Source organism: Dendrobates tinctorius, unplaced genomic scaffold (genome assembly GCF_039654945.1).
Source record: "Dendrobates tinctorius isolate UK_male_01 unplaced genomic scaffold, ASM3965494v1 ptg000387l, whole genome shotgun sequence".
Lineage (NCBI taxonomy): Eukaryota > Metazoa > Chordata > Amphibia > Anura > Dendrobatidae > Dendrobates > Dendrobates tinctorius.
Genome location: NW_027362053.1, coordinates 2248013 through 2350024, shown reverse-complemented (window position 1 = coordinate 2350024; position 102012 = coordinate 2248013). Strand labels below are relative to the sequence as shown.

At 42.9% G+C, this 102012-nt stretch overlaps 1 protein-coding gene and 1 long non-coding RNA gene across 7 annotated transcripts; one reads left to right on the top strand and one right to left on the bottom strand.

Moving 5' to 3' along the window:
* Positions 1-34758: 34758 nt before the first annotated feature.
* LOC141076092 (uncharacterized) lies at positions 34759-100810 on the bottom strand. 6 transcript variants are annotated; one of them, XM_073563355.1, is made up of 9 exons: positions 100722-100810; positions 75788-75916; positions 72510-72677; positions 72300-72423; positions 72053-72180; positions 54998-55096; positions 54023-54128; positions 46257-46646; positions 34759-35908 (listed from the first exon to the last, which is right to left on the bottom strand). In XM_073563355.1, the coding sequence occupies exons 2-9, from the start codon at positions 75863-75865 to the stop codon at positions 35133-35135; spliced, it is 1869 nt and encodes a 622-aa protein (XP_073419456.1). In that variant the 5' UTR covers positions 75866-75916; positions 100722-100810; the 3' UTR covers positions 34759-35132. The 6 variants fall into 6 exon arrangements, with proteins under 6 accessions (XP_073419456.1, XP_073419457.1, XP_073419455.1 ...); XM_073563356.1 differs by lacking the exon at positions 100722-100810 and adding an exon at positions 99718-99738; XM_073563354.1 differs by lacking the exon at positions 100722-100810 and adding an exon at positions 94538-94688.
* On the top strand, positions 77124-83503 carry LOC141076100 (uncharacterized). The gene is made up of 2 exons (XR_012227414.1): positions 77124-79645; positions 82411-83503. It is a non-coding gene; the product is annotated as an uncharacterized lncRNA (long non-coding RNA).
* Positions 100811-102012: the final 1202 nt, after the last annotated feature.

The following is a 102012-nucleotide window of genomic DNA, read 5'->3' as shown; positions in this document are numbered from 1 at the left end:
GCTGCTGAAAGGCTCCGCTGTCCACTCCTTTAGTGTTTGCAACCAACGTATATGGATACGTATGGAAGCACACTATACAGGAGAAAAAAAAAGCAGCAATAAAAGAAAAATGTGTATGAGGCAGAGACACACGCTGGCCGGCCTACAAGCAGACGTGCCTGCAGGACACACTACACAGCGTGGGTCTGCACTCACACAGCCCTTGCAGACAGCTGTGAAAACAGCGCTGCTAGGGAAAAGCAAGCTACAGTGGTGGTTTATGTAGCCTGGATAAAGCACAATATTGTTTTTAGAATCGCTATTTCTAACTGTCCCTCACAGTCTTCAACAGCAGCCTGTCCCTAACTGAATTCACAGCAGAGTGACCAGAAATGGCGGCTGCAGCGCTTTTTATAGTGCATCATGACATCATTTCAGCAGCCAATCACAGCCATGCCAGTAGTTAACATGCCTACATGCCTAACAGGATATGCCCACACTTCTGAGGATCCCCATTGGCTGAATCAAATCGAGCGGGCTCCTAGCATTATGGGAACTTCCGATTCCAGTATTCGATATGAAAAAAGTATCGGAACTAAGTATCGGAATTCCGATACAGCTAATATCGGCCGATACCCGATACTTGCGGTATCGGAATGCTCAACACTACTCTCCATATATTACTCCAAACATTAAAGAAATGAATTACTTCTCCTTGCTGGGCACTGCTCTACTCTAGACTCCTCAGCGTCGCCATCTTCCAACTCTCTGCACTTGGACTGTTCAGGCAGAGGGCACACAGACGTGACATCATTGCGCTCTCTGATATGAATGTCACTGTGAGGAAACGCGGAAGACGTCACAGCTGTGGAGCAGGGAGAGGTAAGTATTGCAAGTGCTGATGCCCTGAGCAAGCAGGGGGGGCCCACTCGTGGGCGACGGCAGTGGCACAGGGCCCTTCATAGTACGACGGTGTCTGTGACGGCGAGTGGGCCCCCCCACCATCAGAGACTTTTGTGTACTGTGAGGGGCCCTGTGCCAGTACCGTCGCCCACGAGTGAGCCCCCCACCTGCTCAGGGCCCCGGCACTTGCCCGGGTCCACCAGGTGCTGATGCCGGCCCTGGGGGTAGTACAGGCCAGTTAGGGAGGTGGAAAAACTGGCATATGTTGAGGTGTAGGCTGGACGTTCAGCAGCTGCAAATGGAGGAATTGCACAAGTTGGAGGAAGAGGAGGACAAAGCGAGCCATTTTGCTGGCAACCTATGTGTCATCAGGGGAAGGTGGTACAAAGTCCTTTGAAACCCAGGCATGGTTCATTTTAATGAAGGTGAGATAACCAACATTTTGGGTCGACAGCCGGGTCCTTCTTTCTGTCAGGATTGATCCAGCAGCACTGAAGGCTCTTTCTGATAGCACACTACCAGCAGGGCAAGCAAGCTCCTGTAAGGCATATTGTGCCAATTCAGGCCAGGTGTCCAGTTTAGAGACCCAGTAGTCAAAGAGGAATGAACTGTGAGGGAGAACATCGATTGGGGAGGAGAGGTAATTTTGAACCATAGTTGACAACTGCTGTCTCCTGTCTGTTGCAATCGATTCAGTATTAACAGTCGTGTGAGCTGTCTTCGAGAAATCAGTCCACAACCTGGTCATGAAACCACTGTCTCCAACGCCAGTTCGGCTGTGTGCACCACGAACACCTCTTCCATTTGGCCCAGTACGGCTCGTGGTAGAACCTGCACTGCTGCTGTGTGCTGGGAATGCCTCTAACAAACGGTTTACCAGAGTTGCTTGTTTGTTCGCCAATATTAGCTCTAGGTTCTCCTGTGGCATGATGTTTTTTAATTTGCCTTTATAGCGTGGATCGAGGATGCTGACCAACCAGCAGTCATCATCCTTCATAATTTTGACAATGCGGGGGTCACTTTTTAGGATCCGCAAGAGATAATCACACATTTGGCCAATATTCCAGGTGTCAATGATGCACTGACAGTGGTGGGTGGAGGAGCACTTTCTGCCAAATCCACATCCCTCCAGTCACGCAAAAACCCTGTACCTGACCATGGCAAGCCAACATTTTCTCTTGCCCCCTGAGAAGCATCCTCCTCCCCAAAATAATCATCCCCCTCATCCTCCTCCTCTTCCTCTTCTTCCTCCACCTCATCCAGGACAGTTCCCTGAGGCAGACAATGGCTGACTGTCATCAAGGCTTCCCTCCTCCTCCTCCTCCTCTTCCTCCTCCGCTGCAGACGCCTGATCCTTAATGTGCATCAAAGTTTGCATGAGCAGACGCATAAGTGGTATGCTCATGCTTATGATGGCGTCGTCTGCGCTTACCAGCCGTGTGCATTCCTCAAAACACTGAAGGACTTTACAGAGGTCTTTCAGCTTTGACCATTGCACACCCAACAACTCCATGTCTGCCCTCAAACTGCCTGCCCGTGTATCCTCTCACAAATGCATTACAGCCTGCCTCTGTTCACACAGCCTCTCAACCATGTGCATGGTGGAGTTCCACCTTGTTGCAACGTCTATGATTAGGCGGTGCTTGGGGAGGTGGAGCAATCGCTGCAGCCTCTGCATACGACTGGAGTCTTCGGGCGAGCGACGGATGTGCGAGCACAGTCTTCGCACCTCATGAAGCAGGGCTGTTAACTCCGGATAATTATTTAGGAAGCACTGCACGACCAGGATCAAGGTGTGAGCCAGGCAAGGTATGTGTCTGAGTTTTGCAAGGACTATGGCCGCCACAAAAATTACAGCCTTTATCACTGACTACCTTGCCTGGCTCAAGATCTATTCTGCCCAGCTATGACTCAGTTTCTCGCTGCAAGTAGTCTGCCAGTACCTCCGCAGTGTGTCTGTTGTTGCCCAAAGACATAATCTTTAAAACAGCCTGCTGATGCTAACCACTAGCTGTTCGATAGTGGGACACCTCGTGTGCAACACTGGCAGCTGCGGATGGAGTGCTCGTGCGACTGCGCTCTGTCGACGAGCTTTCGCTTCTGGAGGAGGAGGAGGGTCGAACTCCTACAGCCAACTGTTTCCTATACCGTGGGCTAGGCAGCACTGTCCCACCGTCGCTGTCCCCTGTGGACTCTGCATCCACCACATTAACCCAGTGCACAGTGATGGACACGTAACGGCCCTGGCCATGCCTACTGGCCCATGCATCTGTTGTGAGGTGCACCTTTCCACTCACTGAATGTTTGAGTGCATGGACAATGCGGTCTTTCACATGCAGGTGGAGGGCAGGGATGGCTTTTCTAGAAAAGAAGTGCCGACTGGGTAGGTCATAGCATGGGACAGCGTAGGCCATGAGCTCTCGGAACGCTTCGCTTTCAACCAAACAGAAGGGCATCATCTCTAATGAGATCAGTTTGGCAATGTAGGCGTTCCAAGCCAGTGTACGTGGATGAGAAGATGAGTACTTTCTTGTCCTACTCAGAGTGTCTGGTAGGGTGAGCTGGACTTGAGAGCTGCATATGGGGAACTAGCGGTGGACCTGACGGACTGACAGGGGGTTGGTGATGGTGACGGTGGTGGTGGTGATGGCCTAGATTCAGTCTTTCGTTACAAAAACATTGTGCTTCCCTGACTGCTTTGGCCTTGCGACGACACCTCAACATTTCTTGCTGCTGGTGTGCTTACCGGTGGCCTTACAGTGGGGGAAGCGATGGAGCGCTGCTGGCTACTTTCAGTCGGAGCAGGTGCACATATGCTACCTGAGGTTTTGTAGTCCATCCACGCTTGCAAGTGCATGGTGGTTAAATGTCTAAGCATGCAACTGGTATTCAAATTTCGGAGATTTTTCCCTCGGCTAAAGGTCCTTCCGCACTTCTTACAGATATCCTTTGCCTCATCAATAGGATTTTGGTCAAACAAGTGCCACACTGCACTCTTCCTACTATGGTATAAATTTTCAGGGCTTGCACGTTGTGCTAATTTGACCGTCTGGCCAAGCTGTCCTGCAACTCTTTTTGCTTTTTTACAACATTTTTGGACAGCTACGGGCCTGCCAGATAACTGCTGCTGAGATGACGATGCCTGCTGCAGATCCTTCTCCTCTTCTGACCTATTGCCAGCGGCGCCCTCTTCCCCCAATGGATGCCAATCCGGGTCAACAACTGGGTCATCCATCACCTCCTCTTCATTTTCATCTGCACCTTCCTCTGTGTCACCGTGTAAGGTGGTATAGTATGCGGGAAGGGGCACCTGAGTTTCATCAGGGTCAGATTCTGGCTCAGTAGACTGCGAGGGCAATGTAGTGTTCTGGGTCAATGTACCAGCAGAATAATCTAGCAGTGGCTGTGCATCAGTGCACTCCATGTCAGATTCATCTTGGACTGGGGAATTCAGGATTTGACTTGATAACCCAGGCATGGTATATGAAAAGAGCTCCATGGAGTACTCTGAAGTGTGGCCTGCCGCATCCTTCACTTTTGGTGGGGGTGAAGGACACAAGGAAAGGTGTAATTCATGACCAGAAGCCTGCACTGACGACTCAGTGCTTGCAGTTTTTGAAACTTCAGAAGAGGAGGCGATAGAGCTGGAGGCTGTTTTGGCAATGTAAGCCAAAACCTGTTCCTGATGCTCCGGCTTTAAAAGCGGTTTCCCTGCTCCCAGAAAAGGAACCTTACAGGCCTTCTTGAGCCAGACAATGAAACTGGCTCAAAATCTCCTTCCTTAGCTGCTATTGTGCTTTTGGCATAACCAGCAGATGTACCACCACCACCATCAGTACCAGCTGCCCCCCCGCCCACGTCCGCGGTCTCTTCCACCATATTTCCTCATGTTTGGGAAAATGTACCAAAAATACCAGCAGATATATGGTACTATATGAGGAGCATACAGCTGTATAAGGTGAAAATTTTAAATCTCCGTATTTATTTCCTTATTCACAGACGCTCTCCCTGTATGTATTTGACCGTAATCCAACCAGCAGATATATGGTACTATATGAGGAGCGTACAGCTGTATAAGGTGTAGTGAAAAATTTAAATCTCTGTATATATTTCCCTAGTCACAGACGCTCTCCCAGTATGTATTTGACCGTAATCCAACCAGCAGATATATGGTAGTATATGAGGAGCATACAGATTTATAAGGTGTAGTGAAAAAGTTAAATCTACATAAATATTTCCTTAGTCACAGACGTTCTCCCAGTATGTATTTGACCGTAATCCAAGCAGCAGATACAGTATACGGTACTGTATCAGAAGCGGACAGCTCTATACGGTGTATGGACAAATGTAAATCTATAGATTCAGAACACATGACACATGCACAAAAACTGAACGGGTCAATAAGACCCTGTTCACACCACCCAAGAACTAAGACACAGAAACAGAACACAGTATGACAAATGTGCACAAAATACTCTGTTGTAAAATATATGTAACTGTAAGTAGCAAGTGCTAGTAAAAGATGTTAACAAAACCAGGGTATTTTGTTGATACTTTTTTTGCAAAAAAATGTATGCTAAGCCACTCCGCCGCGTCAAGGCATACCCTTCTCGGAGCAGTCCTATCTAATATATTTAAAAACCTGAACATGTGAATAATACCTTCAGGAGCAGGGTTCAGAAAGGTGCTGCCCGGTATGGGCTCGCTGGGCAAAATGGCTTTTTATGCATGTCCCAAAAGAGAGAGGCGGGGATCTCCCAAAGCTTGCATAAGCAAGAAATCAATAGATTCAGAACACATGACACATGCACAAAAACTGAATGGGTCAATAAGACCCTGTTCACACCACCCAAGAACTAAGACACAGAAACAGAACACAGTATGACAAACGTGCATAAATACTCTGTTGTAAAATATATGTAACTGTAAGTAGCAAGTGCTAGTAAAAGATGTTAACAAAACCAGGGTATTTTGTTGATACGTTTTTTTGCAAAAAAATGTATGCTAAGCCACTCCGCCGCGTCAAGGCATACCCTTCTCGGAGCAGTCCTATCTAATATATTTAAAAACCTGAACATGTGAATAATACCTTCATGAGCAGGGTCTTATTGACCCGTTCAGTTTTTGTGCATGTGTCATGTGTTCTGAATCTATTGATTTCTTGCTTATGCAAGCTTTGGGAGATCCCCGCCTCTCTCTTTTGGGACATGCATAAAAAGCCATTTTGCCCAGCGAGCCCATACCGGGCAGCACCTTTCTGAACCCTGCTCATGAAGGTATTATTCACATGTTCAGGTTTTTAAATATATTAGATAGGACTGCTCCGAGAAGGGTATGCCTTGACGCGGCGGAGTGGCTTAGCATACATTTTTTTGCAAAAAAACGTATTAACAAAATACCCTGGTTTTGTTAACATCTTTTACTAGCACTTGCTACTTACAGTTACATATATTTTACAACAGAGTATTTATGCACGTTTGTCATACTGTGTTCTGTTTCTGTGTCTTAGTTCTTGGGTGGTGTGAACAGGGTCTTATTGACCCGTTCAGTTTTTGTGCATGTGTCATGTGTTCTGAATCTATTGATTTCTTGCTTATGCAAGCTTTGGGAGATCCCCGCCTCTCTCTTTTGGGACATGCATAAAAAGCCATTTTGCCCAGCGAGCCCATACCGTGCAGCACCTTTCTGAACCCTGCTCATGAAGGTATTATTCACATGTTCAGGTTTTTAAATATATTAGATAGGACTGCTCCGAGAAGGGTATGCCTTGACACGGCGGAGTGGCTTAGCATACATTTTTTTTGCAAAAAAACGTATCAACAAAATACCCTGGTTTTGTTAACATCTTTTACTAGCACTTGCTACTTACAGTTACATATATTTTACAACAGAGTATTTATGCACGTTTGTCATACTGTGTTCTGTTTCTGTGTCTTAAATGTAAATCTATGTATATTTATTTCCGGAGTCACACACAGACGCTGTCTCAGTATGGATTTGACCGTAATCCAAACAGCAGATATACGGTAGTGTAACAGAAGCGGACAACTCTATACGGTGTATGGAAAAAAGTAAATCTATGTATATTTATTTTTTGGAGTCAAACACAGACGCTGTCTCAATATGTATTTGACCGTAATCCAAACAGCAGATATACGGTACTGTATCAGAAGCGGACAGCTCTATACGGTGAATGTATGGAAAAATGTAAATCTATGTATATTTATTTCCAAAGTCACATACAGATGCTGTCTCAGTATGTATTTGACCGTAATCCAAACAGCATATATACGGTACTGTATCAGAAGCGGACAGCTCTATACGGTGTATGTATGGAAAAATGTAAATCTATGTATATTTATTTCCGGAGTCACACACTGACGCTGTCTCAGTATGGATTTGACCATAATCCAAACAGCAGATATACGGTACTGTATCAGAAGCGGACAGCTCTATACTGTGTATGTATGGAAAAATGTAAATCTATGTATATTTATTTCCGGAGTCACACACACGCTGTCTCAGTATGGATTTGACCGTAATCCAAACAGCAGATATACGTACTGTATCAGAAGCGGACAGCTCTATATGGTGTATGTATGGAAAAATGTAAATCTCCATCTATTTTTTTCCAGAGTCACACACAGACGCTGTCTCAGTATGGATTTGACCGTAATCCAAACAGCAGATATACGGTACTGTATCAGAAGCGGACAGCTCTATATGGTGTATGTATGGAAAAATGTAAATCTCCATCTATTTTTTTCCGAGTCACACACAGACGCTGTCTCAGTATGGATTTGACCGTAATCCAAACAGCAGATATACGGTACTGTATCAGAAGCGGACAGCTCTATATGGTGTTTGTATGGAAAAATGTAAATCTCCGTCTATTTTTTTCCGGAGTCACACACAGCATGTATTTGTCCGTGATACCAGCCGGTACACGGTAGTGTGTGAGGAGTGTACAACCCCAATACGGTGTGGGAAAAAATGAACGCTCGGTAACTGTTCAGAAAAAAAGAATAAAAGTAGGAGTGCTGTGTAAAAAGCAGTCTGCACAGCAGTGTGCACACAGGTAGCCTAATAAGACAGCCTAATAACCAGCGCTGCTGCACACAAAAAAAATCCTCATCTGTCACTGCACACTAACTGTACAGCACAATTGCTATCAGCATAAGCAGATTCTTTTTTCTTCCCTGCCTATCTGTTTTCTTTCCTGCCTAACACTCTCCCTATTGAGAAGCAGCGGCAGCCAGCAACCTCTCCCTATGCTAAGATTGGCAGAAGTAAAATGGCGGTCGGCGGTCAGGGCTTTTATAGCCACTGTGATGCCACACAATGCAAGTCAATCACTGCAATGCCCTTCTCTAAGATGGTGGTGGCCGCTGCCCATGTCATCACGTTGCCCACAGTGTGCGTCCTTGCTCATTGGCAGAGAAAAGGCGCCTGAAAGCATTATGGGAAACGCGACTTTGGCGCTAAGGTCGGCGACCGCAAAGCCGACCTCACGCTATGGTCGGGTTTCGCTTGGCGAAACCCGACTTTAGCGAAAGCCGGCGACTTTTGAATTTGACCGACCCGTTTCGATCAACTCTAGTCAAGACATACTATGATCTGTGTTCAATGTGGAGGAAGATACATACTGGTGTAGGCTTGATCCCATTAACCAGACATTTTCAATCAAATAGCTTTCATCCACTAAGCTGAATCATCTCTGACAAGTTCTATTGTTAATCCCTTTTATTTTCTGTAATTGTTTATGCTGTATTAATTTTTTCCCTTTGTAAAATTGTTTGTGTATTTTTTATGAACACTGCCTCGTTTTGGATTAAATACAAAATGCAATAGTTCTGTTCCTTTTGTTCAGTAACCAGCACCCCGAAGAAATATGCTGCCAGAAATCAGGACTCCAGTGAGCCTGTATAAGCGAAAAATACACTCCTTATTTGGAGTGGTGATGTATCTGCCATACCAGATGTTGTCAAATATTTGAACACTAATGACTTTGATCTTCGTTTTACAAGTAAATTTGATTATTCCTCCATTTTTTTCCTGGATCTGTCATTAGAAGGTGTTGTGGGCAGTTCTATAGTCACGTCCACACATATTAAACCATTGTCAGGCAACAGTATCCTTCATGCTAGTAGTAGTCATCCGCACCATACCATCAGGTCCATTCCTGTTGGTGAACTCACAAGGATTTATAGAAATTGCAGTGATAATACTGCTTTAAATAATGAAATCAATAATTGTTGTAACAAACTTAAAAAGGGGTTACCCACAATGGCCGCTAGACAGAGCGAGGAATATTTACAAGAAGAAACGTGAAAATTTGATTGCACCAAAATTGAATACTTCTGTTTCATATAGTGATAAATTAGTTTGCTCACTTCAATATAGTCCCCAGTTCAACACCATAAAATCTTTACTTCTCAAACATCTTCCCATCTTATATGAGGATGATATTTTATCTAACATTTTATCCTCTGGGTGTAAGGTTGTAGCAAAAAAAAGCTGTTACTGTGGGCAACATTATTTCTCTTAGTTTTTTTTAACCCCCACAAAAAACAACATACTATACTTGGTTGCATTATCCTGGCTTTTATAAGTGTGGATCTCCCTGATGTAGGACATGTGCGCATTCTGTTCCAACAAAGATTTTCTCTGACAATAATAATGAGCATCAATATAAGATTCAACATTACATCAATTATAACACCCAGTGTCAGACTGAAAAGCATTGGGCCCACCAGAGGATTTTATTCTGAGGGCCCACCTTTCTCCCCACTTAAAGTTCCCATTGCAGCTGCAAGGTTTGCACTATGAACTCTCCTTAAGGAGAAGCCAGGGCCCATCGGAGGATTCTTCGGTTCACTGGTAACACCAGTAATGTGGTTTACATGATCACTTGTATGAAATGCAATTTAAATTATGTAGGTTGTACTACTCGCAACCTGAAAGTGAGAATTTCCAAGCATATTACCGACATTGTTTCTTCTACTAGCTCCAGCCACAGGATGTCTTTTGCTTCAAAGCACTTTATTACTCATCATGGTAGAAGCGCTGCTGCTCTCAAATCACGGGCATTGAGAGATTAACTGTTTCACTGTGTGGAGGAGATCACAGGAGATCACTGATGACACGTGAGGCTTTCTGGATTCTTCGTCTAGGAACTTGTTATCCAAGAGATCTCAATGCCCGCAAAGAAATTATGTTCCACTATTAATATCAATGTTATTGGTGTACCTAGTTTCAAACTTTTTTAAATTGTTTTTGCTTTATTAACTATTGTTTTTGTGTGCTACCATGTGTTTTTAATTGTTTTTGTCATGTGATCTTTTGGAAATTTTCTATTGGTTGTGATTTATTTAAAACCATGTCCTTTTCCTGAAAATGTAGCTTTGAGAAAGAACACCTAGCGTGTTTGAAACGCGTAAGCTGCTACACTTGACCAAGCGAACTATGTCCAGTCTCAACCTGTTTTTATCTATGAACTAATACATTTTGGAATTTTTTGAAGCTGGTTTACCCCCCTTTTTTTTTTTCAGATAAACTAAAAATGACTGGTGGTGGAAGCAAGTAATACTATACATGTACAGTTGGAACCAGAAGTTTACATTCACAATATAAAAAGACACATATGCATGTTTTTCTCAATATCTGAAATGAAATCAGAATACAGTGGGTGCGGAAAGTATTCAGACACCTTTAAATTTTTCACTCTTTGTTTCATTGCAGCCATTTTAGTAAATTCAAAAAAGTTCATTTTTTTTCTCATTAATGTACACTCTGCACCCAATCTTGACTGAAAAAAAAACAGAAATGTAGAAATTTTTGCAAATTTGTTACAAATAGAAAAAACTGAAATATCACATAGTCATAAGTATTCAGACCCTTTGCTCAGTATTGAGTAGAAGCATCCTATTGAGCTAGTACAGCCATGAGTCTTCTTGTGAATGATGCAACAAGTTTTTCACACCTGGATTTGGGGATCTTCCATTCTTCCTTGCAGATCCTCTCCAGTTCTGTCAAGTTGGATAGTGAAAAGTGATGAGTGAGTATACTTGTTGCTCGGGTGTCCTCCGAGTATTTTGGCGTGGATTTAGTTTGTGTCGACACAGCTGCATGATTTATGGCTGCTAGACAAGCTGAATACACGTGGGAATTCCCTGAGGCTATGTGCACACGTTGCGGATTCTGCTGCGGTTCCGCAGCGTTTTTGGCTCTGCGGAACCGCAGCAGATTTAGGTGCGTTGTACGGTACCATTGTTTTCAATGGTAAAATGAAAATCGCTGTGCACATGCTGCGGACTTTTCCACGCAAATTTGCTGCAGGCTCAAATCCGCAGCATGTCAATTCTTTTTGCTTATTCCGCTGCGGTTTCACACCTTCTCCATTGTAGAGCTGTGAAACAGCAGTGCTAAACCGCAGGCTTATCCGCAGGTAAACCGCAGGTATTTTGACATGCGGATTTTCCCAAATCCGCTTGGACAAATCCGCAGCATCTAAAACTACGTGTGCACATAGCCTAACAAACAGGCAACCCCCACATGTATTCAGGCTGGCTAGCAGCCACAAATCATGCAGCTGCGTCGACACAAACTAAGGCCGGTATCACACTTCCTGATATTTCCGTTACCAGAAAAAAGGTACCGGAAATATCCGTGCTGTCCGTATGCTGTCTGTGTGTCCGTATCCGTGTATTCAAACAGTTTGTTTAAATGTTAACCCTATGACTTTTAAAACGCACACGGATGGCACACGGACACCATCCGTGTGTGGTACATGTTTACACGGACCCATTGACTTGTATGGGTCCGTGTGATCCGTGCTGTCGCTCAAAAACGGACATGTCAGAATGTTTTGCACACGGACACACGGTCCATGAAAACACGCTGACATCTGCATAGACCCATTTATTTGAATGGGTCTACGTGTGTCAGTGTCTCCTGTACGTGAGAAAACTGTCACCGCACGTACCGGAGACACTGTCACTGACTCATTGTTTATTGCCCTATTGCATATTAGTGGAGCTCCATTTATTAGCTATCCTTTGGGGGAGTGTCATGACTATCATGCTGTATGTATGTTTTTAGATGTTTTTAACTGGTATGTCCTAGGTTCCAAATAAAGATATATACGTATTTATAATTATATTGCATCAGGTGTGCACGCCAATTCTTTGTTTAGTCTCTTTTCACCCTGTACGCATATTTGTTTTTCATACAAGGTGTGCATCCTATTCATCTAAATACCTGCAGGTACAAGTGATGTATGCATAATGGGTGTATCAGTATGTACACTTTTCTTTGTTTTTAATCTTACTTTTTTAATTGGTTATGTCTTCAACATACACCTATTCACTCTTACTATACAAACTTGCTTCATATTTTACATATTAAAACTAGGCCTTGCCTGTCATTTAACAATGCAATATAAGCATTCACCTAATCAAGTATATGCAAAATTATTTGTGTTTCAAACACATTATATACATATCAAAATATTATGTTTGACCACACAATATTATACACACAACAATCACCTTGGTTCATATTTGTCTGACTGATAAGTACATATACTTTAATTTTTTTTGTATGCTTAGTACTGTTTAATTCTATATATGATTCTTCTCAGTCTTTATCTTTTACACTTGCAATATGTCTCCTTTAATTTCAAATTCCTGCACTTTTTATTCTTAGGCCGGGGTCACACTGGCGATTAAATCAGACGAATGCAATGCGATAAAAAATTGCATTGCATTCGTCCCAATGTTATTCTATGGGGCAGCTCCCATCATGAGATTTTTGATCGGATCCGATCCTCAGACCGAGACAATCGCAGCATGCTGCGATTGTCACCGATTTTCGGATCAGATTCGACAATACAAGTCTATGGGGGCGAGAAAAAATGGGACTAAAAACGGACCAGATGTGTGACTTGTGATAAAATCGCACCCGGTGTCCTTTAGCAAAAGCCGGCAATTCTTCCAATACAGTAAAATCACAGAGACCGGTTAAATAAAGAATGAATAGATCTAGACACATATATATATATATTTTTATACATGTCATAGAGACACATTAATATATATATTACAAATTCATACAGTTCATCATAGCAGAATAGCTGCAGAAACATTTGCCGGCTTTGTATAACATTCTCCTGCCCGACATGAAATGACACATGGTTTACATATAGTTAACCATTTAATTTCATGTTTTTTTTTTGTTATGTCTATCACTATTAATTAGATGAGGGTTTGTGGGTAAAATTTTGGACTTGTAGGGGTTAATTTAAGGGGTTAATTCGTGGTATGAAATTACAGGGACTCCCTGCAGCCTCAGTGACGTCAGCAGGAGTCCCTGCAATTTCATACAATGAATTAACCCCTTAAATTAACCCCTACAAGTCCAAAATTTTACCCACAAACCCTCATCTAATTAAGTGATAGACATGAAATGGTTAACTATATGTAAACCATGTGTCATTTCATGTCGGGCAGGAGAATAATTATACAAAAGCCGGCAAATGTTTCTGGCTATTCTGCTATGATGAACTGTATGAATTTGTAATATATATATTAATGTGTCTCTATGACATGTATAAAATATACAGTATATATATGTGTCTAGATCTATTAATTCGTTTGTGTGGGGAAACCTGTCATTGGGCTCCATTATATGTCCATTTAGCTACCCTGCGAGAAAATCTCGCCAGACGGATGTCAAACGGATCCTTACATGCGATTAAAATCGCATCAATTAAGAAAAATCGCATCAAAAACGGATCAATGGTTAAGATATCTTTGTGCGATTTCGGACCATTAAAATGGGACCGTTTTTTTAATGGTTGTGTGTGACTCCAGCCTTACCCTTCATTTCCAGCGCTCGCTTTAGATTGGGTCTCCAGGGCGACACGTCTCTGAGTCTCACTTCCCCCACCTGTACCGTGACACATCTACACTGGGTGGGCGGAAGTGATGTCAGACATCAATCCTCGGTCTCCTGATACTGAGCCCAGGGGATTCTAGTGCCAGACATATCAGTCATAGGTAAGAAGGACTATAAATAACTGTTGTTGGAGTGCCCCGCAGGGCCGGGGGTTACTCGGTACAGGGCCGGTCAGGCTCTTTTAAGGGGGAAGTGTGTCACGGTGGTGATAGTGACCCGGGCCGTGGCCCTGGGCATCCAGTGTAGATGAAAGTTCAATGGGGGGGGAAGATGGTAGGAGAATCATAGGGAAAGGGGAATCGTGACGCCACCCGTAGTATTCGGCAATGATAGCCGACGCTGCAATGCAGATCCTCTGGGACGGTGTTAGGGCAGCAGAGATGGTGAAGCTCTCCACGGACAGAGCTGTGTCCCAGGGCAGTTGAGCCGGTGACTGTGATGGTGAATGCGGTGTAAAGCAGGCGAGATGTTAATAACACGAAGGACACAGTTGGGTGCAGTTTCTGGGTTTTTTTGCTCACAATTCTTGTGCACACGATGATCCGCTTGGCACTGTGTCCTTCGGGGAATGGATCCATCCAACTCTCAGGTAGATTGGTGACACCATTTCAGGACTTCTCTTTATGTCTCCTCTCTAGGCCGTGTCTGTGCGCTATTCTCCTTACTCTCCTGCCCTGCGCCTTCATAAGCAGTGTCCCCAATCCAGCAGCCTCGGATCTTGCTGGGAGACGTGGGTCAGGCCCCGGTATCCTTTATAGCTACCTTTTTGTGGAATGTTTGTGGTTGTGGCTGAGGCACTTAAAGTTACCTCAGCCTCCGGCTTTCTAGCTGAGCCTTGTAGTTCTCCACTAGCCTCAGGTGCCGGCTCTCCCACTGTGGCCTGGTCCTTCCCTTCTGGGAAGCAGGCCCCATGGGTGGCCTATCGCACTACCCATGCCCCAAGGACCCCTTCTTTCCTGTCTAGGAGTGTACTCAAGATGTTTCTTGCTTCTCTGACCCTCACTCCTCCCTCAAACTATTTACCTCAGGACTAGCTCCTCCCACTAACTGTCACCTTTCTCACACTGTTTCCATCACATACCTCACACCACCTCCTAAGCTCCTCCCACTCTACCTACCTTTCCCACTCGCCTTCCAACACCCTTTCCTGGCCAACCTGGTATGTGTTGGGTGCAAGTGTTAGGAGTCCTGGGTGGTGCTCCCTCCTTACCTGAGGGTGGGATACCACACCTCTGTGGCGACTGGACCCTCAGGTGCGCCACACCGGACAAAACAGTCATAGGTAAGAAGGACTATAAATAACTTCTTCACCACTCGGAGGAATCTGTATGCAAAATGCGCATCAGGGGTGTTACTTTGGCTGCCAAATACGTCTTTTTCAACTTTTGTACACTGGCTTTTCAGCTCTCGTGCTATTCTGCTTATGAATGAGCCTAATCTTTATATACAGTGGGGAAAATAAGTATTTGATCCCTTGCTGATTTTGTAAGTTTGCCGACTGACAAAGACATGAACAGTCTATAATTTTAAGGGTAGTTTAATTTTAACATTGAGAGGTAGAATATCAAAAATAAAATCCAGAAAATCACATTGTATAAACTATATAAATTTATTTGCATTTTGCAGTGAGAAATAAGTATTTGATCTATTAAGAGTTCTGGCTCCTTCAGACTAGTTAGACGCTCCCAATCAACTCGTTACCTGCATTAAAGACAGCAGTCACCTTTATAAAAGTCTCCTGCCCACTCAATTAATCAGTCAGATTCTAACCTCTACAACATGGGCAAGGCCAAAGAACCTTATAAGGATGTCAGGGACAAGATCATAGACCTGCACAAAGCTGGAATGGGCTACAAAACCATAAGTAACACAATGGGTGAGGAGACAACTGTTGGTGCAATAGTAAGAAAATGGAAGAAATACAAAATGATGTCAATCGACATCGATCCGGGGCACTATGCAAAATCTCACCTCGTGGGGTATCCTTGATCATGAGGAAGGTGAGAGATCAGCCTAAAACTACACAGGAGGGAACTCGTTAATGATCTCAAGGCAGCTGGGACCACAGTCACCAAGAAAACCATTGATAAGACAAATTAAATGAAGATAATAATACCAAAGAATTTGTGTTTGCAATCATTTTCAGGAAGAAACTGACTGTTATCTAACAGAATTGCAGGGGTGTCAATACTTTTGGCCACAACTGTAAATGCATGTTCACATGGCCAAAAAGCGTACAAAAGACAAAATGAAAAAAACCCCTGCTATAATTAAATAAGTAAAAAGCAAAATTGCATTTAAATCATAGAGTTCTTAGTAATACTGTATTTGATCAAACATAGCATAAAAGCCATCCCACCATCGACAAGGTGACTCTGTGGTCTGGTCGGTCCTACACTGTCTAGTATTAATAACCTTATCAAGTGTCAAAGTTGACGTCTGTGTGAATAAGGGCAGACAAGGACCAGGTCCCAACCTCTGGACACCAGTCAGGGGAAGCCTTTAAATACAATTTCCATAGCATATGCTAATACGGCACCATAAATATTGGTACTGTAAATGGTCACTTGGAATGCTCACTGATTCATTGAGGCAGCATGGTTCTTATAATGTGACTAAGATGTAATGATCTCCCCTTTTTTTTGCCTCCCTCTATAAGCTGCATGTTTTGCATAAGGCCTCATGTTCTCAGCAAAGTTTGTTATTTTATATATGCATTAGCTGAAGAGCCCGGCGCTGCCCGGGCATAGTAACTAACTGTGGTTAGTTATAACAAATTATAATTATCCTCCATCCCATAGTCCCGTGCCCATATACCCATCATACATATCCACCATCCCATAGGCCCGTGCCCATATACCCATCATACATATCCTCCATCCCATAGTCCCGTGCCCATATACCCATCACACATCCTCCATCCCATAGGCCCGTGCCCATATACCCATCATACATATCCTCCATCCCATAGTCCCGTGCCCATATACCCATCATACATATCCTCCATCCCATAGTCCCATGCCCATATACCCATCATACATATCCTCCATCCCATAGGCCCGTGCCCATATACCCGTCATACATATCCTCCATCCCATAGTTCCGTGCCCATATACCCATCATACATATCCTCCATCCCATAGTCCCGTGCCCATATACCCATCATACATATCCACCATCCCATAGTCCCGTGCCCATGTACCCATCATACATATCCTCCATCCCATAGGCCCGTGCCCAAATACCCATCATACATATCCTCCATCCCATAGGTCCGTGCCCATATACCCATCATACATATCCTCCATCCCATAGTCCCATGCCCATATACCCATCATACATATCCTCCATCCCATAGGCCCGTGCACATATACCCATCACACATCCTCCATCCCATAGGCCCGTGCCCATATACCCGTCATACATATCCTCCATCCCATAGGCCCGTGCCCATATACCCATCACACATCCTCCATCCCATAGTCCCATGCCCATATACCCATCATACATATCCTCCATCCCATAGGCCCATGCCCATATACCCGTCATACATATCCTCCATCCCATAGTTCCGTGCCCATATACCCATCATACATATCCTCCATCCCATAGTCCCGTGCCCATATACCCATCATACATATCCACCATCCCATAGTCCCGTGCCCATATACCCATCATACATATCCTCCATCCCATAGGCCCGTGCCCAAATACCCATCATACATATCCTCCATCCCATAGGCCCGTGCCCATATACCCATCACACATCCTCCACCCCATAGGCCCGTGCCCATATACCCGTCATACACATCCTCCATCCCATAGGCCCGTGCCCATATACCCGTCATACATATCCTCCATCCCATAGGCCCGTGCCCATATACCCATCAAACATATCCTCCATCCCATAGTCCCGTGCCCATATACCCGTCATACATATCCTCCATCCCATATGCCCGTGCCCATATACCCATCACACAACCTCCATCCCATAGTCCCGTGCCCATATACCCATCAAACATATCCTCCATCCCATAGTCCCGTGCCCATATACCCGTCATACATATCCTCCATCCCATAGGCCCGTGCCCATATACCCATCAAACATATCCTCCATCCCATAGTCCCGTGCCCATATACCCGTCATACATATCCTCCATCCCATAGGCCCGTGCCCATATACCCATCACACAACCTCCATCCCATAGTCCCGTGCCCATATACCCATCATACATATCCACCATCCCATAGTCCCGTGCCCATGTACCCATCATACATATCCTCCATCCCATAGGCCCGTGCCCAAATACCCATCATACATATCCTCCATCCCATAGGTCCGTGCCCATATACCCATCATACATATCCTCCATCCCATAGTCCCATGCCCATATACCCATCATACATATCCTCCATCCCATAGGCCCGTGCACATATACCCATCACACATCCTCCATCCCATAGGCCCGTGCCCATATACCCGTCATACATATCCTCCATCCCATAGGCCCGTGCCCATATACCCATCACACATCCTCCATCCCATAGTCCCATGCCCATATACCCATCATACATATCCTCCATCCCATAGGCCCATGCCCATATACCCGTCATACATATCCTCCATCCCATAGTTCCGTGCCCATATACCCATCATACATATCCTCCATCCCATAGTCCCGTGCCCATATACCCATCATACATATCCACCATCCCATAGTCCCGTGCCCATATACCCATCATACATATCCTCCATCCCATAGGCCCGTGCCCAAATACCCATCATACATATCCTCCATCCCATAGGCCCGTGCCCATATACCCATCACACATCCTCCACCCCATAGGCCCGTGCCCATATACCCGTCATACACATCCTCCATCCCATAGGCCCGTGCCCATATACCCGTCATACATATCCTCCATCCCATAGGCCCGTGCCCATATACCCATCAAACATATCCTCCATCCCATAGTCCCGTGCCCATATACCCGTCATACATATCCTCCATCCCATATGCCCGTGCCCATATACCCATCACACAACCTCCATCCCATAGTCCCGTGCCCATATACCCATCAAACATATCCTCCATCCCATAGTCCCGTGCCCATATACCCGTCATACATATCCTCCATCCCATAGGCCCGTGCCCATATACCCATCAAACATATCCTCCATCCCATAGTCCCGTGCCCATATACCCGTCATACATATCCTCCATCCCATAGGCCCGTGCCCATATACCCATCACACAACCTCCATCCCATAGTCCCGTGCCCATATACCCATCACACATATCCTCCATCCCATAGTCCAATCCCATGCATTAAGTGCTCATGTGGAAGCAGTTTATCTATGCATGAAGCGCGTATGTGGAAATGGTTTATGACGATCCGCTAAACGCATTATAGAGCTTAATCTCTCCATCTGGAGGGTAAAAAAAATGTAATGGAATGCACAGAGCACTTTTCTGGAGACTGTATGATAATGTTTTGTAACCATATCTATTAGTGGCGGTTGTTATAGTCCTGGTGGTCTATCTTTGCAAGTGTGACAGTAACAATTTGCTCCAGTGAGAGCTTGTCGCATCAAGGCATTTGTTTGATCCATCTGACAACCATTTAAAAATATGCTTCATTATTGACAAAGAGGCCACACACTCAATTCGTAGGCAGCAAGATCCTGCGAGTATTTTTATCTGTATGTCTTTACGTTTTTGTGGTTTTTAAGGGTATGTGCACACGCTGCGGATTCCGCTAAGGTTCCGCAGCGGTTTTGGCCGCTGTGGACCTGCAGCAGTTTTAGCTGCAGTGTACAGTACCATTCAAATGAATGGTAAAAAAAAAAAACGCTGTGTAGACGGTGTGGAAAAATCCGCGCGGATTTGCTGCGGTTTTGAAACCGCAGAAAGAATTGACATGTCAATTCTTTCTGCGGAATCCGCAGCGGGTTCCTATCTCCACCATTGTGGAGATGGTGAAACCGCAGGACCAAACCGCAGGATAAACCGCAGATAATCCGCAGGTCTTTGTGTGTGTGTGTGTGTGTGTGTGTGTGTGTGTGTGTGTGTGTGTGTGTGTGTGTGTGTGTGTGTGTATCACCAACCAATCACAAAGCATCTTTCATTTCACCAGAGCTGTTCAAATGAAGCTGAGCTGTGATTGGTTGCTATGAGCAACAGTTTTCCTTGCAAACAATCACTAAGACCTGTTTCACACTTACGTTTTTCCTGTGCGTTGGCAGCCGCTAAAATGGTGGATAACGGATCCGTGGGCAATAAAACACCAACGGGAGCCACCGGACCGTTGGTGCGCCAGGATCCGCCGATCTCGGAATTTTAAAGGAACCGCGGCTGAAAAGAAAAAATTACTACCGGCGATGTAGCTGTAGCCAGGAGCAGGCAGAGGAGGCGAGATCTCGGTCGATGTCGCGGTGAGTGGAGGCGAGATCTCGGGCGATGTCGCGGTGAGTGGAGGCGAGATCTCGGGCGATGTCGCGGTGAGTGGAGGCGAGATATCGGGCGATGTCGCGGTGAGGAGAGAGAGATTATCCAGCAGCCAGATTGGATTTAGGGTTAAACATGTAGGAAAAGAGAAAAATACGGATCCGGACACCAAAAAAACGTTGCATTATCCATTCGGTGATCTCAGCGGACGCCAAAATTTTGGCGGATCCGCAGAAATACGGATGCAACAGACGATCCTCAGTCAAAATACGCTGATAATGAAAGTCAATGGGGAAAAAAACGGATCTGCCAAGATAAATGGCGGATCCGTTTTTTTTTGCAAATCGGCGGATTTTGACTGATGGTGACAAACGGATGTGTGAAACAGGCCTAAGCATCTCTCATTTCACCAGAGCTGGTTAACAGAAGCTGAGCTGTGATTGGTTGCTATGACCAACAGTTTTCCCACTTGACAACACCTCAGCAGAAATTGACATGGTGGGAGAAATATAGCATCTTCGGGAACATAAGCTCCCAGCCATTGTCTGCCCTCCTGAAAGGAGCAGAGAGCACATGACAGAAATGAATCCCCCCTCCTGTGTCCATATTTCATCACACATCATCCATCCTATAGGCACATCTTCCCTCTTAAAGGGATCATTGGTATGGAAGTCAGAGCAAATCCATCCAGCGCTTTGGTTTTGACCACAGGCCTCTCTTAAAGGGATCCCCGGTATGGAAGTTAGGACCTTTTCACTCAGCTCTGTTGTTCTAACCCCAGGGTCTCTTAAAGGGATCATTGGTATGGAATTTAGGGCAAATCCAATCTGCGCTTTGGTACTGACCCCAGGCCCTTCATAAAGGGATCTCCGGAATGGAAGTCAGGGCAAATCCATCCAGCGCTTTAATTCTGAGCCCAGGCCTCTCTTAAAGGGATCCCCAGTATGGAAGTCAGGGCAATTGCCTTCAAATGCTCTGGTACTGACCCCAGGCTCTCTTAAAGGGATCTCCTGCATGGAAGTTAGGGCAAATCCCTCGGTGCTCTGATTCTGACCCCACGGTTCTATTAAAGGGATCATTGGTATGCAAGTCAGGGCAAATCAACTCAGCGCTCTGGTTCTGATTCCAGGCTTTCTTAAAGGGATCCCCGGTATGGAAGTTAGGACAAATCCACTCACTGCTCTGGTTCTGACCCAAGTCCCCTCTTAAAGGGATCCTCAGTACGGAAGTGAGGGAAAATCCACTCTGTGCTTTGGTACTGACCCCAGGCCTCTCTTAAATGGATCTCCGGTATGGAAGTTAGGGTAAATCCCTCAGCAATGATTCTCACCCCAGGCTTCTATTAAAGGGATCATTGGTATGGAAGTCAGGGCAAATCCACTCAGCACTCTGGTTCTGACTCCAGGCTGAGGGGATGATGTGGGATATTAGTGGTAGTTGTCCGGTGGCTCTGGCTGATGGGATGATGTGGGATATTATGGGTAGTAGTCCGGTAGCTCTGGCTGACGGCATGATGTGGGATATTAGTGGTAGTAGTTCAGTGCTCTGGCTGATGGGACGATGTGGGATATTATGAGTAGTTGTCCAGTGGCTCTGGCTGATGGGATGATGTGGGATATTAGGGGTAGTAGTCCAGTGGCTCTGGCTCACGGGATTATGTGGGATATTATGGGTAGTAGTCCGGTAGCTCTGGCTGACGGGATGATGTGGGATATTATAGTGAATGTGGCTATGCGGAATGGGTGGGGCTCTACACTCAGCTTTATATATAGATAAAATCATTATAATTTGTTATAACTAACTGTAGTTAGTTACTATGCCCGGGCAACGCCGGGCTCTTCAGCTAGTATTATATAGAGTCATTACAGAGTGATCTGTTTCAAGTGTTTATTTCTGTTAATGTTGATGATTATGGCTTACAGGCAATGAAAACCCAAACGTCATTATCTCAGTAAATTAGAATAATTAAGAAAAACACCTACAAAGGCTTTCTAAGCGTTTAAAAAGGCCCCTTAGCCTGTTTCAGTAGCTCCACAATCATGGGGAAGACTGCTGACTTGACAGATGTCCAGAAGGCAGTCACTGACACACTCCACAAGGAGGGTTAGCCACAAAAGGTCATTGCTGAAGAAGCTGGCTGTTCACAGAGTGCTGTATCAAAGCATATTATGGGAGTTTGAGTGGAAGGAAAAAGTGGGATAACGTCAGCCTTGAAAGGATTGTTAAGAAAAGGCCATTCAAAAATTTGGGGGAGATTCACAAGGAGTGGACTGCTGCTGGAGTCATTGCTTCAAGAGCCACCACACACTGACGTATCCAGGACATGGGCTACAAGTGTCGCATTCATTGTGTCAAGCCACTCATGACCAATAGACAACGCCAGAAGCATCTTACTGGGCGAAGGAGAAAAAGAACTGAACTGTTGCTCAGTGGTCCAAGGTGTTTTTTCAGATGAAAGTAGTTTTTGCATTTCATTTGGAAATCAAGATCCCAGAGTCTGGATGAAGAGTGGAGAGGCACACAATCCAAGCTGTTAAGGTAAAGTGTAAAATTTTCACAATCAGTGATGGTTTGGGGAGCCTTTTCATCTGCTGGTGTAGGTCCACTGTGTTTTATCAAGACCAAAGTCAACGCAGCCGTCTACCAAGAAATTTTAGAGCACTTCATGCTTCCATCTGCCGACAAGCCTTATGGAGATGGAAATTTCATTCTCCAGCAGGACTTGGCACCTGCCCACACTGCCAAAAGTACCAATACCTGGTTTGCAAACAACAGTATCACTGCGCTTGACTGGCCAGCAAACTTGCCTGACCTTAACCCCATAGAGAATCTATGGTGCATTATCAAGAGGAAGATGAGACACCAGACCTAACAATGCATATGAGCTGAAGGCTGCTATCAAAGCAACCTCGACTTCCATAACACATCGGCAGTGCCACAACTGATCGCCTCCATGCGACGCCGTATTGATGCAGTAATTGATGCAAAAGGTGCCCCGACCAAGTATTGAGTGCATTTACTGAACATACATATCAGTAGGCCAACATTTCAGATTTTAAAATTATTTTTCAAGCTGGTGTTATAAAGTATTCCAATTTACTGAGATAACGACTTTTGGGTTTTCATTTGCTTTAAGCCATAATCATCAACATTAACAGAAATAAATACTTGAAATAGATCACTGTTTGTAATGACTATATAATATATGAGTTTAACTTTTGGACATTGAAGAACTGAAATAAATTAACTTTTTGATGATATTCTAATTTTGTGAGAAGCACCTGTATAAATATTGAGGTTATTATTATCTAGTAATTAACATCAGTTGTAAGGCAGTGACCAGGTTAATCCAACTTAAACATCTTTATTTTGGCAACTTACAAAAATAACTCAAACTTTATCATTCATAGCAGTTCATAACAAATCTGTTGTTGTGGGTGACTATGCCGCCATATCAATTGTTGGGGGGGCGTCACTGGCTTTGCTTTCTCTGGCCTGTGTTCAGTTTCACACAGACCTGTCCTGCACAGAGCCTCCTGCTCTTGTGCTTGCAAACCAAGCACTGACAAAACCAAACCTTAACTGAAGGTGTAAATAGGAATCATGGACATGGGCCACTCCCAAGGCTCCTGCAAATTTCTCCAAAAATAAAAGCCCATGTCAGCTTTTGTTAAATCTGACTTGGTCAAACAGTTTGACCAAATCCACAACCTCTTTTATTTTGCATTGCAACCACAGCTTTGGCTGTGATTACAATGCTCCCCAGTGGGTTTAGTATGCTTCCATGCACATCCTGTAGGACACATAACGACCTTCGTATATGATTCCCCTCACTATATATATATATATATATATATAATGTGTGTTTACTTGTTTTAGATAGATATTAAGCAGATAGTATGTATCTAAAAACCTTTGAGTTATATACCTACTTCTCACCGATCCTTCTGCACCATGTATACTTCTAATGTACGTGTAGAGAGACGGGAAGTACAATGTTCTTGGGGCCGCAGTTTTACCTTAATCGAAATTTTTTTCTGCCTCTCTGCAGCTCTTCTCTTTTATCACTATTACTGGTCCCTGCACTGATCAGACTAAAGCACTCAGATCGGAGGGAGGAGCAGTGATAGCGATAGTCAGGAATTCTGCAGACCAGCAGGGAAAGCTTATTACAGCACTTAGTGAAGATGATGGGCAATGGTGCGGTGGAGGAAAGTCTTGTAATAAAGTAGAGCAATGTTCATGACAGCAGCATGTAAAATATCATTCCCTTTATGTTCTTTCTGTACAAAACAGTGAGATCACTACATAAGCTCCAAAGTATGTGTCATAAATGGGTTGTCGGCTTTCAGAAAATCTTTGTCCCTTTCTGCAGCTTATTATAAAACAACCAAACCGGGCTATGTTCATCATCCCCAGGTCCAGTGTTGAGTCACTGCTGTTGCTTCCAGTGTCTGGCATTGGCTGCAGTGTTGATGTCACGTTAACAGTGTGTCCGGCAATCACTGTCCTCAGTGGTTTCAATGTACACTGTCAGGGCCACAGAGCTCACTGATTTGACTGGCACACTTTCAACATGACCTCAGCACCCCACCCGATATTGGACACCGGGAGCAGTGACTCCGTATTGGATCCAGGGGTGGTGAGTAAAGCACGGTGTAACAAATTGCAGCCAAGGACAACCCTTTCGATTTTCTACTTAATCTTCCATTTGTAAATAAATGGCTCTACAGTAGATCCACCACTGGGAATATGATGGGTCTAGTTCCACGACTGTGAAAACTGCTACTCTAAGGACGGGTTCAGATGGATGTGTAAAAAAAAAAAAAAGGCGATCACACCGCCAAAATGCAAATGTGATTAGCTCCGTCTCCAGCTCCATATGTTTGTCCACATCACAAACAAGTACTGTACAGGAGGTGATTTCAATCGCATGTAATGTTCTGATCTGTAAAATGGACCAGATTGCGGTATACTACATTGCTGAAGCACTGCATGTGTAGCACAAGAGCTCGGATGATCATAGCTTCAAGTCTCGCCTCCCTCTTTTTGATGTGGGCCCCGACCCTGAGCCCGCATCTTTTCAGGCACGACAGCTGCCATGTGCCTCTAAACAGCTGCGGATGGAATTGTGATCCACCTGTGGCTGTTAACATATAACAATCCTTGACAGTTTCATTTAACTCACACTTCCGGAAAGCACGTCACAACCCCGCTCATGGGCGTCCCTGTCACATGATCACAAGGTGCCGGTGGGTTGCCATGATAGCCGGTGGTCTTCAGAAGACCCTCCGTGTCTGTCATAGCAGATCTCCTATGGACGTCAGGCCGTGGCCAGCAGATGATCATTTCTGAAGCCCTGCTTTGTGTAGCACAAGCGATCGGATAATCGCAGCTTCAAGTCTCCTAAGCCGGGCTGTGGAGTCGGTTAACCAAACCTCGGACACCACAGCACTGCCTCACTACTGAGCATGTACATAAAGTGCAGCACAAATTCATCCTTAGATCAGGAACAGAACAGACATTTATAGGACATTTCATAACTGTCCCAACTTTTTATGAAAACATTTACAACACATACTCAATTGTACTACTGTACGAAATTTAATATACATTTTAGGAGTGTGAGTCAGTCCAATTCATATCGACTAACTCCATTAAAATGGACACCGACACCACAGCCCTGCTCCTAATGGTAATGGGACTATTGAAGCCAGGAAAAAAATGCAAAGATTTTTTAAAAAAAATATTTTTAAAATATATTATATACACACAAACACACGTACGTTCAAACGGCCCCCTTTTTGCTCTATTCAAAATAAAACAATAAAAAATACATGTTTGGTATTGCTGTGCTCAGAAACGCCCGATCTACCAAAATATAAACTAAATTAACCCCTTCCAGACATTTGCAGAACGCTGATGCACATTAGTGATTGGCCTCCGGTTGTTGCTTTTTTTTTTTTTCTTTTTAGTACAAAAAGAAAAAATTTGATTAGGGACATTAAAAATATACTGTAGTAATCGGCGTTTACTACAGTATTTTTTACTGAATTTAGTTAGGGTTAATGTCAGCGGGGGAAAAAAATCATCCGTGCGTGCGTCCTACAGCCATTGAGCACTGAGGCACATCAGCGATCGGCCTCTGGTTTACTGGGCTCAGACATTTTGGACGCTAAATGAACAAAATCCAGCAATTCTGAAATTGTTTTCAATTTTTTTTTAAATGCCATTCACTGCACAGTACAAGTGATAAGGCAATCTTATTCTTCGAGTCAGTGTTATTACAGGGATTCCAGTTTTGCTACTTTTGGACACTAAGAATTATAATTTATATACATGTTATAATTTGATTTTGCATCACCATATGCTGAGAGCTAACTTTTGTTTGCAACTAGAGTCAAATGAAGGCTTGTTTTTGAGGGAGGGAGCTGATATTTTCAGCGATATTGTTTTTGCATGCAGCTTCTTGCTTTTATTCCATTTTTCATACTTCAGCATTAACTACATTTTTGTTGCTTATTATTTTAAGTTATTCATCATACAGGACAAATGATGTGACTTTTTTAGTTTGATTTGTTCTGGACACGGCAATGCCAATTATGTTTAAGTTTCTTTGTTTATTTCTGTTTTTACACAAAAGCTGGCCTTTTTTTGTGGCGTAATCGTTTTTCAAGGGTTTTTTATTTATTCAATTTTTTTTACATTTTTACTTCATCCCACTACAAGACATGAATATTTTTTACTTTGATCGCTGTCTGATGCACTGCAATACTCATGGACTGCAGTGTATGAGACCTGTCAGTTTCACACTGATACAGCCTGTTAGACCCTGCTTAGGGCCCTCATACCCCAAGGCTTTGGCCACGATATGTCATGGTAACAATCGGGCAGCGTGATTGTGATCACGGGGTCCAGATAGAGTTACAGAGGCTTCCTCTATTATCCATGAAGATGCCAGTTGCAATTGACCTCAGCTACAGGGGGGTGAAACTGCCTAGTTTGGTGCTAGACCAATAATGGTCGATGTAGCAGGGTGTCAGCTATAACATGCAACTGGCTGCCACTGCATTGTTGCCCATTCACATAATCCTCATAAGAATTAAAAACAAAAAATTGGAAAATTTTAATATAGATGTTTTTGGTTTTAGAGTGTTCTATTGATGCCTTGTTACCATTTTGCTACAGTAAATTACTACTAACCATTAGATATTTATGAATATGCACCTACATATTACAATTGTACCAAAAGGTGAGCAAGTCTTTGCTTTTACTCTAGTTTTTTGTACTTATTACACTTGGAAGTTTGCCAGAGCATTATGGTTTCATGCTAGTTTTCATTTATCAAAGGAGTCAGAATATGAAAAAATAGAGTAGTTGGAACTTTGGCTTAATGATTCAACAGCCCTAGGGGCTCAATAACTTAATTTGATATTTAAGTTTCAGCAAGAATGCCACAGCAAGTCAATCTAAGTTGAAGAAGTCATCCAGTTTCATTAAACGCAGCTGTAAAATAACAAAATATTTGCTGACAGCGGCAGTGGTTCACTGTCAGCCTACTTCTATCTTCTCACTCAGACTAAAGGTCCCGTCACACTAAGCGATATCGCTAGCAATATCGCTAGCAATATCGCTGTAACGTCACTGGTTTTGTGACGCAGCAGCGATATCGCTATGTGATACTTACCTCCGACCGGCTCCCCCGCTGGTTATCGCTGATCGCGTGAGAACGGCCTGGGCTGTTTCTCGCCGTCAGCTTCCTGCTGAGCTTCCTGTGGCGCCAACGAGCGACGCGAGGATGTCAGGATCGCCTTGTCTGACAGGTAATTAGCGACCCCCGACCCCTGCTATGTCGCTGGTGAGATCTGCCTGTGTGGCAGCTTACTAGCGACCACTTAGCGATGCACCAACGATCCATATCGTTGTCGGGAGCGCTGGTGCATCGCTAAGTGTGACAGTACCTTAATCGTCAGTCCAATGAACGGCTGAAACAGAAAGGTGTGACTGAAGTTGCAGAGACTTCAATTTTTACAGTGGCTTGCTAAAGTGTTCTTCCCTCTTGGCATTTTTCATTCTGCTATCTCACAATTTGGAAATTCCATTTTTTTTGAAGGTTTGCACTACTTCATGTAAAGAACATGCCTACAACTGTGAACATTAGATTTTCTTTTCTTGTGAAGCAAACAACAAATTGGACAAAATTACTGAAAACTTTATTGTGCATAACTATTCACCCACTAAAGTCAGTACTTTGTAGAGCCTCCTTTTGCAGAAATTACAGCTGCAAATCCCTTTGGAGAAGCCTCTATGAGCTTTCCACCTCTGGCCACCAGGATTTTTGGCAATTCCTCAAGACAAAACTGCTCCTTCGAGTTAGATGGCTTCCTTGGGTGAACAGTAGTGATGAGCGAGTATACTTGTTGCTCGGGTTTCCCCTGAGCTTGCTCGGGTGATCTCCAAGTATTTTGGCATGCTCGCAGACTAGTTTCTGTCGTCTCAGCTGCATGATTTATGGCTGCTGGACAGCCTGAATACATGTGATGATTCCCTAACAAACAGGCATTCCTCACAAGTATTCAGCCTTTCCAGCAGCCATAAATCATGCAGCTGCATCGACAGAAACTAAATCTCTGAGCACATTAAAATACTCAGGGGAAACCCGAGCAACGAGTTTTCTCGCTCATCACTAGTGAACAGTAATCTTAAAGCAAAACTGTCAGCAGGATTGTGCCGAGTAAACTAGTGTCAGGTTGGCACCATTACACTTATTAAAATGATACCTGGGTTGATGAAATCTGTCTTGTGGTTGTTGTTTAATCTTTCTTTGTAGTTTTCAGTTAATGAGATTCTCATGCTCCGCTGCAGCCTGTGTGTGTGGGTTCTAAATATTGTGCTCTGCTTAGGTATTCATCTGTATGGCTTATGACAGGTCACTGATCCCCCAGTGACCTGCCCCTCTATTTTACATACTGAATATAATATGGTTTAAAAAAAAAAAAAAAATATATCACATTCAGCAGGCAACACCTGCACTGTAGCATGATATGGTAGCTAACATGCATATTTTTGTTTCATTTAGACATATTTTTGTTGGGGAAACAAAAAACAAACAAACAATCTTAATCAAAATGGCACAGGCACTGCTGCTATTTTGCTAGCATAAAAAAAAAAAATTAGGCTCCAGCAAGATGGCGCCGGTGGTGCCTGCGCAGCATCATCTATCGCGTTCCAATAGATGCTACTGCGCAGGCGCCATCTTGATGAAGCCTAATTTTATTTTTGCTCTGCCAAAATGGCACCAGCACCTGAATAGTTTCTATCGGAAGATGATAGATGCTACTGGCCAGGTGCGCCCGCCATTTTGATGAAGATATATATTTTTGTTTGACAAAAAAAATTATCTAAATAAAACGAAAATATGCATATCATCTACCGTATCATGCTAAAGCGCAGGCGCTGCAGCCAGCTAAATGTGATTTTTTTTATACCATATTATATTCGGTATGTTGGTTTCCCACAAGACAGTGGCCTTAGTGGCCAAAAAGTTCAATTTTGGTCTCACCTGACCACAGCACATTTCTCCATTTGGGGAATCTCCCACATGGCTTTTGGCAAACTCAAAACGAGCCTTACATTTTTAATGTGTAAGTAAAGGCTTTTTTCTGCCCACTCTTCCAAAAAGACTACCTCTATGGAGTATAGGGCTTAGTGTGATCATTTGGACAGATAATTCAGTCTCTGTTTGGGAACTCAGCAGCTCCTTAAGGGTTACCTTTGGTCTCTGTGCTGCCTCTCTGATTAATGCCCTCCTTGCACGGGCTCAGAGTGTTGATTTGTAGTGGTACCGTGTTCTTTCCTTTTAAAGATAATGGATATGATGGCGCTCTGGGTGATCATCAGAGGTTGGGATTTTTTTTTATTTAAAGAACCCAACCCTGACTTATATTCCTCAACTTCTTTGTCCCTCACATGTTTGGAGATCTTCTTGGTCTCCATTATGTTGTTTGGTTAGTGGAGCATCTTGCTTAATGGTGTTGCAGTCTCTGTGGCCTTTAACCGGTTCCCGACCTGTGACACAGCGTATGCGTCATGAAAGTCGGTGCCAATCCAACCTATGACGCATACCCTGTGTCATGAATTCAAAGCCCCCCTGAGGGTCGGGTGACCGGGGTCAATGAAAGGTCACCCGACCTGCAGATACAGGGGGCTTTGTAATTCACCTCAGGGGGCGTGGCTTCGCCCCCACGTGGCTACGATCGCTCTGATTGGCTGTTAAAAGTGAAACAGCCAGAGCGATAGTAATAGTTCATCAATGAAAATTGATGAAATACTACAATCCAGCCATGGCCGGTGCTGCAGTAGCATCGGACATGGCTGGAGACACCGATTTGACCCCCCCACCGGCAATCGCCCCCCCGCAACTGTATGACAGCGGCGATCTGCCGCCGCTGTCATCATCTGCCCCCCCTCCCATTCCCTCCGCTCCCCGCCAGCTTCCGATAGCCCCCTCACCCACTCTCACCACCCCCGGCACCTTCTAAGTCCCCCCGTCGCTCCCGGTGTCCGGCGGGTCCGGTTCATGGGCGCCTCCATCTTAGAAAATGGCGGGCGCATGCGCAGTGCGCCCGCCCGAATCTGCCGGCTGCAGATTCCATTATTTCATTTTGATCACTCTCACAGTGATCAAAATGAAATAAAAAGTAAATGAACCCCCCGATTATCACCCCCATAGGTAGGCATAACTAATAAAATAAAGAAAATATATATTTTTTTTCCATTAGGGTTAGGGTTGGAAAGAGGGTTAGGGTTGGAATTAGGGTTAGGGTTGGAATTAGGGTTAGGGTTGGAATTAGGGTTAGGGTTGGAATTAGGGTTAGGCTTGTGGTTAGGGGTTTGTTGGGGTTAGGGTTATGGATAGGGTTGGGATTGGGGTCAGGGATGTGTTGGGGTTAGGACTGTGGTTAGGGATGTGTTGGGGTTAGGGCTGGAGTTAGAATTGAGGGGTTTCCACTGTTTAGGCACATCAGGGGGTCTCCAAACGCGACATGGTGCAACCATTAATTCCAGCCAATTTTGCGTTCAAAAAGTCAAACGGTGATCCCTCCCTTCCAAGCCCCGACGTGTGCCCAAACAGTGGTTTACCCCCCACATATGGGGTATCAGCGTACTCAGGAAAAATTGCACAACAACTTTTGGGGACTAATTTCTCCTATTACCCTTGGGAAAATAAAAAAATTGGGGGCTAAAAAATTATTTTTGTGGAAAAAAAATGTTTTTTTTCATTTTCACGTCTCTGCATTATAAACTTCTGTGAAGCACTTGGGGGTTGAAAGTGCTCACCATACATCTACATAAGTTCCTTGGAAGGTCTAGTTTCCAAAATGGGGTCACTTGTGGGGGGTTTCCACTGTTTAGGCACATCAGGGGCTCTGCAAACGTAATGATGACCGCAGACTATGCCATCAAAGTCTGCATTTCAAAACGTCACTACTTCCATTCCGAGCCCTGACGTGTGCCCAAACAATGGTCCCTCCCCACATATTGGGTACCAGCGTACTCAGGACAAACTGGACAACTTTTGGGGTCCAATTTCTCCTGTTACCATTGTGAAAATAAAAAATTGCGGGCTAAATAAATCATTTTTTGAGGAAAAAAAAGATTTTTTATTTTCACAGTTCTGCCTTATAAACTTCTGTGAAGCACTTGGAGGTTCAAGGTGCTCACCACACATCTAGATAAGTTCCTTGGGGGGTCTAGTTTCCAAAATGGGGTCACTTGTGGGGGGTTTCCACTGTTTAGGCACATCAGAGGCTCTGCAAACGTAACATGATGCCCGCAGACCATTCGATCAAGTCGGTATTTCAAAACGTCACTACTTCCCTTCCGAGCCCCGACGTGTGCCCAAACAGTGGTCCCTCCCCACATATGGGGTATCAGCGTACTCCGGACAAACTGGACAACAACTTTTGGGGTCCAATTTATCCTGTTACCCTTGTGAAAAAAAAAATTGCGTGCTAAAAATCATTTTTTTTGAGGGAAAAAAAATGATTTTTTATTTTCACGGCTCTGCGTTATAAACTTCTGTGAAGCACTTGGGGGTTTAAGGTGCTCACCACACATCTAGATAAGTTCCGTGGGGGGTCTAGTTTCCAAAATGGGGTCACTTGTGGGGGGTTTCTACTGTTTAGGCACACAGGGTCTCAGCAAATGTAACATGACGCCCGCAGACCATTCCATCAAAGTCAGCATTTCAAAATGTCACTACTTCCCTGCTGAGCCCCAATGTGTGCCCAAACAGTGGTTCCCCCCCCACATATGGGGTACCAGCGTACTCAGGACAAACTGGACAACAACTTTTGGGGTCCAATTTATCCTAGTACCCTTGTGAAAATAAATAATTGCAAACTAAAAAAATTTTTTTTTTAGGAAAAAAAAGATTTTTTATTTTCACTGCTCTGCATTATAAACTTCTGTGAATCACCTGGGGGTTCAAAGTGCTCACTATGCATCTAGATAAGTTCCTTAGGGGGTCTAGTTTCCAAAATCGGGTCATTTGTGGGGAAGCTCCAAAGTTTAGGCACACAGGGGCTCTCCAAACACGACATGGTGTCCGCTAACGATCGGAGCCAATTTTCATTTCAAAAAGTCAAATGGCGCTCATTCCCTTCTGCGCCCTGCCGTGCACCCAAACAGTGCCCCCCCCACATATGGGGTACCAGCGTACTCAGGACAATCTGGACAACAACTTTTGTGGTCCAATTTCTCCTGTTACCCTTGTGAAAATAAAAAATAGCGTGCTAAAAAATAATTTTTGAGGAAAAAAAATGATTTTTTATTTTCACTGCTCTATGTTATAAACTTTTGTGAAGCACTTGGGGGTTCAAAGTGCTCACTACACATCTAGATAAGTTCCTTAAGGGGTCTAGTTTCCAAAATGGTATCACTTGTGGGGGAGCTCCAATGTTTAGGCACACAGGGGCTCTCCAAACGCGACATGGTGTCCGATAACGATTGGAGCTAATTTTCCATTCAAAAAGTCAAATGGCGCTCCTTCCCTTCCGGGCCCTGCCGTGCACCCAAACAGTGGTTTATGACCACATATGAGGTATCGGTGTACTCAGGAGACATTGCCCAACAAGTTTTAGGATCCATTTTATCCTGTTGCCCATGTGAAAATGAAAAAAACTGAGGCTAAAAGATAATTTTTGTGAAAAAAAAGTACTTTTTTTTTTTTACGGATCAATTTGAGAAGCACCTGGGGGTTCAAAGTGATCACTATGCATCTAGATAAGTTCCTTGGGGGGTCTAGTTTCCAAAATGGGGTCACTTGTGGGGGAGCTCCAGTGTTTAGGCGCACAGGGGCTCTCCAAACACGACATGGCAAGCGCTAAATATTCCAGCATATTTTCCATTCAAAAAGTCAAATGGCGCTCCTTCCCTTCTGAGCCCTGCCGTGCGCCCAAACAGTGGTTTATGACCACATATAAGGTATTGGTGTACTCAGGGGAAATTGCCCAACAAATTTTAGGATCCATTTTATCCTGTTGCCCATGTGAAAATTAAAAAATTGATGCTGAAAGAAAATTTGTGTTGGAAAAATTAAAATGTCCATTTTTTCCTTCCACATTGCTTTAGCTGCTGTGAAACACCTGAAGGGTTAATAATCTTCTTGAATGTGGTTTTGAGTAGCTTTAGGGGTTCAGTTTTTAGAATGGTGTCACTTTTGGGTATTTTCTGCCATATAGACCCCTCAAAGTGACTTCAAATGTGAGGTGGTCCCTAAAAAAAAAATGGTTTTGCAAATTTTGTTGTAAAAATGAGAAATCACTGGTCAACTTTTAACCCTTATAATTTCCTAACAAAAAAATATTTTGCTTCCAAAATTGTGCTGATGTAAAGTAGACATGTGGGAAATGTTATTTAGCAACTATTTTGTTTCACATAACTCTCTAGTTTAACAGAATAACATTTCAAAATTTGAAAATTGCGAAATTTTCAAAATTTTCACCAAATTTCTGATTTTTTTACAAATAAACGCAAAAATTATCGACGTAAATTTACCACCAACATGAAGCCCAATATGTCACGAAAAAACAATCTCAGAATCGCTAGGATGCGTTGAAGCGTTCCAGAGTTATTACCTCATAAAGGGACACTGGTCAGAATTACAAAAAATGGCCAGGTCATTAAGGTCAAAATAGGCTGGGTCATGAAGGGGTTAAGAAAAGGTGTGTATAATATATATATATATATATATATATATATATATATATACACAGTATATATATATATATATACACACACACACACATATTATATATATATATATATATATATATATATATATATATATATATATATATATATATATATATATATATACACACACACACACACACACACACATATACACACACATATACATATACACACTGACAGACCATGTGGTGTCACTAAAACTGCACACAGGTGAACTTCATAAGCATTTGGTTTATGAAGGTAATTGCCTGCACCAGAAATTTTTAGAGGCTTCACAGCAAAAGGAGTAAATACATATGCACATGCCAATTTTTAGTTCTTTGAGCCCATAAATATAATTTATATCCATATTTTTCTCACTTCACCAACTTACACACACAAATCAGATTACAAAAATATTTAAACTCATATTGCAATGTAACAAAATAGGTAAAAAACAAAGGTGGTGAATACTGTCACAAACCATGGTAAATACTGTCTAATTTGCTCTTTTAGAGCTAAAAAAAAAAAAAGTCTTGCCCCAATTTTTAATAAAACTGAACAAGACCTTGAAGTTGGAAAAACAGCATTACATTAAAAACGATTTCAACTAGAGTAACCTAGATTCAGATAATGTAATCGACTTTTCAACTGTGAGTGCGTCCTTTCATGGCTCAGCATAATTCCTTTCCGTGCAAAACTTTCCCCACAAACAGAGCAAGAGTATGGCTTCTCCCCTGTGTGAATTCTTCGATGTAGGAGAAGACAGGACTTTTGTGAAAACCTCTTTCCACATTCAGCACATGAATAAGGCTTTTCATCAGTGTGAGTTTTCTGATGTGCAATGAGATAGGATTTTTGAGAAAACCGTTTCCCACACTCCGTACAAGAAAATGGCTTTTCTCCTGTGTGGATTCTTTGATGTAAAAGAAGGTTTGCGTTTCGGGTGAAATATTTGCCACATTCACAGCAGAGAAAAGGTTTCTCACCGCTGTGGCTCTTCTGGTGTCTAAAAAGAGTTGATTTACGGGCAAAACATTTGCCACACTCAGGACATGGATATGGCTTCTCCCCAGTGTGGATTCTTTGATGTCTTATGAGTTCAGCGTTCCAATTAAAACATTTACCACATTCAGAGCAAGGATATATCTTATAGCGTCTAAAAGGACCATGGTGAGGAATAATATTGGAAGTGTTCGAAAAATGGACATGTTGCTCAGAGGGCCTGGTTAACATTTCTGGATTGTGAAATATAGGAAATATATCTGGAGTAATGGGGATTTCATCTTCAAGTTCTTGTTTAATGTTGAAAACATTTATGTCACAAGGAGGTGATAATGTTGGATGGTCCTCTACCACATTCTTGCTGATATTTGCCTCATCTGGAGAAAAAGAAAAACATGAAAAATTAAGCGTTTAGTTATTTGTATCCTTGCCCATCTCATCCATTCCCACAGACAATGAATAGAATGGTGGCAAACGTGTGCAGTCACAGCCCCATTTTGACAGGTTACGATTCCAGGGTTAGTGGGAGGCCCAGCAGCGGAACCTACAGCTGATCACCTTCACAGCATATAAGTGATAACTTCTATCCTAACTGTATCACTACAGTATGGATGGAGTAACCGTCCCCTAGTGGTAGTTGCAGGCAACGTTCTAGACAAGCAAGGGAAACTGAGCTCTATAATACCTAATTTTTATGAATTCTTTTTGGGAAGAAATAGAAAAAAAACATGCCACAGTTTTTTTACATTTTAAAATTGTACTCTTAATTTACAGCACCAATATTAACTTTATTCCTCAATCAAAATAAGGAGTGGGAAGGTTTATGCCATAAAATCACAGAAACTTTATTGATACAATATTAAAAAATGATTACAAATAAAAATGAAGAAACATATGGGGACAACATTATTTTGATTGATGAATATTTGGAAGTGCCACTGATCTAGGCATATAATAATATTGAAGTTGACTTTATTCCATAGGTCAGCACAATTAGGACGTAACCAATTTTATACACATTTTTATTTATGCTTGAGTTTTATTTTGTTGTTAAACAGTATTTGTTGTATAAAAGATTTTTTGGGGTGTTGCCATATTCTAAGAGTTATAAGTTTAAAACTATTCCGGCAATGGAGCTATAGGAGGGCTTATTTTTAGTATGGCAAGATGTAGTTATTGAAGCTGGTGGGGAGGGACTGAGCTCACCAAACTGCAAGATTCCAATGTCCACGGTGGGAATCCGGATGGAGGGTACAGTTCCTGCTGGTGTAGCAGAGGCAGCAGCAAGAAAAGGAGGAAGGAATCTGGCACAACCAGACGATAAAACTTAAATTCAAAAGCCAGTAAAAACCATGTCGTTACTATTGGTCCAATTTTGGGATACATAATACATGACTTTGATTACTTTTTATTACACTTTTTGGGTGAACAAGAAAGCATAAATTCTAATATATATATATATATATATATATATATATATATATATATATATATATATATATATTCCTCAAGATGAAAGCAGCACACCAAAAGAGTTTTGTAAGTGTAACAATGCAAGGTGAGTGCGATTTAAAGCTCACCAATCATACAGGTATTTACAAACAATTAGATAATATACATTGTTATTCATGTTTTGTAAAACTATGTATTGAAAGTGTCCAAGCCCACTGGGGGGGGGCAATTTACATGAAAAAAATCCTGGCAAGGGAAAGTGGATTTTTTTACTGGAAACTCGAGTGCTGTGCGGTATGAATAGCCGCATGGACTTGATAACGCAATATTAAACATAACTGGTGATACTACAATAATGGTTTCACAGTAACAGTAATTGATCCAGTATCAAATAATTCCAATATTAACTATTCTTGTGCTGTGGAATATCCGACTGTTTCATACAAATTTCTGTATCTTATAGGTATCGATTGATTTTGTTTTTAACCCTTCGGTCATGTGACTTACTATCCCATCCATGTGCCCTGGGATTTAATTCGCAGGGACGGGATAGTACGTCACAGCGATCAGCGGCGCCCACGTGGTGAGCGCTGCTGATCGTGGCCGGGTGTCAGTTGATTGCGGCCAGGTGTCAGCTGATTATCACAGCTGACACCCGGCACAATGTGTCAGGGGCAGTCACGGACCGCCCCCGATACGTTAACCCCTCGCACACCGAGATCAAACATGATCGCGGTGTATCGGGGGTTAAAGGGAAGCATCGGCAGGGAGGTGGATCCCTCCGTGCTTCCCTGAGCCCCCCACAGCAGCGCAATATGCAGCGCTGCTGCGGGGGCTCCATCCCTGCAGGGAGCTGGCTTCTCATGCCTGCAAAGCGCAGGCAAGGAGGAAGCCTTGTGCAGTGCCTGTGACAGATCGCTGATCTGTCACAGTGATCTGTGATGTGACAGATCAGCGATCTGTCACACGACAGTGATTTCCCCCCTGGGACAATGTAATAAAGTTAATAAAATAAAAAAAATAAAAAAGTGTAAAAATAATTTAAAAAAAAATAAATAAAAAAAAAAATCGCTAAATAAAAAAAAAAATTCCCTAAAATTCATTTTTTGGAAATAAAAAAAACAAAACAATAAAAGTAAACATATTTGGTATCGCTGCGTCTGCAACGACCCGCCCTATAAAACTGTCCCATTAGTTAACCCCTTTAGCGAACCCATTAAAAAATAAAAAACAAAGCAAAAAAATAATGATTTATTATCATACCGCCGAACGAAAAGTACAATAACGTGCAATCAAAAAGATGCATATAAATATCCATGGCATCGCTGAAAACGTCATCTTGTCCCGAAAAAACGAGCCGCCACACAGCATCATCAGCAAAAAAAGAAAAAAAGTTATAGCTCGCTGAATAAAGCAATGCAAAAATAATTTTTTATACAAAATTGTTTTCATTGCATAAAAGCGCCAAAACATAAAAAAGACCTAAATGAGGTATCGCTGTAACCGGACTGACCCGAAGAATAAAAGCGCTTTATCAATTTTACCGCAGGCGGAACGGTGTAAACACACCCCCCAAAAGAAATTCATGAAACGCTGGTTTTTGTTCATTCTGCGTCCCAAAAATCGGAATAAAAAGCGATCAAAAGATGTCACGTGCCCGAAAATGATACCAATAAAAATGTCAACTCGTCCCGCAAAAAATAAGACCTCACATCACTCTGTGCGTCAAAATATGGAAAAATTATAGCGCTCAATATGTGGTCATGCAAAAACTATTTTTTACAATAAAAAGAGTCTTTTAGCGTGCGACAGCTGCCAAAAATAAAAACCCGCCATAAATAGCAACTCAAACCCCCCGTTATCACCCCCTTAGTTTGGGAAAAATAATAAAATTAAAAGAAAATGTATTTATTTCCATTTTCCCATTAGGGTTAGGGTTACGGTTAGGGCTAGTGTTAGGGCTAGAGTTAGGGTTAGAGTTAGGGCTAGAGTTAGGGCTAGAGTTAGGGCTAGAGTTAGGGCTAGAGTTAGGGCTAGAGTTAGGGCTAGAGTTAGGGCTAGAGTTAGGGCTAGAGTTAGGGCTAGAGTTAGGGCTAGAGTTAGGGCTAGAGTTAGGGCTAGAGTTAGGGCTAGAGTTAGGGCTAGAGTTAGGGCTAGAGTTAGGGCTAGAGTTAGGGCTAGAGTTAGGGCTAGAGTTAGGGCTAGAGTTAGGGCTAGAGTTAGGGCTAGAGTTAGGGCTAGAGTTAGGGCTAGAGTTAGGGCTAGAGTTAGGGCTAGAGTTAGGGCTAGAGTTAGGGCTAGAGTTAGGGCTAGAGTTAGGGCTAGAGTTAGGGCTAGAGTTAGGGCTAGAGTTAGGGCTAGAGTTAGGGCTAGAGTTAGGGCTAGAGTTAGGGCTAGAGTTAGGGCTAGAGTTAGGGCTAGAGTTAGGGCTAGAGTTAGGGCTAGAGTTAGGGCTAGAGTTAGGGCTAGAGTTAGGGCTAGAGTTAGGGCTAGAGTTAGGGCTAGAGTTAGGGCTAGAGTTAGGGCTAGAGTTAGGGCTAGAGTTAGGGCTAGAGTTAGGGCTAGAGTTAGGGCTAGAGTTAGGGCTAGAGTTAGGGCTAGAGTTAGGGCTAGAGTTAGGGCTAGAGTTAGGGCTAGAGTTAGGGCTAGAGTTAGGGCTAGAGTTAGGGCTAGAGTTAGGGCTAGAGTTAGGGCTAGAGTTAGGGCTAGAGTTAGGGCTAGAGTTAGGGCTAGAGTTAGGGCTAGAGTTAGGGCTAGAGTTAGGGCTAGAGTTAGGGCTAGAGTTAGGGCTAGAGTTAGGGCTAGAGTTAGGGCTAGAGTTAGGGCTAGAGTTAGGGCTAGAGTTAGGGCTAGAGTTAGGGCTAGAGTTAGGGCTAGAGTTAGGGCTAGAGTTAGGGCTAGAGTTAGGGCTAGAGTTAGGGCTAGAGTTAGGGCTAGAGTTAGGGCTAGAGTTAGGGCTAGAGTTAGGGCTAGAGTTAGGGCTAGAGTTAGGGCTAGAGTTAGGGCTAGAGTTAGGGCTAGAGTTAGGGCTAGAGTTAGGGCTAGAGTTAGGGCTAGAGTTAGGGCTAGAGTTAGGGCTAGAGTTAGGGCTAGAGTTAGGGCTAGAGTTAGGGCTAGAGTTAGGGCTAGAGTTAGGGCTAGAGTTAGGGCTAGAGTTAGGGCTAGAGTTAGGGCTAGAGTTAGGGCTAGAGTTAGGGCTAGAGTTAGGGCTAGAGTTAGGGCTAGAGTTAGGGCTAGAGTTAGGGCTAGAGTTAGGGCTAGAGTTAGGGCTAGAGTTAGGGCTAGAGTTAGGGCTAGAGTTAGGGCTAGAGTTAGGGCTAGAGTTAGGGCTAGAGTTAGGGCTAGAGTTAGGGCTAGAGTTAGGGCTAGAGTTAGGGCTAGAGTTAGGGCTAGAGTTAGGGCTAGAGTTAGGGCTAGAGTTAGGGCTAGAGTTAGGGCTAGAGTTAGGGCTAGAGTTAGGGCTAGAGTTAGGGCTAGAGTTAGGGCTAGAGTTAGGGCTAGAGTTAGGGCTAGAGTTAGGGCTAGAGTTAGGGCTAGAGTTAGGGCTAGAGTTAGGGCTAGAGTTAGGGCTAGAGTTAGGGCTAGAGTTAGGGCTAGAGTTAGGGCTAGAGTTAGGGCTAGAGTTAGGGCTAGAGTTAGGGCTAGAGTTAGGGCTAGAGTTAGGGCTAGAGTTAGGGCTAGAGTTAGGGCTAGAGTTAGGGCTAGAGTTAGGGCTAGAGTTAGGGCTAGAGTTAGGGCTAGAGTTAGGGCTAGAGTTAGGGCTAGAGTTAGGGCTAGAGTTAGGGCTAGAGTTAGGGCTAGAGTTAGGGCTAGAGTTAGGGCTAGAGTTAGGGCTAGAGTTAGGGCTAGAGTTAGGGCTAGAGTTAGGGCTAGAGTTAGGGCTAGAGTTAGGGCTAGAGTTAGGGCTAGAGTTAGGGCTAGAGTTAGGGCTAGAGTTAGGGCTAGAGTTAGGGCTAGAGTTAGGGCTAGAGTTAGGGCTAGAGTTAGGGCTAGAGTTAGGGCTAGAGTTAGGGCTAGAGTTAGGGCTAGAGTTAGGGCTAGAGTTAGGGCTAGAGTTAGGGCTAGAGTTAGGGCTAGAGTTAGGGCTAGAGTTAGGGCTAGAGTTAGGGCTAGAGTTAGGGCTAGAGTTAGGGCTAGAGTTAGGGCTAGAGTTAGGGCTAGAGTTAGGGCTAGAGTTAGGGCTAGAGTTAGGGCTAGAGTTAGGGCTAGAGTTAGGGCTAGAGTTAGGGCTAGAGTTAGGGCTAGAGTTAGGGCTAGAGTTAGGGCTAGAGTTAGGGCTAGAGTTAGGGCTAGAGTTAGGGCTAGAGTTAGGGCTAGAGTTAGGGCTAGAGTTAGGGCTAGAGTTAGGGCTAGAGTTAGGGCTAGAGTTAGGGCTAGAGTTAGGGCTAGAGTTAGGGCTAGAGTTAGGGCTAGAGTTAGGGCTAGAGTTAGGGCTAGAGTTAGGGCTAGAGTTAGGGCTAGAGTTAGGGCTAGAGTTAGGGCTAGAGTTAGGGCTAGAGTTAGGGCTAGAGTTAGGGCTAGAGTTAGGGCTAGAGTTAGGGCTAGAGTTAGGGCTAGAGTTAGGGCTAGAGTTAGGGCTAGAGTTAGGGCTAGAGTTAGGGCTAGAGTTAGGGCTAGAGTTAGGGCTAGAGTTAGGGCTAGAGTTAGGGCTGAGATTAGGGTTAGGGTTGGAGTTATAATTGGGGAATTTCCACTGTTTGGGCACATCAGGTGCTCTCCAAATGCAACATGGCGTCTGATCTCAATTACAGCCAATTCTGCGTTGAAAAAGTCAAATGGTGCTCCTTCCCTTCCAAGCTCTGCCATGCGCCAAAACAGTGTTTTACCCCCACATATAGGGTATCAGCCTACTCAGGACAAAGTGCAAAACAACTTTTGGGGTCCAATTTCTCCTGTTACCCTTAGAAAAATAAAAATTGGGGGCAAAAATATCATTTTTGTGGAAAATAATGATTTTTTTATTTTCACGCCAGGGCGTTATAAACCTCTGTGAAGCACTTAGGGGGTTCAAAGTGCTCACCACACATCTAGATAAGTTCCGTGGGGGGTCTAGTTTCCAAAATAGGGTCACTTGTGGTGAGTTTCAATAGTTTAGGCACATCAGGGGCTCTCCAAACGCACGACACCCGCAGACCATTCCATCAAAGTCTGCATTCCAAAACGTCACTACTTCCCTTCCGATCCCCGACGTGTGCCCATATAGTAGTTTTCTCCCACATATGGGGTATCAGCATACTCAGGGCAAATTGGACAACAACTTTTGGGGTCCAATTTCTCCTGTTACCCTTGGAAAAATAAAAAAATGGGGACTAAAAGATCATGTTTGTTGAAAAAATACGATTTTTTTATTTTCACGCCCGGCCGTTATAAACTTCTGTGAAGCACTGGTGCTTCAAAGTGCTCACCACATATCTAGATAAGTTCCTTAGGGGGGGTCTAGTTTCCAAAATGGGGTCACTTGTGGGCGGTTTCCACTGTTTAGGCACATCAGGGGCTTTCCAAACGCGACATGGTGTCCGATCTCAATTCCAGCCAAAAACGTCAAATGGCAATGTGTTATGAGCTCATTTTCTCCATCACCTTTGATGTCCGATGAACTCCCTCTGCTGGTGAAAGGAGGTAGTGAAATTGATTTGGATTGGAAAAACCTGTCATCTGAACAGGTGGAGTGTGATTGGACATCCGGAATCTCTGAGTGGATATAAGGCCGCCGACGCCCTGCTGGGTTGCTGGTGATCCTCTCTGCTCTGAGCTCTGGCCTCCAGCTTAGTCCTGTCTACTAAAGCTAAGTTTTTGCTCTGCCATTGTTCCATGAGATTTTGTCTGTTTACTTAGTGTTTGTGTTCAGCCAGCCCTGGTTGGGACTGGCTGAACTCCATTTTTGTCTGATCAGTTGATCTCTTTGCTCTGTTTTCAGAATATACCTGAGTGCTGATATAGTGATTTTGAAGTCTAGTGACTTCAGGGCCTTTTCTATCAGACGTGTTGGACATTATTTTTGGCAGGGTTTTTGCGTGGTTGCAGACAGTTGCTTTTCTTTCCTGTCCTATCTAGTTAGTGAGGGCCCCATCGTTTGCTCAGCCTGTCTGTGTTTGTGTTTTCATCTGTTTTCACCGTCAATACATGTTGGGGGCTGTCTACTGCTTTGGGGTCTGCTCTGGGGCATTTAGATTTCCCCTTTCTTTAGGTTTATTTAGTTCTCCGGCTGTGAACGAGGTATCTAGGACCACCATAGGAACACCCCACGGCTACTGTTAGTTGTTGTAAATAGGATCAGGGGTCTTCAATCCGCTAGCTACCAACCTCTCCGGTTTTCTGGACTTAGCTTGTATTTTTGTTTTTTCCTCCTCCGGTGACTCATTCATAACAGTGCTGCTTCCCTTCCAAGCTCTGCCATGCTCCCAAATAGTCGTTTACACCCACATATAGGGTATCAGCGTACTCAGGACAAATTGCACAATAACTTTTAGGGTCCTGTTACCCTTGGGAAAATAAAAATTGGGGGTGAAAAGATCATTTTTGGTGGAAAAAATATGATTTTTTTAATTGTACCGCTGTACGTTATAAACTTCTGTGAAGCCCTTGTGGGTTCAAAGTTGTCACCACATATCTAGATAAGTTCCTTGGGGGGGGTCTAGTTTCCAAAATGGGGTCACTTGTGGGGGGTTTCCACTGTTTAGGTACATCAGGGTCTCTCCAAAAGTGACATGGCGTCCGATCTGAATTCCAGCCAATTTTGCATTGAAAAAGTCAAACGGCGCTCCTTCCCTTCTGAGCTCTGCCATGCGCCGAAACAGTGGTTCCCCCCCACATATCAGGTATCTGCGTACTCAGGACAAACTGCACAATAACTTTTGCAGTCCAATTTCTCCTGTTACCCTTGGTAAAATAAAAAAAAAAATTGAACCTGAAGTATTTTTTTTGTGAAAAAAAGTTAAATGTTCATTTTTTTTAATATTCAAAAAATTCCTGTGAAGCACCTGAAGGGTTAATAAACTTCTTGAATGTGGTTTTAAGCACCTTAAGGGGTGCAGTTTTTAGAATGGTGTCACTTTTGGGTATTTTATATCATATAGACCCCTCAAAGTGGCTGCAAATGTGATGTGGTCCGTAAAAATAAAATGGTGTTGCAAAAATAAGAAATCGCTGGTCAACTTTTAACCCTTATAACTTCCTAACAAAAAAATTTTGGTTCCAAAATTGTGCTGATGTAAAGTAAACATGTGGGAAATGTTATTTATTAAGTTTTTGTGTACCGTATCTCTGTGATTTAAGGGCATAAAAATTCAAAGTTGGAAAATTGCTAAATTTTCACCAAATTTCCATTTTTTCACAAATAAACGCAAGTTATATGAATGAAATTTTACCACTAGCATGAAGTACAATATGTCACGAGAAAATGTCAGAATCACCGGGATCAATGGAAGCGTTTCAGAGTTATTACCTCATAAAGAGACAGTGGTCAGGATTGTAAAAATTGGCCCGGTCATGAACGTGCAAACCACCCTTGGGGGTTAAGGGGTTAATATTGTTTTAATTATTTGTTTTTTTCATGTTGGTGAAGTCGTTGCGGATGGAACAACACCGCAAAGGGTTACTGCTGTTATAGGGTTAATTTGGCTGAACTAAATCCACTTGGAATCTCCTACACACACCAGCTAGTTTCTAGAAAGGGTGACACCCAGAAATTCAGTGGTGTTTTTCCCTGGCTTCATACTATATATGCGGTTTTTATTCATTTCTCGCTTGGACCTGGAGGAAGACACATGTAGTGTCGAAACATGTCGTCCAAAAGGGATTGACTGTATGCAGAAAATTGTTACTGAAGAAACATGGGACCTTTTTAATGGAAAAATAAAAGTTATACTTTACTCTACCATTGCACTGATCGCTGGAGAAACAATACTATTTCATATACAGTACAGACCAAAAGTTTGGACACCTTCTCATTCAAAGAGTTTTCTTTATTTTCATGACTATGAAAATTGTAGATTCACTCTGAAGGCATCAAAACTATGACTTAACACATGTGGAATTAAATGATTAACAAAAAAGTGTGAAACAACTGAAAATATGTCTTATATTCTAGGTTCTTCAAAGTAGCCACCTTTTGCTTTGATTACTGCTTTGCACACTCTTGGCATTCTCTGGATGAGCTTCAAGAGGTAGTCAGCGGAAATGGTCTTCCAACAGTCTTGAAGGAGTTCCCAGAGATGCTTAGCACTTGTTGGCCCTTTTGCCTTCACTCTGCGGTCCAGCTCACCCCAAACCATCTCGATTGGCTTCAGGTCTGGTGACTGTGGAGGCCAGGTCATCTGGCGTAGCACCCCATCACTCTCCTTCTTGGTCAAATAGCCCTTACACAGCCTGGAGGTGTGTTTGGGGTCATTGTCCTGTTGAAAAATAAATGATGGTCCAACTAAACACAAACCGGATGGAACAGTGCCTCCTTATTGGGCATCTTGAAAACAGCCACTCCGCTAGTTTTCAGAGTTCAGTATTTCAGCTAATGATATTTGTAGGTTTTTCTTTGCATCCCGAATAATTTTCCTGGAAGTTGTGGACGAAATTTTTATTGGTCTACCTGACTGTGGTTTTGTTTTTACAGAGCTCCTGATTTACTATTTGTTAGTAGCAGTTTGAACGCTGCTGACTGGCATTATCAATTCCTTGGATATCATTTTGTATCCCTTTCATGTTTTATACAAGTTTAACTACCTTTTCCCATAAATCGGTTGACAAGTCTTTTGCTTTCCTCAGGCTCACAACCCAGAAAGTCAGTGGCTGGATGAAAGATGCAAGAGTCTGTCTGATCCCAGAAACTCACTCAGCTTTTAAGCACACACTGATTACAAGCAAACAGGTCACAGGTGAGAATGTTACCTTTAGTAGCCAGTCAAACCCATTTGTGTCAACTTCTGTGCATATTAGGCCAAAATCACCAAGGTATGTGAACTTTTGATCAGGGTGATTTGGATGTTTTGGGTTGTCATTATGATTTAAAAAGAGAAAACCCAGTAGTTTGACAATAAATGGCTTCACCCAACCACTAACCATGAATGCAGAAAAATTTTTGGTGTTATCATTCACATTCTCTGAAAAAAAGGCCAAGAAAGCAAAAATTCTGCGGGGGTATGCAAACTTTTGAGCACAACCATACATGGCAGCAGCTCAGCATTGAGGTGACAACTGGATGAGGAGTTTGTGCAGTAAAGTAGGTAAAATAAGATTAGCAGGACAAAATAGGAAAAACAAAAAGAAACGGAATCTCACCTGAGTGACTCTTCTGGTGTCTAAACAGTGTAGATTTGCGTGTAAAACACTTCCTGCACTCCAGACAAGAATATGGCTTCTCACCAGTGTGACTTCGCAAATGTCTGATAAGTTCAGCTTTCCAGTTAAAACACTTGTCGCATTCAGGGCAAGGAAATGTTTTGAAAGGTTTGAAGGGTTGATTGTGAGGGATAAAGGTTGGAAAATTAGGAAATGGTAACCTTTGATCAAAAGGGTTGGAGGACAGATCTAGGTTAGGTAATATTGGAAAAATATTTGGGATAATAGGGTTTTCGTCAGCAGAAAATTCTCTTAAGTCATTGTCTTCTGTCTCATAATCTGAAGATATGAAGATTTGTTCTTCTGAGCTATTCATGCCTGAAAGTTTATCTGATAAATAAAACACAACAATGAGAAGAAATGACGAATCAAGATCACAATTTATGATCAAACAACTTTAGTCCTCTGCTCTGTTAGCTCAGAGTTATCATTGCGACATTAGGAATCACTGCAACCAATCAGGTGTTGTATCCTTTTCCTATTTTTCATTAAAATAAAAAAATGGCTGCTATGAAATCAACCAGGAACTTTATAACACTGTCTGAGCAAATGGTTTGGAAGCATTATGGTGGGAACTTAGGAAGATATAACAGACTTGGAAATATGGTACTCCTGGGATATCAGGTGCTCGGACAGGGTCCCAACCCGTAGAATCAATATTCCAAAAAAAAAAAAAAATCTACCAATTTTAAGAGTGCCACACTTTTATTATGGGGGATTAAGAAAAATTCTATTCACAGATCAACAATGGTCAGATCACAGACCAGACTTGGACATTTTGGACGGTCCACCAATGATAATGCTGCAATAAATACATTGGTACAGTTCTGCTTAGAGGCCTAATGTTTATAAACAGGATAACAATGTTATAGCTTTCTTCTGTTAAAAGAAACCTGTTGAGCTATTTATTCTGCCCAAACCACAGGCAGCATGGATTGCAGCCTGACTGCACAATTATAGCTGATTAAAGTATTATCGCATGATGAACGGCACAAAAAAATAAATTAAAACAATTACTGAATTGCTGGTTTCCGTTTATTCTGTGTCTAAAACCCCCAAATAAAAAGTAATCAAAAAACTTTGTGCTTCAAAATGGTACAAAAAAAAACATCCAACTCTTCCTCGCCCTCATACAGCTCTTTTTGCCAAACAATAAAAAAAATTACAGCTCTCAGAATATGGTGACAAAATAACTTTTTTTTTTTAAATGAAAAAGCATTTTTACTGCGTGATCACAGCAAAAAAAAAAACATGAAAAAAAAAAAAAATGTAAATCTGGTATCGCTGTAATCGCATGGAATAAAGTCATCTAATCACTTATACCGCATAGTAAACAGCACAAAAATAAAAGTAAGAACTGTCCTTGTACTGTTGTCTATTGTTCTTTCTACCTCCCAAAAATAGGAATAAGGCTCGGCTCACATTTATCCTGCGCGCTTACATCGGGATTTCTGTGTAAATCCCCAAAACCGTGATTCAGACAAAACCTGGATGGAATCACTCACTCACTTATGAGGCAGATGGATTCCCTTTGGACTTCATCTAGTCTCTGCTCCTGCAATGTCCCATCGTTTTAGGTGTCTTTTTAGCGCACAAGTGTGGTTGACCACAGTTCTGTGAACGCCTGAAAAGATGGATACCACTGGAGCAGATGCCAAATGGAGTACAAAGTGTCTCAATCTGCCTCATATGGTGGATGGTTCTGTTAGAGGTTTCGTTTGAATTGTATTTTTGTGGGACTTACACGGAAAACCCAATGTTTTCAAATAATTTTATTGCTTTTTTAGAAATAAACAGGGTAGGGAAAGGAAGGTAGGAAGGGAGGGAAGGGAGTGGGGAATAAACAACCTTGTACAGGTACGGAAAAAAAATTTAAAAACTAGAGAACCCACAAATAGGCATAGAATAACATATCGAATAACAACATAAAAGGAAAAAAAAAAAAAAAAATCGACAATCCTTATTATGGGGTAACATTCTTGGAAGGAGATACAGCATCCCAGTACTAAAGCTCCCAGGTTTAAACTTCAAAATATTGTGCCTCTTGTTGAGTCTATTTGATATGAAATTTGTTGTTCCAGGTCTTCCATTTTTTGAGTATTTGTGAATGTGATTGTTGTTAATCGCAAATCTGCGTTCTAAATCGCTGTGTTGGCCTATCTTGTCAAGTATGTCTGAAAACTTGGGAACCTCTGCTTTCTTCCACCATTGTGCTAACATGGTCTTGGTCACTAAGAGGATGTGTATGATAATGTGTCTTACCGAACCATCAAATTGTTCCATGTCTAATGAAAGAAGTGCTCTTTCGGGTGTAATTGTGAAGTCCTTAGCAATGAGGTTAATGTGCTGTGTGACTTGAAGCCAGAGGTTTTTGATTTTTGAACAACCCCAGAAAATATGGTAGAGGTTCCCTTGGTGTCCACAATCTCTCCAGCACAAGGAAGATAGCTCTGTGTTAAAATGCGATAACCTCATCGGGGTATAGTACCACCTATTTAACAATTTGAAATAACTCTCATGAATACCCATTGATATGTTGGAATTGTAAGTGTTTTTGATGGCATCGTTCCAGTTCTCGAGACGGATATCAGCACCAAAATCGGACTCCCATCTCTTCATGCATATGTTCTTGTGGCTCGTTAGGTCTTTGACAACAGATCTATACAAATTACGCAGACTCCAGATGTTTTTATTTTTATGGTTGAACAATAGTGAAGATAGCATTTCATAATTCAAAGTCTTCCCTTTTATGAATTTACAAATTCTGTCTTTCAACATGGTGTGAAAGACTAGCTCAGATGACGGTAAATTATATTTAACCCTGATCTCACCGAATTTCAGGAACTCCACTCCACTAAAAACATCCCCCACCCTTTTAATTCCAGATTTCCCCCAAACCTCCGGTATCGGGAGATCATCCATCAGTGCCAATGAAGATAGAGGCAACTTTAAGATTTGCTCTGCTTTTTTGATATTTTTAGTCGGCTTAATGAGATCCCCCCCAGGCTGAGATTATCGGCCGGAATATAGGATGAGATGAGTTTGCAACTGGGCTTTTGCAGAAGAAAGTGAAAGAAAAGCTTTTGCAAGGAACCTCTATCACTAGCATCTCACTCCAAGCCATACCAAGCTGGATGCGTCATGTTTTCAGTAAACCAGTGCCAGCTCTGTTTGATGAGCGAGGCCTGATAATAAGCGTATATGTTGGGCAGTCCTGCTCCCCCATGTTTTATATTTTTATACATCAAGTCTGCAGATATTCTTGCTTTTTTATCTTTCCAAATAAATAGTCGGATGAGCTCTTGAGCTTTATCAATGGTTTGGCGCGGAAAGCTAACTGGTAAAGTCCTAAATATGTATAAAATTTTGGGAAGGATAAAAGTTTTGACTGCCAGAATCTTCCCAAAGATGAAAGTCTCTAGCTGAGCCAAAAAGGATAGATCGCCTGTAATAGTCTTTATAATGCTGTCTAAATTGGCCCTAACTGTGGCTTGGATTGATCCAGCTATACGGAAACCCCAATGTAAGTGCTCAGCGTAGAACACAAGAATGTGATCCAGCCTTATTCTGGAAGTGATCGAAAAATATTATGTACCCCAAAATGTTACCAATAAAAACCCTGACTTATCCAGCCCCCACTCAGGTCAATCATCTGTCACTGGAAATATAGAAGATTCCCATGTTACTGCTAGAACAAAAGACTCTGGAAGAGCGACATGGCTCCCACCCCATCAAAAAACATCTATTGAAATCTGTGCTCCCAAATCCAAATTCCCTCCTCCTTCTGAGCCCCACTCTTTTTAAACCGCAGTAAGAGGCCACATGTCTAGCATTATTGTATTGTCGAGAGCCCACTTAATTTACAGGGTGCATATCGCCAGAAGAACAAGCTGGCCACAATGTTTGGGGGCGTTACAATCTACACTGTATGGGGGAACAATGAATGGGCACTAATCTGGCAGATTTGCAATTCTCCAGAATAAAGCCTGGCGTAGATTCTGCAAAATAGTCACTGCAGCCGTAGATTTATTCATTCAGAGGTGCAATTTTTACAATGGGGTCACTCTATGGGTTTCCTGTTGATCTGGTACTTTATGAGCTCCGCAAATGTCACCCGTAAACTATTTTACTAAAACCTGTGCTCCAAAAGCCTTCACAGCACCGATGTGTGACCTAACAGTAGTTTCTGACATTTGAGACATCACCGTGTCCAGGAGAATCTGAGCAATAAATTGTGGGGTCAAGTTTCACCCATTAACCATTGTGGTTAGTGACAAATTTGCAGCAAATACAAAAATTATTTCACCTATGGGCTCAAAATACTCACTGCACCCCCAGATCAAATAGTTAACCAGTGAATATCGGGTCACCTGGGAGGGGGGGGTGTTCTACTGATCTGGCACCTCAGGGGATCGGCTAGAAAAGCCCACAATCTTTTCAAACAGAATCTGCATTCTAAAAGCCAAGAAACGCTCCTTCCCATCCAATCCCTGCTGTGTGCTCAAACAGTAATGTATAACCACATAGGGGGCACGGTTACATTCACAAAAAATTGCACAAAAAGTCATGAGGTCCATTTTCTCCTAGTGAAAATTGTAACATTTATTTTTTTTCACTAAAATCCAGTTTTAGTTACAAATGTATAAAGCTTCATGAATCACCAGTAGGATAAAAATTCTCAATACATCTCAACATGAATTCCTTGAGGGGTCTAGCTTCCTAAATTTGGTTACTTATGGGGGGTTTCTGCTGTTTTGGCATGTCAGGGGATCTGCAAATGCGACATTGCGTCTGCAATATGTTCCACAAAAATCAAATAGCACTCTTTCCTTTCTGAGCCCTGCCATGTGCCCAAACAGCAGTTTTTGACCAAAAATTATGGGTCCTTTTTTTCCTATTATCCATTGTGAAAATTACAATTTTGGGGCTAAAACAACATTTTAGCAGAAAAAAAATATCATTTTCACATTCACATTTTAACCCCTTAACGACCAGAGGTATTTTTAGCTTTGCATTTTCATTTTTTGATCCTCTTCATCCCAGAGCCATAACTTTTTTATTTTTCCATCAATATGGCCATGTGATGGCTTATTTATTGCGGGACAAGTTGTACTTTTGAACGACACCATTGATTTTACCATGTAGTGTATGCAAAAAACGGAAAAAAATTCCAAGTGCGATGAAGTTGCAAAAAAAGTGCAATCCCACAGTTGTTTTTTGTTTTGCTTTTTTTTTTACTAGGTTCATTAAATGCTAAAACTGACCTTCTATTATGAATCTCCAGGTCATTAAGAGTTCATAGACACTAAACATGTCTAGGTTCTTTTTTATATAAGCAGTGAAAAAAATTCCAAAGTTTGTTATAAAAACAAACAAACAAACATTGCGCCATTTTCCAATACTCATACCGTCTCCAATTTTTGTGATCTCGGGTTGGGTGAGGGCTTATTTTTTGTGTGCCGAGCTGATGTTTTTATTCATACCATTTTGGTGCAGATATGATCTTTTCATTGCTCATTATTGCATTTTAATGCAATGACGCGGCGACCAAAAAATAGTAATTCTGGCATTTTGACTTTTTCTCGATACGCCGTTTAGCAATCGGGTCAATACTTTTTTTTTATCTTGATAGATTAGGCGATTATGAAAGCGTCGATACCAAATATGTGCATGTTTGATTTTTTTCTTGTTATTTTGAATGGGGCGAAAGGGGGGTGATTTGAACTTTTACATTTTTAAAAACATTTTTTTTTTTTACTTTTGGCATGCTTCAATAGTTTTCATGGGAGACTAGAAGCTGCCATAACGCAATCGGCTCTGCTACATAGAGGCGATGATCAGATGGACCTGTCTGTAGCAGAATACCTCTCTTGCTATGACCGCCGCCCACCGGGCTACCCGCGATCACGTGACGGGGGTCACCAATGGGTGGATTTCCGACATGAATGCCGGAAGCACATGTTAAATGCCGCTGTCAGATGTACAGCGGCATTTAACAGGTTAATAACAGAGGGTGGATCGCGATTCCACCTGCGGTTGTTCCGGGCACATGTCAGCTGTTCAAAACAGCAGACATGTGCCGGGAAACACGTGGGCTCACCGCCGGAGCCCACATGAAAGGGAGGGAGTCCGACTTCAGCATAAATTTACGCCCGATGTCAGAAAGGGATTAAAAAGTTCTGTGAAGCACCTAAGGGCTCAACAAGCTCAACATACCCCTAGATGATTTCCTTGATGGGTCTAGTTTCCAAAATGGGGTCACTTGTTGGGATTATTTTGCTGTTTTGGTACCTCAGGGGCTCGGTCAATAAGACATGGTGTCTGCAATCTATTCCAGCCAAATATACATTCCAAATACCAAATATCGCTTTTTCCTTTGAGTCCTGTTGGAACTTTTTGACTACATGTGGGATATCACCACGCTCAGAATGAAGTGGGTAACAAACATTGCTATACACTTTCATGTTACCTCCTCCAAAAGTGAAAAATTTGGGGCTAAAGAAATAATTTTTCTGAAGAAAAAAAAAAAATAAAGAAAATTTTCAATATAATGTTATTAAATTCAGTGTAGTACATTTGAGTTAAAAAATGCTCATTATAACCCCTGGATAAAATCCTTGAGGATGTAGTTTCCAAAATAGGGTCACTTCTGGGGGTTTTCTACTTTTTAGGTGCCTTAGGGGCCCTGCAAATGTGACATGGTGCCTGCAATCTATTTCAGCCAAATTTGTGTTCCAAAATTCAAATGATCCTCTTTACAGAGGTGCACCATTCCTTCTGAGCCCTGCCGTTTGTCCAAACAGAGATTTCTGGCCACATGTGGGGTATCAGCAAGCTCATAAGCAACTAGGTAACAAAGTGTGGGGTCTATTTTCATGTGCTATTCCTCATAAAAGTGAAAACAATTCAGGCTAAAGAAACATTACACAGTAAAAATCACAACTTTTTTTTTCATTCCACTTTAAATTAAAAAATTTCCTGACAGAAGCTTTAAAGTACTTGAGGGGTGCGGTTTTTAAACTTATCACTTTTGGGGCGTTTCCAATGTATAGGCCCCTTAAAGTCCTTTAAATCTGAATAGGTCCCTAAGGAAAAAAAAATTTAAAAAATGAGAAATTGCTGCTAAAAACTTTTAACCCTTCAGGAATCCTAACAAAACAAAATATTTGAAAAATGATGCAGATGTAAAGTAGACATATGGGAAATGGTATTATCTTGCACGGCAAGACTAAGTGGTTTAAAGATATAAAGATTCAAAGCTTGAAAATTGTGAATTTATTACATTATTTCTTCATTCCAAGGACCTTACAAAGAACAAAAGGCATTCACTGTGTGTGGAGGAAAGGAGATTCTAGCAGCTACATTGGAAAGACGTCAGATTGTGGCATGCTCTACTACAAAATGTAGTAATGATAGATACTATAACAGCATTATAGTAAAAGAATTTCATTGTGACCGCCTAGGCTACCACAACAAGCAAGGGGCAAAAACTCATAACCAGCTGGACTTTTTGCCACTTGGTAGTCACGGTACCCTAGGGTTGCAATGCGACCCCATCACCTTCATTATGCTGCGATATAGCAGCAACATAGTGCGATTTATGACTGTATGCCATGCGTCACAGTCGATCGCCATTTAGCCCTACCCTAATTGGAAGCCAATTTGAGTTCTGTGACATTTTGTCCTTATTGGTGTTGATCACTCACCTGGATTGATTTGTAAAGTGCTATCCTCCTCTTTACACTGATCAAAGTCCTTCACACACTTCTCTTGTGCTCCATCTACAACTTTAGATCCAAGGTTGTTTTCATTCTATGCCACAAAAATGCAAAGAAAACACAAATATAGATTTAAACAGCACCTATCACAAAAATAAAAAAATAACAGAAGTGGAAGTTGTTAGGCTAATTTCACACTTGCTTTTTTTTGCAGCGCGTTTTTCCCGCAAAAAAACGCATTGAAAAAACGCATACAAAAGCATACAACTGCTGCGTTTTTTTCAAGCATTTTTATGAGCATGCAAAAAACGCAGCGTTTTTATGCGTTTGTATGCGTTTTTACCGCGTTTGCGTTTTTTCCAAACATTAGGTGGCCCCTCACACTAACCCAAACCATGACTTTACTAACCCTAACCCTAACCCTGACCCTAACCCTAACCCTTAACCAAACCATACTTAACCCTAACCCAAACCCTAACTAACCCTAACCCTGACCCTAACCCCCCTTAACTAACCCTAACTCTAACCCAAACCCCTAAATTCCATGGTTAACAAAAAAAACGCATGTGCAAAAAAAGCATACATAAGCATGCCAATGCGCACATATGCGCACCCATAGACTTATAATGGGTGTCTTGCTGTAAAAAACGCATTGCGCGCGCATGCGTTTTTTTGAGGCAAGTCGGACGCCCAAAAAATGCAACAGGATGCATTTTGTGCACCCGAGCGCATACTGCAAAAAAACGCATGCACGGAAAAACGCGTACAAACGCATGTGTATGCGCACATAAGCGCATCCCATGCAAAGTATAGGAAAAAAAACGCATGCGCTATTTAGCGCTAAAATACCGCGAAAAAAAACGCAAGTGTGAAACCAGCCTTAGACTTCTGAAAGAGATAATTTATATGATTTGCTTATAATATCTCAGTGTTATAGGGAGGTAGGTTTCACTTTCAGTTTACCTCAGAGAGTGTACTTCTGTGCAGTGGAGCAGTTGTGAGGGGTGCGCTACTGCTATACAGGGTCTCATCGGTAGTTGGGGCTTTGGGCTCAGATCTGACCTGGAATCAGGGTGAAAAAAAATCTGTTTTAATTGGAGAAATGATTCACCAAGGGTGAAATAGAAACACAAATCAGGCAAAAACATTCCTCGCCTCCTGGCAGGAGCTTGAACATTCCTGCATGCAGAGTATATACAGATGAAGCCATAAGTTTACATACATCTTAGCTACAGGCCGATTTGCCCGTCAGCCTTGCTGAAGAGACCACCAAGTAAGACGTGCCATTTTCATCACGATGAGGGTGCCTCTTAATGAATTTGGTGCATCTTTCAGCGGCCGTGCTCCAGTGTCAGAAATGTACACTTTTCTCTTAATTTGTGCCAGTTTCTTGAAATTATATATGTATTATTTGACATAAATTTGTCTGTCTGTGATCAGTCACGCCCTTGCCTACTACGTTCCAAAAAGTCGGCCAAGCTGAAATAAAAATGCCAAATCAGTATGGTTTGTGAAAAAATAAGCTGAAATGAAAACATATATACACAGCTCTGGCAAAAATTAAGAGGCCACTGCACAGTTTTATAAAAACCAGCTTCTCTACATGTCTGACAACCATTCCATTCCAGTGTTGAATTCCAACCAGAGTACACCTTATTCTACTTAATGTGCTTCTGATTAGGTGATCACCTGAACCAAACCTTATTTTTCTAAGAAAAGTATAAAAAACCCTGCTGTGGTGTTCACAGTCCTCTTGCAATAGGACAAGCTGGATGGCAAAACAATTGCTAGTAATATCCCAAAAGTAACAGGAATGAAAAAAACTTTTAACCATGCCAAAGGAGTTGAAAAGACAAGTCTTGAGTGAGGAAAAGAAGGGCTCAATTCTGGCTTTACTAGCAGAGGGATACCGTGAGCGTCATGTTGCCTCCATCCTTAAAATTTCTAAGACGGCAGTCCATTATAACAAGGTCAAGCAGACATTGGAGACAACAAAGCTACAGACCGGCAGAGGGCGAAAACGACTCTCCACTGACTGGGATGACAGTCATCTTATTCAAATGTCACTCAGCAACCGCAGGATGACATCAAGTGGCCTACAAAAGAAATGGCAAATGGCAGCTGGGGTGAAGTGCTCGGCAAGAACAGTTCATAACAGGCTGCTAGAGGCAGGGCTCAATTCATGTAAAGGTAGAAAAAAGCCTTTCATCATTGAGAAGCAAAGGAGAGCCAGGCTGAAGGTTGCCAAAGACCAAAAGGATTGGACCATAGAGGACTGGAGTTAGGTAATCTTTTCTGATGAGTCTAATTTTCAGTTTTGCCCAACACCTGGCCATCTAATGGTTAGACGGAGACCTGGAGAGGTATACAAGCCACTGTGTCTTGCACCCACTGTGAAATTAGCGAAGGATATATGAATCAAGCCACATACAACGTTATCCTGGAAAAACAGTTGATTCCTTCTGCTCAGGCAATGTTCCCCAACTCTGAGGACTGGTTTTTCCAGCATGACAATGCGCCATGCCACACAGCTAGGTCAATCAATGTGTGGATGAAGGACCACCACATGAAATCCCTGTCATGGCCAGCCCAATCTCCAGACCTGAACCCCATTGAAAACCTCTGGAATGTAATCAAGGGGAAGATGGATAGTCACAAGCCATCAAAGAAGAACTGCTTAAATTTTTGTACCAGGAGTGGCATAAAGTCACCCAAAAGCAGTGTGAAAGACTGGTGGCAAGCATGCCAAGAAGCATGAAAGCTGTGAGTAAAAATCATGGTTATTCCACAAAATATTGATTTCTGAACTCTTCCTGAGTTAAAACATTAGTATTGTTGTTTCTAAATGATTATAAACTTGTTTTCTTTGCATTATTTGAGGTCTGCAAGCACTGCATTTTTTTGCTATTTTGACCATTTCTCATTTTCTGAAAATAAATACAAAATTTACTGCTTGGAAATTCAGAGACATGTTGTCAGTAGTTTATAGAATAAAAGAGCAATTTTCATTTGACTGAAAAATATACCTAAAAAGAGAAAAATCAGACAAACTGAAAATTTTGCAGTGGTCACTTAATTTTTGACAGAGCTGTGTGTGTGTATATGTATATAGGTATTCCTGAAACTTGGAACTTTTCCTATTTTTTCCCATCAATGAAGTGGAGTAAGCACTCTTTCTGCACGGCAAGCTGTTTTAATCTGTATTATTTTGGGATCCATAAAAGGCCATCATCGATTTTTATTGCATTGGGGGGGGCAACTGAAAAATGTAACTTATATTGTGACATTTTTCGATTTCTTTTATGGTGTGCAACATATGAGTGAACTCAGTTTATAATTTTGATATACTGGACTTTTGGTATTGCTGTATATAACACAAGTGATCACTGATTCAAGTCCCCCAAGGGTACTACAAAATACAGCAAAACGTCAAAACAGATTTTATAAAATATGAAAAAAATAAAAAAAAGTTCAAATAAAAAAAGAAAATGCACGTGGTATCGCTATGTTCGTAAAAGTTTGATTTATAAAAATAAAAGAATTTAAAATTAACCTCATCAATAAACTGTGAAAATCAAAATCACCAGACAAAAATCAAAATGCCAAAATTCCTGTTTTTTGACTGCTATAACAGAGCAAAGACTGTAATAAGGGGACAGCAAAACACTGTATCTACCCTCAAATAGTATCTATAAATATGTTGGCACAGAGCCAAAAACAAGCCTTCACACAGATCCAGCAGCCAAAAATCAAAAAATTTAAAGCTCTCAGAAAATGGCAACCCAAGCAAAATGTTTACTATTATTCTTCACAAATTTTACCACTTATAGGGGAACTTGGCACCATGAAGATGCTGTACAATCTGCAGGCATCATGTTATAGAGCCGATGGAGTGGATTACAGAAAAAATTCAGTAAAACCTGTGATTTAATCATTTAAACCTCTGTTCTTACTGGGATTTTTGGTCTAGAGAGCGATCCATTAGTGTAATTAATTATTACACATTATTGCAATATATGTGTGTGTTTCCCATTCACTATCTGGGAATAACCCTCCATCAAACTCCACCGCACTCAACAGCACCACAAAAACTGGCTGGTGACTGCCTCATGCAGCCTTTATCCATCCCCATTCCCTCAAGATGGCTGGACTATCATTGTAAGTAAGCCCCTATACTTTATGTCTCCCCCACCTCATTGTCGATTGTAAGCTCTGATGGGCATTGCCATCATTATTTTGCTCTAATTATTGTATTACTTTGAATGTTGTTACTTATGACTTGTATATGAACTGCTGAATAGTAAAGCGCTGTGGAATATGTTGGCGCTATATAAATAAAGATTATTATTAGCAAAATCACAGCCTCCATGGAACATGAGTACCGTTGCCATCGGAGTAGGGATGGGCAGACCCGTGGATGTTTGGGTCTGTCGAGTTCAGCCGAACTTTAGGAAAAAGTTTGGTTTGAAAACCAGACTGGTACCCGAACCCATTCAAGTGAATGGGGGCCCGAACATTTCCATGCAATTCTCTGTGTGGAAACAGCGTCTCTGACCGGCTATAAACTTACTGGAGTCATTGGCTGTGACAGCTGCTGGGTATCGCAAACCACTGTGGGTTCTCATGTTGTCACAGAGGACAGCGGGGGAACAAGCGGCTATGACAAGGTCATTATTGTTATTATTTATTGTTATAGCGCCATTTATTCCATGGCGCTTTACATGTGAGGGGTATACATAATAAAAACAAGTACAATAATATTAAACAATACAAGTCATAGCTGGTACAGGAGGAGAGAGGACCCTGCCCGCGAAGGCTCACAATCTACAAGGGATGGGTGAGAATACAGTAGGCAAGGGTAGAGCTGGTCGTGCAGCGGTTTGGTCGATCGGTGGTTACTGCAGGTTACTGGCTTGTCGGAAGAGGTGGGTCTTCAGGCTCTTTTTGAAGGTTTTGATGGTAGGTGAGAGTCTGATATGTTGTGGTAGAGAGTTCCAGAGTAGGGGTGATGCGCGAGAGAAATCTTGTATGCGATTGTGGGAAGAGGAGATAAGAGGGGAGTAGAGAAGGAGATCTTGTGAGGATCGGAGGTTGCGTGCAGGAAAGTACCGGGAGACGAGGTCACAGATGTATGGAGGAGACAGGTTGTGGATGGCTTTGTATGTCATGGTTAGGGTTTTGTACTGGAGTCTCTGGGCAATGGGGAGCCAGTGAAGGAATTGACAGAGGGGAGAAGCTGGGGAATAGCGGGGGGACAGGTGGATTAGTCGGGCAGCAGAGTTTAGAATAGATTGGAGGGGTGCGAGAGTGTTCGAGGGGAGGCCACAGAGCAGGAGGTTGCAGTAGTTAAGGCGAGAGATAATGAGGGCATGGACTAGGGTTTTTGCAGATTTTTGGTTGAGGAATGAACGGATTCGTGAAATATTTTTGAGTTGAAGTCGGCAGGAAGTGGAAAGGGCTTGGATATGTGGCTTGAAGGAGAGATCAGCGTCAAGGATTACCCCGAGGCAGCGAGCTTGTGGGACTGGGGAGAGTGGGCAGCCATTTACTGTAATGGATAGGTTCGTTGGGGGGGGGGGGGGGGGTCACGTGAGATGGGGGAAAGATGATGAATTCTGTTTTGTCCATATTAAGTTTCAGAAATCTAGCGGAGAAGAAGGATGAAATAGTGGACAGACATTGAGGGATTCTGGTTAGTAGGGAGGTGATATCTGGTCCAGAGATGTAAATCTGTGTGTCATCAGTATAGAGATGATACTGAAAGCCATGAGATTCTATGAGCTGTCCCAGGCCAAAGGTGTAAATGGAGAAGAGCAGGGGTCCTAGGACTGAACCTTGTGGGACTCCGACAGGCGAGGTGAGGAGGTGGTGTGTGAGTGGGAGACGCTTGGGAGATGCCAAGGGATGAGAGGGTCTGTAATATTAGGGAATGGTCCACTGTGTCAAAGGCAGCCGACAGGTCCAGGAGGAGGAGGACAGAGTAGTGTTGCTTGCTCTTGGCGGTTAAGAGGTCATTGGTGACCTTAGTAAGGGCAGTTTCAGTGGAGTGGTGTGACCGGAAGCCAGATTGTAAGATCGAAGAGGGAGCAAGAAGAGAGATGGGAGGACAGTTCAAAGTAGACGTGTTGTTCCAGTAGCTTGGAGGCATGGGGAGAAGTGATATAGGGCGATAGCTAGATACAGAGGATGGGTCAAGAGAGGGCTTTTTGAGGATAGGTGTGATGGGGGCATGTTTAAAGCTTGAGGGGAAAACACCAGATGTTAGTGATAGGTTGAAGAGATGGGTTAGGGTTGGGATGAAGACTGTGGTGAGGTTTGGGATGAAGTGGGATGGGATCGGGTCAAGTGCACAGGTGGTGAGATGTGATCTTGAGAGTAGAGTGGAGAGTCGATCTTCTGTAATGGTGGAGAAGTTGGTTTTGGAGGTGGAGGGCTGGGACCGGCTGATGACTACTTCTGTCATCAACGTAGCCAGTTCTCGCTGACAGCACCAAGAAGATGAAAGTGGATTACTTTGTGGGATCATTTCATTAAAAAAATGGTGAATGAGGGCTAGTGTGTGGGGAAGGGGGGGGGGTCAGCCTTATTCAAATAAAGTGTGTGTGTTTATTTTTACTACTGGGTTAGTAATTGGGGGAGTCTGACTGATACTTCTCCATTACTAACCGTAAAACAATTACACCGATTGCCACAGAACCAGGGTAATCGGGAAGAGCGGAGGCTAAGCGCCAGAATTGGCTGCTTTCCCTTAGCTGGTTATTAAAAATAGGGGGGACCTCATACTATTTTTTTTCATGTATCATTAATGAATAAATTAAAAATACTAAGAAATAAATGGATGAAAAAAAAAAACCTATGTGGGGTCCCCCCTATTTTTAATAACCAGTTAAAGGAAAGCAGACAGCTGTGAGCAGGTCTTATTATGCTGGGAAGATGCCATTGTCCATGGCCCTTCCCAGTCTATTAACATCATCCTCCCAGCTACCTGCTGTAACTTTGCTGGTTATTATAAATGGGGGAGGACCATTCGACCAACAAGATTATATAGGTCACTCTCGTTCAGCGGCAGGCACAGAATTTCTTGTGATCCTGCCTGCCCCTGACGTAAGTAAATCTATGGAACCTCGTTCTGACAATGGTCTGAGAGCAAGGCTCAATAGAGTTCAGTTAGCGGAAGGCACGAGCGTGAGAATTTCCATGCTTCCGCTGAACGAAAGTGACCTATGAAGTCTCATTTTGAGAACTTTCTCACAATGAGACTAAATAGGATTCAATGGATGTAGTGGGACATTACACTCTTGGATTAACCCCTTCACCCCCAAGGGTGGTTTGCACGTTCATGACCGGGCCAATTTTTACAATTCTGACCACTGTAGCTTTATGAGGTCATAACTCTGGAACGCTTCCATGGATCCCGGTGATTCTGACATTGTTTTCTCGTGACATATTGTACTTCATGTTAGTGGTAAAATTTCATTCAAGTAACTTGCGTTTATTTGTGAGAAAAACGGAAATTTGGCGAAAATTTTGAAAATTTTCCAACTTTGAATTTTTATGCCCTTAAATCACAGAGATACGGCACACAAAAAACTTGATAACTAACATTTCCCACATGTTTACTTTACATCAGCACAATTTTGGAACCAAAATTTTTTTTTATTAGGAAGTTATAAGGGTTAAAAGTTGACCAGCGATTTCTCATTTTTACAACACCATTTTATTTTTAGGACCACATCACATTTGAAGCCACTTTGAGGGGTCTATATGATAGAAAATACCCAAAAGTGACACCATTCTAAAAACTGCACCCCTTAAGGTGCTCAAAACCACATTCATGAAGTTTATTAACCCTTTAGGTGCGTCACAGGAATTTTTTTGAATATTTAAAAAAAAAAATGAACATCAACTTTTTTTCATAAAAAAAATACTTCAGGTTCAATTTTTTTTATTTTACCAAGGGTAACAGGAGAAATTGAACTTCAAAAGTTATTGTACAATTTGTCCTGAGTACGCAGATACCTGATATGTGGGGGGGAACGACTGTTTCGGCGCATGGCAGAGCTCAGAATGGAAGGAGCGCCGTTTGACTTTTTCAATGCAAAATTGGCTGGAATTCAGATTGGACGCCATGTCACGTTTGGAGAGTCCCTGATGTACCTAAACTATTGAAACTCCCCACAAGTGACCCCATTTTGGACACTAGACCCCCCACGGAACTTATCTAGATGTGTGGTGAGCACTTTGAACCCCCAAGTGCTTCACAGAAGTTTATAACACTCGGACGTGAAAATAAAAAAATCATTTTTTTCCACAAAAATGATATTTTTGCCCCCAATTTTTTATTTTCCTAAGGGTAACAGGAGAAATTGGACCCCAAAAATTGTTTTGCAATTTGTCCTGAGTAGGCTGATACCCTACATGTGGGGGTAAAACACTGTTTGGGCGCATAGCAGAGCTTGGAAGGGAAGGAGCACCATTTGACTTTTTCAACTCAGAATTGGCTGGAATTGAGATCAGACGCCATGTTGCATTTGGAGAGCCCCTGATGTGCCCAAACAGTGGAAACCCCCAATTCTAACTCCAACCCGAACCCCAACACGCCCCTAACCCTAGCCCTAACCCTACCCCAACACACCCCTAGCCCTAACCCTAGCCCTAACCCTAATGTAAAAATGGAAATAAATACATTTTTTTAATTTTATTATTTTTCCCTAACTAAGGGGGTGATAACGGGGGGTTTGATTTACTATTTATGGCGGTTTTTCTGTTTGGCGGCTGTCGCACGCTAAAAGACGCTTTTTATTGTAAAAATAGTTTTTGCATCACCACATATTGAGAGCTATAATTTTTCCGTATTTTGACCCACCGAGTCATGTGAGGTCTTATTTTTTGCGGGACAAGTTGACGTTTTTATTGGTACCATTTTCGGGCACGTGAAATTTTTTGATCGCTTTTTATTCCGATTTTTGGGACGCAGAATGAACAAAAACCAGCGTTTCATGAATTTCTTTTGGGGGGGGTGCGTTTACACCGTTCCGCGTGCGGTAAAATTGATAAAGCGGTTTTATTCTTCGGGTCAGTACGGTTACAGCGATACCTCATTTAGGTCGTTTATGTTTTTGTCGGTTTTATGCAATGAAAACTACTTTATATAAAAAATAATTATTTTTGCATCGCTTTATTCAGCGAGCTATAACTTTTTTATTTTTTCGCTGATTATGCTGTGTGGCGGCTCGTTTTTTGCGGGACAAGATGACGTTTTCAGCGGTACCATGGCTATTTATATGCGTCTTTTTGATAGCGCGTTATTACACTTTTTGTTTGGCGGTATGATAATAAATCATTATTTTTTGCTTCGTTTTTTATTTTTATTTTTTAAGGGGTTCGCTAAAGGGGTTAACTAATGGGACAGTTTTATAGGGCGGGTCGTTACGGACGCGGCGATACCCAATATCTGTACTTTTGTTTTTTTTATTATTTCCAAAAAATGGATTTATTGGGGGAATATTTTTTTTTTTTTCTAATTTATTTGGCGATTTTTTTAAAATTATTTTTACACTTTTTTTTATTTTTTTTTTTACTTTATTAAATAGTCCCAGGTGGGACATCACTTATCTGTCACATCACAGATCACTGTGACAGATCAGCGATCTGACACAGGCACTGCAGAAGGCTTCCTCATGCCTGCGCTTTGCAGGCACTGAGGAAGCCTGCTTCCGCAGGCCCCCGAAGGCCCCCGTCGCCATCTTGGATTCGGGGGCCTGGAGGAAGGGAGTCCCCCGCAGCAGCGCTGCACATTGCGCTGCCGTGGGGGGCTCAGGGAAGCACGGAGGGAGCCCCCTCCCTGGCGATGCTTCCCTTTAACCCCCGGTACATCGCGATCGTGTTTGATCGCGGTGTGCAAGGGGTTAACGTGTCGGGGGCGGTCCGTGACCGCCCCTGACACATTGTGCCGGGTGTCAGCTGTGATAATCAGCTGACACCCGGCCGCGATCAGCGGCGCTCACCACGTGGGCGCCGCTGATCGCGCCGACGTACTATCCCGTCCCCGGTCATACGGGCCCGGGTACCGTGGACGGGATAGTACGTCGGATGGCAGGAAGGGGTTAATGTTGGAACTTCCCGCATTTTGAAATAATAAATGGGTGAATGAGGAAGTGTGTGGGAGTCTTTATTCAAATAAAGTATTTTTTTCCTGCGTGTCTATGCTTTTTAACTATTCATTTACTGGGTTATTAATGGGGGTGTCTGATAGACACCGCCCCATTACTAACCTCTGGGCTTGATATCAGCGGACATTACACAGCTGACATGAACCCAAAATATAAGTCCCCTTGCCAACACACCAGGGCAAGTGGAAAAAGCCAGGCAAAGTACTAGAATTGGCGCTGCGGGCTGCTATTTTTAGGCTGGGAAGGGCAAAATGTCCATGGACCTTCCCAGCCTGAGAATACCAACCCCCAGCTCTCTGCTTTAACTTGGCTGTTTTTTTTTTTTTTTTTATTCCAATCAATTTTTATTGTAGGAAGTTACATTAGAAAAAGGAAAAAATTCAGGTATCAATGGCATTAATACACAAAGAGAACAACGCTGTAACACGTGGTAGTATATCTTTTGATTATGATTCACATTTCCCATCACACCACCAACAATCATGTCTGATACAAGTTACAACTTTTTTTTTTTTTTGGTTAATCAACACCTAATACGTATAAAATCAACCTACCATTTACTCTTTAATCCTCAAAACGAGGGTTTCAAACAACCAGAACCAGAGAGTAAGAAAGGAAGATAAGAAAGGGGAAGGGAGGAAAAGGTGGGGGGGAGAACCATGGATGGTTGCAAAGAGGCAACCAGGGATGGGGGGGAGCTAGGGAATTAAATGGCGTTCCGGGGTAGCCCGAGCAGTAACAACAACATAGATATAAACACCTTGAATATTGACATGTGGTACGGATGAACTCCCTGCGTAACACTCTCTTTGACCCTATTTGACCCATTTTATTAATCTCAGACAGTTTGCCCTGGAAACAGATGCCTGACAGGGGATGCATATACAGAGTTTAGCCACGTGTCCCAAGTCTGAAGTATTTTGTTTTTGGCGCGGATGGAGTGAGCCAGACAGAACTCGTATTGGCAATGGAGATTAATTTGGTTATATAGTTCAGCTAATGTAGGTGTCTTTGGGGATTTCCAATAGCTACTTGTGCAATATCTGGCAGCAACTAGAATGTGAACCAATAATCCCCTGGATTCCCAAGAGAACTCCTCTATACCCACGTTTAGCACTGCCAGACCCGGATTCGGATTAATAGTATTGCCTGTCAGCTCACCCATCAGGCCAAACACCTCCAGCCAGAACGAGAAAACCTTGGGACAAGCCCACCAGCAGTGACCAAGAGTACCCCTTTGGAGGCAGCCCTTCCAACAATGTGGCGAATAATTTGGGAGGAACTGTGCTAAGTTGGCTGGGGACCAATACCATCGCAGGTGTACTTTTTTCAGTTGCTCCAGATGATTTATGCACTTGGAATATTTTTGGATATTTGCTGAAGCTGAGTGCCAGTTTGAAGGAGAGGTAGAAACATTCAACTCCACGTCCCATTTATTCATATAGGGAGATTTTTGCTCTTCGGGGGGGTTATTGAGCCATTTGTATGTTGAGGAGATACCTTTGGATTTAATTAACTTTTTAAATACCAAAGCCTTTGTTGTAGGTAACAGAGGATTCGACTTTAGAGGAAATTTAGAGGCCAGAAAATGACTAATTTGGATGTGTTGATAGAAACAACCCTTTAAAGAGGGGTGTTTCCGTACTATTTCATTAAAGGGGTTAACACCCAAATCAGAGAATAGATCCGCCAGCACTGTAATGCCCGATCCCTCCCACCTGGCTAGATTCAAAAAGGGGATTTGAGATTCCAACGACTTGAGGGAAATCTCTGAAAGAGGAATCAAGTCATTTCGCCAGACCTCCAGGGAAGCTGACATGGTGGGAACACACGGGGAGAACCGTGAACGGCTCAAATATTCTGCTTCCATCATTCTTCTGACCGAGCCCTGGCGGGACAGGAAATTTTCAATCTGAGCCCATCTATGTGAATTACCTGGACGCCACCATTCCTTTAGTGATTCAATTAGTAAGGCTTTATAATATGCTGATATGTTTGGGGTGCCCAGTCCCCCTGAGTCGTATGGGGGATATAACACTTTACCTGCGACCCTGGCCCTTTTATTACCCCAGACAAATTTGTTAGTCAACGATTGAAGTTTCATCAGGGTTTTGTGAGAAATTTTGATGGGTAAGCATCTGAGTACATACAATATTTTGGGTAAGAAAACCATTTTAAAGGACTGTATCCTGGCCATCCAGGACAACGATATTTTTTCATACCTTCCCAATTCCTTTTCTTAATTTTGGATCAGAGGTTCCAAATTTCCTTTAATTAACATCTGCGATGGTGTCAGCTTAATACCTAAATAAGGTATCCCCCTGTCGCACCATTTGAATTGAAAGGCCCCCTCCAGCACACTCCTGGCTTCCACCGGTACATTAAACGGCAATATCAAAGACTTTGCCGCATTAAGCTTATAATACGACACTTTAGAAAAGTTCGATAATGTGTTCACCACTACTGGAATCGAAACTACAGGGTTAGAACAGGAAATTATCACATCATCTGCGTATAAACCAAGTTTATGTTCAAATTCCCCAACTCTTATACCAGAAATGGCTATGTTTTTTTGTATAGCTTCCGCCAGAGGTTCTACCACTAAAGCAAAAATAGCGGGAGACAATGGACACCCCTGGCGAGTGCCATTACTTATTTGAAATTTAGATGACAGAAACCCCGATGCCAACACTGACGCATTTGGGTAAGAGTAGAGAGCTAGAATGGATGACTTAATTTTTCCCAAGAACCCGAATTTTGTTAGAACTCTCTCCAGGTATCCCCAGTGCACCCTGTCAAAGGCTTTTTCAGCATCAAGAGACAGGAATGCACTGGGTTCACCCGATATCTCCACCAGTCCAATCAAGTCAAGCATCCGTCTGGTGCCATCCTTAGATTGCCTGCCTGTCACAAAACCAACTTGGTCTGGGGCCACTAAGGCCGGGATCACTTTATGAAGTCTATCCGCCACTAGTTTGGCATAAATTTTAACATCACAATTCAGGAGTGAAATGGGCCTAAAATTACCCGGGGTGTCTGCAGGTTTCCCTGGCTTGGGTAGCGTGATAATAATCGCTTCCAAGTTGTCTGGGGAAATTGACCCTTTATTTTGCCAAAAATTGAAGGTTTTTAACATAAAGGGGGACAGAGTGGATGTAAATTGTTTGTAATATTCGTATGGCAGCCCATCGGGGCCCGGGGCAGAGTTAGACTTAGTCATTTTGATGGCACCTAGGATTTCATGTGTAGTAAAGGGAAGATTAAGTTCCTCTAATTGCTCATCTGAGACCCGGGGAAGATCCAGGGTGTCTAGAAAGCCCTGTATATCCACTTGAGTCGGCTGTGACGTGTTGGAATCATTTTTTAGATTATACAGGGCCTCATAATATTTCGCAAATGCTTCTGCTATTTCAATGGGATGTCTAGTGATTGTTCCATTTGGGTCCCTCAGGAATTCTATTTTAGATTGAATCTCACCTTTTTTCGTCCTTCTTGCCAATAAGGACCCCGCTCTATCCCCCATAGCATAAAATGTCGATCTATTTTTTTTTAAATTATGTTCGTAATTTTGCAGGAGTAGGGATCTTAGTTGAAATCTATGGGTTACAATTTCTTTAGTCAAGTTAGGGGTTGCTTTGGCTTTATTCAGGGATTCAAGGTGATGAATATGGGGTTAATATATATTTAATATCTGCGTCTTTTTGCCGTTTTTGGATGGAGGCTAGTTTTATGAACTGCCCCCTGACTACTGCTTTATGAGCAGCCCACAGGGTCTCGTCAGAAATTTCCCCATTATTATTAAGTTTGAAATATTCTGTTAATACTGACTCTACTTCATCATGTACCTTCTGCCTACCAAGCAAGCTAGTATTCAATCTCCACCTGGGGGAATTTAGAACATTAAAGCCACCCTGAACAGACAAAGAGATCGGCGCATGATCTGTCCAAGTGATTAAACCAATATCAGCTGCAACACAATTACTTATAGATTTGCTGTCGACCAAAAAGAAATCAATTCTACAGTATGAGCGATGCCTGGAAGAGAAGAATGTATAGTCTCTTTCTGATGCATGTAAATATCTCCAGATGTCATGAAAATGGAATTCATTGATGAGATGCTTAAGTTCCTTAGCATGTGAGATGTTGATGTTGGAGCAATCCATGGAGCGTATAACAGGTATATTAAAATCTCCACAGATGATTTCCGCCCCTGTGGCAGTATCCTTGAATGCTTGGAAAAATTTCCTAGCAAAGGTCAATTGCGATGAATTTGGGGAGTAGACCGTTGCCAAGGTATAAGGGACACTGTTAATATAACAAGACAAAATAATATATCTTCCATCCGCTCCATAACTGACATTTATCAATTTAAAGGCCACTGAGTTCTTTATTAAAATGGCCACTCCTCTTTTTTTTTAAGTCATTAGCAAAAAAGGCGTGTTGAAACCTGGGATGAAGTAGCCGTTTATTATCTGTGGAAAGAAGGTGGGTCTCCTGAATGCACGCTATATCACAGTTAGATGCCATCACCTCTCTCCACATCATTGACCTTTTTGCTGGGGAGTTGAGTCCGTTCACATTAATAGACAATATCTTAATTCTCATATTGGAGCCGCAGGGGGGGGTTTGAATTCCTAGGAACGCCATCAGGGATGAGAAGGGTTAGACCAACAAGGAATTGAAAGAAATTTCCGAAAAAAATTAAAGAACATTTTTGAGAAGAAGAACAAAAACAAAAAAGTTCCATCAACACCGGTTTGCCCCGAGTAGGGTGACCGGAGTAGAACCGCTCGCAATAGGCGAGAACATCAGGGGGGCTACGTGACATCCCGTGTCACAGGAGCAAGGACAGCAGGTGCCATAAGCAGGAAGGAGTCCTTGTGAGGAGTGGGAAGACGCTGAGTGGGAAGCCAGCGCCATCTTGCTTGGTGAGGAGACTTCCCTATCCCGGGGGTAGAAGTCTGTCAGCTTGGCTGGAGTGCCAGTTTTTTTAGGTCTCAACTTAAGGGCATGTCACACTAAGAGATATCGCTAGTAATATCGCTATAACTAGTGACGTTACAGCGATATTGCTAGCGATATCTCTGTGTCTGATACTTACCTACGACCGGCTCCCCCGCTGGTTATCGCTGATCGCGCGAGAACGTTCAGGACTGTTTCTCGTCATCTGCTTCCTGCGGCGCTTCCTGCTGTGAAGACGAGCGACGCGTGGAGCCGGGCGGGAGGACACAGGATCACCTGGTGTGACAGGTAAGTAGCGATCCCCGTCCCCAGCGATGTCGCTAGTGAGATCTGCCTATGTGGCAGCTCACTAGCGACCACTTAGCGATGTACCAGCGATCCTGACCGCGTCATATCGCTGGTCGGGATCGCTGGTACATCGCTAAGTGTGACACTACCTTTAGGCATCGCTGAGGGCTGGGGTTACTCACACCTCCTGTAGCTGGTAATCCTGTTATCTGTGAGCTGATAAGAGCCGGTTTATCCTGCTGAAGCACAGAGCTCTCCTTTCAAGCAGCCGTCGCCATCAGCGTGCAGGCCACGCCCCCAACTTGGCTGGTTATTAAAAATGAGGGTGGGGGCACACCATTTTTTTATTATTAAAAAAACAAAACAAAAAAAAACAAAAAAACAGGATGGGGTTCCCTCTATTTTTGATAACCAGCCAAGACAGTCAGCAGCTGTCTGCTTTAACTGCACTTGTTATCTAAAATAGGGGCGACCCACGTCTTTCTTTTTTTAATTTGCTGAGTCAACCAATCACAGCTATGCCTATACTTGGCATGGCTGTGATGTGGATGGAAGTGTCCACACTGAAAAAGGTTGTTGATTTGCTGTGCTGCAGCCTATCAACAAGCTTTGTTTGGGCTGCTGAACCCGAACAGTAACACAGACTTTAATGAGTTGTCTGTGTTTGGGGTCAGTGCACGGACCCCAAACTTTATCGTTGGGGTTCGTCCATCACTATTTAGGAGTCATCAGCAGTTCCCGCCTGCCATTGTGACAGACTGAAGAGAGGCCTGGGCAGGAACACAAGCTTTAAATGCCGCTGTCAAATGGATAATGGCAATGAAAGGATTATACAGCAGCGATCAAAGCAAGGTATTAGCGGCAAATGCTGGCTTGATTGAGCCCACTCCCTACAACTGCACCCAGTGTAAAACATTATTATGTCCTGCGTCAAGAAGAGTATGAAGGCACAGTCAACTTAGAATGGGTAAACTCCTGACTCACTGGAATTTTCATATACTGAAATAGAAATTAAATTATTGGTTTGTAAACATTTGAGGTATAAAATTGCTTGCAGCATGTACAAAATAGATACACAAAACGACTTGCTTAACCGATAGTTTATTGACATGGAGTATGTCCATAGGATAAATATGAGTTTTTAATGACTTCAACTTAAATGTATGCAAACGTAAGACTTCAACTGTATCATTCATGTACCAAGATGTTAATGTCTATTATGCCACTCAGATAAAGGAGAAGCATACAGTTGCTTTGAAAGTGTTAATTTGCATAAGGAGGACGAAGTTGCACTAGAAGGGTTAATCTACTAAAAAAGGGAATAGCAGCTTATTAAAATATAACTGTTTCTAAAGGTCTGTAGATTGCACATTAAACAAAGATAACAGTAGAGACACTGACGATAGGTTTTACCTTAGCTCTTTTCTCTTGAATTCTACTTCTCTCCTTCCTGCTCCACAATACACAGGAATCCATCATACATTGCTTCACATGCATCCATACAGTCAGCATGAAACCAGCAGGACAGATCTCTCCTGTGTTTACATGCTGTACACTCTCCTTCCACACACGGTGGGCTCTCCCACAGCTGAGTGGCAGGAAGACGCACACAGCTGTCACAGGAGTGAGACAGAGGACAATGATGTGCAGCAGATTGAAGCCCCTTTCTTAAATAGCCAAAGATTGCATTACTAAATTAGAGAGGAAATGTTTTACTTCTTCGAATTATATATATTTGAAAATGGGTTTTATTTTGGTCTCCTTTTGACTCCTGAAATTTCCCAGGTGGTGATAGGTCCTCAAGTACAGTCTTCAGAAATATGTAATCATTATACCTACACTTTAATTATATTATAGTACTATAGCTATACTTTCATAGAAGTATAGGATGACGTAAGTTTCCTTTGGTGATTTATTGCAATCAAGTATTTAATCTGGCTCTGAGTCTCAGTGAAGACAATAAAATGTCCATCACAAGTGAACTACACATTCTACCATTTAAAAACTAACAGTGGGTCCCCGTTAGTCATATTGTGAGGGAATCTGCTTTTTTGTGCACACATCCATTAAGCAGGGAGAAAAGAGAACACTAGTTACATTGAATCACACCATAACCTCCCAAATTAATTGGATCCAATAAACCAATTAATTAAATGGATGGATAAGAATGTCCAAAATGGAAGACTTTTTGCTGCACCTGTGTGCTCTGGTTAAAAAAAATGGGAATCTCAATTTATCATTTTCCTCACAAAATCCAAACAAAGCCCAGAATAAATAAGCAGAGAAAGAAATGGAAGGAGAAATAGTGAAGCGACATCATGTGCACGGTTTAATCAAAACATGAACATAAAGCTGTGAATTTTGATGGACATTTCTACTACGGACTGCAAAAAGTAGTAGAGAAGAATGTTCTCCCTCATGGCTAAGCAGGTAAGAAATCTCAAGGAGGATTTTGATTTTATATTATTCTGGATCAACAATGATTAATCTTTCTTGAAAAAACTTTTTTTGTCAGTCTGAGAAGTAATGTACCTATGAGTAACTAGGACTCTGAACCACAAGACACATTATTACAGTTCACACGATGTATACTCACATTGTCATATTGGCTTTTGGATAGATCTCCAATTCCTATCTGAGAGATACCATGATCTTCATGTGATGAAGCTTCTGGATTAGGAGAACTACACATTTCCTCTGATATTTTTCTCTCATTAGATCCATCTGTGCGAACCAATCACAGTTAATATTGAATACGTTGACCATATGTAAAAAGATTATGGAAATATCCAGAAGATCCTCAAAATAACTCTTCTTCGCCATAAATGAAAATTCATTCTTACCAAGTGATGTGAGGTTTTGGTTTTCCTCCATGATAACATCCTTGTACTGATCCTTGTGTCCTTCTAAATACTCCCACTCCTCCATAGAGAAATAGACTGTGACATCCTGACACCTTATAGGAACCTGGCAAACAATGATACAGCCATCATTCAGACATGTTATCGCTTTGGGTTATTGTATGAAGGCCCAACATTCCTAGCTGCGCTCACCTCTCCGGTTAGCAGGTCAATGATCTTATGGGTGAGGTCTAAGATCTTCTGCTCATTGTATATTTCTGTGGAGGGGTTCGGTTTCTTGTTCCATCCTCCCAATACATGACAACCACCACAGTTCCTTTTAATGAGGCTTGTAGATAATTCCTTTACAAATGTATAATCCTACATGTAAGAAATAACAGAAAACCAAAGTTGAGCTGGTATGTAACTGGTATGAACACATATCTTAAAGGGAACCTGTCACCCCCCCAGGGCGTTTTTCAGTTAAAGAGCCACCTTCAGCAGCACTAAGGCTGCATTCTGTGAAGGTGGCTCTTCTGTTTCTGACCCCTAGTAACGCTGAAATATCGACTTTTATAAATAGCTCCTCATACCTGTAACGTGTCCCATAGGTATGGTGTGTCCCCCTGTATCAGCCGTCTACCATCCGTCAATCATGCCTCTGTCCTGTGTCTGGGCGCCGCCCACCATCCGTCCATCATGATGCCCCTGTGCGCTGTTGCCTCCTCCTGTATTGAATACAGGCGCCTCCGCTGTGACAAGAGTTCTCGGGCATGCGCAGTGCGCGCTGCCCCAGAACCGACATCAGGCTATTGCGCCTGCGTGTTGCGGAGGCCCCAGATCCCGCCCCGCAGTGTGTTATGATGTATTCACACTGTGGGGCCTCCGCAACACGCAGGCACAATAGCCTGATGTCGGTTCTGGGGCAGCGCGCACTGCGCATGCCCGAGAACTCTTGTCACAGCGGAGGCGCCGGCATTCAAAACAGGAAGATGCAGCGACGCACAGGGGCGTCATGATGGACGGATGGTGGGCGGCGCCCAGACACCGGACAGAGGCATGATTGACGGATGGTAGGCGGCTGATACAGGGGGACACACCATACCTATGGGACACATTACAGGTATGAGGAGCTATTTATAAAAGTTGATATTTCAGCGTTACTAGGGGTCAGAAACAGAAGAGCCACCTTCACAGAATGCAGCCCTAGTGCAGCTGAAGGTGGCTCTTTTAGTTAAAAACGCCCTGGGGGGGGGTAAAGGTTCCCCTTAAAATGCCAAATCTGAAGGACCACAGATAGAAGACAGCCTCTGTGCAAGATCAATATTTTGAAACTGGTATTCAGAAGTTAGAGTCAGTTAAAAGACGGGCAACGAGATTATTACAAGGGATGGAAGGCCTCTCATATGAGAGGTTGGAAAAGTTGGGCTTGTTTAGATTAGAAAAAAAAAAAAGAGACGCCTCAGAGGATCTCTCATTTATATGTATAAATATGTGTGGTCAGTACAAAGGACTGGCACATGACTTATACCTTCCAAGGACCATACTGAGGACCAGTGGGTGGAGGAGCAATTCCAGCAGCTAAATAAGAAAAGGGATCTTTACTGTTAAAGCAGTGAGACTGTGGAATGCCGAACACAGGATTTAGTAATGGCAGACACTAGAACAGCTTTTAAAAAAAGGGCTGTATACTTTCCTCAGAAATCATTTTGGGTTATATATAATTTAGTGACAAAAAATAGAACTGGTGGAGAAAGGTTGAACTTGATGGACCTAGGTCTTTTTCAACTTACCGTAACTACGTTATATATTGACCCTTTGCAGTCCAGTAGCTCATCATAATGCCCAATTCCTCCCTGCTGTTAAGGTGTGGGTGAGTCCCCTCACCCCTTGAGCTGCTGCACAGGATGCACCAATAGTACAGTGGGTACGGAAAGTATTCAGACTCCTTTAAATGTTTCACTCTTTGTTTCATTGCAGCCATTTGATAAATTCAAAAAAGTTCATTTTTTCTCATTAATGTACACTCCGCACCCCATCTTCACTGAAAAAAACAGAAATGTAGAAATGTTTGCAAATTTCTTAAAAAATGGCTATTACTGCAGTCATTGACCGTCAGCACTCCCATCAAATTCCTCATTAAGGTTCGTTTCACCTTTAATACTGACCTTTATATTATCACACACCCTGATATTTATGCCCTCTTTCCACCACAGACTATCGTCTCCTCAACACCACCACATGTGAGATTCTCACATGTCTACTCAGTTCTTACCCTAGGTATGTCAGCATCTCTTTTTCAGAATAGATATTTATGCAATTTGGATTGTCTCCACAATAATTATTTATCAGCTGCCATACTACTGACCTATACTTACCGCACGTATTTTGTATATACCTTGGTTATGTAATTTTGCACTATTTGGTTTTATTTCATTTTTTATATTTTATTTTGATTTGTTCTTCTTCCGTAGTACACTGATGAAGGTCTGTCACGACCGAAACGTTTGTAACTAGAGGCTACTGTATGTGTTAAATCACTTTTTGGCCAGGTCTAGGAAGACTTCTGGTGGTCCCAAACTTCTTCCATTTAAGGATTATGGAGGCCACTGTGCTCTTAGGCTAGGTTCACATTGTGTTAGAGCAGTCCTTTCAATGCATGAGTTAAACAGACTGCGCTAACGCTACTCCTTTTTTTGATCATGTTATGCGATCGCGCTAGCGCAGATGCTCCATCTGCACTAGCAGTAGTGGACCCTCGAATACTGTAGACTGCGTCCGAGGGTCCGCCACAGCATGACTAATGCATGCTGATTATGACATGCGTTACGTTATGGCAGTCTATGGGTGCGTTAACGGATGCGTTACTTTGCGTTAATGCCGCTTTGTAATGCAATCCATTAAACGGACTGCCATAACGCAATGTGAACCACCCCTTAGGAACCTTGAGTACAGCAGAAATTCTTTTGTAACCTTGGCCAGATCTGTGCCTTGCCACAATTCTGTCTCTGAGCTCCTTGGCCAGTTCCTTTGACCTCATGATTCTCATTTGGTCTGACATGCACTGTGAGCTGTGAGGTCTTATATAGACAGGTGTGTGCCTTCACAAATCAAGTCCTATCAGTTTAAATAAACACATCTGGACTCCAATGAAGGAATAGAACCATCTCAAGGAGGATCACAAGGAAATGGACAGCATGTGACTTAAATATGAGTGTTTGAGCAAAGGGTCTGAATACTTATGACCATGTGATATTTCAGTTTTTCTTTTTTAATAAATTTGCAAAAATTTCTACATTTCTGTTTTTTTCAGTCAAGGTGAAGTGCAGAGTGTACATTAATGAGAAAAGATGAACTTTTTTGAATTTACCAAATGGCTGCAATGAAACAAAGGGTGAAAAATTTAAAGGGGTCTGAATACTTTCCATACCCACTGTATGTCCGCCCCTGCATAAGAGTGAAGATATGATGTTTTTACCAGAATCCCTCACCTCTCCGGTCAGCAGGTAGATGATCTCCAGGGTAAGACTTAATATTGTGTCAGTCATTTTACTTCTGTCTTTTTCCATCTTAAATATTGCAGGTTCTAATTCAAAAGGGAATGAAGTTTGAGGTGGCTTCTGCAGTAAAACATATGAAATGTTATAATAATAAAATCTTATTAATAGTCCAGTAGTATTATGCTTAATACGATAAGACCATAAAAACAAGAGACAAAAAAACTGACTGAAAGTCCAAAGAGATTTATGATATACTAATAAAATTTATATTTTGTATTATCAGGATTTAAAATGGTATAAGATCAAAAAATTATATAATCCATAATTGACAATAACAAATTGTATGCAATGTAAAAAGAGACAAATGGGGCGAAGCTCAGTGGTATAAAAATAGATGTGGGTGTCTATAATTGTACATGGATATACTGTAAAATAATTTTTTAATAAAAATTACAATGTGAAAAATATAATTAGTGAAAAAAAATATATAAAAATACCTTGTGTAAAAAAAAATATATATATATATATATATATATATATATATATATATATATAGAACTTGTGTACAAAATATACACTAAAAATAGTGGAGCCACCAAAATAAGGTGCAAGAAATAGTGCAAGTAAAAATTATATATAATCTCTATTAAATGTAACTTAATACACACAAATGTATTAGTGAAGTGTAATACCAGAAAAGACCACCCAGTGGCAGTATATCCACAAACAAAAAGCCTCAGTACATTGGGACTATTTCCATACACTAAATAGAATAGTGATACTATATACCAGCGCCAGTTTTGAAGTGACCACATCATAGTATTAGGATCAGGAATAAGCATAAAAACGGGTAAGTATTGTAATATACTATTGGTAACTCACAATATAGTGTCAGCAACTCCTGGTCTCCTGAGGCACCCACGTTTTTATGCTTATTCCTGGTCCTAATACTATGATGTGGTCACTTCAAAACTGGCGCTGGTATATAGTATCACTATTCTATTTAGTGTATGGAAATAGTCCCAATGTACTGAGGCTTTTTGTTTGTGGATATACTGCCACTGGGTGGTCTTTTCTGGTATTACACTTCACTAATACATTTGTGTGTATTAAGTTACATTTAATAGAGATTATATATAATTTTTACTTGCACTATTTTTTGCACCTTATTTTGGTGGCTCCACTATTTTAGTGTATATTTTGTACACAAGTTCCATATATATATTTTTTTTCACTAATTATATTTTTTACATTGTAATTTTTATTAAAAATTTTTTTTTACAGCATATCCATGTACAATTATAGACACCCATGTAAGAGAATGGTCAGTCATAATATACTGAGCGGCCATGTTGTCTCTAGCAGCCATTTTGTTGAAAGTTAGAGAAGATTCAACTTTTACAAAAGAGCTGATAAAATGTATTAAGTGGAGGATGGAAAATGAGATCATGTCTCCTAGCAACCTCAGCCGATGTGCGTAGAGGAAGATTGGATCAATCAATAGGATCACAGGTCACCAAATATATGGCCAGTATGCTTATACGTGATAGTGTGGTAGCGAAGTGTAGAGTAGTTAAAATGTCAGGATGTAAGAATTTAGGGACCTAGACTGGAGACAATGATAAGATTTTAGGACAGTAGCCATAGATACCAATGACTTATGGGTTTTAGTGTTGCTTGAAGAAATGTTAATTAATATCTTCATATTATGTCATTATATTCTCTTTTCTAAACCACGTTTCTGTAGATTACCATGAAAACGCCTTAGAATTATAATGTTAACGCCTTTCTGCGGCAAAATGCAGTTTTCTTTGTTCTGATAATGTATAAGAAGCCCCTGTTACTGTCGATCGGGGCCATTCCATCGCCATCATGCCACTGTGCCTCACCATGGCCAGGGCACAGAGCCTTACCATCGCCAGACTTCCTAGCGAATCTCTGCCTGTCTGAATTCCTGTTTTTGCCCGCATATTCCAGCTCCTCTGTTATTCTGTATCTGTCTTGCTGTGTATCTCCGAATAAACCTTCAACCTCAGCTTGATAAGAGATCGTCTGTGGAACTTCTTCCCGACTCTTCCAGCTCTCAGTAGGACTTTTTCTTACAAGTGGCGATTGCCAGCCAGGAGGAGCAGCTCCGGAGAGTGGCCTCCAGAAGAACCTTTGTGGAAGAAGCCGCAGATGAGGGCTTGGAGGTGGGAAGAGGAAGAGAAAAAATAAAAGAAACGCGTATGGCCATACGTTAAACCGGTCAAAGGAAGCCAGCCTGAAGGAGAACCTCTCGTGATCGCTCTGAAACCGCCTGCCTGATTTTTTTATAATAAAACCACGGACAAAGAAAAAGACTATAAAAAGATGAGTAACTAAGAAGAAGCTATCTACAAGGACGTGAGAATTTGTTGTGCCGGGTAGCAAGAAGCTTTAAAAGGGCGTGGGGAGACGCTTGGCAAACTAACGAGTGAGGCTGGAATCACGGCTGCACCTCTTTTGATATCTGGTCGACCCCAAACAGCTGCAGCGAGGTCTTCCATCTGAGAGGTGTGAGTATCTAACTTTGCTTAAATTGCATTTGTTGATACTAGGACAGAGTAAAACTCGTCCTTGTAGACCACTGTAAATATGGAGTGGTTACGGAAGCAGGCAGAGAAATATGCTGGCACACCCCAGCTGGAGGGGGTTAATGTGGAAACCACGTGGTTAAATTGTATGCGTTGGTTTACCACCGAGAACAGGGAACTGGATAGAAAGAATTCACTAGGTTAAGCTAATAGCCAAGTAGTGGCTTTGTGTAAGACAGTCATAACCTTTGATCAGGCTCTTGATAAATAGTCTACACAACAATATGTTAACATGATCACCCGGGGAGGGGCAGCGTATAGGGAGAGATCAGAACAGCTGAGCGAGATGCTGGAGCTAGCACGGAAGCACAGAGAGGAGGGGTGCGAGCAGCAGCAGCTGAGAGCAGTTATGTCACAGATGGACACTGCAGCTTCGAAACACAGTGCTGATGTAAATACAGTTGTAGACTGGAGAAGAGTTAGGAGAATGAGTGAAGTAGTACATGACAAGATATAGTGTCCCAACAGCTCCAGCACATGCAGACCCTAGGTTAGGTGTGAAGCTGCTTCAACCCCGAGAAAAATATCCCTGACCAAATGTTCCTGATCCATCTTAAATTTATAAAAAATTTGCCTAATTGGGAGGAAAGTAAGTGAGTGTTTTGTTAGGACTATGCAATCCGAGGTGAGGGGTGATGAGTCTAATGTTTTTGCATGCCATTCACCTCGGGGTGTATCTGCTGATTAGGGGAGGCCAGGAGTTCCGGGGGGGTATGCGCAGCTGCCGAGAATGGGCAGGTCCCGTTCGGCAGAGCCCCCACAGGATCCTATGAGAGGTCCCCCCTTGTGTTATTTTCGTGGACATTTAGGACATGTTAGACGTTTTTGTCCCAACCTTGAGCCAGGGATTGCTCCCCAAGAACCCCGGGCACCATTTAACCCCCAACAGACCCGGGAGTTCTCTAGACCACCTTTCGGAGTTAGACCTCCGTATCCAGCAGTGACTGACCCTAGGCAGTATCAGCAGTACAACGGTCTTCAAATGGTTAACCCAGTCTCACAGGAGCCTTCTGCTCTGCTCCCTCCCCAATAGCTTTCACTCATCCACGCCCGGAGGTCCATGCTATTCAGGGAGGGGTCACTCCTCCTCGTCCCTATGCTCCGCTGATTAAGGAGCTGCGGGAACATGAGGACCGGACCCTGACCAAGGATCTCTTTGGGGCGGAGGTGGCAGCTGTTGGACGGAAGCCGTGTCCAGATGGGGATGATGGATTTTTCGGGCTTCCCATGACAGGTAACACTGATTGATGGAGTGTTCCCCCTGTTCCCCTCACCCTCCTTGCTCCCCTTTCCCTGGGCAGGGACGGTAGACCTTATGTCAGAGGGAGAATAGAGGGGCTGCCTTGGGAAGACATCCTCATCGATACAGGAGCCTCAGTTTCAATAACACGACACAAATTGCAGTCACCCCCTGGACTGCCTGAGACTACACTTTTGTAGAATTTGAGGACTCCTGTATTCAAGCAGTAAAAAGTCGTCCAGTAAACCTGAGATTTCAGGACACAGGGGGATCGAAGCAAAGGGGTCTTCGATGCGCTTTTTGGGTAAACCCACAGTTACGGTACACTATTTTGGGAACTGATGTTTTGGGAGCAATGGGAATTGTTGTTGATTTATGTAACAAAGTCTTGTGGCGGAAGAAAGAAGCCACTATCTGTTCTGTAATTGTCCCTGTAGAGGAGGAGGAGAGTCATAAATTACCCATTGCTAGCTTCGGATTAGGTGCTAATGAAAATGTTGAAAACACTGACAATGATGCTTTAAAGAATGAATTGAAGCAAAAGTTCCCTGAATTGTGGATCTCAAAGAAAACGGATTGTGGGTTAATGCAAACTCAGGTTAAAATTGATGGTGAAAAACTGCCACCTTTCCAGCGTCAGTACCGTATTCCGGAGGACGCAATCCCTTACATAAGGGTAGCAGTCAGTGAATTGGAGAAACAAGGTGTTGTTGTGAAAGGTAATTCTCCATGTAACAGTCCTATTCTACCTGTAAAAAAGGAAGATGGCAGTTTTTGAATGGTAGTAGACCTGAGACTTGTAAATAAGTACACTCCCTCAGCTGCTCACCTTGTGGCATCTGTCCCTGAAGTTATGTCGCAGCTGAGGAGTGATTGTAAGGTATTTTCTTGTTTGGATATTGCAAATGGCTTTTTCTCAGTACCCCTAACACCTGAATCTGCACTCCGCTTCGCACGCGGTTGCCCATGGGATTTCACAGTTCTCCTGTGTATTTCCATCAGGCATTGGCTCAGATGTTAGAATCCCTTGGTTACGGAGACAAAGTCTTACAGTATGGGGATGATTTATTGATTCAAACTGTCGATGAAGGTGAACACAGAGAAACCCTTGAAAATGTTTGTCAGGCTTTACAAAATGCAGGACTCAAAATGTGTCTAGATAAAGTACAATTGATGAAATCAGAGGTTAAATTTCTGGGTGTGTCTGTCTCAGCAGAAGGAAAGAAGCCCATGCATGATAGGGTTAAAGCTATTCAGGCTGTCCCCATACCAACTAATATTACTGAACTCAGAAAATTTTTGGGTCTTATTAATTTTTCCAGAGAATTCATTGAAGATTTTGCTTATTTGGCTAAACCACTGTATGATTTATTGAAAAATGTTGATAATGACCTTGACCCTGTTAATGTAGAGGGAACCGCCTTACAGGCTTTTGAGTGATTGAAGCGCGCCCTTACGGCAGCTGCTGCATTGATTAACCCTGACTCTTCCCAGCCTTTCTACATTCAGACTCACACCGGTGATATCTCTATTTCTTCAGTGCTCCTACAAAAATGGCCCAAAGAAAGCCCAGAAGTGTCTAGTCAGTTGTATGCCCTAGGTTATTACTCCAGGTTGCTGACTCCCGTGGAAAAAGGATTCACTCAGTGCATGAAGCACCTACTGGGCGTGCACTGGACTATGAATCAAGTGAAGCATATAGTGGGATTTGCTCCTTTAATTCTACAAACCCTGCATGTCACTTTAAAAACTTTGCTGAAGGGAAAAGCTTCAGGTATTAGTTCACAGAGAATGGCCCAATGGATCATTGATTTTGAGACTAGAGACTTACAAGTTGAGGTGGGTGAGAAATATCACTTAGCCCAGATGATGCAGTATGCAGGAAAAAGTCACAATTGTCAAATTGAACAGGCTAATGTTACTCCCTCTCCCTTCCGAGCAGATTTTCAAGAGGGAATCCCCTGTGCCTATATTGACGGAGCTCGCTATTGGCATGAGGGGCATTACGTCACAGGCTTCGCTGTGTGGTTTCCAGCTAAGTCATTGCTGCTGCAGTATAAACTCCCTGGTCATTTCTCCGCTCAAAGAGCTGAGTTGGAAGCAGCTTTACAAGTCATTCTCGTGTGTCCAGAGCCAATGAATATCTTCAGTGATAGCGCATATGTCGTGTCGTCACTCACTCTATATCTTAATGTATGGGCCCTTAGGGGGATGGTTGATTCTCAGAACAAGCCCTTGCAGCATGCAGACATTCTAAAACAAATTGAGCAACGGGGTAAAGAATTTCCAAAATTATGGTCCTTCTGCAAAATTAAAGGACACCAGAGGCTAATTCCTGACCCTCACATCCTTGGCAATGCATATGTAGATCACGCAGCCAGGGAAGCTGCACTCACAGGCGAGGACAAATATCCCCAAGAAGTCATCGCTGCAGTTACTAAAAAAAAAACCCCGAGAGCCCCCCCCCCTTGTTTATTCTTCTCTTCAATATCTCATAAAAGCACAGGAGAAGGATGGAGACTCATATCTGTTCAATTCCCTTGAGTCCCTGCCCATTGAGGGGGAGTGTTTGTACTACAAACGGGTTAATGATAGACTAGTGCTTTACATCCCAACAATAATGGTTAAGTCTTTGCTCAAATTTTCAAGCTAAAAAGGTGATTAAAATGGTTCATATCAATCAGTGTAGACTTCTTAATTATTTTACTGAGATTTCTGGTAAGGACTGATACTCCGCTTTTTTTTTCTATTTCCTCCAGGTCAGCTGAAGATTTTCATATTCGACTCCTGGGACCGTGAACCTATTGGATGATCAGGAGAAGATGTTTCACACTATACAGTGGGACTCTGATAGTGTGAGAGGGGGAGAAGATCAGGAAAATCCAGGAGACAAAGAATGAGAAGAAATAGACCAAAAGACTTGACTATTGTGCAACTTATTTTCGGGACTATTTGAATTATTTTTTTTTATTATGTGTTTGTTCTATTTTTAGGGACTTTTGCCTTACACACACACGTGCATAAAGTGCTGAATTACCTCCATATTCTTATTTTCAATAATTCACCCATGAATATTACAGTACTGTATGTTGTACTCTGGATAGAGTACAAGAGGGGGACTTGTAAGAGAATGGTCAGTCATAATATACTGAGCGGCCATGTTGTCTCTAGCAGCCATTTTGTTGAAAGTTAGAGAAGATTCAACTTTTACAAAAGAGCTGATAAAATGTATTAAATGGAGGATGGAAAATGAGATCATGTCTCCTAGCAACCTCAGCCGATATGCGTAGAGGAAGATTGGATCAATCAATAGGGTCACAGGTTACCAAATATATGGTCAGTATGCTTATACGTGATAGTGTGGTAGCGAAGAGTAGAGTAGTTAAAATGTCAGGATGTAAGAATTTAGGGACCTAGACTGGAGACAATGATAAGATTTTAGGACAGTAGCCATAGATACCAATGACTTATGGGTTTTAGTGTTGCTTGAAGAAATGTTAATTAATATCTTCATATTATGTCATTATATTCTCTTTTCTAAACCACGTTTCTGTAGATTACCATGAAAACGCCTTAGAATTATAATGTTAACGCCCTCTGCGGCAAAATGCAGTTTTCTTTGTTCTGATAATGTATAAGAAGCCCCTGTTACTGTCGATCGGGGCCATTCCATCGCCATCATGCCACTGTGCCTCACCATGGCCAGGGCACAGAGCCTTACCATCGCCAGACCTCCTAGCAAATCTCTGCCTGTCTGAATTCCTGTTTTTGCCCGCATATTCCAACTCCTCTGTTATTCTGTATCTGTCTTGCTGTGTATCTCCGAATAAACCTTCAACCTCAGCTTGATAAGAGATCGTCTGTGGAACTTCTTCCCGACTCTTCCAGCTCTCAGTAGGACTTTTTCTTACAACCCACATCTATTTTTATACCACTGACCTTCGCCCCATTTGTCTCTTTTTACATTGCATACAATTTGTTATTGTCAATTATGGATTATATAATTTTTTGATCTTAGACCATTTTAAATCCTGATATACTAATAAAATTTATATTTTATATTATCATAAATCTCTTTGGACTTTCAGTTTTTTTGTCTCTTGTTTTTATGGTTGTTCCTTTCCGATGTCCAGTTTCAGTACAGTCCAACGTACACAGAAGTGCTCTATTAAAGGGAATCTGTCACCCCTTTTTTAAGATATCATATAATGATATGCATATGAAGACTTCTGGTCATAGACGCAAGGAAAAATACCGGCGCATGCACAGTAGCGATTATATGCTTTGCCCACAGTTGGGCAAAGCATACTGCGCAAGCGCGAACAGCCTTATCAATGTGCAGGCGCAAATAAACAATGTCATCTGTAAGGCTGGGGTCACACTAACCGACGCAAAATACGGTCAGTATTTTACATGCGTAATACGGATGAATGGCCCCTAAACAGTGCTCCGTATGTCATCCGTAATCAAGGTGTGGTCGCGTATTTTGCGCATGTAAGCATCCGTATGTAATCCGTATGTAATCCGTATGCTGAGATTTTCTCGCAGGCTTGCAAAATGGACATATAATGGAGCCCTATGACAGGGTTTCTCACAGAAACGAAAGAATAGATAGAGACACATAGAATGCATATATATATATATATATATATATATATATATATATATGTATTCTATGTGTATATATCTATTCTTTGGTTTCTTTATTAAAACTGTCAGTGTGAGTTTACTGTATAGCGCACTGAATTGCCGGCTTTGCTAAAAGACACCGGGTGCGTATTTCTCGCAAGTCACATGTGTGGTCCGTGTGTAATCCGTATTTTTTGCGCACCCATAGACTTGCATTGGCGTACTACGGCCGTAGTACGCTGACAATCGCAGCATGCTGCGAGTGGCACGGAGCGTAGAATACGGATGAGAAATATACGGCTGGTGCGAGGGACCCCATAGAGAATCATTGGTCCGTGTCTAATGCGTGCTTTTAGCGCCTCTCACTCGGCCGTATTCCTCGCCAGTGTGACCCCGGCCTTAGATTCACAGAAGAAATTACGTCAAGCAAGCCAAGGTGGGGGGAGAATAAGCCACGCCCATCTCCATAAAACTGAAGAGTGATAAAAAAGGTATTTCTGCATCAAAGGTGTGGGGACAGGGGAGATAAAAAGTACGACTACAGTACTTATGTGACACACAATTGAATGATATCATTATATGATATCTCAAAAAAGGGGTGACAGATTCCCTTTAAGGTGTTTTTTTTTTGCTTATGGCTTACTATAAGTCACATTGCTGACAGAATTATAGTTTTCCACTGGTATTTGGCACTCTAGGTGTGGCTCCCCTACTCTTGCTATTATTCATACGATAAGATTAGGTCAGAGATGTATGGAGTACAGTCATCTAACATTTAGAACCTCGGTATACCGTCCTTAGTGAATGGTCAATTGTGATCTTTTTAGGGGCTCTGCACTTCTTCCCGAGTTAGACGTGTCATACATAGATTACTACTGCGTGTTCACACGTATTGGATTTGCTGCTGAAACTGTGTAGAAAATCTGCAAGTATCCACATGGAAGTTCCCAGCAGCAAATCAACCCATTGAGGACTTGATGTGTAAAAAACAACCCAACCATATTCACCTATTGAAAATAAATACCAGTAACTAGGCTCTGTAATAAGGGATTACGGGTGCATCTTTATTGGTGATAGACGGCCATTGTCTGCATCATCTTCTCTGATTTATTGTCATCATATGTATATAAGGATTTACATATATTCCAACAGTTCTGACTACTGTCAGTTTTGGTATTTTGAACATTTAGTGTGTTTGCATCATTATGATGTTTTGTGTGTAGAGCCATCATTTAAAGGGAATATACGGTAATATTAAGATAGGAAAAATGACCCAAATTTTACAGACTACATAGCAGAGGAGCCAAATAAAATGTAACCTTTATTATACAACAACCATAGAAAGGGACCGATTAATTGGGACCGGTTTAAAAAGTGGTCTAGTGCAAAAAAAAATGGAAACAACTAATAAAATCCTAAAAGCGGATTAATCAACTGTCACTTGTGTTGCAGCGCTATATCAGCCTATGCAAAACTAGTTCATTGAACACCATGCCAATCCACATACAAGAACTGTGGGGTCAACAATATTCTCCTATTTATCATGTTTTACCAGTAGCATTCAAATAACTCATGACCTGATAACAACCAATATGGTCCATGTAGTAAAAAACACACAACACTTATGTAACGGAGATCGATTGTGAACGCCAGCACGGGGGTATCCAGAATCACCAAAATATTCATCCAACTGGGATCCCTCTGATTGGAGGCAGCAATATATTCAAGGCCCAGAATTATATATTCCAATGACATACTGATAGGGAATTTAGATTGTGAGCCCCATCGGGGACAGTGATGATAATGTGTGCAAAACTGTAAAGCGCTGTGGAATATGTTAGCGCTATATAAAAATAAAGATTATTATATATTAATGATTAGGGTTCACTTAAATCACATAATCACAAAATGGGGACACTCACATAGGTTCTAAACAGAATCCAATGTCTCTCATCATATTAAAACATTATAACCAGATGATACAGGGAAGATGTATATCTTTGTACCGTGTTAGCCAGTGGATAGAAAAATATTCAGGATTGAGAGTCCTCAGTGGTTGATACCTGTTAATGGCTAACTGAAAAGATGGTAACACATTGCAAGCTTTCGAGACTACTCAGGTCTCTTCATCAGGCTAGACTAATACAAAATCTGAAGTCACATATTTATGCACAATACAGCCTAGAAAAAATGCAATGGATAAGACAAGTGACGTGAAGCAGAACTATCAATATGGGAGAGGGAGAAACAGAAATATAAACATTGGACCAGTTCATAGATAAGGAGTCCGGATGTTTTATGGTCCTCTGATTGGGGTCTAGTTTTAAAAGGAAATTCCTTAATTGATGTAAAAAGACATAAATCCATGCGACACATTCATTCCAGCACTGAGAGTGTCAAAGTTCGTCATAAATTTGTACTCCCAAGCTCGTCTCTCTCTGAGAATTGAAGTTACCTTTCAATACCAGTAATTTCATATCCACGTTGCTGTGATCAGGGATACAGAAATGTTTTGCCACAGGTAGATCCATTCTTTTTTCTCTTATTGTGTGACGATGAGCATTCATCCTTGTTCTAAGCTTTTGCCCTGTCTCCCCCACATACAGACCCCCAGGTGGACATTTAGTACAAATAATTAAGTACACCACATTAGATGTAATGCAGCTGAAAGTACCTGGGATCTTGTAGTCCTGATGTGAGTTGGGGATCTTTATCTTGTCCGTGGTCATTATAAATGGACAGGTTTTACATTTTTTCTGGTTGCAAGGAAAGGTTCCTGCAGCTGTTGGAGAGGACAGGGAGCTGATCACAGCAGCGTGGATATGAAATTACTGGTATTGAAAGGTAACTTCAATTCTCAGAGAGAGAGACGAGTTTGGGAGTACAAATTTATGACGAACTTTGACACTCTCAGTGCTGAAATGAATGTGTCGCATGGATTTATGTCTTTTTACATCAATTAAGGAATTTCCTTTTAAAACTAGACCCCAATCAGAGGACCATAAAACATCCGGACTCCTTATCTATGAAATGGTCCAATGTTTATATTTATGTCTATCCCTCTCCCATATTGATAGTTCTGCTTCACGTCACTTGTCTTATCCATTGCATTTTTTCTAGGCTGTATTGTGCATAAATATGTGACTTCAGATTTTGTATTAGTCTAGCCTGATGAAGAGACCTGAGTAGTCTCGAAAGCTTGCAATGTGTTAACATCTTTTCAGTTAGCCATTAACAGGTATCAACTACTGAGGACTCTCAATCCTGAATATTTTTATAACCAGATGGGAATCCCTTCCAAAAAATTCATGGGCCCAACAAAATGACTTCTATCAAAAGCCACATTTGTAATGAACTGTAACACTCTCCCCAAATATGGACGGGGATGTCACTACCGCTTATCTCCATCCAGTAGTTTATGGAAGTTCAAAGACGACCTCCCCACGCGTTTCGTCTCATCAGACTCATCAGGGGAGCTGTTTGTCAGGCATCATTGTGTAAGGCTGCTAAAGGTGCTGCATGCATCTGTCACCATTTTTATAACGCGCGCCCTCTTGGAAGCCTAATCGCATACTTCCGGTGTGTGGAACGCATGAAGGGTAATACACTCCTCCCTCCTGTTTGCTGGAACGCATAACAGCCTTTTTGACACGCACACGTCACTTCCGGTACGCTCTTAGCTGCGAGGATCATCTTACCCCCAGCGGTTACACCAAGGAGATAAAAGGACGCTGCTTCCCGCCGATCATCATGGTATATAAATGCAATGGTCCTCTAGTTGAGCCACCAACAAGGATCAAACTATTGATCAGACTAATATATATAATATAATAACCATGCTGTTCATTTCCTATAAGGCATTAGTAGCAACCTGAAAGAGGAATATACTTTTTGGTTGGGTAACTTATCAGGAAGAATTGTATCAGACAGTTCCAAATCAAAAAGTAGTACATATGTTGTTAATTGATGGATAATTGAAAATTAATAGATCATCTTTCTGGCGCATAAAAGTTAACTCAAAAGAGAAGGGTCCAAACATTTTCCCATATTAAATCTTGAGGGTTTTATGTGTGCCACACAGCAGTTCCCAAAAATAAAGAAAAAAAAGGGGGTGGAGGGGTAGAGAAAAGGAAGATAGAAACAATGGGGTAGAAAAGAACCCAAATCCCTAGCATTACCTACAACTACCTTAGGCCCTACCTAACGCGGAGGTTGGCACCCTAGAATTCCTATGCCTTGGCGCACCCACTCAACGGTGGCTGTCCCTTACTGGAATCCCTAATATTCCCTCTCAAAGGAAAGCGGAAAAAGATAGCTGTTCATTTAGTCCCCGTGGGTCAATGGCATTAAGCCAAAAAATCCATTGAGTTTCTCTTTGCAATAAGACTTTATCCCAATTACCCCCTCTAGGATGTTGTGGAATCTTATCAATGCCCATGAATTTAATTTTACTTGTATTATCTCCATGTACCAAATTGAGGTGATTTGCAGTTGGTGTATCCTTTTTATTTAACCCCTTTCTGACATAAGACGTAATGATCCGTCCATGTGACCTGGCACAAATTGACCATGGACATATCAGTATGTCTAAGTGATTGGCTGCGCTCACGGAGGGTGCGCGGCCGGGTGTCAGCTGATTCTAATAGCTGACACCCGGCACTAAGGGTACCGTTACACCTAGCGATGCACCAGCGATCCCGACTAGCGATATGACGTGGTCAGGATCGCTGGTGCATCGCTAGGTGGCGCTAGTGAGCTGCCACACAGGCAGATCTCACCAGCGACATCGCTGGGGACGGGGATCACTACTTACCTGTCAGACGCGGCGATCCTGCGTCCTCTCGCCCGGCTCCACACGTCGCTCGTCGGCGCCACAGGAAGCCCAGCAGGAAGTGACCGACGAGGAATGGTCCAGGAGCTTCTCGCGCGATCAGCGATAACCAGCGGGGGAGCCGGTCGGAGGTAAGTATCACATGCAGCGATATTGCTAGTAATATCGCTGCAACGTCACAAAATCGGTGACTTTACAGCGATATCGCAGATCGCAGTGTGTAACGGGGGCTTAAGTGCCAGGAGCGGTGGCAGACCGCTCCCGGCAATTAAACCCCCAAAATACTGTGTTTAAACATTGCAGAAGAAGGCACAGGGCGGACAGCCTCTCTGCCTTTGGATCAGAGACCCTGCGGCGTGACGCAGGCTCCTGATTCTTGCCATGATGAGTGGATGTCGTTTTGACGACATCTGGCTCACCAGAGGTAGGAAACTTGCTGATCATGCGCAATGCTTGATCAGCAAGTCTGCCTGTGTCAGTGCAGCGCTGACAGCTTCTATGGTATGCAGAGGCTTCTCAATCTGCATGCTATTTGATGCGATCAGCCTGCAAAAAATGATTGTCCCATATTGGGACTAAGTAAAAAAGTTAGGAAAAAAATATTTTTTAAATAATTGTAAAAAATTTAAAAAAAAAATAATCAAAAATAAAAAAACTCAATATATTTTATCCTTAAATATTTGAATGAAAAAAAAAAACAAAATCTAAACAATAAAAGTACACATTTGCCATCGACGTGTCCGCAACGACCTGACCTATAAAACTGTCCTACTAGTTAACCCCTTTAGTGAACACCATAAAAAACAAGGCAAAACACAATGCTTTATCATCATACCGCCGAACAAAATGTGGAATAACACGCGATCAAAAAGACGGATATAAATAAACATGGTACCGCTGAAAACATCATCCTGTCCCGCAAAAGAGCAGCCATACAGCTCCAGCAGCGGAAAAATAAAGTTATAGCTCTCAGAATAAAGTGACCGAATACCGAGGGACGGCGGCCGCCGCCAACAGGTTGCGGAAAGCTTCCATCTCCACGGGCCTAAAAGGAAACAATTCAAGCGCAAGCAGTTGCGAAAAGTGTGAATTTAGTACTGTGGCCTGTGGGGCATTGGCTGCATATTTCTCCTTTTGTTCCAATGACTGAGGTATGGACAACTGAACGCCACACTGGGGCAAGGACGTGGATGTGCTTGATGATGGTGCTAGTTGAGTGTGGGCAACGACAGGTGCAGGGTAGGAGGCATCTTCACATGCACCATGGACAGGGGATTGGCTTGCACGCACAACAGCGGAAGAAGCAGTGGTGCCACCCGCAGACACTATTCCTGGACCCAGGGGTTCGTCCCACAAAGTTGGGTGCTTTGCTGCCATGTGCCTGATCATGCTGGTGGTGGTCAGGCTGGTATTTTTGCTACTCCTGCTGATGCTGGCCTGGCAGGTGGTGCAAATGGCCTTTTTGGGGTTTTCGGCAGAGTCTTTAAAAAACAACCAGACTCGGGAAGACCTAACAGTTGGACTGGCAACTTCCGTCGTGTTGGTGTTACGGGGAATGGTTGCCTGCCTTCTGTGTGCGGCCACCACACTGCTTGTTCCTGCCTGTAGGAGTGCTATGCCTCTCTCCCTCTGTGTGCTGCTGTCCTCGCTCTGCTTGTCCTCCTGCCAGGTTGGGTCAGTTACTATATCATCCACCACAGCACCCTGGTCCTCCTCCTGACTTTCTGGCAATTGTATCTCATCGTCCACCTCGTGACATTTTCCCACCGTCGCCGCTCAAATATTTTCGCTACATGTGATCTCCTCTTGCCCCGCTTCAGGTGGACCGGTCGAGAGGCCCGAATCTATGAATGGAAAAGTGAACAGCTCTTCAGAGTGTCCAAGTGTGGGATCATTTGTCTCCGGGCACTCGGCATGGTGGAAGGAAGAGGAATCAGGGCGAGGAATAGGCAGGTACAGAGTGACAGTTACTGAGACTTGACCGTGTGGAAAATAGGTGGTGGTGGTAAAGTGACTGGAATCATCCGCTATCCAACCAACAACCTTTTGACACTGCTTTGGGTTCAATAGTGGTGTGCTGCGGTCCTCTAAGGCTAAGTGCACACGTACCGGAACTCTCGTGGAAATTACCGCGAGAATTCCGGAATTCCGCGGGAAAATCGCATTTTAAATTCCCGCGATTTTCCCGCGGAAAAACTAGCATTTTGCAAGCGTATTTAGCTTGCAAAATGCTAGCGTTTTCCAAGCGATCTTTAGCATCGCTTGGAGAACTGATTGACAGGTTGGTCACACTCGTCAAACATAGTGTTTGATGAGTGTGACCAACTTTTTACTACTGAGGCCGCCTATGCAGCATCAGTAGTAAAAGATAAAATGTAAAAAAAAATAAAAAATGGTGTTATTCTCACCCTCCGACGTCCCGTGCATCCGTTCCCACTAATCCTTTGCGAAAATGCCCGCGATGACGTCCGTTCTCGCGGGATCGCGATGTCTCACGGTAATTCGCGATGACTTCGCGATCCCGCGAGAACGGACGCCATCGCGGGCATTTTCGCAAAGGACTACTGGGAACGGGAGCGTGAAGAGAAGCGGAAGACTGCGCGGGACGTCGGAGGGTGAGAATAACACTATTTTTTATTTTAAATTCTATTTTTTACAGGGATATGGTACCCAAAGCCCGGAGGACAGTCTCCTCTCCTCCGGACCGTGGGTACCATCCGCAATTGTTCTGCTTACTTTCCGCATGGTGTGCACAGTCACATGCGGGAAGTAAGCGGAACAATGCATTCCTATGGGTGCGGGATCGCTGCGATTCCGCAAATTAATGAGCATGCTGCGGTTTTTACCGCGAAGCGATTCCGCCGCGGTAAAAACCGCAGCATTAGCACAGAATTGCGGAATCCCATAGGAATGCATAGGATGCTTATTTTTCGCGGTTAAAACCGCCGCGGAAACGCGAAAAAAAACGCCACGTGTGAACTCAGCCTAATAATTGGGACATGAAGGTCGGACGAGAAGATGTGGGTGTTTGTTGTGGCACAATTTCAGCTTGGCCTCGACATGCACCATCACGTCCAGTTCCCTGTCCCTTGCCCATTTTAAATGGAGGACAATATTTTCCACATTCACTACAAATGGTTGAATTTGGAGTGAACTTATATGTGATCCATGTGACTGAAACCCACAGTTTTAAATAGCTGGCCTGTAGGTAACTATAATTAACAGCAAACTGGTGTCAGTAACTTTGCTAACTCACTGCAACAAAATTTAAATGGAGGCCAGGAATGGCAGAATTTTGAGCACACTTATATGTGATCCGTGTGACGGACAGACCACAGTTTTAAATAGATGGATTTTTAGAGTTGTAATATGAAAAGGATCTGGCTGTATTCTGCAGTGCCAACAAGCAAGTGGAGCAGAAAAACAGTGTTCTCTGGATTGCTTTTTAAGCAACTAACCAATATTAAGATCCAAAAAAAAATTATTCCTGGCCCCTGATACCTTGAGCTATGTCTAGAAATATCTGTAAAAGCAGCAGCAGATATAACTGGAATGGACCCTCTTGCTATATGCACTGCAGTCTGGCACATACACTGCCTTCCTGCCTATCTATGCAGCTGGATTAGTCCTCAGAAGGACTGTTAGTTGAGATGGATATGTGTATAAAATATTGTAATATAACTACACTAACTAAGAAACAAGCAAATCTCCCCCTAGCTCAGGAGCACCACTCCCTGATTCCGAAGCAGACTGTGATGAGTAGGGCGGTGCCAGGTCTGATGTAGACCTGATGATGCTGTGCGGCCAGCCAATCACTGTAATGCCACACCAACATGGCTGCGGCATTACAGTGTGTGGCAGACAATCCCTGCATGTTGACTGGCTTTCTAAAGAGCGCCAAAACATGCAGGAAGGGGACCCAAGCTCCCGCCAAGCAACCACGGAAATACTAGGCGAGCACCGAGCATCTCGAGCAGTGAGATGCTCGGGCGAGTACTGAGTAGTGGCGAGCACGCTCACTCATCACTAATGTCTTATTGTTTCCAAAATTATTCCCAACATTTTACAACTCATTTAGATCGTGTTTTCATTGGGACTTTTCACACTACATTAAGCCAAGAATGAGTTTTATAAAAGGAATAGGCTATAAAAAAATGGATACATTATTTTCACTTTAGTAGGAAAAGCTAATCTATGAGCAAAATCAAATACGTTAGTTATTTGACAATAAAAAGATCACAGACATCATTTACAAGCAACACAAAAAAAAAAAGCCATCAGGAGCTAGATCCATATTCCCAAAGCTGGAATCACAGCTGCACTGCTCAGTACATTTGCATCTTGTCCTCTATGTTTCTACTGCTTCTGTAGGAGACAGTAGATCAGTAATTCCGCACACCTTTATGTAGTATTAACGGGAGACATCATAGCAGCTAGTTATTTCTACTGAAAAGGGCCCCCGTGCAAGAACGCTATATGGGTTCTATACAGTCCAACAGCTGATCATAATGCAAATTACATCTATTTTGGAGGTGGAAATGGGCTCCCTCATTTTTGATGTATACGCCTACAGGAGGCTGACAACCAGATGGAGTAGACGGCGCCTATGTGTCCGATAGGCGTATACGCCGAACACGTCAGAGCACACATAGACTGTCAGTCTATGACTCGCCGGTGCATACGTCCGAATCCCATTTTGTGGGGGAACATATAGCCCCAACAGGAACAAATGTGGACGAAAACCCAATGTGAAAGCACCCAAAGGAATGAGCCTCCGTAGCCACGGGACCACAGGTTAGGGTGGACACCAACATACACAGAATTATCGTTTTTACTAATTATTATCAGTCTACTGTTCTATGAGCATAGCATTTATGTTTGTTTCCATTAATATCCAATCTCAGAACACGTAATTCTGACAGATCCTCGGAAACCCCTGTACGCCATAGATCCTGGGCCTGTAGTGTAGAACTGCATACGAAACTGCCGAATAAGAAACCAACTTCAGCCTCGTGAACTGCATCTGGTTTCCAATGCCACCTACTCGCAGACACTGCATTACACCATACCTAAGATGTAGGCAAATGGCTGGGAGCTGGCAAGAGAAATAAACGGGTGGAAGCAAATCTTTATCCAATAATACTGGGAAGCTCCAAAAACCACAGAAAAAAAAATGAGAAATCCTACCTGTCAGCTGATGGCAAGGAGTAACATGCACATTTGCGCTGTACTGAGGGAAAAGGGGCAGGGCTGGAACCTGCAACCATAGATCAGATCAGCAGAACCTCTGATCCCAGCAGAGAACCACTTCTCACCGTTCATTTGCTAGACTACAAGAAAATGGCCGCCGCCCTCCATTCCTGAGGACACATTCTGCTGTTCAACTTCTCTGAACATTCACCAGTTGACGGTCTCGGAGCACTGACCTAATCCACGAGTACTGAGCTGCTGCTTAGACCAAATGTCAAAGAGGCGCTTGTTCTGCTGAATGTGCACAGGCCGGAAGTAGCCAATAATACACTTGTGGAACGCAAAGGCCGGAAGTAGCTAATAACACTCTTGTGGAACGCAAAGGCCGGAAGTAGCTAATTACGGGAGCTGACCAAAGTGAAAACTTGTCCTTTTAGGTGGGCAGTAATGCCGCATAGAGCTGGTGCCCTTGGTGACAGATATCAGTTATTAGGAGTTGTCATTTTATTGTGGTTCCTTGGTTATTATCACTCTGTTAGGAGTTAACCAGATATATAGTGTTGTTTTGAGTGAACTACCTTGGCCATGTATTAAAGCCCTTTGTAATAAATAGTGCTATGTTTTGGATCAGTAGTGCCCAGATTAGTCAGCATTTGCTTTCCAGTATCATCTTTGTGCTGGTGACCCCTAACTAGTAATTACACACATTGTCTCCTGTCATCACCCCCACCTTAAAGGGGTTGTTCACTACTAGGTCAACCCCTTCTTAAAGGGAATCTGTCACCTATTTTTTCGCATATAAGATGCAGCCACCGCCATCAGGGACTTATCTACAGCATTCTATAATGCTGTAGATAAGCCCTCGATGCAGCCTGAACGAGTTATACTCACCGAGGGAGGGGGTGATCCGGTCCAATGGGTGTCGTGGTCCGGTCCGGCGCCTCCCATCTTCTAGCGATGACGTCCTCTTCTTTGCTTCCCATTGCGACTCCGGTGCAGGCACACTGATCTGCCCTGTTGAGGGCAGAGTAAAGTACTGCAGAGCGCAAGTGCCGGACCTCTCTGATCTTTCCCGGCGCCTGCGCACAGAGCAGTGTGCCGGAGCAGTGACGGGAAGCAAAGAAGGGGACGTCATCGCTGGAAGATGGGAGGCACTGGATAAGCCCCTGATGGCGGTGGCCGCATCTTATATATACGAAAAAATAGGTGACAGGTTACCTTTAAACTAAATGTTTGCCCCTGATAATATAATAAAGCCTATACTCTCCTCCTGTGCCGACTCTGAAGTGGAATGACACGTGACACCGGCGCCCATTCAGCGCTGGCATCACTGTCTCCACCTTTGAACAAATGAGCAATTAGTTTAGGAAGGGGTCGCTCTTATTCATTCTTGTCTGGACAACTGCAACTCTCCTCCTAAACGCTCATCTTTCCAATCCTTCCTGAAAGCGGCAGACAGAGTTGTATTTCTTCCTTGCTGCTACACTGATGCCTCCACCCTGTGCCAGTCAATGCACTGGTTACTCATCTGCTACAGAGTACAATATAAACTTTTCATCACACACCAAGGTCTCCACCACCACCACCCATCTCCTCCCTCATCTCTATCACCCTACCCAGTCCTCTCCAGTCTGTAACTGATTTAAGACTTACATCCTTAATCAGAATCACTTACGCCTTCAAGACTTCTCTCTCGTACTGTGCGAGTTTTCTGGAACGTACTAGCCTAGACAATCTATTTAACCACTTAATGATCAGAGCTTTTTTTGTTTTTCGCTCCCCTTTTTGCCAGAGCCATAATTTTTTTATTTTTCCGTCAGTATGGCCATGTGAGGGCTTATTTTTTGCAGGACAAGTTGTACTTTTGAATGACACCATTGGTTTTACCATGTCATGTACTCGAAATCGGGAAAAAAATTCCAAGTGTTGTGAAATTACAAAAAAAAGTGCAGTCCCACCCTTGTTTTTAGTTTGTTTTTTTTGCTAGGTTTAATAAATGCTAAAACTGACCGGCCATTATGATTCTATAGGTCATTACGAGTTCACAGACACCAAACATGTCTAGGTTCTTTTTATCTAAGTGGTGAAAAAAGTTCCAAACTTTGCTAAAAAAAAATCCGCCATTTTCCAAGACCCGTAGCGTCTCTATTTTTTGTGATCTGGGGTTGGGTGAGGGCTTATTTTTGCGTGTCGAGCTGACGTTTTTAAGGGTACCATTTGTGTGCAGATATGATCTTTTGATTGCCCGTTATTGCATTGTAATGCAATGTTGTGGCGACCAAAAAATGTAATTCTTGCGTTTTGATTTTTTTTTTTCCCACTACGCCGTTTAGCTATCGGGTTAATACTTTTTTTTATTGATAGATCGGGCGATTCTGAACGCGGCCATATCTAATATGTGTATGTGTAATTTTTTTTAATTATTTTATTTTGAATGGGGCGAAAGGGGGGTGATTTAAATTTTTTTTTTTTTAAATATTTTTAAATACTTTTTTTCTTCAACGTTTGGCATGATTCAATAGCCTCCACAAGAGGCTAGACGCTGCCATAGCCCGATCGGCCCTGCTACATAGAGGCGATGCTCAGATCACCTATATATAGCTGAATTGCAGACTTGCCATGAGCGCCAACCACTGGGTGGCACTCATTGCAATCAGGCACCAACAACCATACAGGTCTCAAGGAGACCTCTGGTTGTCACACCGATACACTGGTGATCCGTGATCACATGATGCAGGTCACTGGTGTGCGTATTTCCGGCCAGATGGCCGGAAGCGCTTGTTTGACAGTGGCATTTAAATAGTTAATAGCGGCGGGTGGATCGCGATTCTTCCCGCGGCTATAGCAGGCACATATCAGCTATTCAAAGCAGCTGACATGTCCTGGATTTGAGGTGGGCTCACTGACATACTGCGGTCTGGAAAGATGCTCCATATGTCAGTCTCCGCTGGTAATCCACAGGCATCTGTGGATGCATTGTGGACATGAGATTTCTTGAAATCCAATCCACTATGCTGTAACAGCTAGTTTCTGCGGGTTTGACGCTGCATAAATACGGAGCGTCAAACCAGCAGCAACTCTGGATCGTGTGCACAAACTCTTAAGGCCCCGTTACACATAACGATGACCAAGAGATCCTACCAACGATCCGACATGGATGGGATCACTGGGACATCATTAGACAGCCCCTCCAGCGATCAGGACCAGTGAGCAAGCTGGTTTCCAATGTAAACAGTGGGTATCTAAGAGCCGCGTGGCTCTTGGATACCCACTGTTTACCCTAGATACCAGCGTGCATGCTGGTATCCAACATAATCATCGGGTATCTAAGAGCTGCGCGGCTCTTAGATACCCACTGTTTACATTGGAAACCAGCTTGCTCACTGGTCCTGATCGCTGGAGGGGCGTGCGGGTAAACAGCGGGTATTCAAGAGCCACGCGGCTCTTAGTTACCCGATGTTTACGTTGGAAACCAGCGTCGCTGATCGCTGGTCTCTCGCTGCCACACACAGCGATGCATGCTGGCCAGCGGGAGACCAACGATCAAAAAATGGCCCAGGACGATCGTGCACGATCAGCGATACCTGGCAACGGGGGCCGGTCGCTGATACCCGTCACACACAGCAATATCGCTGGAGAGATCGCTGATGCGTCACAAAATCAGCGATCTCGCTGTGTGTGACGGGGCCCTTATAGATTGTAAGGTTGCGAGCAGGGCACTCACCCCTCTTGTAACTGTTGTGTTACTCTGTAATGTCATTATTGACTATACAAGACCCTGCTTAATAGTAAAGTGCTGCAGAATGTGTTTTGCGCTTTATAAATAAAATTATTATTTTTGTATATGTGTGATTTACGTGTCATTACCTTACAGTATGTCTAGAAGGCAGATTGTTATGCCTCTGAAAATGTTCTAGTAAGCTTTTTAAAGTCTTAAAGGGTTATTCATAAATTGTGTCTGAAGTAGTTCACAACTCTTCAGCCTTCTTATCTCCTTGTGCTGGGGAGTGGGTACTCCTCCATGAGTGACAGTTCTGGTTCAGTAAAAAGAATTTGAGATTATATAATTACACACATACTGTTAAAAAGATTTTTTGTTGGAGAGGTATTGAGAAAATACCATTAAAAATGGCAAACAACGGGTTTCCTCTAATATGGCCTTCATCAAGTTTTATTAATCATGGAGGTCTACAGACAATTGAGGGCCCATGTAGGTTGCAGAAAGCTGATTGAGAGGTGAGCGATGTTCTCTTACCTCCTGAGCTCGCCATGCTTTGTATCGTTGGTACGTGTACCAATAAATCTGGCATATGACAAATAGTCCCGTACTTAACCACTTCGCTCATATTGGCATAACTGTACGTTCTGCACTGGGATCTGCATGTGCGGAGGAAGCTGAGGAGCTGAGCTGCCTCCACATGGAGTAGATGCTGGCTATGTTACATAACCAGCATCTGTCTCCAACAGCCGCAGCCAGAGCAGAGCTCTGATCTGATCGCCGGTGTTAACTATTCAGATGCCGCAAAGCTCTATCATGCGCACACTCATGCGAGAGATGAACCTTTCTGAAGGTCTTTAGTGAACGGTGGGAATCTAAGCACCTGCACCCTAACCAAACTAAAAACAAATATAGACACAAAAACGTGATGTGTAAAGATCACCTAACCATAATGAATTAAGATAATCAATCCTCACATCTGATGATGTACCTAATAAAGGAGGTAAATGCAGGCTATATTCAAATAGAAAATGGAATCATCTCACTGTAGGTCCCGGTGGTGTCCTAAAATAATGATACAGGTCAGATGATATTGTGTAGGTCAGAAAGAGGATGGCAGGCACCGTGACAGGGAAGACACACAGGTTCCCCATGGTGCTCCTTTAGCTGTAACAGGGGTCACTGCCTCACAGTAGCCAGTTAAAAAAGTTGACGCCAAAGGAACGTGCTCGCCAGTCAAGGACGTTCTTGCAAATGAAAATAACAACAGTCCATAAGCTCACCAGTGTAGCACCTAGGGATCAGACTAGCTCCTGAGCTGAAACCATGGAAAAAATAGTAGAAAAATACAGCAACTGCAAAAAAATTTTTTTTTTATATAAAACACATTTATTTGGATATGTCTAAAAACAAAGAAATAATGAAGATACTATAAGTTGGTGGAGACCGGGTCTACGTGTTTCGAGCCTTACATACTCTTAAATCTTGACTAATTCTTATAAATGTTCATGACTATAAGAGAATTTTATTTTGGGGGGGGAAAAAAAAGGCTAGTGCAACATTGCAGTTCATGGGCGTTGGTAACCAAAAAGTCAACCACTCAAACATTCTTCCAAATGCGTAATTTAGAATTCAAGAAAACTTGTCTTTGATCCTATGTTTAAATAAATAAACAAATTTTAAAAAATGATTACTTACCGATAATCGAATTTTCCAGAACCCACGAGACACCAAGGAGACAGGATCCGCCTCCAAGGATAGGAAACCCTACAGCTTTAAAAGGCAAAGCCCTCCAGTATGCTTCAGTGGTTTACAGACCATGAGAGGAACTCGGCTTGGTAAATAAAGTTTGGCAATACATGACACACCCGTGATATATTACCATGCCCCATATACAAATACATCTGTAGGTTTTATTTTTTGCAACACCCTGTGGGTCAACGTGTGCCATCCACCTGAGAAGAGTGATAAGGGAAGGAATGAGGAAGAGTGCTGTCGTGGGTTCAGGAAAATACGATTACTGGTAAGTAGTGATGAGCGAGTATACTCGTTGCTCGGGTTTTCCTCCGAGTATTTTGGCGTGCTCGGAGATTTAGTTTTTGTCGCCTCAGCGGCATGATTTGCGGCTTCTGGACAGCCTGAATACATATAGGAATTCTCTAACAAACAGGCATTCCTCACATGTATTCAGGCTGTCCAGGAGCCACAAATCATGCAGCTGTGTCAACAGAAACTAAATCTCAGAGCACGCTAAAATGCTCAGAGATCACCCGAGCACGCTCGAAAAAACCCGAGCAACGAGTATACTCGCTCATCACTACTGGTAAGTAATCATTCTCTGGTTGACTCTAAATACTGTCGGGGGAATCTTCTAACATCTAGAGTGTGAAACTCTCTTTCCCCCTCATTTTTAGGGTAATCACAAAATGATGGCAGAACCATCTCCTTGGACATGTGAAAGGTTGATACTACATTGGGGCGGAAATCAGGGTAAGGACAGAGTATGACCCTACGGCCGGTGTCACACTTGAGAGAAACTGAATCTCACATCTCAATACCCAGCACTGCAGCCGGCACTGTATTTCCATGCAGCTGAGCACTCTGGTCCTGAGTGCCAGCGGCAGTGCCGGGTATTGAGATGTGAGACTCGTGCAAGTGTGAGCCCGGTCTACCCGGCAGAAACAGTGTAAAGACTCATTTACCGCAAGGTGTGTAGTTCACCAATCCTCCTAGCCGATGTAACAGCAACCATGAGGGCCGTTTTCTTTATCAAGATTCTGATTGGGAATTCTAATCAGGTTCGACTAGAGCTCCAGTTAGGGCTTTATAAATGAGTTAAGGTTGTTTCACACCTGCGTTGAAGAGGGCTGCGGATGGCAGCCCACTTCCTCCGTGAAGCTCTGCCTACTTCTGTATGCGTCCTGCATTTCCCTGCATACCTATCCTTAACATTGGGTACGCAGGGACATGCATTGTATGCAGATGTGTCCGCATGCAGTGATTTGACGTGTGCGGCGACCGCATGGAAACGCAATGTTAAAGATAAGTAAGCAGGGAAACGCAGGACGAATGCAGAACTAGGCGGAGCTTCAAGGATGAAGTAGGCTGCCATCCGCAGCCCTCCTCAATGCAAGTGTGAAACTAGCCTTAAGGTACTGTCACACTTAGCGATGTACCAGCGATCCCGACCAGCGATATGACGCGGTCAGGATCGCTGGTACATTGCTAAGTGGTCGCTAGTGAGTTGCCACACAGGCAGATCTCACCAGCGACATCGCTGGGGACGGGGGTCGCTACTTACCTGTCACACTAGGCGATCCTGCATCCTCCCGCCCGGCTCCACGCTCGTCTCTCCACAGGAAGCTGACGACGAGAAACAGTCCTGGACGTTCTCGCACAATCAGCGATAACCAGCGGGGGAGCGGGTCGTAGGCAAGTATCAGACACAGGGATATTGCTAGCGATATCGCTTAGTGTGACAGTACCTTTAAAGGGAATCTGTCACCCCATTTTTGGCCTATGAGCTGCGGCCACAGCCATCAGGGGCTTATCTACAGCATTCTGTAATGCTGTAGATAAGCCCCGATGTAACCTGAAAGACAACAAAAACAAGTTAGATTATACTCACCGGGGGGCGGAGACGGTTGGTGTCGTTGTCCGGTCTGATGCCTCTCATCTTCTAGCGATGATGTCCTCCTCCTTACTTCTGCCGCGGCTCCTGCACAGGCATATTTTATCTGCCCTTTTGAGGGCAGAGTAAAGTAATGCAGTGCGCAGGCGCCAGGAAAGGTCAGAGAGGTGCGACGCCTGTGCACTGCAGTACTTTCTCTGCCCTCAACAGGGCAGATAAAGTATGCCTGCGCAGGAGCTGCGGCAGAAGTAAGAAGGAGAACGTCATCGCTAGAAGATGGGAGGCGCCGGACCGGATCGCAACACCCACTGGACCGGACCCCGGGTGAGTATAATCTAACTCGTTTTTCTTATCTTTCAAGT

Excerpts from the sequence above, each read along its gene's own strand:
- LOC141076092 (XM_073563355.1), bottom strand. The coding sequence starts at position 75,865 with ATGGAAAAAGACAGAAGTAAAATGACTGACACAATATTAAGTCTTACC. Across the intron at positions 72,424-72,509 it reads TTGACCTGCTAACCGGAGAG|GTTCCTATAAGGTGTCAGGA; the intron begins GTGAGCGCAGCT and ends ATTGTTTGCCAG. Across the intron at positions 54,129-54,997 it reads ACAGAAGTACACTCTCTGAG|AATGAAAACAACCTTGGATC; the intron begins GTAAACTGAAAG and ends TTTGTGGCATAG.